The 144,179-nt window shown below is 40.6% G+C and overlaps 3 protein-coding genes across 3 annotated transcripts in view; 2 read left to right on the top strand and 1 right to left on the bottom strand.

Moving 5' to 3' along the window:
• Window positions 1–7,848: 7,848 nt before the first annotated feature.
• Window positions 7,849–11,447, bottom strand: LOC144250458 (vomeronasal type-1 receptor 4-like). Its single transcript, XM_077793300.1, has 3 exons — window positions 10,521–11,447; window positions 8,248–8,315; window positions 7,849–7,993 (listed from the first exon to the last, which is right to left on the bottom strand). The coding sequence occupies exons 1-3, from the start codon at window positions 11,445–11,447 to the stop codon at window positions 7,849–7,851; spliced, it is 1,140 nt and encodes a 379-aa protein (XP_077649426.1).
• A 20,932-nt stretch (window positions 11,448–32,379) lies between these two features.
• On the top strand, window positions 32,380–123,655 carry LOC144250457 (uncharacterized). Its single transcript, XM_077793299.1, is given in 5 exon segments — window positions 32,380–32,388; window positions 33,010–33,153; window positions 37,592–37,714; window positions 57,280–58,495; window positions 123,324–123,655. Coding segments are annotated over 5 exon segments (1,824 nt in total).
• A 20,166-nt stretch (window positions 123,656–143,821) lies between these two features.
• The window catches only part of Znf331 (zinc finger protein 331), a 10,708-nt gene continuing 10,350 nt past the window's right edge, over window positions 143,822–144,179 (top strand). The window contains exon 1 of the mRNA XM_026382265.2: window positions 143,822–143,848. The gene's annotated coding sequence lies outside the window, so the exon portion shown is untranslated. The remainder of the gene's footprint in view (window positions 143,849–144,179) is intronic.

The following is a 144,179-nucleotide window of genomic DNA, read 5'->3' as shown; positions in this document are numbered from 1 at the left end:
CTGGGGAAGGGGTGGAGTCGAAGAGAGAGTCCATTCTAAGGCAGGCTCTCTGCCTGGGCTGGGAGTGGGTGTTCATGGTTAAAAAACTTCAAACACCTGAGTGCTGGCCAGTTAAAATGTGCAGGCACCATCAGGATGGACACAGGTGCATGTGACTGCTGTGGGAATACCAGCCTTGTCTTTGTACTCTCAGGTGGTGCCCTTTGGTGCCATGTAAAGGTCATGAGCCACCTCGTGGTGGGTTGTGGACTAAAGAGACTTTAATTGATTACACATCATTAGAACTTAAGGAATTAGGAGGTCATTCATCTCTTTATCCCAAGACCTCTTCCTGCCTAGAGAACCTGAACTGTATCTTGATTCTCTTCATCAGATTGATGTCTTGAAAGAGAAATGGATGATTGTCGCCTCTGTGGAGGTTCTGCTGAGATTCCCTCTGAGGCCAGGAGAGGACCCAGCAGCCCGCTGTGTCACCAGTGGAAAATACCAGCCTTTGGTGGACAGGCCCCGCACGATCTCACATAGAGGAGGAGAGCATAAGAAAGGGTAGGTCCAGCGTCAGGAGCTCTGTGGGAACTGCCTGGGGGTGCCCAGGTGTGGACAGCAGATTTCTGCCTGAACTCTCTTGGGGGTGTCTGTCCTGCTTGTTGCTAACTCTAACACAGCTTACATTTGAGTTACATAGGTGTAAGTTTGCATCTCTTGTTGGCTTGCTAGGTACCCTGAGTTTGCTTGTCCTGGTGTGGCTTTGTGCCATCTTCCCTGTGGACCCTGCTGTGTGCTTATGGGGTCTCTGTGAAACATCCCAAAGTGTTCATGACCTTACATATCAGAGCTTTGAAATGCTTTGTCATTGCATCTGGCTGGTTTTCTGATTAAGAAATTATTGTGTAAAACTAGTGGGTTTTCTGGCCAGATGAAGTTTTGCATGCCTATAATCCCAGTGGCTTGGGAGGCTGAGGCAGGAGGATGTCAAATTCAAATCCAGCCCCAGCAAAAGCAAGGCACTAAGTAACTCAGTGAGACCCTGTCTCTAAATCAAATACAAAATAGGCTTGGGGGTGTGGCTCAGTGGTCGAGTGCCTCTGAGTTCAGTCCCCAGTACCAAAAAAAAAAAAAAAAATACACAAAGTAACAAGGAAATAAACAACAAAAGAAAAATAAAACAAAACAAATAAAGTAAAATAAATAAAACCAAAAATAACACTGTTGGGTTTTCTGATTTTCTGCGTATAATTGGGAAAACCCAGTAGTTATTGCCTTCCTGTCTACTGGCTGTGATAAATATTGTTTGAGGCTTTCATCCTGTAGTAGAGGCTGGGCAGAAACTCAGAGCCTAGAGCACGTTCCTGCCAAGGGTGCACATGGCATTTTGCCCTCTGTAAGTCAGTGGGTTTCTCTCAGGCAGTGTCTCCTTTAGGGAGCTGGTCGATGCTGGCAGAGGGTCACAGAATGGGACATTAATCCTGAGAATACCAAATTGTGGTGGGTGTGACGTGGTGTCCCTTAGTCCCTCCCATCTGGAGTTGGGTGTAGGCTGGACATTTTTCTTGGGTTTGTATAATTTTTAAAAACTCTTTTATCATCACCAGGAAATCTAACCATCAATTAATGAGCAAGACTGAGCAGAAGCCCAGCGCTGTGACACCAGTGTCAGGTGTTTACACCCATCGTCCACCTCAAGGAGCTGCTAAAGATAAGAACCTGAAGAAGCGACAGAGAGGATCAGAGGGGCAGTGGGCTCCCGCACCAGAGGAGGAGGACACTGTGGTGAGTGTAGGGTTGGAACTTAGGAGATGAGGGTTCTGCATGGACCCCATGGAGCGGGTCTCCAGAGGGCCCTCTGTGTCTGTGAGGACTGCTCAGGGACCTGGTTTGTGCTGTCTTCGCCAGGCAATTTGGCCATTCCCTGTTTGGTGTCCCCTCCAGCCTGGAGTCTGTGCAATACCAAACTCTGATTTCTTGGCCTCACCCTTAGACACAAAAGTCCTTCCTTCTGGGTGCCTGACAGGTTCTGGGTAGGACCATGATATCTTGAGTTTCCTGCAACTGTAGGCCATGCATCTAGGTTCCAAACACCATCCCTGTCCTGACCTCGGAAGGCTGCCTCTGGCTGCTTCCAACTCACTAGCAGGCGGTCTCTCCTCCACAGGCAACGTGCAAGGACTGCGGAGCCTCTGGGCACACCCCCCACAGCCTCAGGTGCCCAGGGAAGTGCTGTGCTCCAGCCCTTTCCTCTCAGCCCTTGGACTCAAAGAAGGACAAGGAAAACCTGAACCCAAGGAAGCCCCAGCCCCTGAGAGGCCAGGATGATGTAGTCAGGAGAGAGAAGGATCCAGGGCAAAGGTGAGGATGCTGCAGAATCAGAATGGCCTTTGCACCCTCAGTATCTCCCCCTCCCTCTTCTGTGCCTCCATCTGTGAGCACAGACAGGGACATGCCAGAGGGACAGGCCAGGGCTGCACATCTTGGGGCCACACCCAGAGCACACTGTGGGGCTGAGAAGCCCTGGTGTGTGGGACTTGGAATGCTGCTCAGAGCAGGCAGAGCCGCAGTGGGGTCCAGTGCAATTATGGAGTTCAGAAGTCCAGGGCAGAGGGGGATTCCTGGAAGGGGGGCTGCTTCTGGGACAAGGGAAAGTGCAACATCAGATAAGAAGTGCCCAGGGGCTGTCCTGCCTCCCTCGACCCCACACTGGGGCTGGGACCGAGCTCTGGAAGTGCCTTTGGCTCCCCATCCTTGGTGTGGACAGGAGGTCAGCCATGTCAGATAAGGTTCTCGGGATCTGTTCTGCAGGCAGGAGGAGCAGCAGAGGAAGGCTCTGCCCCAGAGACTTCCCAAGAGGTCCTCAGAGGAGATGGCGAGGATCCGGAGGGCAACTGCAGGATCTCCTGTCCCCATGAGGGTGAGTCTGGTCTCACAACCGGGTGCCCTGAGTGGCTCTCTTCTATGCCCCTAGTAGGGTTACGTTGCAACTGAGGCTGGCCTGCAGGACGTCCTGCATTTGCAGACTCCTTCCTTCCTTCCTTCCTTCCTTCCTTCCTTCCTTCCTTCCTTCCTTCTTCCTCCCTCCCTTCCTCCCCTCTCCTTCTTTTTCTTTTCCTTCCTCATCCTTGTTCTCCTTTCCTCCACCTTCCTCTCATTCCTCACCTCTTCATTCATTTTTTTCAGGACCAGGGACTGAACCCAGGTGTGTCTAACCACTGGGCCACATCCCCAGATCGTTTTATTTATTTATTTATTTATTTAAGGCAGAGTCTTGCTAAGTTGCTTGTGGCCTTGCTAAATTGCTGACTCTGTCGTTTAACTTGGGATCCTCCTGCCTCAGCCTCCCCATCCACTGGGGTACAGGTGTACACCACTGTCCCTAACTTTATATTTCTTTATTTGGATATTTTATGCTATTTTTTTCCAAGCTGACTCCCAATGAAAGGGGAAAAAGTTTTGTGCACCTGATGTTTTTGTCACACGACCCTGTTATGTATCTCTACAGGCATTTCCTACACTTTTGATAAAACTCCCAAATCTCCCTTCAGACGAGTGTTTTCCATTATACTCTCCATATTGTGGAGAAAAAGGCTCCTTTTCTTGATCTTAAAAACAGAATGTGTGATGAAACTTAATTGATAGTCAAAAGAGTAATATCGGATGGGGAAGAAATCAAATGGTTAGGCCATAAAACTCAACCAAATCCAAACAGGAAAAACAGCCCAGATTAGTGTTGGGCTTTTTAAATCCCTGATTCAGATGAAACCCTCATGTCCCTGTTGTCTTATTTATTCTACTGGTGGCCGTTTTCCTTCTTCCTAAACTGCTAGCTATTTTCACATAGTTTCTGTTAAATGCTGGGGAAAACGGTGGCACTTTCCATAGGGAGATAATTTTGAATGCCGAGGTGTCTGATTTGAGCTTTCCTGTCCCACAGAAACCTTGCCGGCCACTGCCTGTCCTAGCACCTAAGAGGAGACATACCCCGGACCCCATTCTCAGAGGCCCTCTGGCTGGGAAGACAGCTGACCTGAGGTCATTAGGCCCTGCGTGGGCTCACAACAAGAATCCCCAGCTGAGCTGCAGTGGAGCAGCCCAGGGACCTGAGGTGGGTGTCCCTGTCTGCCCCCGCCCTGCTGTCAGCTCCAGGCCCACAGCTACAGGGTCTGCTCTTTGCCCCATGGTGTTGCTCAGCCTGACCCTGGTCCTGTCTTTGACCTCTAGGCCCACAGCAAACATCCTGCCGGGGATTCACAGTCGAGTTCCAGGCCCGTGAACAGTGTGGTCAGAAGCAAACCCAAGAAACTGAAGTCCTTCCAGAGTCCCCAGGTGACTCCTCCAGCTACCCCAAGTACAAGAGGATTGGCACCCAAACCAGCACCCAAGGCGACCACCCAGGCTCCAAGCTGGAAGCCCACTGTGGGCCTGCAGCCTCGGCTCTTCTCACCTGGCCTGAGCCCAGTACAGGGCGGTACTGTCTTCCTGCCTCTAACGCCCAGCCCCACTCAGGGGAAACCCAAGGAAAGTGGCTCCATGAGAAGGCACAAGGGTCAGCCCAGCCCCAGGCTCAGCCTGGCTCCCACAGGCCCTCCTTCTGTGAAGTCCCCTCTGGCTGCCCCCCGCCCTCGTGTCTGGAAGGAGTCTGAGGACCTGGCTCCCTGCGTCCCAAGGAGTGTCCTCTATGAGGACCTTCTGCTGTCTTCCTCCTCTGAGGACAGTGACTAGGAGGGAGACCCCTACATGGTGGAGAAGACTCAGTCCCCAGCCTCCCAGGAACTGGAAGTGACTGAAAGGTGGAGGAGGGTTAAGAGGCTGGGAACAGCCCTGGGCCACAAATGGCACTTCCCAGGCTGGGGTGTGTGTACCCAGAGTGGACCTGAGACCACCCGGGGATCAGTGGATAACTGCCCATCATTTGGCCAGTTGGAGCCCATTTATATGGGGCTGATGAAAATTTCCTGAAATCCTCTGAAAATTAGGCATAATAGGATGAAACCCTAAGTGAACCCCAGGAATGGTGTCACAACATCACGTCAATAGACAGTTATGGAATCCATCTGTGCCTGCACCCACCTGGCTGAGCTCAGAGACACTGCGCCCCAGGCCTGTCATTGGGTGGGGGAGGGCTGTGTGTCTTGTCCACCTTCTGACTCTGACTGAGTGCCTCAGCTGGGAACTCTCCCTGCCTTCAGCACATGGGGAAGATGCTCTTCTTTCCTGGGGATTTTTGTTTTGGAGGTGAATTCATTGAAAGATTGGAACTGTTCAGCTCTGTGCCCAGGGAATGGATCCAGAGTCCTGAAGAGGGCCACGGCTCACTAGCACTTATGAAGCTTGTTTTGCACTGAATTCTATGAGATAGGCCTGGCGTCTGAGCTCATTTAGGAAGTGCAGATGGCGATCCCTCTCCCTGTTGAGAGACTGAAGTATGTAACCTGCTGAGATAATGAGTGGCACAGGGTAAATAATAGTGTGTCACTGTGATTATCATACTTGTCTGAATTTAAATTAGTATCTTACTTATGAGGGAATTTTCCCTTTGGCTTGGTCCCTGTTGTCATTAAATGTCACTCTAAAATTGTGTTGGGTTGTCTTCTCTCAATATTTGTCCATTTTCTGATCTAGGACATGTTGATATTTCCTCATCACTTCAAGCTCATTTCCTTTTTTTTTAGACTGACAAATAAACCAATTATATTTTTGACAACATGTAAAAGAATATGTCCTATTTTTTTTAATAATGCATCAAAATAGTTTCCTTTTCAGGTCTCATAACCATGAATACTTTAAACTTGTGCTGAGTATGAGCGTTTGTGATACCTACCCATATTGTGGTGTGTGAGGGAAAGTCTAGCATGTGGTGGGCAAGTCATGTAGTGAGGCAGGCAGGCTGGACTTGGCTGTCTGCATTCAGTTGAGGGAAGGAAGAGCTGTGGCCAGAGCATATTGAAAACTTTCTATAACTTTCCCCATAAGGTTCATGGACTCCCTCAATTTTATCCAGGATTTTTGAGGGTGCATAGACCCCATTTTAAAAACCCCTGGACCAGCTGGGTTTGTTTTCTTGTAAATGTTATCTTTTCTTTGTAATTAACATGTAATAGCTGGATATGAAGATGGGTCACTCCTATATGTTTTAATCACCAAATTTCTTTACTTGAGTAAAGAGGACCTTGGTATATATGCCACACACCTGATCCCTCCAGCATCAGCAGCTGGTGCTCTGAGTCAGTATCTGTATTTTAATACCCACCCAGGTGTTTCAGGTGGCGTAAGGGTGTGAGTAGAGGGAAAATAGCCTGGTTCCTCTTGTGGCTGTGTCCCAGTCCACCTCATGAGCTGTCATAACTGCTCAGGACTGGGTCCCGACCAAGATGCTGCTTTCCTCAGTCTGGCGGGAGGCTTGCTCTAAAACACCTGGTCCTGGTGCATCAGAACTGGACCCTGGAGCTGTGAGACTCAAGAGGGAAGCAGGCAGACCCGAACTGGCCCAGAGTACCGTTCCCTGGGACTTGCTGACACAAGAGAGGGAGGGAGAATAAGAGGACCTTGCATGAGGGTCACAAGGAAGGCACACATAATGGTCAGCACACATAATGGTCAGCACCAAGGTGACTTCATCCTCACCGACTGTACCTGGTTTATCCCCAGCTGGCATCAAAGTCCTTGGGCACATTCCTGGCCCCCAGGGCACCCAAGTCCAATCTTAGAACTGCACAAACCACTCTACTGCTTCTGTTCATGAAAAACTATGGGGGAAACAGACGGGGGTTTCTCTGGGCACATGGTGGTGTGACCCTAGATAGCTGCTGTCAGGTCATGCTAAATCCACCTGGACCAGGACTGTTCACCTCCTCCCCTAGATAATTCTATCCTGCAGTGAAGGTTAAGAAACCTGGCGGAGGAAAGCAGAGGTGGTACTCTGCTACCCTCCCTTCTCCTTTCTCGGTTTGAAGGAAACAGTCCTGAATCAATAAAAGGCAGAGGGGATTCTCTAGGGTTGGATTTCAGTGGCAGGACCAAAGCCCAAGTCCTCTTTCTGCCTTGGGGACTTTGTTGTCTTTCTAGGACTTTGACCTAAAAAGTGAGAAGATTTGAGAATCTAGGCTGCCTCCTGGTGGGTGGTCCAAAACCAATGAACAGAAAGTGGTCAATAAAGAAACAGGTAGAACTGCTCAAGTGGGCTTCCACCAGCGATGTCCAAAATATACCACACTTGAGAGCCATTTCTTAAACTCTGGGCTGCCTGCGTTGATGTCAAGGTTTTCCCTAACCCAGAATCAACAGTCCAGGGACAGGCACTGGGGAATGTAGAAGGACCACAGGGCAGAGCCTCAGCATTGCTGGGCCTCAGGGAGTCCTCTCAGCCCGTGTACCCAGCCTGGCATGGCCGGTTGGAGAATCCTTGGAGCATATGGAATCATGAGCTTCCAAACACCATGAGGCTTTGGTAATGGGAAGTTCAGAATCCCAGTCTTCCGCATTAGGCCAGATGCCAGAATCTGTGATGCTAATTATTTCCAGGGTGTTTGGAGGTAATCAAGAATCAAATCTTATGGAACCTCATAAAGGAATCTTGAATGGGAGTTCCATTGGGTGTGAGTTTTGTGAGTGTGTGTGTGTGTGTATCAGGGAGTTTCACCATCCTGCAGTCCTCTTCCTATCTGTGTGCAGCTGCTCGATGGGACAAATTCAGGAGTGAATAAGTTTGTAAGTGGATATTCGTCCCCTTCTCTACATTTTAAATATCTGTGAGTATGTGAATAGCATGGAAAACATACATGTATGTCTAATTTGTTTCTGAACCATGAGCAAACAGTCAATTTATTTAAACCAAAGGACTTTGAAGTGAGGCACAGCTCACAGCAGCGTGTCAGGGTGAAGCAGGTCCCAAGCATGATTCCAAAGTCCCCGGCTGCTCAGGGAGCTTCTGCCTTGCTTGATCAGGAAGCTCAGCAGCCCCATTGTCAGCTCCAGGATCTCACCTCTTCTGGTAGTTTCCCATCTGGAAGGCACAATCCACAGAGTTTCTTCCACAATCTTCTTGAAGGACAGCCTTTCTCTGCCAGGATTCCTGTCAGTGCAGTGAACACCATGCACTCTGCTCCTCCCTGTAGGGCCATGGAGAGGTTTCACTCACCATGAAGCTCAGGGTGGACCAGAGTTCTCTGCCAGGGGACCAGGGGGCCAGAAGCTAAATTTCAGCCAGAGCCTCTCCGCAAGGAGATCTGGGTCATGAGGATGTTCCTTTTCCCGTACCGGACCTTGTAGGCCGGCAGTTGCAATGGGGACTGCATGGCACAGTCACACCTCCTTACGTTCTTCCTCTGCAAATGGCAGTGTGGGGACAGAGTCACCGTTTTGCAAGTCGCACTGAAGAACATCAGCAGTTGCCAGGACGTGGGGTAGGGTCTAGGACCTCATCTCTGCCCCTAACTCAGCTCCAGCTTCAGAAGGCTTGCTTGTTCTGTGCAGCTGTGGGAATGCATGGAATCTATGGCCCAATTGGTGTGTGTTCTGTGAGTGTGTGTATCATGGTGTTGCATCTTCCCCTAATGTGATCCCTACCCAGACTCCTGGAACACCTCCTTTTTACAGACTTTGTCTCTGATGGAGATATAGAATATTCACAGGGGTCTGGTGGCTGTTGGACTGTGGGCTCTGCTTGATGTCCCAGTGGTCAGTACTGTATGTGAGAGAAGGAGCCAGACCCTGAACTGTGTTTCTGTCAGTTTCTGTTACCTTCCCCCCGGCTACAATATCTTTTTGAGTAGCATTAATGAAAATACAAGACTGAGGAATGGAACATGTTTGTGAAAGCTTTTTATCAGTTGCTAATGACCCAAAGAACAATTATGTGTTTGTATTTATTATCTTCAAAGCAAGGGGTTTGGTGACGGTCTTACTTAGAAACCTCTTATTTTTTTCTCCAGAATTCATTTCCCATCAATTTGGACATTTGGGTTGATCTGCAAGATTTTCAGCAAAATAACTTTATGAATGTGGATCTTTATCCCTTCCAGCAGGGTAGGAAATCCAAGTGGGACAATGCCCACAGAAAGAGAGAAACATGTTTTTTTTACAGAAAGCAATGCTGGGACCAGAGGGTTTAATAAGCCGTTTCTTTAATTCATTCAGTATCAGATAAGTTGATGTACTTTCTCAGTTGAAGAGTACTTCATGGTTACCACAGTCCTCTATGTTACCTTTGAGTAGCAAGTTTTGGTTGCATTTGTAAATAAAGAAAATATAAAATATGAGTTCTAATGAATCCTTTTGTTTTCCCCCACAAACTTATCCAATATTTGACCCAGATCTGAGATAGGAATTTGGGAATAAATGGAAAGATACTGAGTTAGCAAGGTAGTGCGCTTTAAACAACTGAAATGCAAGAAAAACACCCATGAACCATTGCAACTCCTGAATGATATGCCCTTGGCTGATCCCTTCCAAAATGGGGGGAAGCCCAGGAAAGACTTGCTCCCCAGCCCTTCCTCCAGGCAGCCCCTCACTGTGCCCTTCCATCCACATGGAAACCACAGCTGACATTGTGCTTCTCACTGTCGAGATAGCTCACCTTCTCTCTTGAAAGTGCATCCACTTCCTGAATAAACCTCCCTCCCTTTGTGTGGCAGGGCCTGAGAGTCTCCATCACATATGCCAAGAACACTGCTGGTCCTGGGTGGAACCCCCTCCCCTCCAGGACCTCCTTGAACCATTCCAAAGAGATCTCTCTTCTCCAGGGATAGGTCCAATCAGACACCACTCCCTCAAGTAAGAGGGACACTGTCTTAAAGTCATGGAAAGGTCAATGGTGCCTGATTTTGTGCCTCTTTTGATTGACTTTACTTTAATCTGGCCACTAGATGGCAATGTTTTAAATAAACCTTGAGAACTCTTTGTTGTGTGTGTATGTTTGCACACTTGTGAAGTTTATTTTTATGTATTCTATTGGTTCTTTTTAGGTATTCATGAAAGTCTCCTTTTAAGTGACCATCATCTCTCTAACTGCCATGTAGAGGACGCTTATTTCCTTGTGTTGTCTTTAATCTCTGGAACTGAGCTTGCCCTGATAGGAGCTCAATGGTATTTACTCACTATTCTGGGAAAGAAGTTATATTTTGGCCATTTTTAAGATGACCATCTTGAATTGTCTTCCTCTTTTATGGGTGTTCTTCCTATAAAACTAATGCTAGTAAATATCAAAAAAATTTCAATACAGTTTAAATGACACTTTGTCAGTGAGTACTTCATATCATTGATTGTCTTATCTTCTATTATTATAACTCCATATAAGATGGGCACCCCAATGCAGATATTAATAACACTCACTAGCATAAATATTAACATGACAATACATTATTCACAATTGCTATACTTTTCAAAGTTTACTTCGAGGCAGAAACTCTAATTTCTGTCTTTTGGACTCACGTCATACCACAGTTTCAAAAAAATGTGCTTCTATTCTGAGAGATATGAATGAATAAGCAAATAGCCATTGTGAACATTCATTCAATTTATGTTTCTCTTACACTCTTAGGGGTTGTCATTTTCCTAGTATTGACACACTGGGTCCTGCAAACTCTGGAGTCATAGCGCATGAGAATGTAGGGGCTGACTGTTGGGAAGCACCCAGCGATGAGTGTGGAGGTGTTCACCAGCCACAAAATGGATTTCTTTACAAAAGTTAAGGGAATGTGTAAGACAGAGGAGAGAGTGGACAGAGACACAAAGGCCCCCACCAGGGCAAGGATGCCTTGCGTGGCCCTGGACTCAGGGGAAGATCTGGGGGAGACATTGCTCCTGAGAACATGTTGCATCCTCTGTTTGTGTCTATAGAGGATGAAAACCACGGAGCCGCTGGCCCAGAGCATGAGCCCCACACAGAAAACATCCCGGACTAATGCCAACAATAGATAGACTGTGCCTGGGACTTTGTCCTGAAAGACAGCAGAACAGTGCCCATAGTCCCTTCTGTTGGTGTTATTTCTGCTGCTCTGTCTGCCAGTCATATGTACAGGTACCGGGATACTCAGCATCATGTTCAGAACCCAGCAGATGGCGAGGAAGGTGCCCTTGTACCTGGGAACTCTCACCTTCAGCTCTGCCCACCTGGAGTCCCTGGGGCTGATGGTGACAGCCTGGAAGACACTCAGGAGGCAGGTGGTGCAAATGGACACATCTCTGCCCAGTTTGTGTGGGTAGAAGAGAAGTTTGCAGCCAATGTCACTGTGCAGCTCTCGTAACCCCCAAGCTGCCAGTGTTTCAGGAATTCCTTTAGAGAGAAGGACCAAGGTGTTGGCTACATTCAGGTGCATGAGAATCACATCCCGGGACTTGTACCTGCTTGTTGTGCAGTAAAGGAAGAGGTAATGATAAAGAAGAGAGACATTGCCTAGAACGCCAACTACCATCTGTGACAAAAACACCGTTTCTATTGCCAGATCCCTGGTGGCCATCCTGTCAGCTCCCAGTGACCGATCTTCTGAGCCAGAGATTCCTGCATGGGAATATTAGGATTGGCTCCGTATCCATTGCAGTCCAATATCGTACACTAAATTCCCACCTAGAATATTTACTTAAAAATTTTAAACAAGGTGTATTCAGTGTTGAAATTACAATTTGTAAGAATTCTCTTAGAACAGGGGCCAGTACCACAAAGAATGCAGAAGTAGAAGGTCTTGTGTTCATCATACTCCATGAAGCTGGTGACCCTGTTATTTTCATTGTAAAGGTCAGCAACACTTAAGCAATTGAAGGGGGCTTGTATGTGCCAATTGAAACCTTTTGTATGTCAATGTGCTATTTTGAATCTGGCTGTGCAGGGAACATGGGAGTGCACTTCAACACTGTGTTCCTCTGACCAAGCTAGTTAGCTGGGTTCCTCAAATAAAAAGGGGCATATTGAACAATTTTTATTTCATTTGACACAAGTGGTTTTCTATTTAACTACCTTAAACCAAGTTTTGAATTCTGCATCAGTGTTTATTATATGGAAAAATGACCCTTTTGAATAAAAGTTTAGATATTTTAATCAAGTTTAAATGCATCCAAAATATAAACTTATGTAGATCCACAATTATGCCAAGTATATTGAAAGAGTACAAATGTCCGTTTGCAGTGAAAGGGTGATGAATGTCAAAAATGACACCTATTATGGGAATCTATATTATCTGCTGAATCTTGGCACATGCAATAATAATATCTTTCAATTTCTTATAGTACAGAAACCAAATATCACTGATTTCACATGATACACTAATGTTATTTTAAATACATATAGGTAAAACCATAAACTACTGTGCAAGATTTGTGGAAGATTTAAAAAATGTAAGACTCACATCTCCTGTACGTGGACACTCGAGTAAATAATAAGTTGACGTTGGACATTCAAATTGTGGGAATAGGCTTGACAATACTTTACTTTTCTTGTTTCTATTTTTCCTGTCCTTGTCTATGGGGTACTCCCAGGTAATTCTCTATGAGCATAAAATGTTTCCTCGTTATTTCATGGCCTGAACATTTCCGTCTCCTTAGTGTTAACATTGTTTCTGGAGACTTTGAGATTCTCTCTCCCAGTGATTCTAAAGTGTGTGATGTGATACTGGTGACCGTGCACAGGACAATGATTTGTAGAAAATCACTTCTGTCTATCTGTGTTTGCAGAACTGTTACTCAACCTTGTTTCTTACTGGTACTCCTCATTTCTCATATGTTACCCAAAAGCTCCTACACAGCAAGGGAAACAAGATTCCCAGCAAAGATTCAACCAACAAAATAGAATTTTATTCTTTTCTTTTTTTTTTTTTTTTGCAGGTACTTGTTTGGACAAAGGATTAATACCCACAATGTATAGGAGACTCAACATATTCAATAAGAACAAATCCAAATAATGCAAATTAGAAAGGGGCAGATCTTAGGGAGATACACTTCTCAATGGTAGAAATTCAAATGGCAAACAGATTAATATCTACCAAATACTTAATTAACATTGTTACCTGATCAGGAAATAAAGTCAAAAGCAGAATGTGAATCATATCACACAAGTTAGAATGGCTACGATTAAAAGTTAAAGATTAATAAGTGGAGAAAGGCAACTTATGTTTTGAAGTGAGGAAACATATCCGAAATACATTCCCCCCCAGTATGCCACGTGAAACCCATTCCTATCATCCTACCTTTTCCTTCAAGTCGGCTCCCCTGATGGGAGGTGGGACATAGTCTAACCCAAATCAACTGAAGGTAAACAATTTCAGTAGGAAAAGATCCCTTTGTCCCTGAAGCCCTTGAAGAGCCCAGATCCAGGGAAGCATTCTGCTTGCTTGGGAGGTAGATTCTGCATGAGATGAGAGGCTTCCTGGAGATTCCTTGTGTCATGTGAGCACGGAGGTGTTAAGGGGCCCCTGAGGTCACCCTGAATGTTCCAGCCCTGTCCCTGCAGAGCAGATGCCCATCAAATTTAGGTGGAACTAAGTCCTCAGGCACATTCATCTTGGCCTGTGATTCCTACTTGGCTGAACCCCAACAGCCCTGTCACTGCAGAACACAGTGAGCTACCCCAGGAGCCACCAGGTGCTGGTCCAGGGCCTCTGACCCCCGTCTCCTGACAGCTCAGGTCCTCCTCAGGGATTCCTCCTCATGCCTGTGTGGCTTTGGTGCTGGACCCCAGTGAAACCCACAAGACACCATGGTGCCCACATGGTCACTTACCTAGACTCCTGATCCACCTCCTGGCTCCAGTTCTTCCTCTCTGATGAAACAACAGTGCTCACCTGGGTGCTCTGGGCTCCTGCACTTGGGCTCAGTGGGATGATCACAGCAGCCAGGACTCCTGTGCCTGGAGAGAGGCAGCCAGAACCTGGCCTGTGGGTTTGGGTGTGAGTGCCCCCTCCCCTCAGAAGTGCAGAGACCTTTTTAACTATAGCTTCCATGACAGGACAGGCTCCTGGGCCTGAGGATGTTTGTGAAAACCTTTTTCCCAGTTGCCAATGCCCCAGAGTTCACAGTTGTCACTTCCAAAGAGCCGGCTGCAGAGTGTGGGAAGTTCTTTAATTTCCTCCATCCCTGAGGAGATAGGGCTCACGTGCTGAGAGCAGGAAACACCAGGGGCTGTCACTGGAGGGACTGGCACCTAGTTCCTGGGCCTCCCTGGATTTTCTCCTCCTGTGAGACGTCTTCTACTTGAGCAGGACTTCTTTTCTAATCTTCAGGACGACACTGAAATGTTACATCATTTAATAAGAGCAGAGAAACCAGCCCAGTCACCTGGGAAGGTTGTCAAGATGTCAGTAAGATGATGAGGATGAGGAGAATAATGTACTGCAGAGACCCACTGGGTTTTGCACAGCTCCTTGCTGACGTTTGGAAGTTAGTGAGCTGCTAGCTTTCTAATAAAGATTGTTTTCTACCTGTGTATCTCCCTCCTGCCTAGTAGGAATAAAAATCGGAGAAATCAATTTCCATAGAAGAGTGACCATTTATTAGTGTCTCTCAAAAGTGATCTCACTGGCATCAAGTGGTTGACAGGCAGGATCTACAATTGCTTTAGTATAAGATTTTATCCTTGTGACTCCCAGAAACTCAAGGGCACTGAGTGCTTATCAGGAGCCTGCACATTCACTCTCTCCTGAATATTTCAGCACAAGCCAGCTTGCTTTAGTAATCAATGAAGAAACCGAAAATGTGGGTGTAAATTAATCCTTCATTTTTCCCAGTATACAAATGCAACCGTTCACTACATGCCCCCATTTAGAAATTAACGATCTTCTCTTTACAGGTAGGTTACTACCCCTAAACTTCCTACATATTTACATTAACACATTGCAAACGTGTGTCCCCAACCTATATGTAACCTGAACACTCATAGGTTTTAACATGTTCACACAGCTCACAATTGTCCTTTACCACTTTGACCCGGTGAAGGCATTGAGAGTGTTGGGTATGGACATGAGCCTGTGGGGACCAGGCACAGAGAGCTGTTGTTGGGTCTAGAATGCCCGTAAAGATCCATGTGTTGGAGGTTGGTGGTACTGGGAGCTGGTGGAAGTCTTAGGAAGTGGGGAGCAGTGGGAGGTTCTTCAGTATCTGAGGGAGTGCCCTTGAAGGAGGTGGTGGGAACCCAGCTCCTCAGCCTCCCTTCTTCACTCCCACCCCTGAGCTGAGCAGTGAGTTCTGCCTCTGCTCTGTCACAGCACCTTCTGCCTCAGCCCCGAGAGCACTGGGCCAACCACTCCAGGGCCACAGGGAACCTCTCCTCTGTGCAGCTGGATGTGTCAGGTACTTGCAGTAGTGCTGGAAGCTGGCTGGCTCAGGCCCTTTCACATCTGTCTCCACATTGTCAGCAGGTGTGTGTGCACCTCCATCAGCTGGGATCCTGTGGAAAGAGCACTATCTGCAGACATCTGAGTTCATGGGATGTCGGTGTTTTTCTGTACCCTTCCTCCTTCCATCTCTGCTGCCACTTGCAAAGGACCCACTTCCTCACCATGTGCCACATGTAGGTACTTTAAGGAAGGCAATCTTGTCAGTCCTATGCAGTGAAGTAGTAGTGTGAGGGAGTGGCAGTGTGTGGGTGAGATACAGTGAGGCGAAGCAAGGGCCCTGGAAAAGGTAGAAGCAGTGGAGAGTTGTGGAGAGTGGTGATAGAGAACGGGGGAGCAGTGTCTGATATTGGGGTCTCTGATGACTTCATGTCTGTTGCATGCTTGGGCTGGGAAAGTTTCTGTGGAAAGGTACAGGATGCCTAGTTGCTGTGGTAATGCCCTCCATGAGGAGGGTCTTTGAGAGAAGGATCACAGCTCCTGGGCATAAGGGGACTCTCTTGCTAAAGATCCACAATGTTACACCAGCCCTGCTGCAAAGGAACCTGACAGCATAACAGTAACTTTCAACAATGGACTTTCTTGAGAGCTACACAAATCTCCTAACATTGCCTTTGCAACTGTAGAATGGAACTGAGGAATGAGCTGCATAATGTTGCTAACTCTGTAACTTTCATGAATACAAAGAATAATGCTTGCATAGTCTTTAATCTGATTAATGAGACACATATAAAGAAGGGTTGTTGGTACTATTCTTCAGACCTGCTTCTCTATGGGGAGCAGCATTCCACTTGTACCCCACTTTATCTTCACATCTGAGTCCATTAGTCTTTATCCTTCTTATGACCCTTCGCACTTCACTGGAACTTGCCAGATTGGTGCAACTGCTGGTGGCAGTTGGATGTAAAGAATGAGAAGCTTGAGCAGAATCATAAGAATTGAATTGTTTACAAACTGCAACAAGAAGATCAGATTTAGCCTTTCGTGTTTCCAAAGGACCTGGAACTTTGGAATAAGCTCTAATGTATCCAATAAAGTAAGGACATTGATGTGCATGAAGTTTGTCCTTTTTTTGTAGGGTCAGAAATAAATGAAACAATTTTTCAGATTGCATATGCTTCTATGTGCACTCCACTCCCTCTGTATAAGCACTGTCTCTGTAAATATTAACTGATTCATTAGCAAAATGGCTTAAAGCATTAATGAGAGCTTGAAGCCCAGCTTTTTGTGCAGATTTGTAAGAACTCAGCACCACTTCATATGAGCCAAGCTAAAGCAGCCAGTATTTCATGAACTGGAGCCATCAATAAACACAATTAGTGCCTCAGGTGTAAGGTGGAGTAGGTATAATTCTTGGAAAAATAAAAGAATTTGTTGCAGCAAACTGAATAAGTCTGCTATGAGGATAATTATTATCTTCTCATCCAGGAAAATCAGCAAAAGCTATTTGCCAAGCATGTGAAGTTTGCCAAAGCCACGGTTGCTGCTGAGCTGAAAAAGGCACTACAATAAGAAACGGCTCCACTCACACTAATTGCAGAACTCTGTTTCTTCCTTTAACAACAACCTGAGCAAAAAGACCATGGAATAATTTTAAAGTATTTTGAGGAGAGTGAGCAAGAAGAAGCCTTTTCTAGAACTTCTGAATATTGCCATATAACACTTGTAGGAGTATGAGTAGTAGCAAGCATTAAGATATCTATTTCTTTAAATTAACTCTAGTAAACTGTGTATTTTTGATAGCAGTTTCAACTTTTAATAAAGCAGCTTTTACTTTAGCAGTGAGCTGTTGAGGTGAGGCCAGAGAGGGATCTTCACACAATGTAGCAAACAAAGGTCTCAGATCAGAAGTAGATCATTGTAAGCTAGGTGTTAACCAAATAATCTCTCCTGTTAACTTCTGAAAATCAATTTGTAAGTTTTGTGGCGGAGTCACACACCTATAATTAGGCTGTCTAAATATAAAAAGGAGAGGCCTTTTGTACTTTTAACAGATGACAGTGATGAACCCAGCCTAATTCACTGTTAAGATTGGGAGCCATCTGGTCACAAAGTTATGAAAAGTTAATTTCTGTTTTACTATCAATTACTGAGATGTCTAAACTTGTTTGGAATGCCTGCCCTTGCCTTGAACTCATCCCTGCCTGGCTCTTCTTGACCAGATACCAACCCTCTCTAAAAACTTAGTAGTTCCTCATAAATCTTGGCTTCCCCTGACCAGATGACAACCCTCTCTGAAACCTTAGTGGGTTCTCATAAATCCTGATGTTGGGATCTGAATTTACTCTCTACCTTGAAATATCATGTCATATACATCATTAACCTGTCATATATATGCCTTTTTATTATGCTTGCCAAAATCCTGTCATCTGTAAGTTCTCAAGACACCCCCCTTTGCAACTTTTTGTGCTATAAAACCTTGTTCCTGGAGTGCTGGGGTGCTGTACTCTGGCCCAGGGTTTTGGGTGAGGCAGTCCTGGCCAGCTCTTATGTACACAATACAAGCTTGATTTATTTGATTTAAAATTGGAGTTTGTGGTATTTTCTGAGTTGTTGTTCAATAGACAGTTCTAAAGTTTACAGAGAAAATACAAAATGAAATTTAACAGAATAAAAACATATTTAGATTGTACAATACTATGAGACGTTAAACATTATATTTCTAAAATCCCAAAACTTTAGTTACATATTAAGGTTTTTAAAAATTTATTTTAAGATCATACTAAATTTATAACAAAAATATATTTTGTGAACTTAACTTAAATAAACTTTTGTGGTTTTATTAACATGGAAGAAGGTGAGAGGCAGAGCATTAACCCAAGTGAATTTGTCTCTTGACAAATTCTAGGTAAGGTGTTTCATTTCTGAAAATAATTTCAATCTTTTTAAAAAATATTATTTTATAAGTTTTATGTATCATTTTTTGGAGTCTCTGTGAATTAGTTAGCAAATTAACATTACATCTGAAATAAAAATCAAACAAATCAAGAGAGCCTCTAACACTTGTGGGAAAGATGTGAAATATGTTACCATCTCCTACTGTGAACATTTAAATAAAATAGGCTTTATTTGTTGTCTATGAAAATATATATTTAAGTTTAACTCTCAATGTGGAGAGTAACAGAGAGTTTAATTATTTGTGACAGATTATTTTATTTAATTAAAGAGTATTAAAATCACATATATAAATTTTTATCTGAATTTGTTTTTTATAATAGACCAATGTTATAGAAAAATTGGATTTGGAAAACACCAGGTTTGTAAAATGTTATCCTAAACCTTATTTTTTAAAGACTTATGTATGAATGCTTTTAGAATGCAAAGAAATCAGCTAACAGCAACATAATTACACTGGTGTTTTTATACTAACCAAGTTTAACTTTTGAAGAAAAAAAAATTAGAGTCTGAAAAGTAGCATAATACTCTAATAATTTATCAGAGTTGGACAAAAAATAATTTCTTTAAGACCTATTTTTGACTAAAACTTCACAGACATAAGAAATCATCTTGAAAAGTATGAGCATTTAATGTTTTAAAAAATCCATATTGCTTTAATAAGTAGAGGATTAAACTTTGGTTTAAATAATACATTAATACTTGTGTCTGGGGAAAGGATCAATATTTTATTTTTTCTCAACCCCTTTCGGAAACTCAATTAACTATGGCTCTCTATCTTTTGATTTGGAAACAGCACTCCTAAGAGTTTGACTGCTTGTTCTGGAAATGTAACAAATGCTTGTCAAAAAAAGCAGTTTTGTGGTCTGTTTTTAAGCAAGTTCCATGCCAGAGACCCTGTTCAAGGCCTCTAGCCTCACAGATTAGAAATTTGTTTCTGAAAACAGGAACAATCCTTAAATAACTTGATTGTACTAATTATAAATAACCAATGTAGTTACCAATAAGCCTTTTACAACTTAACAAATGTTTTTATCTCTTACTCAGACTTTATATCTCTTTCCCTTGAGAAACCTGGTATTTATTTCCCTTGACAAACTTTATCTTTTTCTCCACAAATCTTATATCCCTTCATAAACCTTCTTATATCTCTTTACTAGCTGTTGATTCTTTTTAAACTTTACATTCTGAAACAATCATGATAAAATGTATGAGGTATTTCCAATTCCTGCTTTCAGTAAGATAAATATTTTATGTTGTTCACAGTATTTTAATTGAAATACAGCTGAAACCTTTTCCATCCTTTGCATATAGAATTACACCTGTTCCAGTGTCAGAGGCAGAGTGTGTGAGGGAAAGAGCTGCATCAGGATCCAGGTAATGAGCACACCAGGAAATTAATTCTTCTGGATCTAAATTTGTCCAGGGCCAAAGACACATGGAGAGGAAGAATAATTCCTGGAGTGTGAGCCGAACTTGGAAACTGAGGCAGGGTCTCTTCCCCTACCCCCACCAATCCCTGGTGGTTCCTAATGCACAGTGACCTGATTGCTGGTGTTCAGTGCAAGTGACAATGAAAGCTGGACTTTGAGTGTTAAGGACACAGCTTTGTAGTCCATGTGCTACCCAGCCTACATTAGATAAATCATTACTAACATGAAGGATCAGTGGACCTCCTCAGCTCACCTCCATGCTTAGAGTAAGACTGGAATAATCTCCAGGAATCACCACATAAAGAGTTTGGATACGGTTCAGCTGTTCATCATCAAGACCAGAAAAGTCCTGCAGGCAGCATTGTTGTCTCTCCCTGATGGGTGGATGGGGGGCTCCTTCTGTGGGCCAGCAGCTCCGTGGGGCTCACCCTTGCAGGCACGAGCAGAAACATGTGGTATGTTCATAACACCAGCTCCCCCAAGTCCTCCCCTGAGTTCAGAGCCTCCAAACCATCCTCCTTCTGGTGAGCACCATTGTCTCTTTTTACATCCTCTCTTCTAGGTACATAACTCTTTTAATTTTTTTTAATTCCCTGACTTGACCCTGGTGAACACAGGGCCAATAGTTTCAGGGTGTTTCCCAGCTGCAGGCCCCTTTATGCATCCATGCTCTGATTTTCCTGGATAGAAATAGAAAAACCCTGAATCAGGTGCGAAACGTGTACCTTGCAGGTTTCTACACAAGTTTTAGGTGTTTATTGAGTCACTTCCATAGAACATCCTGAGCTCAGTTATGCACAGCCCCATTCCAAGCTTGGTGGACAGTGAGACTGCGTCTGCTGCCACAGTGAACTCTATCAACAGCCACGAGAAATGAACTTTATGTCCTGATTGTGAAAGGAGCCTCGCATTTAATGAGACATTCCTAATTTCAACACACTCTACTATCTTTTCCCTCTTTACATAAATGTTTTTTTTCCTGTTTGATAATTTTTTCCTATTGTAAAACTAGAAAGATATTCTAAGTTTCTTGAAAAACTTCATTTGTTAATCTTCAATATATTGAGCAGCAATTGTCAAGTTCATGGTCCAGTTGATCCAGGGCTTATCCAGAGTCTGGATGTCACATGATGTGATAGGAAAGCTAAAACAGCCCCCACCCCCAAACAAAACAAAACAAATCCAACAAATTCACCAAAAGTTGAGAGCTATTGAAGCTGAATGGTGGAGGAATGAGGTTCTTTATATTTATTTTCTGATTTTCAGGAATTCCAGATTTTTTATTAGAATAATAAAATAAATTAAATATTTAAATGTGAAAAAATCCCTAAAATCAAGTTGTTGCTGTGTTTCAGAAAAAAAAAAAAACTTTTGATTTGTTATGTGGTATGGTTCAGGATTGGTATATCTTTTCTAAAACACAGATAAAACATTTTACTCTGAAAATTTTTGTACATCTTTTCTTTTTATTTTCTTCCATCTCTCATTGTTGTGCCCTCTTCCTCTCTCCTAGTGTTTATCACAGTACACCCAGGGTCCTATCTTGTTTTCAAACTCTAATGGGCATTGCATTCCTTATTAGAGTGTTTCTCTGACATCGTCCAAGTCACTGTGGTTACTCCATGTCCTAGGATTACTTTCTGTCTTTGAATCATAAGGTAAGTTTTATTAATGCTCAGCAGTAAACTAGCAAGCAGCTGAACCTTCCTGTCAATCATGCTGCAGCATTCCGAAATTTTTTGGTCTGCCATCTCAGAAGTCTCCACGAGGTGGCACTCACGGGCTTTGTCAGTCAGCTACAACTTACAGCCCCAAGGCAATCAAGCTCTCCCCAAATCATGTCTTAATGTGGATTATAGGGGTTCAGAGGTATTAAGAAAAAGGCTGCCTTTTGCATTTCAGGCATGGCCTGCATTTGTCTGTTCCCTTGTTCCAATGTGATCTTCTTTGGGGGAAATTTTTTGGGGAGCAGCTAGCAATATTCCCAGGTGTGGAATATGCTCCCTGTTTACTTCTAGTGGTAGGTAAAGACAGCAGTTTATTTCCAGGTACCCATGGGATGCCCAGCAAGGTCCCAGTGCTTTGCCCATTGGTCCTCTTGAACATGGCAGGATTTACTCACCAGCCTCCTTGGGCGTGGCATCCCTATTATCTTTAGGCAGTCCTACCTGGATTGTGCTTTATTTTCTGATATGATGTCTTCAACATAGTATGTAGTTACACTGAGGACCTGAATCAAACTCAAAGGCCTTTCCCACCAAATTGTGGTGACAAAAGGCTGAATTCAAGCCTCTATGGCAATGTGGTCAATATGAACTGCGATCCTTCTCACCTGAAGCTGAATGATAGCTGGCTTCTGAGATCAAGGCTTAGAATTACAGTGTTTTCAAGGTCCGTCCCTGAGGACCAGAATCCTTTAGCCTTCTGGTGGCTTTGCCTGCCAAGCCTCTTGGGGCACAGAACCTGCTCTGGGGGGGTGTGTGGCTTTGTTGCAGCCCCAGCACATTGCTGTGTATTTGCATGGGCCATCCATGTTTTGTACGTATTCTATAGAGAATGTGTTGCTACAGGACTCTAGCTTCTAACAAGACATTAATTAAAACCCAAGTCATCCCCAACCCACCAGGTATCGTGTACTACACCAATGGCCATCTTGATTCATTAGCCAGACCATTTCCCATGGTAATTCAAGGTCATATTTCTCATTATCCTCTTTGTTTCTTAGGTAGTGGGATGATTGAAATTAACAGCTTCCAAGCTGACATTGAAGTTCACAATGACAACAACATGTCCCATAGCCTGTTAGCCTCTTCAGCGTTCCACAGCTCTCCACCATGTCTGAGTCCATGCAGGGTCTTATTAAATCACATAGCACAAATCCCACCCCACCCTTGACCTCCTTGCTCTACAGGGTGATGACCTGAGATGGCAGCTGCCTCTCAGCGCCCCAAGCTTTCTGTCTCCTTCTGTTTGCTTCCCATGGAACTGAGTTGTCCGAGTTTGTAGGAAGAAAATTCAGCATCTACACAAAAGCAACTTTGGCTGCTGCCTGTTGGATGAGATTTCTGCCAGCTGAGCAGTTATTTCCACCTGTTTTCAGAGAAATTCATGAAGGACATTACTGAAGTAACAAAGCCTTTCTCACCTCCAACCAAAACACTGTCTCTCTTGGGGACTTCAGGACAAGGTCTTCCATTATTTCATTTAGGACCCAGTTGTCATGGTGTCTTAGTCCTTTAGCCATTGCAAGAACAAAATACTTGAGTGTAGGTAATTCATAAAGCTATTTGACTTATGCGTCATCTGGCTGGAGGGTCCCAATAGCATGGTATTGTGGTCCCAGTGTGGACTCCTCCCTTCTCCTCCTCCTTCTCTTCTGGCCCCCTCTGCCCTTTCTGTTTCCTCTTCTCTCTTCCTCTGTCTCACCGTGCCTGCTCTGCTTTCTTTCCCCGGGTCCTTTACCCAGTTCTGCCCTTCCCTGCCATCTTACTTTTGTTCATGTACCTTCATTACAGCACCTTTGCATGCCTTGAGGAGGTACTATCATGGAAGGCCCTGTCTAGGGAGGGGCTGCTTCATTAAGTGAAATTCCTGGAAGTTCCTGACAGATCAGGAACATCAGTTTTTAAGTGATAATACGGTATAAATTTGAGAGCACCGTGAATGCCAGATTGTAGATGTAAAACTGTCATCTGAGTCATCATGATTAATGCAGTCAGGGCAGTTTTATCCAGATTTGTTGGTATCAGAGATGAGCACTGGATTATTCCAAAGGACTGCTGTACCCCCTTGACCGAGAGTCAGGACGAGCAGGTGTAACACAGGGAGACACATTTTCATGGGAGGAGACTGATAGGTCACCGAGGACCGCTTGTGAGGTACAAACAGCAGCAGAGATATCTGTCACCTCTCATCTTAAAAGAAACTGCCATTATATGCCAAAGATAAATGGGAAACTTTATTTTTGGAAACTGAGGACAACAACTATGAAATGAACTGATCAAGTATGAGCCAAGAGTGTGTATGTGTAGGATTTACATTTTACCAACTGAAGTGGCATCTTGTATTTAGAATGTATCAGATTTCACCTAAACTAAAAATGAGTTGTGTTTTCACCACCCTCAACGAACTGTGCTCCTCCTGTCTAGGCAACCCTCTCCGACTCCTCTGTTGAATGGTATCTGTATAGCTTCAGGTGGACAGGACTGCAGCCATCTGGGGTCAAAACCGCCATGGCTGCTCCCCAGTGGTCTTATTTGAGTTAATCAGTAACAAGGAACATATAAACTCAGTGTGAAGGCTTTGAAAGTCTTTATTCACTTTCTGGAACATCTGTAGTAAACTACACTTTTTGTATGTAGAAATAGGAGGGGACCCATCTGAAAATAGGCTCAGACGTTGGGTCTGATGGTGGCACACAGGTCCCCATGTGGGAATCCATGCCGCAGTGCCTTCCCTTTCCTCTTCCTCCCCTGGCTCCACTTATTTACGATTCTGTTTTTATCCTGTTTCTATTATTTTAATTGGTGCATTTGAATTTATGTGAATCATGGGGACTTTGTAAATGATTCATTGGGTTGGTGCATGGGCATGATAGATGTGATTTCCCAGGACTTGATAGATGTGCTTTCCCAGGACTTCCCCAGGCCCTTCCATCCCCCTCCCTTTCAGTCCTTCTCCTCAGCTTTACTGGCCTCCCTCTGGTCACTCTGTCACTGTCCTTCCTCTGTCCCTCGACTTTCCCTTTGGTTTCAACCTTCCCTTTGGTCTCCTTTCTCTACTCCACTGGTTTCCCTCTGTCTCCACGAAATCCCCCTTTTCCTTCCTTATTCCTCTTTTGCTCTCACCTGAGAGAAAACATTCAACTCCTCATTCACAACAAAAAATGAAATGGGCTGGGGATGTGGCTCATGGTAAGCACCCAGATTCAATCCTCAGTCCCCCCTCCAAAATAATAAAAAGAAAGAAAGAGGGAAAAGGTGAATTCATCTATTAATAAGGAGGACAATGATGAAGGGACAATAAGAGGGACAAAAACCAAGGAATGAGCAGACAAGCAGGTGTGAAGTCCCACAACTCCAACCCCTATTTAATCACATCCCACCTTTGTCAAACCAATAAGAAATAGTGAGTAGGTTCAGAAGAAAGCAGTGAGTATGAGAGTGAAATTGTACAAATGTATCTATCTTTCCAAACACATCCATGCAGTGAGAACAAGTACACAAAATATTGTAGAAGGCAAAAAAAAGTAAAATATAATGAAATGATACTTGAATTATTTTAAAAGTTAAAAAATAAAAAATGGGCATATGAAGAAAAAGTTCAAAAAGATAAGAAAAAAGACAGAAGAATTCTTAGTAAGATATAAAGGACTTGTTTCTGTTGAGGTGGCCAGAAATGTTGGCATCGATGGATTTTTCCTTGTTGATTTTTCAGCTCTGTAGTCCTTGTGTCAAAGCTGGGGTTGCTTTACTCACTGTGTTTGTGTTCTTCTCCTACACACCAATCTTTTTGCTTTGAGTGTCTAAATAAGCCAGTTGTAGGGGATTTAGCTTTGTTTCTCCCATCCTAGGCTGGGATGGACTGGAAGGGTGTATTCCTGTACTAGATAAGTGTGTATTCCTGTCCTAGAGGTGGTGCAGAATTCTACATGAGAATGACCCAGTAGGTGGGTTTCAGTGTTGGCTGACTTTTGAACTCTGTCAGTGGGTATTTGAGTTTTGATCCATGTCCCTTTGTACTGGGTCCATGCCAGTTATTGCTGGATGTCTGAATCACAGTGACCACTGGTAAAATCCACTTTAGGGACTTAGGGACTAGCTTCCACATGTTTTCATTCACTTCTACAAATAGGAGTTATGGGATATAAGCTCTTAAGTGCACGTGCTCCAGTGTGGTCATTGTAGGTGTCTCCACAATAGTTTTTAAGGGTTGCCTTATTTAAACAGAGTGTTCTCTCTCCCTCTCCTTGGTATTGGGAGCCTGTGTTGTCCAGGTACAGTTCTCTTTGCACCCATTACCTTCACTCTGGTTCAGGCACACCCTGGGGATCATCCTAGGTGACTCCTGGGTTCATTGGTGACGTTCTTTATGACTTCCTGTTCTTCTGTCTCTGCTGCCACATAGCACTGATAAGTGGATCAGGCACCAGCACCTGGCTCCTGTGCTGGTGATCCAGCACAGGATTCATAAATCAGTAGCCAAAGTAGCCAAAAGAAAGAGAAAGATCCATATCAACAGAACTGGAATTCAAAATAGAGATATCACCACAGATCTTTCTGAAATTCATAGGATCATTGGGAACAATTTTGAAGACCTACATTCCAATAAATTGGGCAATCTAGGACATTGCCAAATTTATAGGAACAACTGCTTAACTTTCCACTCTGCTGTACTCAAATTGAACAAAGAGAATATAGAAAACCTCAAGAGACCAATATGAAGCAAGGTGTTTGGAGCAGCGATAAAATCCCTCCCAATAATAGAAAAGAAAATGCTTAGAGCAGATGGATTCTCAACTGAATTCTTCCAAAATTAAAAGAAATATAATGAGACTTCTCATTAAATTTTTTCCTATTAAGTATAAAAGGAATCAGTTCTCAGTTTTTTTCCATAAACCCAGTATCACTGAGATTCCAAAACTGATGAAAACAAATCAAGGGAAAAAATTACAGAACATGTTTCTGATGAATAGATGAAAAGTCCTTAAGAATGTAATGGAAACCACGTTCAAAACCATTAAGAAGATTGTTCATTATGATCAAGTCAGCTGCGTCCCAGGTATGTGAGTTTTACTCAAATATGGAAACCAATAAATATAATTCATCACATAAGAAGAATTAAAAATGATAAAAGTGATGAAATCATCTCAATTGATGTAGAAAAACCTACTAGAATTCAGCATTCATTCATGCTAAAAATATTGAAAAAATACTAAAGGATAGAAGGAACTTTCTGATTATCATAGGTCAAACCCAAAGCTGACATCATATTCAATAAGGAAAATTGAATGCATTTTCTCTAAAATTGGGAATAAGAAAAAGATGTCCACTCAACCACTTCTGCTCAATATTTCATAAAATTTTAAGCAGAGCAATTAGGCAAAAGACTGAGTTTAAAACAATACTAATAAGAAAAAATAAGTTGAATTATCTCTATTTGCAAATGACATGGTATTATGTATAGAACATCCCAAAACTCCACTAAATGATTTCCAGAGCTGATAAAAAATCACTGAATGAGTGGAATATAAAATACATATACAAAAATTAGTATCACTTCTGGTTTGTTTTTCATTTCTTTTTTTGGTTGATGGCCATTTCTATCTAGGCAAGCCCTCTTATAAATTGTCTTATTTTCACCCTATGTCTATTAAAGTGTTTATATTCTCTTCTATGAGAGAAACTCTGTGATTTGCAGATATCATCTGAAATTTTTGTAATTCCATATCTCCTTTCAATATTTAAAATTTTACTTATGAATAAAAGCACATAACAGAATATTTGCTATCTTAATTTTATTTTTATTGTCATTTCACTATGTAATTGATTAATCTATATTTGTATGTCTGAGAAAATATGTGATTTGAGGGTGTCCTTAAAACCTTTCATAATAATATGTCTCATAAGCATTTTTGAATTTTAACTGTGGTCAAAACCATATTCATACAATTTGTCATTTTAATTATCACACATCTTTTTTCAATAATGTTAAATACATTCAAATTCTTACCCAGCATATCTCTAAGTTTCTTATTCTCAAAATCAAAACAGAATACCCATGAAAACACAACTGCTTAACTTTCCATTCTGCTGTTACCTGACAAACACCCTTACTATTCTGTTTCACTCGGTTTCATTGCTTAAGATAGCCCACATATGTGGACACATCAGTACTTATTTTTGTGACAGACTCATTTTTCTTGGCATAATGACCTCAATATATTTCCCTATTGCAGATTTTACAAGATTCCTTGAATTGTTACAATTGAGCAGTCTTTATAGTTTTTGTATTTCAAATTGCCTTCAATTAGTGTTCAAGGAACTTTTGGGTTGTTTTCACCTATTGGCTTTTAAGAATATTGTTTTAGTGAATGTGCAAACATCCAAACAGCATTTTTTCACTATGTGTTTTTCTGTGTTCTTCACTGTCTTTATATTTGTCTGCCTTTCTGACAGTATTAAACGAGTTTGGTTACTGTAGTGTTAATATTTTGAATCTGGAAATGTGATGCCTCAAACTTTGATCCTTTTTTGCAAACTGTTGACTTCTTTGTGCTCCCTTGTGATACCACATGATTTTTATGTCACTTTTTCTATTTCCTCAATAAGTGACATTTGGTAATTTTAAGTTGAAGGCAAGGATCATTTACTGTGTTACCCAAGTTACTTTCCCTGTTTATAACATGATTTTACTAATTATTTGTAAGCCCATAGTTGATGCATTCAGCTCAGAAAAAAATATATATACTTTTAAAGGTATTACTGTTCCTTGACATTAAACCTGTTGTCCCATAGGTTGTGAAGGAAGTGTGTCATGAGGTAGATGTTGTTTTCATATCTGCAGACACATTAATTTTGCATCATGTATCAAAAAGCAATGATGAGTTTTAAGCCTTCTTATTTAAAAACTGCATTTTATAAAACCCTGTGTATCCTAGATAGTGAATCCTCTGGTAGAAGTGGACAAAGAAAATTGGAATGCATTTACCACTCTAGATGCCAGGAAGATGTTCTGTAAATTATGGGAGGTCAAAACATCAGCATTCACAAGAGTGATAAAAGTTATAACCTTCAAGGAGGACTTTAGATACATTCACAAACACACACACGTATAAGGGCTTTTTATGAAATCATTAAAAAGAAAATCCTGTCATTTCTCCCACCATGGGTTAACTTGGAACACAAAATGTTTAGTAGAACAGGATAAGCACAAACAAATGTCACAAGATCTCATTTTTTATGTTGAAAGAAACAACACAGCCTTATAGAAGTAGACTGCAATGGTAGCTACCAGGAGCTGAAGGTTTTGGGAGAATTTTGGACAAAAGATTCAATGCCATCTTGAGGTAGTAATAAGTGGACTAGAAGTATTATACAGTAGTTAACAATATGTTTTCTTTTCTTAACCTGCACAGAGGTTGCATGTTAAGTATTGGCACTAAGAAAATGCTAACCTTATGATGTAGTATGGATGTTAATTACATAGACTAGTCACCCCTGGAATAGCTGTGCTTTAAAACATTAATTTTTACCCTCAGTCAAAATATAAGTCACAAAGAGTCACTATTTTTAGAGCCATAATCTAAGGCCCTGCTTCATCTAGACAAGACAGGCACCAAACACCAAGCTGGATAATTTTTTTTGCCTCTTAAACTTGTTTTCAGGATGTCATGCTAGAGTTTTGTTTGTTTGTCCACTTGAAAATTATTGCTATCATTTTTCTTAAAGTTGCATAAACTTCCCCACAGGGTCTGTCTCTGTTGCTGTAAGAATCAGTTTCCTTCAGTTTTAGGACCTGTCATTCAAATATACCACTCTTCCCTTAAGCACACCATGTTAGGGCAAGAATCTTCAGGGAACCTTCCAGAAAGCTCCAAGTGCACACATGTTCCAATGTTCTCTGTCTCCTGAAGAACAGGGAATGAGTGGAAATGTTCTCCTAATTGTGCCATGCAGATCTTAGGAGGAGGAAGCTCTACTGTGGAAATGTCACGCTCTCCTTCCCTGTTCTACATGGCTTTTATTGATGCTGTTATCCACTGCAAACCTGTAATATCCACTGTCCCTTTGAGTTTTTAAAAAAGGAAATGATGCATATGTCTCCACATCTTTTATAGCATTTGGTAAATTTTCACTTATGTAGTAGTCATTCTACCATGTTAAATAGGGATACCAATTTAGTTTTGAGTTGAGTTTGAAATCCATTCTCTTGGCAGTTTGCAAGAAGGAAATGTACACTTATAGTACAATATCTCTGTTCAACTTGTTCTTGGTTTCAAGGTGACATTTTGTATCCTTTCCCAAAGACGTTGAGCACTATTTTTCCATAAATTTATTTGTAGCTTACTTCCTTTCATTAAAAAAAATGTCTATTCAGACCATGGGATCATTTATTGAGTCAATTTAGATTAAATCTGAAGTTTTGTGTTCTTTATATATTTGGGAAATTAAATCTGTATCACAAGAATAGCTAGCAATGACTTTTTTCTCTGTGTTTTCATCACTCCATGGATTTTTTCCTTTGCTGTGAAGAAGCTCTCTGACTGCAATGTTTTATACCTTTGGACAAATTTTGCTTTTGTGCCAGGGATGTTCTTGTCCTATCTAGAAATCATCCCTGGGTGAATAGTTTTATCACTTTCCTCCATGATTTCCTCTATTCCATTCAAATATTCTTGTCTTCCCTCCAGATCTTGGACCTGCTTTGTCTCTATTTCTTTCTTTCATTTATTTATTGCAGCACTTGGGATTGGACCCAGGACTTGGAGCACACCAGACAAGCAGGCTCCTCAGAGCTCCCTCCCGGTTCTCTGATTCATTTGCAGTTGACTTTTGTACAGAATGAGGGACAAGGACCTTGTTTCATGTCTCTAGATGGAATTATCCAGTGAACCAGTTGATAGACAGTTTTTCTGTGCCTCAAAGTTTGTTTTTGGAATCCTAGTCAGAAATCAACTGCCTGAAGATGTGTGGGTTTATTTTTGGATTATCTGTCACACTGGGCTATGATTTGTTTTTTTGCCAATATTATGCTGAGTTTCAGGACTGTTTTTTGTAGTTTTGTGAGGTGTGATGTGAGTCTTTTTACTGGAAATTATATTCAATTTAGATTGCTTTGTTTAGCGTGGCCATTTCAACAGTGTTTTAAATCCATGAATACAGGTTGCCTTTTGACATTTTAGACACTTTTTCAGTTTCTTTCTTCAATGTTTTCTAATTTTCACTGTAGAGGTCTTTCAAAAAGGGAAGTATCATTTTTCCTTTTAGTTTTCATAATCAAAGATTTTAGTATTTCCCTGTTGTTGAGAGATTAATATAAAATACTTGCAAATTATACAGAAAATCTAAACCTCATTATCACTAAACTTCATGCAGTTGACACACAGAGAATTCTCCAAAAACACCTGCAGAATATTCCTTCCTTGGAAGTGTCAATGCACAAAGAATTAACCAAAAACATGAACAAATATTATAGTCTCTATTCTTACAGAATGTGATTTCTGACCAAAGTAAAATTGCTTTACAAAATAAGAATGAGATCTAAAAATAAAATGAAATTAAAAAATAATTTATACACTTCTAATTAACACAAAAAATTTTGAAAGTCAAAGTAAATAATGCAAAATGTATTAAAATTTGGGTGACACAGATAAAGTATTTCTTTTTCTTTTTTCTTAATGCATTGTCATTAGACATAATAGTTGGGTTCATTTTGATATAATCATACATGGCTCTAAAGATGCTTATGAATGTAATTTTTTTCTGATTTCATTTTTTTGTATATGAAAGCTATATCTTTTCATATGTTAATTTTTATGTATTACTTTATTGAATTTAAAGTTTCTAATAGACTTCTATCCAATTTCAGCATGAAATTATATATATATACTAGATAAATAGAGAGTATTTTCTCACGTGGAAGCTAAAAAGAAAAAAAAGAGAAATCTCAAAATAAAATGAGGAACAGTAGAGAATAGACAGGGAATCAAGGCATAGGAAATAAGGGTGGGAAGGGTAAGCACAGGGAAAAATTGAAAAACAATCATGCTGTGTGTGTGTCTGTGAGCATATCGTAATGAAGGTGTATATTGCTGGGCTGCAGATGTGGCTCAAGCAGTAGCGCGCTAGCCTGGCATGCATGCGGCCTGCATTTGATCCTCGGCACCACATAAAAATAAAGATGTTGTGTCCGCCGAAAACTAAAAAATAAATATTGAAAAATTCTCTCTCTCTCTCTCTCTCTCTCTCTCTCTCTCTCTCTCTCTCTCTCTCTCTCTCTTTTTAAAAAAAGTGTATATTGCACCACAACTGTGGAGGACAGGGACCATGGGAAGTGGGTTCAACAGGGTAAGGAAGTAGTGGGGAAGATATTGAGACCCATTATGCCAGGCAGATACATGAATGTGTCTGAAGAAGCCCCACTAGTACATATAATCATAATGCACCTAGCAAGACATAATAAATGAAGAAATGATAAGATTTAAGGAGACAGACATGCAAATTCCCTCGATATTGCTAACAAATGTGTATGCAAATCAAACATCAGACACTGCACCTCAGAAATTTGTGCAACTATTGTGCCAAACAAAACAAAATTTCAAGTTACCAATTTTCACCTTTATTACTGTATCTTTTCATATTCAAGTTTAATTTTTGTTCAATATATTTTACAAATATCAATGATAGCATAATAAGAATCATAAGAATTACAGGAGAATTAGTACCCATGTCTAAGTGTATTGTACTGATTAAATCAGAACATTTAGATTTCAGTAGAGTGCACTGAAACATCCTGTGTTCACACAGTTTCTGCTCAGAAAACATTGCATTCATGAATGTATAAGTGATGCTTTCCCAAAAACCACTTCCTCTGACAAAACTGCCATCTCCATCATTTTGTGAACTTTTAATCCAAACCAAAAAAAAAAAAAAAAAAAACGAGGTATTTAGGATGATGGCTAGAGGTCTTCAATGGGAAACAGCAATGCATGTCTTTTCCTTCAGAGGATATGTTTGGGGGAGATGGACAAGGTGAGCTGTGCCTGTTTCATCTAGCTTCCTGCTATTGACAATGAATCCAGTGGGAGCTAGAGCATCGCTAACGTGGAACTTGTTATTAAAACAATTCACAGGCCTCATTCCAAACCTGCAGAACCACAGTGTGGGAGAGAGGGCTGTGGGCATCACATGACTGACAACACATGGAAGCCCTAGAGGCATGGCTTTCCTAAAGAGTCTCAGCCAGGGCTCCCATCAAGATCCCTTGTCAGTGGCAGGAAATGCTTTCACCTGTTCCATGACCACAGATTTAGCCTATGATTCTGGGTAGAATCTTCATTATTGAGATAACTGTCAGGTGAAGGCAGAGAGAGGACAGGCAAAACCAGGAGGGAATCTGGCTACATTTGGGAGACGTGAGTCTAGCCTTCCTTTTGAAGAACAGTAAGAGGATGTGCTATACTTGGTTGTTTTGGGGACAGGTCTGAACAGTGCAGAGCTCCAGTGTTACAGCAGATATTTTTTCTTTTGCAGGTAATAGAGTTCAGCTGAAGGCAGTAAGAAGAAACTCACTTTAGTTCACTAGAGGGGAACTCACTGGTGTGAGAACGGAGATGAGAGCAAGGCCTTTTCTGCTCAGTAATACCCTTTTAGGGTGGTGTGGTGGGAGCAGGTGTAGGTGGTTTGCAGATGCCTTTAAAAGATTCTAAAGAGGAAGGTGTAGTTAGTCAAAGTAATCTTGCTAGAGAAGGAAACCCAGAGCAGGAGGAGGAAGAGGAAGAAATGTCAGCATCTCAGGTTAGTTTGTCCCAGGTTGGGGCCCTTTTTCAATTGGCCTGCTGTGCTGTTACATATTTTTACCTTTATTAGCTGCTTCTGATATTCCTGCCTAATATCTGCTTCCAATTACTTGTTTTTGACTTTCTTTTCATTATAGTCAAGGTTACCTCTTCATTTATGCATTCATTTATTGCACATCTTGCAGTGTTGGGGATTCAGCCCAGGGCCTCACATGTGTTAGCCTAGCTTTCTACCACTGAGGAGATCTCATGCCCCACGTTCACTGTTGAAACACTTCTCCCCTACACAGCAGAGCCTGCTCTCAGTCTCTCCTGACATTGCACAGCTTCTTTCTTTCAGGAGAAAGTCTCACCATGAATTTATCAAGTGTGATATGGCAATTGCTTCTGGTAGGACAGATGCAAATGGAAATATATTGACACTCAGATCCTAGCGCAAACACAGTTGAGTCCTCAGAGGTCAGTGATGAATGCACACCTAGGATGTAGGACAATGTGGATGTGCCACGGTGTTTTGGTCTGCAAGCCTTAGAAAAATTTATGCTGAAAAGGGATGGAATTTATTGCCTAGAAGAACTCATAAATTTATGTGAAATTGGGCAATTAAGGGACTTGCTCTCTCAGGTCTCAGAAGAGAACAAATATTGAAAGTTGGTGAACACTTGTTCTAAACTTTGCATAAAATGATGTTTTAATAGTTGATATGGATTATGGTTTACTCTTTTAATATCAATTTGCCCACTGATACCTTGGCAGGGGTGCTTGCCCTCTGTGTCCATCACCCTTGACTGCATGTTGTTTGAGTCTATGTGGACTTCACCCTGTTAAGGGGCTATCTGCCACATATATGGCCATCTTGAAAAGTGCAATATGTGTCATGAGTCCCAGGGCTGCTCTACCATTGAGCTCCATCTCCAGCCCTTTTTAATTTTCATTTTTGACCAGGGTGTGCTGAATTGCTGAGATTGGCCTTGAACTTGAAGTTTGCTGCATCAGCCTCCTGATTTGCTAGGATCACAGGCATGTGTAATCACATCCAGCTAAGGATCTTTTAAAATATAACACATTTAATTATGCAGGATTCATGGGTTAAATTTTCCTTTTTTAGAATTTTATGTCAGTGTATTTAATTGGGAGGGGGATGATTTCCTCACATGAGAGATTGCAAGTTTTCTCTTTATCCTTAGGAAGGATAAGGTGGAAATGGAAAACTGACCTGCTAGCCTCACCTGAAAGCTTGTTAGCAAAGTGAAGACTAGGCACAATCATCCATCTCCTTGAAGTGTGGTCAAATTTCAAAATATCTAACGTGGAATATATGTACATCAATATTGGAGAACAATGCTTTTTTAATATTTACTTTTACTTGTTCTTTTTAGTTAATCTTGACAGTAGAGTCAATTTGGACGTATTTATACAAACATGGAATTTATGTTAGTCTAGCTAGGATCCCAGTCTTCTGGATGTAGCATTCTGTGGATATTCCCTGTGGTGTATTCATGCATGTACATAGAAAGTTCATGTCAGATCCAATCCACTGTGTTTGCTACTTCTCTACCCCCTCCCTCCCACCATTTCCTTTTGTCTAATCCACAGAACATACATCCTTTCCTCCTCTCCCTTTTTGTTATAGCTTAGCATCCACACATCAGAAAGAGTATTTGGTTTTGGGGATTTGGGGAATTTGGTTATTTCCCTTAGGCCAATGGTCTCTACATCCATTGATTTATGAGCAAATGTACATGAAGTCATTATTTTTATGGATAAGTAATAATCCATTGAGCACATATACAAATGTTCTTTATCAATTTTTCTGTTGAAGTGCACCTACATTGGATCCATATGGGAGCTATTGCAAAATCAGCCACTTTAAACACTGATATGGCTGTGTCACACTGTAGTATTCAAATTTAAACTTATTTGGATATATTCCAAGGACTGGTAAAGCCAGTGTTTCCATTCCTCGATTTTTGAGGAATCTCCACACAGCATTCTAGAGTGTTTGCACTAATTCTTAGTCTCATCAACAGTCTTTGAGTGTTCCATTTCCTAATATCCTCACTAATATTTTTTAAAATTTGTATTCTTGATAAATCCAGTCTGACTTGAGTGAGGTGAAAGCTCAGTGTGGTTTTAACGTACATTTTCTAATTTCCAGAGATGTTGAACATGTTTTATGCACTTGTTGACTTCAATTTCTTCATTTGAGAAGTGTCTGTTTAGTTCCTTTGTCTATTTATTGATTATTTTTATTTATATTTTCGGTCTTAAGCTTTTTGGGTTCTTTATATTTTCTGGAAATTAATTCATTATCTGAGATGTGGGTCGCAAAGATTTTTTCCCATTCTGGAGATGCCCATTTCACATTCTTGGTTGTATCCTTTGCTATGAAGAAGCTTTTGATTTTGATGCCATCCCATTTATTGGGTATTTTTTCAAATTTGCTCCATGCACTTTACAAGGCTTGTTGAGGAATTTTGTTCCTAAGCTGACATGTTGAGTGATGGTCTGCATTTTCTTCTTGTAGGTGCAGGTTTTCTAGTCTAATGCATGTGTGTCTGATGCACTTTGAGTTGAGTTTTGTGGAGGGTGAGTGATAGGGGTTAAATTTCATGCTACTGCATATGGATTTCCAGTTGTCCCAACACCATTGTTTGAAGAGGGTTTTTAAATCTCCAACGTATGTGATTTGCACACTTGTCTAGTGTGAGATACTTGAGTTTATGTGGGTTTGTCTCTGTGTCTTCTATTCTGTTTCATTGGTCTTCATCTGTTCTGGTGGTTACATCATGGTGCCTTTGTCACGATAGGTCTGTAGTCTAAGGTCAGGTTTTATGATGCTTCCTGCTTAATTTTCTTTCTGAAGATTGGTTTGGCTAATCTGGGGCTGTTACACTTCCAAACTAAATGACTGCTGTTTCTAATTCTATAAAGAATGTCGTTAAGATTTGAAAAACAATTAAAATTTTGGGTAGCATTCAAAATTATAACTAAAGATTTTGGTAGTATTTAAAATTAAAAATTTTGGTAGTATTTAAAAATAAAAAATTTTTCTTCATATGGCCATTTATACATTATTAATTCTGCTTATTCAAATCAGGAAAGATGTTTTCATCTTCTTAGGTCTTCAATTCCTTTCTTTATCATTCTGTAATTTCTCTGCAGAGGTCTTTCACTTCTTTTGTTAGATTGAGGTTATTTGAATCGAAGAGTTTTCCTAATTTGTTTTTCAATTGATTCTTCATTGGAGCATAACAATGCAGTTGATATGAGTGTTGTTTTTATATGCTGCCACTTTGCTGTTTTGGTTTATGGGTTCTAGAAGTCTCCTGGTGAAGATTTGGGTCTTCTAAATCAAGAATCATGTCATCAACACACAGAGATATTTGAAGCTATTCTGTAATTACTGGTATCTCTATAATTTTTTCTTTGTTTTTCTAATTGCTCTGGCTAGAATTTCTAGGTCTATTTTGAGTGGAAGTGGTGAAAAGTGTATCTCTGCATTATTCCAGTTTTTAGAGGGAATGACTTCGGTTTTCCCCATTAGAATGATGGTGGCCTAGTGTTAATTTACATACCTTTTACAATGTTGAGGTAAGGTCCTACTATTCCTAGTTCTTCTAGTGTTTTGAACATGAAAGGTGGTTGGAGCACACTTCAAATTGACCATTACTTTTCTGCTTTCACAACTGATCCTGTATGACATAAAAATGTCTTTCTAGAAATATATTCCTGTGTTGATGTCTTGGTTTTATATTTGATATTTCATAAGAGCATAGGATTAAAGCTGATTTTGAAGAAATTATACCATCTGCATTTATGTCTTTATGTAGTGTGTTAGTGAATCTTATTACATTTAAGATGTATTTTCTAAGTTAGGTGGTGTGCTTTCCATTGCCATAACAAAATTCCTGTGACACATCAACTCAAAGGAAGGTAGATTTATTTGACAAGATTCATGGTCTCAGTGCATGTTCACCTCCATAGCGTGGATGCCTTTGTGGAGGCAGAACATCACGGAAGGGAGCCACAGTAAAACAGAGCAGCTCATCTCATGGACTCTGGACAAACAGCAGGGAGAGTAAGGAAGGGCAATGAATAAACACACCATTCAAAGAATCAATTCAGGTACATTTTTCTATCTAGACCCAAACTCTTAAGTTTCCATCACCTCCATATAGCCCATTAATTATGAATCCATCAATTTACCTGTTCCATGCTAGAGCCCCAATGATCCAGTCACCTCACCAATACCCACTTGTGAATACTGCTGCCTTGGGTACTACCCTTGATACACTGTAGCTGAGAAAGCTTGTCACATCAAAGTCACAACATGGATCCTACATAGGAACCAGTTCCTTCATCTTCTCATCTCACGTTGGGGTGGTAATAAACTCTGCTGCAGGACACATGACCAAAGTGTGATTTCTTCTCAGGGTATGCTGACATTCAGGGATGTGGTTATAACATTCTCCGCGGAGGAGTGGAAGTGCCTAAACCCCGCTCAGCGGGCTTTGTACAAGGATGTGATGCTGGAGAACTTCAGGAACCTTGTCTTTGTGGGTGAGAACACCTCTGTTTCACAATGCTTCACTGACACATCCTCAGGGCAAATGCCTGGCTTTGCCAAACATTTCAGAGGAGAGAATACTCTGAAGGATCTCAGATATCAGATATCCAACTAAAATTGGAAATTCCTTAATTTGAAAACACTTTGGACTTATTTTATCTTACTTTATCTTACTCACTTTTGGTCATGGTCTGCAGATTTTATTCTATGTTTCTGGAAACTGGAGTAACTTAGCATATAACACTATGTCACATGTCCTTAATTTGCATTTCTACATTTATTTTGAACATGTTTTGAATACTGCATAATAGCTGCACATGAATAGGATTCATTATTATTCGATCCTAACTGCATGAACTTTAATTTTCTCTCATTTAATCTCCAGTAGTTCCTCTTAACCTCCCCTCCTCTCTAGCCCCATTCCATTTTCTCTACCTTGCTCTCCTTCCCTTTGTCTTTCTATTCTTCACTAGTTGGGATTTATAGATGTACTGAAATGTGAGCTTTACTGGGCTCTATGCCTCCCTTTTCCATTTTATCATTCATTCCCTCAATCCACTTTTTCTACTCTGCTGACCTCCCTGGTATTTTATGAGGTCCCTCCATTTTTTCACTTATTTTACTCTTTATTTCATCTACAAGACTGAATATTTTACTTTTGAGTTTGCATATGTCACTTTGCTTGTTTCTCTTCAGTTTCATACATGAATGCAAAATGCAATGATTTTCTTTTTTAATGACTGTTAACTCCACTGTGTGTGTGTGTGTGTGTGTGAGAGAGAGAGAGAGAGAGAGAGAGAGAGAGTGTCTGTGTAAACCACATTTTTTGTCCATTCATGGACTCATACGCATGTGGTCTGGTTACATAAACTGCTGTCATGATATTTGTTGCTATACTGAAGTGTCGGTGTCATGATAATTGTAGGTTTGGGGTAAATAGGAAGGAGTAGTCACATGGTTAGTCCATTCCTTGTCTTTTCAGGATTCTACATGCTTCCTTCCAAAGTGGTCATACTTCCTTGCAATACCCTTACTCTTCCATTCTCAGTCACATCCATTATTTATCTGAATTCTTAATGATTGTCATTCTAACTGCAGTGAGTTGAAATCTCAATGTTGTTTTGGTTTCTACTTCTCCAGTAGGTAGGGATGATAATCATATTTCAGAGAATTTTTGGTTATTTGTATTTATTCTTTTGTGACACATCTCTTTGCACATTGACTCATTTATTGGTTGAGTAGTTTGATTTCTTGGTGAGGTTTTCTGTTCTTTTTACTCATTGTGTTTAATGATTTTGTCAGAATCATACTTGGCAAAACATTCTTGCATTCCCTGGTTCTCTCTTCCCACTCTTAATGATTTACTTTATGGTGCACAGGATTTTTCAATGTTTCAATTTGATTCTCTCCTACTTGGTTTTATTTTTGAACTTTTATGAGTCTTGCTAAGAAAGTTGGAGCCTGAAGAAATAAGATAGAATTTTAAATCTGTCTTTTCTTTTAACAGTTGCAGAATTTCTGTATAATTCCTAGATTGTTTATCAACATTGAGTTCAATTTTCTTTTGCAGTGGGAAATATAGTTATACTGTTTCACGTTTCACTTATGTACATCCATTTATCATAGCCCTTAGTTTTTAAGAAGGCTACCTTTTCTCCCTTTGTTTTTCAAATCTTTGTAAAGTATCAGATGATTAAATTCATGTGGATTTGTGTCCATGTCTTCTATATCATTCTACTGATCTAATAGAAATGTTAGATGACATTTTGGTTTTATTTCTCTGAAAATTTTTATTAGTGTTTTGATATGGATTATGTCAAGGTTGTATGAAATTTTTGGTAGTAATGCCCTCTTCAAACATCAATTCTGCCCATTCAAGAACATGGGAGGTGTTTCTCACTTCACATCTTCTGTTTCTTCCTTCAATTGCTTTCCACATTCCTTTTGGAGGTTTGCATCTTCCTTGTTAAATTCATTTCTATGAATTACATATTTTTTGAGTTTATTGTGAATGAGGCATTTTTCTTCCTTTTCCTGCAGATTCATTATTAGAGTATAGAAAAGTGTTTGGTTTATTTATGTAGTATTGATTTTGTTCCTGCATGTTTGCTGAATGATTTTCATGAGTTTTACCAGGAATGAGTGCTAGATTTATTGAAATGCTTTTCCTGCATTGATTCAGATGATTCTGCTCTTCTTTTCCTTAATTCTGTTGGTGTGGTCCATTTATAGTTACTGATTTGTGCATGTTCAATCAAACACGCATCTTGAAAATAAAATACATTTGATTTTGACCTCTTTCATGTGTACTTGGATGCTGTTTTCAAATATTTTATTTAATTTTTTTCTATCCATGTTGATCTGGGATGCAGGCACTGAAGTTGTTTTTCCTTGATTTATATTTTGTTTTGGTATCTGGGTGAAATAGTGTACATAGATTCAATTTGGTAGTGTGTCCTACATTTGTGTTTCATGGAAAACTTGAGGAGAACTTGTATTAATTCTTCTCTAAATTTTTAGATAAATTTGACTGAGAGTCCATTTGATCCTGATATTTTCTGTGTTGGAAAGCATTTAACAGCTGCTTCAATCTCATTTTTTATATTGGTCCATTTTATATTTTCTGTGTATCAAGGTCACATTTGGGTAGGTTTTGTATGTATAAAATTTGTCAATATCATCTAGATTTTCCACTTTTTTGGAATGTACATGTTTTCAAAAAAGTCTAAGAATCTTATAAATTGCAGAAGTGTTTTTCATAATTCCTTTTTTTTGCAATTTTGCTGATTAGGATCTTTTATCTCTTTTAGGTTGGTTTGTCTATGGGTTTTAAAATGATGTTCTTCTTTACAACAAATGAACCCTTTATTGCATTAATCTTTCCATTTATATGTTTATTCTCATTTTTATTAATTTTAGCCCTGAGTTTTATTATTATTTTTTCTTCTTATTTTGAAAGAGTATTTTCATATTCTTGGAAGGGCTATGTTGTAAGAGTTGATTATTTCTTTGGGGTCTTTCTAAAAATAGAGTTTGAGATGAAACTGGATTTTTTGCTTCTGTTGGCAGGCAGGGCCTGTGCAACCCTGAGTCTTCTGCAGCCAAGAAAGACTTACATTGTTAGCAGCTAGTCACAGTAGGAGAAGCCTGCAGGATCAACTCTTAGGGTTGTGGCTGACAAAACCTGATTCTTCTCCACTACCCCTAAGTGGCATGTGTCAGGTCTCGGTTTTGTATCACTAAATGGGGACAGTGCCCTCCATCATACAGTAGACTCCAGTAGCTTACATCAACTTCTCTCTAGCTTCTTGCTTTTAAAATTTTAAGAATAAGATGCATGAGAAAAAAAGAAAGCAAGAGTGAAAGCAATAGGTTGTATTTGAGTGTGAGGAACAGGAGTGGACTCTTGCAGGGGCCAGAGAGGATCCCAGTAGTGGCTGACCTGATTGTGCTAGCCTAGGGTTTTATTAGCTCTTGGGTCATAGTTGTTGGTACAAATTGATGTGGATCAGAGTTTGTAAAGATCCTATGGCTGTTGGTTCACATATACGCTAATGAGAGTTTGAAAGAATATTAATACCATGGGTTTTTCTTGCAATCTCATTCAGGTCTAACCGACTTTAGTTTTCCCACTGCTCATTGGGAAGCAGGATTTTAACGTCCTCAGTTCGTGGATACTTGGTGTTGTACCTGTGGTGTTGAGTGGAGCAGGCTTCCACAGCAGATCCAGGCCAGGCCTCCTCGGTGGGACACTCTGGTGTTGCCTGGATTGCCTCCCCCTGGTGTGTTGGTCCTCAGGCCCATGCTGGCATGACCCGCCATGGCTCCTGCTCCAACCATGGGGGCCACTGCTCTGCTGCTCTGGGATGACTTCATTCTTCACTTCTTATGAAGTGCCCCAAGCTACCTTTAGGGAGAGGGGTAATGACTGTGCTGGCTACTTCAGGCTTAAAAGGGAACTTGAAAGAGGTATGGCAGTCAGGCTCTTCCCATGGAGACCTGTTTATAGGTCATCAGTAATAGGAGAGCTTGGGTTTGGAATTTGTTAGGCCATTTCTTGCTTGGGTATCTTGCATATTATGGCAGGTTAGAGGTTAATGTAGACAGTTGGCAAAGAACTGGATGCAGCATAATTGAGGCAGAGATCATGTTAAGACAACAATAAACATGACAGTAATACCTTTTATGTACGACACTTACACAACGGGCATCTACTAGCTGGTCCCTGCAAACCATCAATATAGGTAACTAATTTAAGCTTAATCAGGGCATAGCATACCAGTGGTTTGTGAGTGGAGACTATTTAAGACTTTGGAAGCATTAACAGAGTTGTTAGAAACACACACACACACACACACACACACACACAATTTAGTTTTTCTATGGACATTGAAGTCTATGGAAACATTATCAGAGTTATTGTCGTGTGTATATGTATATATCTATATACAATTATTATATATAAATGAATATTATATATTATGTACAAATATGTTTTATATATTGTTATTTATGTTATAATTTATACAATATATACATATACATATATATATATTATACAGATAAAATATTCTTAAATATACATAACTTGGTTTTCATGATTTCTTACCCATACTCCTTAGCTATATTTACTATATCAAATAATGTCTGATTTTTTAAATAGCTTTCTAAATTTCTGTTACCTGTTTGATACAGTTATTCCATTTAGCTGTGTTATATCTGGCTCTCTTGGAAAAGTTGACCAGGAATTACACATATCCTATTATATCTTTTGTGAATTCTTTTTAGTTATATAAAATTTTACGATGTATTTTTGACCGTATCACAAAGTTTGCAATATAAACTGTAAATTCATTTCCCCAAACCTCTGCCAACTCTCTCCATTCCCCCCTCTCATCACTTTACCTTAATGATCTTTATGCAATTTATTTATAGTTTTCTTTTTGAAATTAGTGTCTTGTGAACATGCTTAATGTTAGGATTCACGGTGATTTATTTATGTATGATTATATGAAATTTCAGTCATTTTAATTCTACTTTTCTCACTTTTTCTTATTCTTTTTCCTCAATGCCTTTCATTTTTTCTAGATGATATTTGGACTAAATAATCAATAATCATATCAGTGAGAAATATTGGGTTTACTTATGTAGCCATTTAGGAAATTTGTAGATCTCAAATTGTCTTAGAACAAACTTGGGACTCTGACAGAGCCACTCATGACAGTTATCAGGCAATGTTGTATATTAACGTTCCCTTTATTACCTCCCTGTTTCCTCACTTTTGAGATCTGAAACAGTGTATGTTTCCAGTTACAGGTGACATTCAAGGGCAGGGACCAAAATATGACTGTTTTTTCCTTACCCCTTTGAGTCCTTTGATATAGGCCTCCAAGTTTCAGTTTTAAACATTGAGCAGAACAGTTTCACCAGCCTTGAAATAGGGATACTGGGTTTGAACTTCAATCTACATAATTTTACAGTTGCCCCTTGTTTAATTAGAGTCAGTAGCCATACTGGAAGTCGGAGTTATTTTCATCTGTCCCATAGGTGATGACTTATTTTAGTAATTCAGGTTGTTTTCCTAGAAGTAGTAGTACTGCTAAACATTAACAAGTTAGACGGTTATTCCAAGCCAGCAGATATAAGTCAGGTTTAAGAATGTTGAATGCATAAAAGACAGCACTGCTTACACAAGAGATTTTTTGATAAATAAGCACTAGGTATATCTGTTAACAGACATTCATGAAGAAATGTTTAGTTTAGAACTTTAGGTTACCCTTGAAAACCATGATATCAGACAAGGCTTGATCACAATTTAACTCAGTTATTTCTGCCAAAGAAACCCCTTTAAACAATGAACATTGCACTTTCTGTTTTTTGGTATCAGGAATTAAAGCCAGAGGCAATTAACCACTCATCCACATACTCAGCCCTTTTCATTTTTATTGTGAGACAGAGTTTGCTAAGTTGCTTAGGGCTTCACTAAGTTGCTGAGGCTGGCTTGGAACTTGCAATCCTCTTACTTCAGCCTCCTGAGATTCTGCAATAACAAGTGTGCCCAGCCACACCTGGCAAATTTAAACACTGAATATGGAAACTAACTTGGCATTACTAGCTGTCTACCTTGAAAAACAGGTAAGTTAGTAATGTCAAAGTCATCTTTGCTTTGACCAATTTAAATTGTCATTGTTATTGACATTTTCCTTAAGTCACCTGAACTGAAAGTCCTTTGTATTCATTTTTTAAATGTGTGAGCCAATTTTGTACCATATAAGTGATGTGTGGACTCAACCATACATGTAGACATGACATTCAATAGAAAAGTGTGCACAGATTTACACAAAACAGACAGGAAACAAAGATTTGCTAGCTTTTTACCAGGTATTTTATTTCCATTGATAATGGACAAATTATACACTGTCTATCAGAAGTCTTTAGAAATTCAAATATTCAGTCACAGATTTTTGTAGTAGGACCCAGGCAGAGAAAATGCCTTTGCAGTCTGAGATGGACACTTATCCTCCATGGTAATAGGTTCACTTCCCTCACCACCAGTGTTTAAGAAAAGAAAAGAAAACAACCAAAAGGCTATATTTGCTATCATAATCATAATTAGGGCCCATAAAGTTGTGTTCTATTTGTTGTATAAAGGAAGAGCCAGGGTTGAGGCTTAAGCTTGGGGACAGAGCTCTTGACTAGAATTCACAAGGCCCTGGGTTTGATCCCTAGAACCACATGAAAAAAAACAAAAATTTTCACAATAAGAGAGGTAAATAGGGAGCCTACATCATGGGAACAAATCTTTACTCCTCACACTTCAGATAGAGCCCTAATATCCAGAGTATATAAAGAACTCAGAAAATTAGCAATAAGATAACAAATAACCCAATCAACAAATGTGCCAAGGACTTGAACAGACACTTCTCAGAGGAGGACATACAATCAATCAACAAGTACATGAAAAAATGCTCACCATCTCTAGCAGTCAGAGAAATGCAAATCAAAACCACCCTAAGATACCATCTCACTCCAGTAAGATTGGCAGCCATTATGAAGTCAAACAACAATAAGTGCTGGCGAGGATGTGGGGAAAAGGGTACACTTGTACATTGTTGGTGGGACTGCAAATTGGTGCAGCCAATTTGGAAAGCAGTATGGAGATTTCTTGGAAAGCTGGGAATGGAACCACCATTTGACCCAGCTATTCCCCTTCTCGGTCTATTCCCTAAAGACCTAAAAAGAGCATACTACAGGGACACTGCTACATCGATGTTCATAGCAGCACAATTCACAATAGCAAGACTGTGGAACCAACCTAGATGCCCTTCAATAGACGAATGGATAAAAAAAAATGTGGCATTTATACACAATGGAGTATTACTCTGCATTAAAAAATGACAAAATCATAGAATTTAGTGGGAAATGGATGGCATTAGAGCAGATTATGCTAAGCGAAGCTAGCCAAGCCCTAAAAAACAAATGCCAAATGTCTTCTTTGATATAAGGAGAGTAACTAAGAAGAGTCTAGGGAAGAAGAGCACGAGAAGAAGACCAACATTAAACAGGGATGAGAGGTGGGAGGGAAAGGGAGAGAGAAGGGTAATTGCATGGAAATGGAAGGAGACCCTCAGGGTTATACAAAATTACATACAAGAGGAAGTGAGGGGAAAGGGAAAAATAATACAAGGGGGAGGAATGAATTACAGTAGTGGGGTAGAGAGTGAAGAGGGGAGGGGAGGGGAGGGGAGGGGGGATAGTAGAGGATAGGAAAAGCAGCAGAATACAACAGACATGAGTATGGCAATATGTAAATCAATGGAAGTGTAACTGATGTGATTCTGCAAGCTGTATACGGGGTAAAATGGGAGTTCATAACCCACTTGAATCAAAATGTGAAATATGATATATCAAGAACTATGTAATGTTTTGAACAACCAACAATAAAAAAAAGAAAGACAGAAAATCAAAAAAAAGAAAAAAAAAGAAAAGAAAACCACCAAAAAGCTATATTTGCTATCATAATCATAATTAGGGTCCCTAAAGTTGTGTTCTATTTGTTGTATAAAGGAAGAGCCAGGGTTGAGGCTTAGGCTTGGGGATAGAGCTCTTGACTAGAGTTCACAAGGCCCTGGGTTTGATCCCCAGAACCACATGAAAAAAACAAAAATTTTCACAAAAGATAGTATGTCTGTCTACAAATAAAATTTTAAAAAGGAAGATCCAGGGATGTAACCGGCTCCAAGTTTCAGTCCCAGAGGAGAGAAGTAGGTGATGGTCTCTCTATCCATATTTAACCTAGTGAGTATGGAGGCAGTGAACAAAATGTCTTGGAGCCATTACAGTCATGAGATGTATGTTGTTTTCTTTCCTAGTGAAATTGGCAGAAATGGAAATGCAGAAAATTGTATCCTCTTCGTGATTGGGAGCATTCCAGGAATAAGAACAGTGTTTGAGTACTAAAAAACACTCAGGGACTTGTAAATTCCCAATAATATTATTTTCGTGTCCTAGTAAAATAATTGGGGTGGTGGGGGGCATAAGAAACTTGGATCTACAATGGTTGAGTGGTGTACCTGAGAGGTAGAGTGGAGAGAGACAGAAACTGCTTCACTCAGACTCTGGGGATTAGTGGTTTCAGGTTTTTCCAAGGACCTCAGGCCAGACTAAGGCTTTGTCTCAGGATCCAAGGTACCAGCACATGAGGGGCACCCTCCACTCAGGCCAAGTGAGTCAGAAAGTGAAAGAAAGGAGCAGATGCTTGAAGTGAACTGTCAAACTCTTTCATGTTTCACAGAAAGAAGCTGAAGCAGAGCTTGGCAATCATTCCTCCATCAGGGAGAAAGGGGACTTTATATGACTCTCCTTATCAGCCTGTCACAGATGCCTCTAGACCAGGGATCCCAATAGGAACTTTTCATTGGTGGACACGTGTCTGGTATTTTAGGTAGAAACAGAGATTTTTCTAAAAGGATTAGAGAACTGTAGAAAAGAAGGAGACAGTTCTCTTGGTCCTCTTCACTAACCCTTTTGAAGAGGTCAGTGCTGGGTTCCATAAAATAAAACCAGAGTTGGAAGTGAAACTCAATTTTCTTCAGTTTGTGGGTGGGTCCTGTGCAAGTTGCAGATCTCTGCTGTTAAGAAAGTCCCTTTTAGTGTTTGCAGCTAATCACAGATGACATGCCTGCTGTCATCTGTTCTGAAAGTAACAGGCAGAGAAGCCCAATCCTTCTCCACTACCATGAGAGGCATGTTGTAGTTCTTAGTAGTGCAGCTCTAAATGGGGCGGAGTCTCCAGTGTTGCACTAGACTCCAGCAGCTCCTTGGCAACTTTATTCCAGGTTCTTGTCTTGTACATTCAAACAATGAGTTTCACTGCAGAAGGGAAGGCAATAGTGAATTGAGAAGGTTTATTGAAGTGTGAAGAATAGAAACAACAATGGCCAAGGCAAGAGGGGTCTCCAATAGGGCTTTCCCCATGAGTCTGATAGTCTGAGCTTTATGTAGCTCTTGGGTCATGGTATTGGTTCCAGTTAGTGCTCATCAGAGTTTGAAAAATTACCTATGCTATTGATCCAATTTTATGCCAAATTGTGTTTGGAAAAGTACTTACACTATTGCTCCAAATTGGTGCTAATCAGGGTTTGCAAATGTACTAAGACCATTGGTTGGTCCTGCTATCCAATTCAGGTTTGTCCCATTTTACTTTTCTACTGGTCACAGGGACATGGAAAGTTAATGTCCTTCCATCATGGATGTTCTGGGTTCCATCTGCTGCCCTGTGTGGAGGGGGCACCCCACTGGGAACATGCCTGGTTGCCTCAATTGGTCAGATCAGAGAGCTGTGGCTAGCCTAGCCCCTGGCTTGCCACATTTCAATCCTGAACTGGCACGACAGGCTCCTTGCAGTGCAGGCCCACTCCAGCCCACTGGGTTGCAGCTCTGTGGCTCTGGATGGCTTTACTTCTGTTTTGTCGATGTCGGTATTCAGTGCTATGAAGTATCCTCTTAGAACTCCCTTAATATTGTCCCAGAGATCTTGACACCTTGTGTCTCTCTTCTCATTTTTTTCTGAGACTTATTTTGTGATTTTACAATAATTTCTTCTCTGATCTATTCCTCATTCCTATCCAAGTGATGGAATGATTCCTCTTTTCTGTCTTGTTAATTTCTAATTTCTATTATAATGTGATCATGTGGCAGATATTTTCCTTATTTTTCTATATGTGCTAAACTTGATTCTGTCCTCCTACATATGACCTATTTTAGAGATGGTTTCATCTGTAAAAGGACAAAAGGACAGTGAATTTCGGTTCTTAAGGATATAGTATTATACAGATATCTGTTAGCTTCATTTCATTCCTCATATTTTTTAGTTCTGAAGGGACTATATTTAGCTTATGTCCTGCTGACCTATCTAGTAGTGAGAGAGGTCTGTTGAAATCACCCAGTAGCATTCCATGGGGTCCACTTGACTTATTATATTCAGTAGAAGTTTTATTTATTTTTTAGGTAGAATACCGGTATTGAACTCAGTGGCACTCGACCACTGAGCCTCGTACCCAGCACTATTTGTATTTTATTTAGTTACAGTGTCTCACTGAATTGCTTAGTGTCTTCCTTTTATTGGGGCTGGCTTTGAGCTCATGATGCTCCTGTCTTAGCCTCCAGAGCCTCTGGGATTAGAGGAGTGTGCCACAGCACGGGGCAGGGTTTTTATTTTTTATGTAGTTGGTACACCAATCTCTAGGAATAACTATTTATCCTCATTGTCTTGTTGAGGGTGATTCCCTGAACCAGTATGAAGTGCCTTCTTTGTCTCCTGTGATAATTTTCACCCACAGTCTACTTTCTCACATATGGGAAGAGCTACCCCTGCTTGCCTTCAGTCCCCATTTCCATGGTGTATGGTCTCCGTCTTTCACCTGAAGCCTGTGGGTGGCTTTGCCTGTAGAGTGAGTCTCTTGTCAACAACCTATAAGTGTGTCTTGTTTTTAATGCTGTCAACCTGTGTCTTTGGAGAGTTTACATCATTACTTGAAAGCTACTGAGATGATTTTTATTTCCTGCCATTTGATTTGAATCTAATTTTTATTCTAGACATGATTCTCCTCTTCTTAATTATTCTTCTTGTGAAATTCATCCCTATATTGGCTTTTTAATTTTTTATTTTTACCCATTTCTGTATGAAACACTTCTTCAAGTGTGTTTGGCTGTGTACACTTGTTGACTATGATTTCCTGTTTATTTCTTCTTATCATGGAAGGTTTTTCCTCTAAATTTCTGAAGGATAATTTTGATTGACATAGTGACATTGGTTAGCATCAACTTCCTTTAAGGGCTTGATATATATTATTCCAATCACTCCTGACTTATACGGTCTGGACTCAAAAAGATATTTAAATCTTAATTTGCTTACTTGTAAATGTGGCTTTAAAAATCCTATCATTTTTCCATAGATTAGGCATGTGTCTGGGAGAGAGTCTTTTTGATGTTGTGAATTTGAGGGTGTTAAGTATCTTATTCCGAAGGCTCTCAAAATTTTCTGACATTAGTTCATTGAAGACAATGCACACCTGCTCAGTTAGAATTTGGCACCATCTTCTGCACCACTAATCCTTAGATTTGGTCTCTTAATGATAGAACATATATTTTTTTAAATTTCTGTGTCACTTTCTCTTAACATGTTTATTATTGGCAATATTTTCAAGATTATTATTTTGTATTTATATTTTGAGACTCTGTCTTCTCTGTTACCTAATCTATTGATGATGCTGTCAATAGATTTTTTATTGGATTTATTGAGTTTTCATCTCCCATATTTGTATTTGATTCCATTTCAGAATATCTGTGTTTTCATTGAAATGACTTTTCATTTTTTTTGCATTTTCTTCACTTCTACATTTCTTATCTCCTGTTTTACCTCATTAAGCTATTCAATTGTGATCTTTCTAAGTTCCTTTTAAAATCTGTTTAGGTTTTAAGATAATGCTAAGGGAATAATGGAAGCACTAAATAAAATTGTTAAGTAGTAACAAAAATTATGCTTTCTGAGAATCTTTCTTTCTTATAAGCTATATAATCTTTGTTATTATTGTTAGGTACTCACGACAGTCGATTGTATTTTGATATGGAATACATAGTTGGGGTGCAGCCAATTACAATTTTCATCCCATTTTTATGGTAGAACATGATGTGGAGTTTTACTAGTTAAGTATTCACATGAGAATAGGAAAGTTGCCCACTTCATTCTACAATCTTTCCTAATTCCATCTCATCTCCCTTTCCTTTATTCCCCATTGTCTAAATCAATAAACTTCTACACATACCACCCATCCTCTGTTGTTTTGTGTTAGCAACCACATAGCATAAAGAACACTTGATCTTTCATTTTGTGGGACTGGCTTAATATCACTTAGCATGATATTCTTCAGTTCCATCCATTTACCAGCAGAAGTCATAATGTCATTCTTCTGTAAGGCTGAGTAATATTACATTGTGTGGAAGTGTATATTTATCTATATCTATATAGATACATAGAGATATATATCTCTAGATATATAGATATCTATCTATAATAGATAGTCAGATATATATAGTATATATATCGATATGTACATGTAGATATTTAGGTATATAGATATATCCACAACTTGTTTATCCATTTTTGTATTGAAGGGCACCTAGGTTTGTTCCAAACCTTGGCTATTGTGAATTGTGCTGACTTTACATTCATTCGGCTGCATCACTGAAGCATGCTGATATTAATCCCTTAGTCTATAAAATGAAGAGTGGATTAACTGGGTCAAAATGTGGTTCCATTCCACGTTTTCTAAGAAATTTTCATACTGCTGCCTACAGTAGGTGCACTAATTGAAAGTCCCTTCACCAATGTATGAGTGTGCCTTTTCCCCCTCATGTTCTTGCCAACAGTTATTGTTCCTTGCATTCTTGATAATTCCCATTGACTAGAGTGAGATGGAACCTCAGTGTGGATTTAATTTGCATTTTCTAAGTGCGAGAGAGATCAACCATTTTTTATATATTTACTGATTGTATTTTTTCCTCTGCAAAGTGTCTGTTCTGTTCCTTATCCCATTTATTGATTTTTTTTGTAGTTTGTATTTTTGTGTTCCTTATATCTCCTTGAGATTAATAGTCTAACTGAAGTGTATGTAATTAAGATTTTCACCCTGCTTTAGAATCTCTCTTCATACTATTGATTGTTTTCCTTCCTGAGAAAAAGCTTTTTAGTTGGATTCTATTCCATTTACTGATTCTTGATTTTACTTCTGGCTCTTTAGGAGTATTGTAAGGGAAGTCAGTTTCTAAGCTCACATGGTAGGGATTTGGGCACACTTTCACTTCTATTACGTGTAGGGTCTCTGTGCTAGTGCCAAGTTCTTGATCCACTTTCAGTTGATTTATGTTCAGCATGAGAGAGAGAGGTGTTAAATAACATTTTGCTACATATGGATTCCCAGTTTTCCAGCACCATGTGTTGAAGAAGCTATTTTTTTCCAATGTGTATTCTTGGCAAAAAATTATTTTGGCTATTTTGGGTCTCTTATTTTTCTAAATAAATTTCATTATTGCTTGTTCTAATTCTATAAAGAATATCATTAGGATTTAAATAGGAATTGCATTAAATCTGTATGAAAATTTTGGTACTGTAGGCATTTTGATAATGTTAATTCTGCCTATCCAAAAGGATGGGAGATCTTTCCATCTTATAAGGTCTGCTTTAATTTCTTTTTAAACTTCTGTAGTTTTCTTTATGCAGGGCTTTCATCTATTCTGTTAGATTGATTTCCAAACATTTCTTTTTTGAGGATACTGTGGATAGGGAGGTTTCTCAAGTTTCTTTTTCAGTGGATTCATCACTGATTTATCAGAATGCATTTGATTTATGTGTTAATTTTGTCTCCTGTAACTTTGCTCAGTTCATCTACTAGTCCCAGAAATTTTTTTGATTGAATCTTCTGGATCTTCTAAACAGTTAAGCATGTAATCTGCAAATAGTGATACTTTGAGTTCTTTTTTTCCTATTCATATTCCTTTAATTTTTTTCCTTCTGTCTAATTGCTCTGGCTCAAGTTTCAAGGATGACATTAAATAAACATGGTAAATGAGGGTTTTCTGTCTTGTTTCAGTTTCTAGAGGAAATGCTTTCAATATTTCTTCATTTACAATGAACCAGGCCTTGGGTTTAGCTTGTATGACTTTACAATATTGGATTATTTTACTATTCTCCCTAGTTTTTCTAGGGTTTTAACATGAAGATGTGCTATATTTTGTCAAATGCTTCCTCCACATCTATGGAGATGATCATATGATTCTTGTATTTAAGTCTATTTATTGGAATAATTGCATTGATTGATTTACACATGTTGATACAACTTGGCATCCCTTGGATGAACTATTCTTGAGCATGGTGCACTGTGTTTTGAATATGTTTTTATATGCCATTTGCTTATTGAGAATGTGTGAATCTATGTTGATCAGGTATATTTCTTTAGGGTAGTTTCTCTCTTTGCTGGATTCATCTTATTTTTCACTTCTTCATTATGAAATGCAGTATTGACTCTGATTTGTACTTCAGGCTTTCTAGTGGTGAATTCTTTTAACTTTTGTTTATTGTGGAATAATTTTAATTTATCTTTGATTCTGAATCTTAATTTTGCAGGTCATAGTGTTCTTTGCTGGCCTCCATTTTCTTTCAGATATTGGGTTCTATTGAGTGGTGGGTACTAGGTTTTGAACCCAGGGGTGCCTAATCAGTGAGCTGGACCCCCAGCCCTAATTTGTATTTTATTAAGAGACAGGGCCTCAGTGAGTTTCTTAGGGCCTTACTTTTGCTGAGTCTGCTTTGAACTCATGATCTTCCTGCTTCAGACTCTTGATCCACTAGGATTACAAGAATGTGTCCTGTGGTCTTCTAGATAATTGCAAGACCTCCTAGCATTGAGGGTCTATGTTGAGAAATCAGATGGGTTTCCCTCTCAATGGTATGTGTTGCTTTTGTCAGGGAGCCTTGAAAATATTATTCTTAGTCTGCACGTTAATCATTTTTATGACATTGTACTTATTTGTGGGTCTTTTGAAATTTTGTATATTTGGGGTCCTGGAAGCCTGCTGTATATGATTTTCCATTTCATTCTCTTGGTTTGGAACTTTACTTGGTTTATCTCTGTTTCTTTGGGTGTAGAGTTATTGATCATACCAGGTCAAGACTGATATAATTCTTGGAAGGTCAGTCTAATCTTTGGTGTGTTTAGATATCTACTATGTTTCTGATGGTTCAGGGAAAATGGTCCCTGATTATCTGTGAGTTAGCAGTCAGATTACTTCCTGTTATGGGGTGCTGTTTTGTGTGTCCTCCTGAAGTAAAGTTCTGATCTGTCAAAGCTACTGTGGGCTCCCTGGTGTGTATTTGGTAATGTGTGGGTTGTAGCACTCTAGATTGTATGCATAAGTATCCTTAAGCACGTTTTCCCTTTTCAGTTACAGATAATTTCCATCCCTTCCATCCTCCATTTCCTGATCCCTATCTGCTTCTTTTGTGGTCTTTCCTTAATTAAGGGACCTATTTGTTTATTTATTTATTTATTAACTTTATTTATTTATTTATGCATTATACTGGTATATAAAAATGAAATACAGTGCTATATTTTCAAGAATGTGTATAGCTTAATTTGTGAACCATGATTTCATTATTTTTATTCCAGTTTGAATGAATTGATTTCTTGGATTATAATATAGTTTCATTCTGTATTTACGAATTTCTCAACTTTATTTCTAGTTGCATTCTTCAGCATGAAAATTACTCTATTTTTGTATTTTTTTTAGTTGATAGTTGATTTCATGTTTTTTTCTTTGTTTGTTTGGCTCTATGTGGATCACTTAGATATTTATTTTGCATTGTTCACATATCTCACCAATCACCATTTCTTTGGAATTTAAGTCAGGAAATTTATTTAGTTGCCTCCATTTGGCAATTTTCACCATATTCTTTGAATGTTTTTTGTTATGTATTTAGAACTTTAGGCATTTGAAAAACACATCTGGAGACTTTTTTATACATTTAATAGTAGAACAGTTCTTCAAAAATGAACAACACATCTACTGTAGTGATGAGTAAAACCAGAACTGAGTTTACCCACTAGTTATGAATTCAGAATGTAGAAGAGATATCTGCACTTCCATGCTTGCTGAATGATTATTCACAATGTGAAACATTGAAATTTTATTTGTAAGTATGTATGATAAATAGGAAATGTATACACACAGAGAGAGATAGAAAGAGAGAGAAAGAGAGAGAGAGAGAGAGAGAGAGAGAGAGAGAGAGAGAGAGACTGAAGCACATAGAATGAAATGATATGCCATTATAAGAAAGTGAATTTTATCATTTATGGTAACAGGGACAGACTAAAAGGGTATAATGCTTAGAGAAGTGAAAAGGCAGAAATAAGAAAATATCTCAAGATCTCAAATTTATGTGGAATGTAATAATAGTGCTGTCATGTCATTTTTGAATACATTAGTGGCAAAGCCTATTGGGTTTGATGGTTTGGGAGATTTCACAGAAAGTATATAAAATGGTAGCATCAAAGTAGGAATAAGATGAAGACAGTTGTTTTCCCAGAGCTATCAATACGTTTTCAACTTGAAAAAATAATAACATAATGAATCTGAAACATTCTATCAAAAAATGCTATGCAAATATTACGATGGGATATATATAATAATTAAATAGATTTATCACTGCTCAAGTTCCTTTTGCTTTTGAAAAATCAATCTACACCTGGAAAGTAAATATAGTCTTATGTGCCTATTGGAAAAACAATTAGTTAACCAAAAATATACATGTTATAATCTAGAAAATTTCTTCATCCACAGGAAAATGACACCAATCAAAACTAGTAGGGACTTTTGAAACTTTATATCCTGATCTCAAGATGTCTCATTAAAATATTTGTGTCTGTAATTTTTCATTTACAAAGGAGTATCTCCCTATTGTAAAAGAGTTTGGATGTCAAATGGGTTCTTTTTCTTGTAAATTTGAAGAATAAAATCCATAGTCACAGGGGGTGAGAGCATAGTACTAGGACTTAATTAGTAAAAGGAAGGAAGAGGAAAAATAAATGTAAGAAGAAAAGAAAAGAGAGAGAGAATAAAAGCTCACAATGTGGGGGCATTCCCAGGAGATGATTTTCAATAGGTGTCTTTTATCTATAGGTTTTGTAAGCTTGATATTTCCTTATAGATGATTGATTAGGTATGGAATTCAGAAAGGGGAACATCACCTCTAATTTGCCTTCTTCCACAAGTCTGTAGAAAAGTGATTTCTAAATTACAATGACAAAAGGAAAAACAGAGGGTCTATTGGCCCAAGAGAATGTACATTGTAGGGTTGGTCATTTCTGGGACCTGGTAAGGGGGCTGTCATTGTGCTGAGAAACAGCTGCTTCAGGAGCTCCATTTCTCAATCCCCTTTCTTCATTTCTTCTCTGAGACCCTTTTCCTGGATGTCTATTGCTGATCTACCTTTCTTTCTCATTTTGTCTGAATCAACTTCTCCCAATGAAATTCTTTCTGTTCCTTTTACAATCGTTTCCTCATGCCTGATCTAACTCAAGAAATCTTCCAAAATAAACTCATTTTCTTTTGGCACATTGTTCACATATCTCACCAATCACCATTTCTTTAGAATTTAAGTCAGGAAATTTATTTAGTTGCCTCCTTTTGGCAATTTTCACCAATCATTCCACAATAAACCCATTTTCTTTTGGCACTTTATGTCAGGGACAGATTTTTCAGAAAGCACCCAAGGAGGAAAGAAATTATATCCATGTTTTTGGAATTCTCTCTTCATTGTATTCTGCTAATTTTAGGGTAAGTATCTGTGGTGGAGAAATAGACACAACTCTCCTTCCCCCTTTTGGGGGCTTGTTAGAACTGTTGTCACCCGCAGTCTTGAAAATACAATTTCTAGAGTATTCAGTAAGGCAACATGTTCAATGCATACATTTTAAGATTATATATTTATGGAGGAAGGATGCAGTCAAGGTTTTTATTTTTTCATCTTCCTGGTATTCTCAGGTTGATAGAATTTTACACGTTGCATTGGTATGTTCAAGTGAATCCAGTAAGAAGGATAAATTCTAACTTTCTTTTCTTTCATTTATGTCTCCCCTGCAAACTACTGGATGGTTACCAGAGGAGAATACACAAGGTTCATTGCAACAAGTGAGAAATAGAAGATATGAAATTAAGAATCTTGAGAATATACAATTCATTAAACAAGAAATTGGGAGAAAGTGTAAAGGGGAGCCAGAATGTCATGGACCTTATCCCTGTGCAGTGGCTCCATCTGAGACGACTGGGAGAGAAGATGCACATCAAGAATCTGCTCAAAGTAATGACTTTGTGTCAGGAATTTGTGTGGATTCAGATGCTTCTTGGAGTAAGTATGTAGATCCACTTATGAAACATTGCTTTACTGAGAAAAACAGCTTAGAAAATCAGCAAGGAAATGTAGCTCATGATGCAAAACATCATTTGAAACATTGTGAATTTGTCTTGAATTGTCATTCAAATATTGCTGGAGACAAGAGATTCCAAACTATGAAAAAAATATCTCAATGGGATTTTAGTGATAATTCGTTCATCAAAAGTTCACTATTTCTGCATCAAGACTTCTGTTCCAATATCTACAGTTTGGATAAAATTCAGATGGCCAAAGTCAACACACTGATGCTTAAGGATAGAGAACACATTGGTAATTATGAGAAAATTTTCATCCATTATGACACTGGCGTGGTATTTGCTGATCGATGTAACCTAAGTAAATTGGAGGGAGGTTCTGTGGGACAGGAGAGCCATGAGCACAAGGAATCATGGGAAGACCCTAACCAGGGATCAGATCCACCTAACACACAGAGATGTCCTTTTGCACAGAACCATGACAAGTGGGAGAAATGTGCAAAAGTCATCAATGAGTGGCCAAAAGCTCTTACCCATCCTAATGTCCAGAGGAAAGACAGATCTTATGAATGTAAGAAATATGGTGAACTATTCAATCAGTTCTCAGTGTGTACAGAGCATGAGAAAATCAATCCCATGGAAATGTCCAATACAAATACAGGTGAAAAATACAGGGAAAGTCCTGATGAGTCACCAAACCAAATTGGACCTAATACAATATGCACCCAAGAAGATCCATGGACAATCACAGAATGTGATGAATCACTTCCACCAAGTGATGAATCACTTCCACCAAGTTTAAATCTTGAACAACAGCAGAACATCCAGAATGAAGAGAAACTTCATGAAATAGAAGATTGTAAAACTTTCTTTTGTAGTTCCTCACATCAAGGGATGCATAAGAGTATCCATGCAGGAGAGAGAACCTACAATTGCAAAGAATGTGGCGAAACCTACATTTCTTCCTCAGAACTGCTTTGTCATCAGAGAATCCACACTGGAGGGAAACATTACAATTCTGAAGAAAGTAGGAAAGCATATATGTGTTCCACACAACTTGTTCATCCTCAGCTACTCCATACTGGAGAGAAACCATACAAATGTAAACATTGTGCAAAGACCTTTAAATGTACCTCAAGCCTTGTTATTCATCAGAGAATCCATACTGGAGAAAAACCGTACAAATGTAAAGATTGTGGCAAAGCTTCCATTTGTTCCTCACACTTAAATACTCTTAAGAAAATGCATACAGGAGAGAAATCCTACAAATGTGAAAGTTGTGGAAAGGCTTTTACTCATTCCTCATCTCTTGCTGTGCATCAGAGAATCCACAATGGAGAAAAACCTCACAAATGTAATGAGTGTGGCAAACCTTTCATTCGTTCCTCACATTTAAATGTGCATAAGAGAATACATACAGGAGAGAAATCCTACAAATGTGAATGTTGTGGAAAGGCTTTTGCTCATTCCTCATCTCTTGCTGTGCATCAGAGAATCCACACTGGAGAGAAACCTTACAAATGTAATGAGTGTGGCAAAGCTTTCATTTGTTCCTCATATTTAAATGTGCATACGAGAACACATACAGGAGACAAATCCTACAAATGTGAAAGTTGTGGAAAGGCTTTTTCTAGCTCATCATATCTTGCTGTGCATCAGAGAATCCATACTGGTGAGAAACCCTATAATTGTAAAGATTGTGGGAAAACCTTCATTTCTTCCTCAGGTATTAAAAAGCATCAGAGGATCCACACTGGAGATAAACATTTCAAATGCCAAGAGTGTGGAAAAACTTTTATTTATTCTTCACAGCTTACTATTCATAAGAGAATCCATACTGGAGAGAAACCTCACAAATGTAATGAGTGTGGCAAAGCTTTCATTCGTTCCTCACATTTAAATGTGCATAAGAGAACACATACAGGAGAGAAATCCTACAAATGTGAAGGTTGTGGAAAGGCTTTTGCTCATTCCTCATCTCTTGCTGTGCATCAGAGAATCCACACTGGAGAGAAACCTTACAAATGTAATGAGTGTGGCAAAGCTTTCATTTGTTCCTCAACCTTAAATGTGCATAGGAGAACACATACAGGAGAGAAATCCTACAAATGTGAAAGTTGTGGAAAGGCTTTTGCTCGTTCCTCACATCTTGCTGTGCATCAGAGAATCCATACTGGTGAGAAACCTTACAAATGCCAAGAGTGTGGAAAATTTTTTATTCAATCTTCACAGCTTGGTATTCATCAAAGAATCCATACTGGAGAGAAACCCTAGAATTGTAAAGATTGTCACAAAACCTTCATTTCTGACTCAGGGTCTCATAGGAATCAGAATATACACACTGTGTAGAAACTCTACAAATGTGAACATTCTGCAAAGGCATTTACTCGTTCCTTACTTTCTGTTGTACATCAGAGGATCCATACTGAAAAATTTTTTTAAAAAGAAAAAAACCCTAGTTGAAGAATGTGGCAAAACATTTCAACACAGTTGTCACTTGAGTGATCATCAAAGAATATAAACTGGAAACACATTCTTTATATCAAAAAATGTGAAAAATTCTTTAATAAATGATAACATTTTATATTATATCAGACAATTCCTACTGATAAGAAAAATTGTAAACATAAAATATTTGAAAAAATTTTAAATACATTTTCCAACTTATACAAATTACAGAAATTATACTACCTATTTTCATAGAGGAAATGCAGGAGGAAAGGCTTTAGCAAAATATCCACAGTAGAGATCACAAGAAGTTACACAGGGAAAATAACGTTGTTACATAGAATAAATCAGTGGATCTATTTCAACAAGCAGAAAACTACAATAGCAATGCAAATTTTCATGCTAGAGATGACTAAGGCACTGTCAACTTCATGCCATATTCTAATCTAGAGTATTATACAGATGAATGCAAAGTCAACAGTTGCATGATTTTTGTGGATTTCAAAGGAACAAAGACATAATCTTTTTCTCTATATGTTTATATCAAATAGATCCATTTTCTCTGGACAATACTTCTACTTAAAAGTATAAGTAATAGACATTAATTTCACCTTCTAATAGTTCTGACTACAACTTATTTCCTCATAATAACATAAAATCTCAAGGTCAATTTGCTGCATTTTAAAGAGAACTTTGCATAGTACAGAGGCACCATTAATATTCATTTTCACTTCTGATTAAAGGAAAGTGTAACGTACATCTAGAACATCCCTAGGTAAGCATGCTTTGTGTTTGAATTGCAGCTGAATGTATGCCAAAATGCAGTTGGAATTCAGAGCATCATTCTTCAGCATAAAACTGAGAAAAGAATATCAGAATTAGTGAAATGAAACATATCATCAATCAAGCCTTAAGGAGAAGACAACTCACCAGTGCATGAAAATATTGGTAAATATTCATAGTGAGGTATGATTCAAGTCTGCCATATTATTGGGTGTAAGGAGAGCTTTCAATATCTTTACCAGTAACCATGGAAATTTGAAAGTAATGGAGGGAAATGTTTTTAAGTATATTTCATCTTGATATTTCATACCATGGTGGCCTTTTTTAAGGGACAATGAAGAAGTGCAACATCACTATGGCAGAAGAAAATTGATGCTTCCTCATTGCTGGTGAGGTGATATTTCATGAGGCATCATGTGATGGACTTTACAAACCTTCATTTAAAATCAAACTATAACTTTTTTGATTAATAAAGTGTAATCTGTTTTTAATTTTAATGAATTTCAATTAATGAACTCTTATTTTCCACCAACATTAAACATTGCCAAATTGTTTTTGGAAACAAAAGTGATTCTAGAGGCTGTACCCGATTATAGGACAATACAGTGGAATCTTTTCTCTCATATTAAAATGGTTTCTGTCATGTAAAACTCAAATAAGAGGAAAAGATTTCTTCAAATCACTTATACAAAGATGAAGCTGTTTATTTCATCATCAAATCTGAAGCTTAGTTTTTCTGGATATACAATTTTTGGTTGGGCTGGGGATGTGGCTCAAGTGGTAGCACGCTCGCCTGGCATGCGTGGTCAGTGGAGTTTGTGAGTGTTACACAATTTGAGATAAATTTTAAAAACTTATCTCTTTACCATATTCAGGAATTCAAAATGAAAAATATTTGTCTTTGCAGGATCTACAAGTGGTCATGGTAGTGGTACTCTCTTCAGTAAAGAAAGTTTCTCATAGCCCTGCAACCTAATGGCCATCACATAGGTGGCATCTCCCTGATGCTGTTGCAGGATCCTCCTCATGTGACCAGCGCTACACTAGCCCAGGGTGCTCCACATTGCAACTCAGGTTGTAACCTTGAGAGTCCAACAGCACAAGGTGACTGGTGAATGCTAGCCCTGGTTCTCTACTCCCTAAGAGACATGATGTCCAGGTAGGCTACCATCAGGGCTATAGACTTACTTCTGAACTGCTCCAACACTCAGATTTATAGGCAAAGACAACAGAGGTCCTCACTAGGACCTCTCCCTGACACCAGCTTCTGCAGAAGTAAAAAAAATGCTGTGGGTTTTCTTTTTGAAGCCCATTTCAGGGATCTCTCTGCATCAATAGAATGGATCTCTGAACATGGGAAGATGAAGAAGCAAGACTATGGTGGGAGGGCTGGGGGTGTGGCTCAAGCGGTAGCGTGATTGCCTGGCATGCGTGCAGCCCGGGTTCGATCCTCAGCACCACATACACACAAAGATGTTGTGTACGCCAAAAATTAAAAAATAAATATTAAAAAAATCTTTAAAAAAGACTATGGTGGGAAATGGGCTATGTCCCTTTTGTGACTTGTGTCTCTGACTTAACAATATAGGCATGAATAGATTCAAATCTATGTTTTAAGAAAGAGGAGCACCTCAGATTCATTCAAGAAGCAGAACATGTAATCAGTGCTGCAGAGTCTATCCAGCTCAAGTCCAGCCATGGGTGCTGTTTCCTCAGAAGAAAGGAATGATTTCCATCAGGTGAAGCAACTGCCAAGCTTCATTCAGCTTGGCAGAGCCTATGCACTCATCACTAGAGTCCTACAATCACATGACACAGAAACAAATTGTTCCGTAGGATTGTGAAGGGTTATGTGACAACCAAAAGGATATGAACCCAGAGTTCTAATTTAGCATCAGATTTAATTGATACCATCATGACGCACACCAATAAGAATCTTTCACACTTCCTTGGGTCTCACAAGGGTTGATTCAGAAAGTTAAAGGTTATTAATGCTCTTCCTTTCCCCAAATCTCTTCGATTTAAATTGTTCACTTTTAGCTTTTGGATTGTTTCTTGCCCTCTACTTTCATAGCATTTCTGTTTCTCATTCAAAACTATGATTTTACCTACATTTTTGTGTTACCATAAAGTTAGTTAGATTTTTTTTTTCCAGAAGAGCCAGGTAAAAGATGGGAAAGAACACTTAATAAAAGAGCTAATTTTGAGTCCCACCAACTGCCTGTTACCTGGGCTGCCACTCAGGTCAGCGAGGTGTTCTTAGGGAAAAGAAAGACATGTGGCAGAGAAATGGGCAGATTGAGTTCTCCAATTTGGTATATAGTTTATATAAATTCCCACCAGTTCTCCTTTTCCTAGAGTGGGTCAAAATGAGATAATCTTTTATGAGTCAGGGTTCAAATTGTCAAGAGCCTAGTAACAAAATAGAAAATGACATTTATTTCAGTATAACTACAGTTGTGCCATTAAGGTAGGTGTCGAAACCGCATCACAAGGGACATTTGAGTTGGAGATTGCTGCATTTGCTAGAGGGTACCATTGAAGAACTCAAGTTTTCCATGGGCACTAAGAGAATTTAGCCTAAGTATCATTCAAATCAGAGTGTTCCATTAACCTTCACTTAAAAATGGGATTCTCTATCATGTTCCATTTCATCAGCTTTCTTCTCTCAGGAGACTGTTGATTACATCTAACACACGAAGAGTGAGCCTGGCTTCTGGCTTTAAAACAAGAAGAGCACAAAATACCTACCAGATGTTGGAGAGGAGAGGTAGGAGGAATGCTGGATCAGAGTGACCCCCCCTTGGGAGAGCATGCCAGTGGAATTCCTCACTAAAGATTCTCTACCTGCTCCTCTCCCAGACCAATACTCTCTCCATGCTTGCTCCTACTGTCATCTGAATGCAGGGAACTATTTCAGATGGGGATGTGGGCCCTGGTGTGCAACAACCCTATAAAGAATGGAGTTTCACCCACACCTCCCAACATCTCAAGCAGATTCTACATTTTCTATGGAGCTGTAGATATGTTTGTATGTGGACAGAGGGATTAGGGTACAGAGGGAGTGAACAACTTCCTGCTACCAAGAACAGCACCAACAAGCCATATCACCTTTTACTTTTCAGCAGCCTGTTTACTACTCTGATTGCATGCACATAATGATGAAGGTCTTCTGACTAACTCAAGGTGTCATATCAGCTCTGGGTTATTCTTTTGCTTTGCTTTCCGTGAGAGAAAGATTCATATTGTAATGCAGATTCATATTGCTCATTTTAGTCCTCCCTTTCACACAATGAATTCATTAACACATCCAAGATGTGAGAGGTCTTGCTCTTACTTTAATCGTGGGTGAGATAGTTGGGTACTTATCTCATGGATCCTGCTTATAACCACAACAATGTATGTAAGTAATATGTCTTCTTACAGAAAGCTTCAATTCTCTTAACATCTATCATAAGCAACAAAGAAATAAAACATCATAAGTCTTAATATTTGCCCTTTCCAAAAGTCAACAAGGTAGCCTGTTAGTTGAATGTGTACTGGAGGAAGGCATGAGATGAATGAATCTGTGAGGAAATAGCTCACTGTACATTGCACAGATGAAAGTAAGGGCTTTGGACTTGGATGTTTGCTCATGTTCACCTGAAGTGACAAAGAGAAGATGTGAAGAGGAGCAAATCAAAGTTTTATCCACAAACAATTGCATTATCATTGAGGAATCAAAAGTTTAAGAACTATCAGTTGGGCACTGCTGCAACCTACACAGCTGAACCCACTAAATGGGAGAGAGTTGATGGGGGATTAAGAAACACACACAAACATTTAGAGAATGCTGGGAACACATGGGACATGACCACTGATGGAGGAATGGTTACCTCAACGTAGCACTGCACATTTGATATATAGGATTTCATATCCAGGAAGTTAACACTATAAGTGCATTTTTATTTGTGCACTAAAAAGGTACAGAGATAGAAATATTTTTATAGCTATTCTACAGTTGCAGTGATAGAATTATTATTGCACTGCAGTGCTGTTATTATTCTGCTGTACCCTGGAAGCCAATTATTCAGAGTTTTTGAAAACCAGGCAAGTTTGGAGGTTGCAGTGCTTGATAGATATTGTGGTTATATTGCTAAGCTCAAAATTCTCTATTCATGGCAGCTGGCATCTGAGCTCATGGTCAATACTGATATTGTTTGGTACCTTAGCACAGAACTTCCTCATACAGGGCATTACCTACCACAACTCCTGGGCAATTTTGTCCTGAACCTTTGCACAAAAAGAACCCATAGCAAAGCACAGCCACAGTTCTGAGACAAAAAAAGACCACTATCCAAGTCATGGCTCTCCACATGTCCCCCTTTTATATTTTTTATATGTGAATGGTCTGATATTATTTGGAACTTTTGGATTTCTCCTCAGAAAATGCAGCATCCTGATAGCTCAATAAAGCAAGATTAGCCTTACACTTGGTGGCTGGAGATCAATGCCTCCTGGTGGTGTACCATGTGCTCAACCTCATGCATCAGGTTCTTCAGTTGTTTCCATGTTGGTAGTTTGACACTGTGGGTCTGCTGAGTTGTCCTCTATTTCATCCTCAGCATCTTGCTTCCAGTGGAGATTGGATCAGTATCTCAGTTGTGAGCTTCAGTCTTTTGAACTGCAGCTTGAGATCCTCCATGGTGATTATGAAGAGCAAACTCAGGTACCCAGATTGTAGGTTCATCTCCTTATGGAATGATACAAGGATGGCCTCTACCACATTATCATGGGATCTGGTCCATTCTGTTGTCCTGTGTGTAAGTTTCTCTACCAAACCAAACCTGGCCTTTGGCACTGAGAGTCATGTGTCATTCTCCTGCAGATAAACCATAGGCGCCACAATTAAACAAAAATAAAAACTTATTAGCCCAGTGTCTACCAGATGGCAAATGGACACAGCCCTCATCTTGAAAGTGGTGCCCATGAAGATTGGTCCTTGGAATTCTTTTGGCTAGGTTGATGCTCACAGTCCCTGGCCAAATTTCCAGGCTTACTACAGTTGAAGGATCCCTCTGTGAAATTTCAATTTATCTACACAGGCTGAAAAACTTCCTTCAAGGCCGAGACCATGGCTATTCCCTGGAAAGAGGTACTACCGAAGTGAGTACCATCATTCCCAGGAGGGTTTAGAGGTCAGGGCCCACCTTTCTGTTTCTTCTTCTTGTTTCCCTCTCAGAGATTTTAAAAGAAAGGCACAGAAGACAAGGAAAATAACATGGACGTGAGGGGAAAGAGAAAAAATGAAGCAGAAGTAGTGCACAGTGATTTTCAAAATCATCATTTTTATGCGAGCAGGTGGCTACCCATAGAGTGCACTTTGGTTCATTTTGACAATGTCTTCCAGGGTGGAGTCGGATTCCAAACCCCACCCCCCTTCCCCTCTTTTTCTCCCTCCAGCCCCCAATTCCCTTATCCCCTTTTCTTCTCCTTCCCCAGCCCCCCCTTTACTGTGCTTGCCTCATTCTCACTCACTTGTGGTCTCTGATTCCTGTGGTGAATCCACACACACAGAGAACATGGTTCTGTGCAGCTGGCTGGGCACTGCCTTCCCTCTCTGTCTCTCTGCGGCTGCCCTTGCGTCTCCGTCTTCTGCTCCACTGATCTCCTCGGTAGCTTGGTGATATCCACTCCACCCACCTTCTTTCCCTTTTTTGGCTCTAGATTCCACATGAGAGAAAATATTTGACTCATTGATTTTGTTTTATTATTTTTATTTTACTGGGGATTGAACCCGGGGTCGCTTAACCATTGAGACACATCCTCAGCCGTTTTTATTTTTCATTTTGAGACAGACTCCCTCTCAGTTGCTGAGGGCCTCACTAATGCGATGAGGCTGGCCTTAAACTTGTTGATCCTCTTGCCTCAGCCTCCCAAGTTGCTAGCACTGCAGACATGTGCCTCCATACCACACCTGCTGAACAATTGGTTTTCTGAGTCTTGCTCATTTAATTCAGCAGGATGTTCTCCGTTTCCACCCATTTACTGGTCTGTGCCATGATTTCATTCTTCTTAGTGTGTGTAAGCTATTCTTTATTCTCATAGTTATTAACAGTGTTGCTTGTATAAGTGGGTAGGCTTCACTGTGGTCCTTCCATGAATTCATGTACCAAGCTTTGTTCTTGCCCACCCCCCTCTCCTACATGCCCCTCCTCATCTCCCTAATCTCCTCCCTACTCACTGATAGTCACTATTCTACTTTCAGGTCTTTTTTTAAAGTCCCACTTCTGTGAGTTTTTCTCTGTGTGGCTTATTTCGCTTCAATGGCGTCTTCTATTCACATCCCATTGCCTTTTAGCCACAAGCTTAACAATATCCCGTAGTGTGTGTAGACCATACTTTCTGTATCTACTCATCTCCTGAGCATTCACCATGGCCATTGTGAAGAATGTCACCATAAGCATGGGCACCCATGTATCTCCTCTTTGTCCTTCAGAGTGGTAGCTCTGGGTCATATGGCAGCTCTATTTGTAGTGTTTTGAGAAACCTCCATGCTATTTGCTATTGGGTTTTCACTAATTTATATTGCCACCAATAATGTATAAAGGTTTCTTCTTCCCCACAACCTCATCAACATTTGGTATATTTTTTATTGGTGTTATCCTTTACTTATCTTCATTTTTATATGTTCTTTTTACATATAATGAAAAGTGAATATTTTGGCATTTAGTACAACTGGTACTAATTAGGATTCCATTCTTGGGGTTGTACATGATATGGAGTCACACTGGCCATGTATGCACATGTGAACATAGGAAGTGACGTCTGTTTCATCCCACTGTCTTTCCTATTCCCACTCCCCATCCCTTCCCCTCATTTCCTTTGTCTAATCCAATGAACTTCCATTCCCCACGCACACAGTGTGTGTTAGCATTGAAATATCAGAACATTCAGCCTTTGGTTTTGGGGGAGTAGCTTATTTCATTCACCATGATAGTCCCAGTTTCATTCATGTATCTGTAACTGCTATAATTTTATTCTTCTTTATGGCTGAATATTCCATTGTGTATATGTACCACATTTTTCTTTACCCATGTATCTGTTTAAGGGTTAGTGTCATAGCTTAGCTATTGTGAATTGAGCTGTTATCAACATTGATGTGGTGTGTCATCCTAGTATGATAATTTTAAGTCCTTTGGGTATATACCAAGGATTTGGATAACTGAGTCAAATGGTGGTTCCATTCCAGGTTTCCTGAGGAATATCCATACTGTTTTTCAGAGTGGTTGCACCAATTTGCAGTCCCACTGGCAATGCATGAGTGTCCCTTTTCCCTCACATCCTTGTCAATATTTACTTGTATACTTGATAGTTGTCATTCAGACTGGAATGAGATGGAATCTTAGTGTAGTTCTAGTTTTTATTTCTCTTATTGATAGAGGTATTGAACCGTTTTTCACATATTTGTTGACCTGTTATATTTCTTCCTCTGTGAAGTGTCTGTTCAATTCCATTCCCCATTTTCCCCCCCCATAGTGATAAGTTTTTTGAGATCTTTGTATATCCTGTAGATTGATGATCTATCTGAGGTGCAGTGGAAAAATTTTTTACCTTTCCGTAGGCTTCCTCCTCATGATTTCATTTCCTTTGCTGGGAAGCAGCTTTTTAGTTAGATACTATCTCATTTATGATGCTTTTACTCCTTGCATGATACATTTTGTTGGTAACAGCTATTCTAAGTGGCGTGAATTGGTATCTGTACTTTAATATGCATTTCCTCCATGATTAATGGTATTGAGCATTTTTTTCATATATTTGTTGGTCATTTGTTTCCTTCTTTTGAGAAGTGTTGGTTAAGAGCACTGTCTCTAGCCTGGTACAGTGGGAACATCTGTAATCCCAGCTTCTTTGATTCTGATAAAGGAGGGATCACAAATTCTAGACCAGTCTGAGCAAGTTAGCAAGACTCTCGAAATAAAAAATAAACAGCGCTGGTGGTGTAACTCGATTGTAGAGTGACCCTGGGTTACATTCACATACAGAAAAAAATAACTTCCACAAGTTTTTAGTCATTTTCTGTTTTTTCTCTGGAACTCATAAGCCATGAGGGAAAACTTCAAAACATTGGTATAGGCAATGATTTTCTGGATAGGATCCTGCAAGTGCATGGAACTAAAGCAAAAATCAGCACATGGGACTTCAGCAAACTGCCAGTATTCTCCACAGCCAGTGCTTTGTTTCACAAGGTTAATATCCAGAATTACAAGAAATTCAATATTCTACCTCATAGTTCTTCACCGAGGACCAGAAAGAGAGAGATTTTCAGGAGAAGATCAACCAAGGAGATTCCTTCTGTGAGGGGAGAAAGCAATCCCAGTTGACTCTATCCTCTCCCTCTGTGTTGGAAGCAGGATAAGATAACATGCTCAGTCTGTTTCCCATCTGCATGGGAAATCCCCCAATGTCTCGAAGTCCCCTGGGTGCTGGGAGAGGGTCTTTAGGGAGCTTGTACAGATGCCTGCAGAGTGACCAAAGCAGGAGAGACTTGGGCTGATTCTGTGAGGTCACAATAGAGAAGGGACCTGCCCTGGTGAAGCAGCTGACCTTGGGTCCAGGATTGGTATTCTCTGTCTCTGATCAGCTAACACTGGGGTAAGAGAAAGGACGAGAATACTGTGTTGCAGGAGCACAGTTTCACGGTTGGTATACATGTCAACTGGCTGTGAATATCTGTGGGATCTGAACCCCTGGAGAGACCCCTCTTCTCCCCATCTGACATTACCAAACAAATGTGAGTTTCTCTGTCAGCACTGAGTTTGCCAATGCTCATTTTGCTGTTTTCACTTACAGATCCTTCCTGGCCAAACAGCCCTCTCAGAGCTAGAGCAGGTCACTGGACAAGAGAACTCTGAGAGGGCCTCTGACCACAGAGTCCATGTTGATCTCACACAGAAAAAAAAATACTTCCCCTTGGATGGCTGTACATACTTAGCCTGAAGTCTGACCTGTCATATGAATGCCAGCCTAAGGCCAGGCTCATTGTACAGAGTCTAGGGGATCACGATGGCCTGGATCCCCATTTACAGACAAGGGAGGGAAGCTAGAGGAGAGATCCCTTCAAGCAGGGTCCTGATAAAACCCCAGAGCTTGGGGTGAGCTCAGTGATACAACACTTTTGCAGTCTGTTTAAGGCCTAGAGTTCAATACCCGGTACAAAAAATAATTAAGATAGTAACCACAGGCCCTGTACTCAGAATTGGTAGCTCTATATTAATGTCCCTGGAGAGGAAAGGAGGCTGCAGGCCACGGATGCATATTCCTGTGCATTTGCCAACACAGAAGGAGGCAGAAGATGGTCAAGATTCTCAGGCCAACTCAGTGCACTCTTGCATGTCCAGCTGGGCATCTGGACTCCACAGTCTCCGTAAACAATTTCACATCTCCAAGTGCATCAAAATCCAAGGCTGGAATTGCCAGTTGCTTCCTTGTGAGGCTCCTTTGCCAGGAACCCGGACTAACTGTCCTTAGGAAGGTACTGTAGATCCCAGACAGGAAGGAAACATCCTGTGTACGGATTCTGAAGCCAGTGAGCTCTATTCTGCAGAATCCAGAAGCTTGGGTAGGAGTCTGGCCAGCCTCTGCCAATTGTTCCACCAGAGCAAAGCCTAGTGAGGGCTGCCCGTGTTTATATCAGACATGATTCTGGACAGTGGTCAGGAAATAGACTTTAAAACAAATCACCACCAATCCTGAAAAACTTTCCCCACAATGAGAAGAGGACAAATATTTTATTATTTAATTAAATCAGGATGTGATATGAATTATAACCCATCTACTAAGGGATTAGAACACAGAAAGAAATGTCAGCCTTCAATAAAATCAACCAGATACCACCCATGTTCCCAAGTTGAATAAGCAAGGAAGAAGAATTTAAAGTAGGGAGTCTGAGGTTGGCACAGCCACCCTGGGCCTTGAGGGAATAAGGTGGGCAGGAGACCTGCATGCAGACATAGGGAGGGGACATGGCAGCCAACGCGGACTCCCCACAGTCACTGGACTCTTCCACCCCTCCTGGGCTTCTAGTTGCTCAGTGTGTACATAAGACAGAAGACACGTCTTCCCTGTACTGATGATCTACCACTGCTTGTTTGATCTGAACACAAACTGACAGAGCTACTTTATTACAACTTATATCAGTATTTAATGTGTGAACATAACCCACTGAACAAGCCCCCCATATTAACTTCCACAGCTGATAGAATAGACCCTTTCCACTGTAGTCAGGCACAGTGAGAGGCATCACAGTCTCTGAAAGAACTTGGGGCCTTCGACCTACAACTGTATGGAGTCCCTGAGCCAAAATGCTCAGTTTCTGCCAGGCCAGCTGCCTTCTGAGGCCATTTCAGGCTTTTGCCTTCCAGGTGAGTGCAGTCTCCCCAACCCTACACCCAGTTCATTGAAGATCATCCCACTTGCTATTCATGTTAATGGAACTAAACTTCCAACCTCTTGGCACTTACCTGTGGGGAAGTCTTCAACTGAAAATTACACATACTATCTCTGCTTTATTTAAGAGAACTTATTTTATAATTATTGATGGGGCAATGAACTTTTGCACTCATTCGTAATATTAAATTATATGTGAACTTACATAATACTTACAACCTATTTGATTTACTGCTGCTCATGTTTAGCATTTATTATGGGAGCAAGGTCACATACACAATCCTCTCTGCAATAAGAATTTATCAAAGTATAATTGAGATTGCATCCATCAAACTTCAAAAGCACACACAGAAAACCCAAAAATGAATCAGTGGAATTATATCAAACTAAAATTTTCTGTACAACAAAGAAGTGAAAAAGTCACCCACAGTGCCACAGTTTGGCTGGTCACAATTCAGGAGCCACTTGTCAAAAGAAATGAACTTTATTTTTAGAACCACACACGCCAAACAAAACAGCTCCTCAGGAAAACCTTCAGAGCCCAACTGCCACCACCGGCTTCCACAAGCCTCTCAACCTCCCCCACTCCTCCTGCTCTTGAGGCCGATTGGCTGGATCGCGTGTGTGGAGCCAAAAAAGTCCCCCAATGAGCAGCTCCGTGGTCTGAAAGGGCAGGGAAACAGCCCAATGAGCATCACCACAGAGGAGCCAATCAGTTGGCAGCTAGAAGTTGCTGGGGCCGCTGTGAGCCAATCATCAGCTGGCAGCTGGAAGTTTGCTGGCAGCTGGAAGTTTGCTGGGACCCCTTTGGCTGTGGCTCTCAAACATCTCCCCCTCTCTGTTTAAACAACAAGCATGTGGCTTAGGGACTGTGCCTGCCTTAGGTTGTCCAATAGTACATATGGTCCTTACCCGACTTCGGATGAGCTGACCTCAGGGCGTCAGCCTCCTGTCTTAGGTTGGTACCATTGCAATTGGATCTTACCCGTCACTGACTACCATCCAGTATACAGCCACACCTGTGGATAGGTCTTTGTATCAGAGGGGGGGGGGTGAGGTTCTTTGCCTCACCTCTGTTGGCCCCCAAATTTTAGCTGAACGAACATGACAAGCAGAAGAAAGGAAGATACACCAAGCCAACTGACGGCTCCTTTTGGAAAAATTGTACCACCGATGACATCATCAGTAAAAATACCCCAACACTACCACAAGTCGCTGCACCAACAGATAGTTCACAATGCATACAAGTGAGTTCACAATGCATACAAGTGATACATAGTCCAGGCAAGTTTTGTAAACAGTTCAGTGATGACTATTGCAGAAGCTGTAGATTGGTTTTATTTTTGTCTTCACCGGAACTGGGATAAAGATAGGAATTCTGGCAATAATGGCTAAAGAAAAAAATATATAATATAACATTCCAGAAGGCAGGAAAAGAAAACAATTTTCTTTTTATTTTTTAGGAAATAATTTTCTTAACAATGTACCTTATCTTCAACAGAATTATTAAATATAATGAAAAGGAAAGGTGAAAGTAAACAAACAGATCTGTTAACCTCCTTTTTTGTTCATATATTAAAACAATCCTCAACAGCTGTTTACCCAATTTAAATTAAACCATTTAAATCACGTGAAAAAATATTTGGATCCATTTTTTCATGAGCACTCATCATATATATATGGACATTATGGACATATGTACATTCAAACATATAACACAAAACACAAGTGTGCACACATAATATAATACATACAACACATAACATAACAGTAAAGGCTTTATAACTTTTTACAGGTGAAATCTCCATTCCAATGTTTAAAAACTCTATAGTCAAAAAAATAGAACTGATCAGCAAAATATTAACCTAGGTCTGTATGAGCTCAAAAAACAAAATAGAACTTCATGATATGGGAAAGGACAATAATAAAATAGATATTGAAAAAAGCATCCTGGTTCTGTCACAGATGTAAGAATAGCCAAACTGGAGTTTTGGATATCAGTTATTATGGATTTGAGCCAAATCATCTTCTTTTTGGTCTGTAGAAATCGCTTTAGTTAGTCTCTCTGGAATCCAAATCGGCTGCTGTTCTCCCTGTGGAAACACATAAACAGACCCCCGACTGCAGACAATCACTAGGTCAGGACCTTAGTTAATCTCTCTGGAATCCAAATATACTGCTGTTCTCCCTGTGGAAACACACAAACAGACCCCTGACTCCAGACAATTACTGGGTCAGGACCTTTCCATTGTCCTGTTAGAATATCCTTCCAAAGTAACTTGGGCTTATGTACATTTTTTTGGACACATATGCCTTTCTGCAGCACTAAGCCCTGATGAATCCAAATTTAAAAAGTTTAGAGTAAAAAGGGTTATTTTAAGTTTATCTTTGGGGAATATATACCCCTTCCCAATTCCTTCTTTTTGCTTTAATAAGTACATTTTAATAGTTTGATGAGCTCTTTCAATGATGCCTTGTCCCTGTGGATTGTATGGGATTCCTGTTATATGAGTAATGCCAAATGTTGAGCAAAATTATTTAAAAGAGGTAGAAGTATAACCAGGGGCATTATCTGTTTTTAACTGTTTTGGACCTCCCACAGTGGCAAAATTTTGTAAGCAATGAGCTATAACATCTTTAGTTTTTTCTCTGGCATGAAGGGAGCCCATCAAAAATCCAGAAGAAGTATCAACTGTAACATGCAAATATTTTAATTTTCCAAATTCTGGCAAGTGTGTGACGTTCATCTGCCAAATATGGTTAGGTATCAATCCTCTAGGATTGACTCCAAGATTAACTTGTGGTAAAAAGGTCACACAACTTTGACATTGTTTTATTATTTGTCTAGCTTGTTCCTTAGTTATTTTAAAACACTTTTGTAAAGTATTAGCATTGACATGGAACTTTTTATGAAAATTTGTAGCTTCTTCTAGTGTAGAGAAAATATGTATGTCATGTGTAGTTTTATCTGCTAAATCATTGCCTAAACTAAGAGTTCCAGGCAATCCTGTATGTGCTCTGATATGTCCTATAAAGAATGGATCTTTTCTGTCCCAGATTAGACTTTGTATAGTGGAAAGCAAAGAGAAAACAGTAGAGAAAGGGTAGATTCTACCAGCATCTTCAAGGGATACTATAGCATTAACTATATACTGACTATTGGAAAATAAATTAAATACGGAATCTTTAAACATCACAAAAGCTTGTAATACTGCATTAAGCTCTACCTTTTGAGCTGATTGTTTGGGTACTAAAAATGTAAAAGTTTGATCAGGTGTAACTATTGCTGCTGTACCATTATTTGACCCATCAGTGAATATATTTGGAGCATTCATGATAGGTGTTTTTCTTGTCATTTTTGGAAAAATTACAGGATGCGATGACCAAAAAGACAATAAAGGATTAGATGGTAAGTGGTTATCAAATGAAACATTAGATTTGCACCTGATTATTGCCCAAGTATTTAACTCATTAGCTAACTCATCAATTTGATCCATAGTATATGGAGTAATAATTTTATTGGGAGAAATTCCAAACACTCCCTTTGCTGCTTTTATTCCTTTGAGTATTAAATGTCCTACAGCCTCAGGATACCTAGTAAGAATAGTGTTAGGAGAGTAAGATAAATGTATCCATAAAAATGGACCTTCTTGCCAAAATACTCCTGTAGGAATATTTTTGTTGGTAGTACAATAAATAATAAAGGCAAACTTATATCAATTCTATCCAAATGCATATTTTCCATATATGTTTCAATGATTTTTAATGTCTTTCTTGCTTCAGGTGTTAACATTCGAGGTGAATTTGGATCTGATGGACCTTTTAGGATATCAAATAAAGGTCCCAACTCTCCTGTTGGTATACCTAGATAAGGCCTTATCCAATTTATGTCTCCTAATAACTTTTGAAAGTCATTAAGTGATTTGAGTTGATCTACTCATATTTGAATTTTTGGTGGACAGACCATGGTTGAGGATAATAGAACTCCTAAATAATTAATTGGAAAATTTAATTGTACTTTATCTATTGCTATCTCTAGATAATAATTTTTAATAAGTTTGTAAATGTGGCATAGCATTATAGCAATGTGTTTTTATCTTTGTGTGCTAATAATACATCATCCATATAGTGAAATATTTGTAGTTCAGGATCTTGATTTGTAATCTTTTTCCTTTCCTAAAACCATGTTCAGTCATAATAGTGGATGCATTTTGGTTGATGTTATTTGTTAATGTCAAACCTAATTGATCTAGGACATCTCGTCCCCATAAATTTACGGGAAGATGATCCAATACATATGGCTGTATAGTTCCTTAACATCCTTCAGGATCCTTCCAATCTAATATCATTGCACTTCTATGGGGATTAGTCACCACTCCTAGGCCTCGAAGTGTTTGAGTGGCTTGTTGTAATGGCCAATGTTTGGCCATTCTTGACGAGAGATGATGCTAAGGTCTGCACCTGTATCCAGTAGCCCATTAAATTCATGTCCTTGAATATTTAGTTTTAGCATGGGGCGAGAATCTAAATTTAAAGAAAGCATAGTCCAATCTACACCTGTGGAGCCTAATCCCTTGGAACCTCTTTCTACAGTACGACTGGAAAATTTATCGTGTAGGCTGGGTATTATTAGTAACTGTGCTATTCTATCTCCTGGTGAAATTACTGATATACCCTTTGGAGAACTGGCTATAATTTTTATTTCACCTTAGTAATCTGGATCAATTACCCCAGGACTTATCATAAGTCCTTTTAGAGTAGAAGAGCTGCGTCCCAAGGACACATTGTCCATCAGGGATCTGATGGACAATGTGTCCTGGGCACTACCCTGATGGGGTTGCTGGGCTCCTCCAGTGCTCTGTATATTTGTGGGTTTGGGCCCTGGAGCATTGGGCCCCCCTGTCCTTTTTTTGGCAATGGAGCCTGATGCCTTTCTCCATGATACTGTGGATAAACACCTGGTCCTTGTCGTTTTTTGAAAATGGAGTACCCTCTATGGTGGTTTGAGAACGGCATTCATTAGCCCAATGTCTCCCTCTACGGTATCGTGGGCAAATACCCGGTATTCTACTCCTTTGATACCTAGTTTTATTTATTTATTTATTTATTTATTTATTTTTAATTTTTTTTTTTTATTGTTGGTCGTTCAAAACATTACATAGTTCCTCATACATCATATTTCACAGTTTGATTCAAATGAGTTATGAACTCCCAATTTTATCCCGTATACAGATTGCTGCATCACATCAGTTACCCTTCCATTGATTGACATATTGCCTTTCTAGTGTCTGATGTATTCTGCTGTCTATATTATTCTCTACTATCCCCCCTCCCCTCCCCTCCCCTCCCCTTTTCTCTCTCTACCCCTTCTACTGTAAATCACTTCTTCCATTTGAATTATCTTGTCTTACCCCTCCTTTCCTCTTATATGTCATTTTGTATAACCCTGAGGATCGCCTTCCATTTCCATGCGATTCCCCTTCTCGTTTCCTTTCCCTCCCACCTCTCAACCCTGTTAATGAAAATCTTCGTCTCAAGCTCTTCGTCCCTACCCTGTCCTTGTTTCCTCCCCTTATATCAGAGGAGTCATTTGGTATTTGTTTTTTAAAGATTGACTAGCTTCACTTAGCATAATCTGCTCTAATGCCATCCATTTCCCTCCAAATTCTATGATTTTGTCATTTTTAAATGCAGAGTAATACTCCATTGTGTATAAATGCCACATTTTTTTAATCCATTCATCTATTGAAGGGCATCTAGGCTGATTCCACAATCTTGCTATCGTGAATTGTGCTGCTATGAACATCGATGTAGCAGTGTCCCTGTAGCATGCTCTTATTAGGTCTTTAGGGAATAGACCGAGAAGGGGAATAGCTGGGTCAAATGGTGGTTCCATTCCCAGCTTTCCAAGAAATCTCCATACTGCTTTCCAAATTGGCTGCACCAATTTGCAGTCCCACCAGCAATGAACAAGAGTGCCCTTTTCCCCACATCCTCTCCAGCACTTATTGTTGTTTGACTTCCTAATGGCTGCCAATCTTACTGGAGTGAGATGGTATCTTAGGGTAGTTTTGATTTGCATTTCTCTGACTGCTAGCGATGGTGAGCATTTTTTCATGTACTTATTGATTGATTGTATGTCCTCTTCTGAGAAGTGTCTGTTCAGGTCCTTTGCCCATTTATTGATTGGGTTACTTGTTGTCTTATTGTCTAATTTTTTGAGTTCTTTATATATTCTGGTTATTAGGGCTCTATCTGAAGTGTGTGGAGTAAAGATTTGTTCCCAGGATGTAGGCTCCCTGTTTATCTCTCTTATTGTTTCTTTTGCTGAGAAAAAACTTTTTAGTTTGAGTAAGTCCCATTTGTTGATTCTAGTTGTTAACTCTTGCGCTATGGGTGTCCTATTGAGGAATTTGGAGCCTGCTCCCACAGTATGTAGATCATAACCAACTTTTTCTTCTATCAGATGCCGTGTCTCTGATTTAATATCAAGCTCCTTGATCCATTTTGAGTTAACTTTTGTGCAAGGTGAGAGATAGGGATTCAGATTCATTTTGATGCAAATGGATTTCCAGTTTTCCCAGCACCATTTGTTGAAGATGCTATCCTTCCTCCATTGCATGCTTTTAGCCCCTTTATCAAATATAAGATAGTTGTAGTTTTGTGGATTGGTTACTGTGTCCTCTATTCTATACCATTGGTCCACCCGCCTGTTTTGGTACCAGTACCATGCTGTTTTCGTTACTATTGCTCTGTAGTATAGTTTGAAGTCTGGTATCGCTATACCGCCTGATTCACACTTCCTGCTTAGTATTGTTTTTGCTATTCTGGGTCTTTTATTATTCCATATGAATTTCATGATTCTTTTATCTATTTCTACAAGAAATGCAGCTGGGATTTTGATTGGCATTGCATTGAACTTATAGAGAACTTTTGGTAATATCGCCATTTTGATGATGTTGGATCTGCCTATCCATGAGCAGGGTATATTTTTCCATCTTCTAAGGTCTTCTTCTATGTCTTTCTTTAGGGTTTTGTAATTTTCATTGTATAAATCTTTCACCTCTTTTGTTAGGTTGATTCCCAAGTATTTTATTTTTTGGGGGGATATTGTGAATGGAGTAGTTGTCCTCATTTCCGTTTCAGAGGATTTGTCGCTGATATACAGGAATGCCTTTGATTTATGCGTGTTGATTTTATATCCTGCCACTTTGCTGAATTCATTTATTAGCTCTAATAGCTTCTCTGTAGACCCTTTTGGGTCTGCTAGGTATAGAATCATATCATCTGCAAATAGTGATAATTTAAGTTCTTATTTTCCAATTTTTATCCCTTTAATTTCTTTCATCTGTCTAATTGCTCTTGCCAGTGTTTCGAGGACTATGTTGAACAGAAGTGGTGAGAGAGGGCATCCCTGTCTTGTACCAGATCTTAGAGGGAATGCCTTCAATTTTTCTCCATTCAGAATGATGCTGGCCTGTGGCTTATCATATATTGCTTTTACAATGTTGAGGTATGATCCTGTTATCCCTAATTTTTCTAGAGTTTTGAACATAAAGGGATGCTGTACTTTGTCGAATGCTTTTTCTGCGTCTATCGAGACTATCATATGGTTCTTATTTTTTAGTCTATTGATGTGGTGGATAACATTTATTGATTTCCGTATATTGAACCAGCCTTGCATCCCATGGATGAATCCTACTTGATCATGGTGTATAATTTTTTTGATATGTATTTGAATCCGGTTCGCCAGAATTTTATTGAGAATTTTTGCGTCAAGGTTCATTAGAGATATTGGTCTGTAGTTTTCTTTCTTTGAAGTGTCTTTGTCTGGTTTCGGAATCAGGGTGATGTTGGCCTCGTAGAACGAATTTGGAAGTTCTCCCTCTTTTTCTATTTCCTGAAATAGCTTGAAAAGTATTGGTGTTAGTTCCTCTTTAAAGGTTTTGTAAAACTCTGCTGTATACCCATCCGGTCCTGGGCTTTTCTTAGTTGGTAGTCTTTTGATGGTTTCTTCTATTTCTTCTATTGTTATTGGTCTGTTTAGGTTGTCTATATCCTCCTGGTTCAATCTGGGCAGATCGTAAGACTTAAGGAATTTATCTATGCCTTCACTATCTTCTATTTTATTGGAGTATAAGGCTTCAAAATAGTCTCTGATTATCTTCTGTATTTCTGAAGTGTCTGTTGTGATATTGCCTTTTTCATCCCGTATGCTAGTAATCTGGGTTCTCTCTCTTCTTCTCTTCGTTAGCATGGCTAAGGGTCTGTCAATTTTATTTATTTTTTCAAAGAACCAGCTTTTAGTTTTGTCAATTTTTTCAATTGTTTCTTTTGTTTCAATTTCATTAATTTCAGCTCTGATTTTGATTATTTCTTGCCTTCTACTTCTTTTGCTGTTGTTTTGCTCCTCTTTTTCTAGGATTTTGAGATGAAGTATGAGATCATTTATTTGTTGGTTTTTTCTTTTTTTGAGGAATGAACTCCAAGCAATGAATTTTCCTCTTAGGACTGCTTTCAATGTGTCCCATAGATTCTGATATGTTGTGTCCGTGTTTTCATTTAACTCTAGGAATTTTTTAATTTCCTCCTTGATGTCTTCAATAACCCATATGTCACTCAGCAACCTGTTGTTCATTCTCCAAGTGATGCTTGATTTTTCCTTTCTTCTTTTATCATTGATTTTCAGTTTCATTCCATTATGATCAGATAAGATGCATGGTATTATCTCTACCCCTTTATATTGTCTAAGAGTTGCCCTGTGACATAATATATGGTCTATTTTTGAGAAGGTTCCATGTGCTGCTGAAAAAAAAGTGTAACTACTTGATGTTGGGTGGTAAAGTCTATATATGTCAATTAAGTCTAGGTTATTAATTGTGTTGTTGAGTTCTATAGTTTCCTTGTTTAACTTTTGTTTGGAAGATCTGTCCAGTGGTGAGAGAGGTGTGTTGAAGTCTCCCATGATGATTGTATGGTGGTCTATCAGACTCTTGAACTTGAGAAGAGTTTGCTTGATGAACACCGCTGCACCATTATTTGGGGCATATATATTTATGATTGTTATGTCTTGTTGGTTTATGGTTCCCTTGAGCAGTATGAAGTGTCCTTCTTTATCCCTTTTGATTAGCTTTGGCTTGAAATCTATTTTATTAGATATGAGTATGGACACGCCTGCTTGTTTCCGCTGTCCATATGAGTGGTATGATTTTTCCCAACCTTTCACCTTCAGTCTATGGATATCTTTTTCTATCAGATGCGTCTCCTGTAGACAGCATATTGTTGGGTCTTGTTTTGTGATCCATTCTACTAGCCTGTGTCTCTTAATTGGTGAGTTTAAGCCATTGACATTTAGGGTTATTATTGAGATATGGTTTGTACTTCTATCCATATTTGTTTGTTGATGTTACTAAACCTGATTTGTTATCCTCTTTGACTACTTTCCCCCCTTTACTGTCCTACCTCCCATTGTTGGTTTTCAATGTTATTTTCCATTTCCTCTTCCTGCAATGTTTTGCCAAGGATTTTTTGAAGAGATGGTTTTCTAGCTGCGAATTCTTTTAACTTTTGTTTATCATGGAAGGTTTTAATTTCATCTTCTAACCTGAAGCTTAATTTTGCCGGATACACGATTCTTGGTTGGAACCCATTTTCTTTCAGTGTTTGAAATATGTTATTCCAGGATCTTCTAGCTTTCAGAGTCTGTGTTGAGAGATCAGCTGTTATCCTGATTGGTTTACCCCTAAATGTAATCTGCTTCCTTTCCCTTGTAGCTTTTAAAATTCTTTCCTTATTCTGTATGTTGGACATCTTCACTATAATGTGTCTAGGTGTGGATCTCTTATGGTTTTGTACATTCGGCGTCCTGTAGGCTTCTAGGATTTGGGATTCTGTTTCATTCTTCAAGTCTGGGAAGTTTTCTCGTATTATTTCATTGAATAGGCTGTGTATTCCTCTGGTTTGGAGCTCTGTGCCTTCCTGTATCCCAATGACTCTTAAATTTGGTCTTTTGATATTGTCCCATATTTCTTGGATGTTCTGTTCATGGTTTCTTAGCAGACTTGCTGAGCTGTCTATGTTCTTTTCCAGTTGAAATACTTTGTCTTCATTGTCTGATGTTCTCTCTTCTAAGTGATCTACTCTGCTGGTAGTATTCTCAATTGAGTTTTTAAGTTGGTTTATTTTTTCCTGCAATTCTAGTATTTCTATTTGTTTGTTTTTTATTTCCTCTATCTCCCTGTGAAATTGATCTTTTACTTCCTGGATTTGTTTGTCAATGTGATCTTTCATTATCTGATTTTGCTGTCTCATGTCTTCCTTGAGACTCCAGATCATCTGAAGCATGTATATCCTGATCTCTCTATCTGACATTCCATCTCTTGCACCTATTACCTCTTCTAAAGTTGAGTTGACCTGCATTGCCTGTGGTCCTTTCTTTCCTTGTCTTTTCATACTGCTGGCGTTTCTTTCTGCTTGGTGAAACTGTTGTGTTTTGAAATTTTCCCTCTATTTATTTATATTGCTCTTGTATAGTTGAATAATCACCCTTGCAGGGCATGTAGTGGCTGTGATCCTCCTCCAATTGGTGTGATCCGTCTACCACGCTGGGAGGCCCTAGGTCTGCTCTGCTGGTCGGTCAAAGGTCCGCCTACCCAGCAGGCACGAGGGGCACCTCTATCACTCCGCAGGTTGCTGGGCCTAACCTCCCGATGGGTCAAAGGTTCGCCTAGCTTGCAGGGGGCTGCTCCCGGAGCGAGAGCTAGGCCTCCTGGGGGAGCCCGGATGGTGGAGGCCGACTGCCGGTTCAGGCGGGGTGGGCCAAGCCGCACTGGGTGCCGGCGGCTTGCAAACGTGGCTGGTATCAGCAGGACTTAACTCCTGCACCCGCTGCGGGGGCACCTTTATCGCCGAGTAGCTGTGGTCGCGTGGTTGGGACCCGTGCGGGTGGGGCCGCTTCTCCCAGGGCGAGAGCTGGGCCTCCCAGGGGAGCCCGGATGGCGGAGGACTGCCGGTTCAGGCGGGGCGGGCCAAGCCGCTCCGGGATCCCGCGGGTTGCAAAGGCGGTTGGCGTCTGCAGGACTTAACTTCTGCACCCGCCGCCGGTTCGGGCGGGGCGGGCCAAGCCGCTCAGGGTTCCCGCGGGTTGCAAAGGCGGCTGGCGTCTGCAGGATTTAACTTCTGCACCCGCCACGTGGGCACCTTTATTGATACCTAGTTTTATGAACTCCCATTTTTACCTCAAATACAAATTGCAGAATCACATCAGTTACACATTCACAATTTTTACATAATGTCATATTAGTGACTGTTGTATTCTGCTGCCTATCCTATCCCCTACCTAGTTTTGTTAAACCCTCCTTCTATGGGGCAATTCCTTTTAAAATGTCCTGTTTGTTCACAATTGTAGCATGTTCTTGGCCTGGCATCTAAACCCTGTTGTACTGCAGCTGCCACGACTTGCCCTTGCTCTAAAGCCTGTTTTACTACAGCTGCCATGACTTGCTCTTGTTCATTAATGTCTCTACATAATTTAATATATGTGTTTAAATCTTCATGTTTCCATGGTCTAATGACTTCTCTGCATCAACGATTAACTTGCTCATAAGCCAGTTGTTTTAGTAATGGCCTTGGCTCTCAACACCACAGAAAAGGAGAAAAATATTTCCAAATCTTATCTCTTACTAAGGGTTAATGTCCAAAATATATAAGAAAGTCCTACAATAGAAGAGCAAAAATTAATGAAATAAACATACAATCTAATAGCCAAATAAGCAAAAGGAAAATGAGCCAAAGGACAGTTCTCTCGAGAAGACATAGAAATTAGCCATGTATGTGAAAAGAAGCATGACATCACTAATGTTGGGGGAAAGGTGAGACCCTCACTATCAGGGAAGGGAGGAGGAAACAGATGTTCACAGGGAGGGGTGTGGGAATGACAATGTTGGAAGCAACATTCTGGGAAACCCACTTCATATACTTGTAATTTATAAGATATTTATTTTAAATAAAACATAAGGCAAATTAAACATATACCCTACAGGAAATATTGCTTTCCTGAAATAATAAGACTTCTCCTGGACATGGTAGAACATGCCTGTAATTCCAGTGACTAAAAAGGCTGAGGCAGGAGGATCACAAGTTGGAGGCCAGCCTCAGCAACTTAGCAAAACCCTGTCTCAAAAAAGGGCTGGGGATGTGACTCAGTGAGAAAACATCCCTAGGAAGACAGACCACCATTCCATGCTTTTGCTTCTCAGGTACATGGCTAAATTTTGCTCTCAAACACAAATTAGGTGAAGATTACAGGCAGTTTCAGGACTGAAGATGTAATTCAGAGCAAAAGTGCTTGCCTAGCAAAGGGGAGACCTGAGTTCAAACCCCAGTAGAACACACACAGACACACACACACACACACACACACACACACACACACACAGCCTCAGGTTGAATGGCATTGATTTTTGAAACTTAGTTTACTTTGCTTTAGTTATACCTAATGTTAGTACACATTTTGACATAATAACAACAGTGTGGAATATGATTTGTTCTAATTCAGTCCCCAGGACTCCCCACCTTTCCCTTTCCTCTGGCCCCCTCCCTCTACTGATTTTTTTCTTTTGTATTTTGATAAAGGCTTCATGAATGAACACGTAATTTCAAACATATTAAGACATGGATTGAAAATCAGCAAATTGTTGTACATGAATCATACCACAGTAATGCAAGTATAAAATTAGCAGTTGAAAAATGAATAAAAGAATTTTAATAATTGCATACAGTGTAATCAATATTTAAAGAATTATTTAAAATATACATGATGCAGAAATAAAAATGTAAAATATCTGGATCTGACATGCTGGATGAAGCAAGGATACCTAGAAGAGACAAAAGTAGAGAGAAACAAAAAAATATTAAATGAGAGAAAACTGGGGCTGGGATTGTAGCTCAGTGTAGGGCACTTCCCTAGCACATGTGAGGCATGGGTTCAATCCCCAGCACCACAAAAAAGGAAATAAATAAAAGAATTAAGAAAAATTTAAAAATGAGAGAGTTGACTTAAAGATAGTGTCATTAATGAGATTTATTAGATTGAATAAACAGAATAAAGGCAAAACAAACTTGTTAAATCATGGAGCATATCAATGGAATATACCACATTTAGCAAAAAAATGAAGGCAGGAGAGCATAAAAAATCCAAATATATACAAAATTATTTTTTAAAATAAAGAGTAAACTGATTTCATGTGGTACAGTTATTTATTACTCTTGGTTAGAGAAACAAATGCTTTAGCTGTCTACCTCTCTCTGCAACTAGGCTGGCTTCATAATTGCAATTAAGATTCCGTGACAGAGAGTGCAACCATGATACACAGAAAACTAAGGTACCCGTGTGAGTTGAGCTGTTTGTTTATTTCCTCCAGGTGAGGTGGGATACGCAGCGTTCGCGACCCATGAGGATGAAGGGGCTGGCTGTGGGGAAGCACCCATTGACGAAGGCAGAGGTGCTCACCATCCACCACGCAGTTGTACCAAACTCAGGAAAGCAAACATGAATAATGGAGGACAGGGCGTAGGAGAAAATGAAGGCACTCGCCAGGACAAGGATGCTTCGTGTAGCGCGGGACTCAGCAGTAGATCTTGATGACACTTGGTGTCTATGAATATGGTGGACACGTTGCATGTGCCTGTTCAGAATGAGAACCATGGAGCCACTGGCCCAGATCATGAGTTCCAAACACAAAACATCATGTGAGAAAGTCAGTGCTGCAAATACTGAGTTTGTGTCTCTGTCGTGGAGCACAGCTGAACAGTATAGAAAATCTACACCTGTGCTGAGGTTGCTGTTGCTCCATCTGTCAGTCATGAGCATAGGAGTTCTGATATTTAGCAGCATGTGTAGGACCCAGCAGAGGAAACTAAACAAGCCAATAGACTTCTGGGCTTTCACTCTATGCTCTGCCCACCTGGAGTTCCTGGGGCTGAAGGTGAGGTACTGAAAGACACTCAACAGGCAGGTGGTGGTAACAGACACACCTCTGGCCACTCTGTGAGCAGAGAAAACAAGCTTGCATCCAATATCACCCAGGAAACGTCGCAACCCAAAAGCTGCCATGATCTCTGGGATTCCTCTTGAGAGAAGGACCAAGGAGTTGGCCACAGTCAGGTGCCTGAGAATCAAGTCTGTGGGCCTTGATCGGAATCCGCTGAAGTGAAGGAAGGCATGATAAAACAAGAGTGAGAAATTCCCCAGAGTTCCAATGAAGATCTGCAAAACGAAGACTATTCCAAATCTCAAAACCTTGGAGGTCATCCTACTATTATCCAGGACTTCATTTAAACATTGAAAACAGGACTCTGTACCAAAAGAAAAGTTGTAGGGTTAATATGTCACAGAAAATAAAATTCAAAATTTTTCACCTACCATCAGTTCTCCTTAAGAATTTACTTATAACATAGATTTTCATTGTTAAGAGTTTTCCAAAGTCTCTGTGTTTGTGTCGCATTTACATTGTATGGTCCTCTGTGACTAATGGTTTACCTATTATAACATTTAACATGATAATTTAATGATCAGAAACTTCTGCCTCAATACCTAATATTATTTTTCTTTTACACATAAAGAAAATTTGGCTCCAGACATGGTCACACATGCCTTTGATCCCAATGACTCAGGAGGCTGAGACTGGAGGGTCACAAGTTCAAGGTCAACCTCAACCACTAAAGGAGACCCTGTCTCTAAATTAAAAATGCAAAGGGCTGAGGGCATAACTCAGTGGTACTACTCTCCAGGATCATCCCCAGTACCACAACATAAAAAAAGATAATTCAGTAAAAATAATGCTCTGTAACTCATCCAAATATTAATGAAAAGGTTTTGTACTTAGCGGCCAGGTTACATTGATGGTGCTCATTTCGATGCTGTATCATCATAGCTAAATGATGTTCATTCAGTAATCCAAACAGACATATACTTTGTGATACTTGAAATCTGCTGATTGAATGTGATAATTTCCTATTTTCTATGAATAATTTATTTCATACCCAGTATCACTTGTAAGTGAAGATGTAAAAGACTTGATAAAATATATGTGAACCCCATAATTTTCCGTGGTCAAATTTGATTTACTGAATACAAATACATATTAGGATATCAACAGAAATAATCACATAACTTTTTGCCAACAGTATCTACCACAGACACTGTCTTGGTGTAAAATAAGGTCTATGAAATTTAGAGAAGCAGCAAACAATTTTATGGTAGAATTAAATTTGTCATCATTAGGTAGCATATAATGGTGAACTTCTCATTGTACAAAAACAAGTAAAAGGTAAGATAATTTTGGAATGATGCTAAAACACAAGACAAGTATGTAGAATGAAATGTGGAGGTGTCAGATCTTGTGAAAACAAAAAGAAGAGACTGAAAATAACATTAGAATCTTTACATCCCGATAAGTATCATGAGACATATTTAAATCTGAAAGATGTGAAATCCTTAATGCTGTGTGAATCTCATGCATATAATATTAGCTTTTCTTAGAAATCTCCTTCCCTCATTTCAGGAAGAAATACTGTCCCGCATTGAGCAATAAAGTACAAATATTTTCAGAGAGAACAAATTATCACCTCCATTAAATACATCAAGCCCAAGTGGAAGAAATCTCATTACACTCCAGAAATTGCCATTTGATCCCATTGTTGAGATAGAAAAATGGGTGGCTCCATTGACACCCTCGAACTCATCCTTGCAGACATGGAACATCTACTGAAGCAACACTGGGCACCCTCGTGTCCTGGCCATGTCTGCAGAGTAGGCTGAAGAGTCCACTGGCTCCTGAGTCACAGTCTCAGTGCTCATACAGAGCAGCCCTCAGTACTTCTTGGAACAAATCCCCACGACCATCATTAGCACTGCTGTGTTAAAGGATATTACAAGCAGAGAGAGGCTGGGGTAGGGTCTCAGACTGCAGTCACTCTGCAAGCTCAGCCCTTGTCCCTTTTCCTCCTTGTAGGTGGCTGTGTCACCCCACATGGACCACGTTTCCAGACGTGTTGCCTAAGCAGACACAGACTCATTTATAGCTGATCCCCTTACACACTGTTTCACAGGCTAAATTAAGAATACTCACCGACTCTTTCCTGCTTCCAGAAAACCAGGCTCAACTGACAGTCATGGCACCCTGTGTCATATGGGAGGGAGGCAGCCAGACCTTGAGGCTGGGTCCCCCACCCTGGGACCTCAACTCCCCAAAGAAACACAATTATCACTTCACTTATAGTTTCAGCAACAGCACATGATTGTGATGTTGACATTAATAAGTCTTTCTTCCAGGTCCCAATTACCACAGGCACTTAGAAGTTTCAATGATTATCAAAGTTTCTATAATCAGGTCTAAAGAGAGAGGACGTGAGTGTTTTGGAAAAACACTTCCTTTGCCTTAATGCCTAGGGACAGACACAGCCTCACATGCTGATGCAGAAAATGTTGAAACCTGACAGATGAAGGATTCAGAGTGAAGAAGGTGTACTATTTTTCCATTCTAAGTGATACATAAGAATTATACATGTGCCAGATGCAGAGGTGCACACCTACCTGTAATTCCAACAACTCAAGCAATTGAGGCAAGTGGAAAAAAGTTTGAGGCAGCCTCTGCAACTTAATGAAACCCTTTTTCAAAATATAAACATAAAGGACTGGAATTTAGCTCAGTGATAAAGTGCCCCTGGATTCAATTCCTGATACAGAAATGCATTACTATACATACAGAATGATTATTCTGAGCTAATTAATATATACACTACATCACAACTTTTTGTGATAACACAAAATCTATTCTTGTAGCAACTTCCAAGAATACAATACACTGCAATTGACTTGAAACCACCATCTTGTACAATAGAACTCCTAAATGTAATCCTCCTATATTTTTTATCCCTTGACATGGGGTGACAACTCACCCCATGTTCCCACCACTGATGATCATCTTTCTATTCTTCTGAGTTCAACAGTTCCCATTCCACATGTTTGTGGGATCAGGCAGTGTTTGTGTTTATGTGCCTGGCTTATTTCACTTAACAGTGTCTTCCAAGTTCATCCATGTGAAAATGACAGGTCTGTATTTTTCAGACCACATTGTATCCTGTTGTGCATATAATCCACATTTCCTTTACCATTCATCCATTGATTTAGTCTTAGGTTGACCCCTTGTGTTGGCTATTGTGTAGAATCCTGTAATGAGCATGAGAGTGTAGACATCTCTTCAACATACCGACTACATTTCCCTGAAATTTGTACCCCGAGTGCTGAGATGGATAGACTTCATGTAGTTCTGTTTTGGATTTCTTGAGGAAGCTCTGTACTTTTCTCCACAATGGCTGTACTGACTTACTTTCCCCACAAGGATAGGTAAGGGTCCCATTTTTACCACATCCTCTTCAACATTTTTAGCTTTTTATCTCTTTCCTTAGTAGCCATTCTAACAGCATGTGGTGATACCCCACAGTGGTTTCAACCTGCGCTTTCCTGATGACAGGGGAATTGTAAATTTTTCATACACCCATTTACCATTTCTTTTCTCTGAGAAATGACTATTCAGGTTCTTTGCCAACTGTTTGTGATATTCGTTGGTTACAGTGGTCAAATGGATCACACTGACCAGTGAAAATAGAAGCACAGGCCCACAAAGAGCTGTCCTGCAGAGAGTGCAGTGAGAAACGGAGCACAGCCTGCTCTCCCGGGCCCTCGGGGGACCCTGGCCCCAGGCCAGCGGTGAGCTGGGGGACCCGGGACAGGGCTCCCCTGCAGCTCGCTGGAGCTCCTGCTGCGACTGCCCCCTGGCTGGCCTGGCTGTGAAGGACTGGTGAGCCTAGCACCCAGGCTGGATGACCTGCTGGCGGCTGGCGACCTGTCGGACCCCCGACCCTACTGTGGGGTCTCCTGACCCAATCCCGTCCTTCCCAGCTGAAGCCACTGCCAAGGTCATCGCGCCTTTGGGTGAGGGCGGGGGTGGGGAGAAGAACGGCGGCCACCCCAGCACAGCGGAGGCCGTGGACGTTCCCAGACATCAGTTTTCTGTGTTTTGTGCATTTAGTTTTGCTGTGTATATAGTGTAAATAATGGGCAAATGAGTCCCAATTTTGCAACATCTAGTCTCTAGATGTTAAACAGGTTGCCAGTGTATGACCAAGTAGTTAGTAAAATTAGAACATTTTGTACATTTTTTGTTGAAATTCATGGGGAAAACTTGTCCTCCGTAATGACTTTTGGATATGGATTTTTTCAGCCATCTCAAGTGTTACATATGCCTGGACTGGTCCACTGGACTGAAAATAGAAGGAATTGAGGAGGGAAATGTTCATGACAAAATGGTCATGTTAGAAGCTACCTCATACTTAACCACTGCTACACGTGCAATTTTATTTACCAGTGCTGTTTGAATAGTGGACAGGGTCTTTTGTGAAATGTCTAGTCCTTCTATATATTCAGAAGTGCTTGATATACTTAAAAGTAGAAGTAGTAGAATTAAAACTTTTTGTAAATAACTTTTAAAAACTGATAAGAAATATTTTGTTTGGAACTGTTAAACCACCTCTTAACATAAAAAACAAAATAGGACCACAACAGTCAGATGTCCAGGAGGAAAACACTGAAGGCCAGAATGAATAATATATTCAAGGTTCTGAATGAGGGCTAGGTTTGGAACTCAGTGGTGGGACACTTGCCTGGAGCCCTGGTTTCCATCCCTAGAATCACATTTAAAAGAAAACTTTGATCAAATGAAAAATACCAACCATTAACAGAGTGTCTGGAAACTGTCCTTCAAAAATAAAGGAGATATAAAAATGAACCTCAGGGAATTTATAAGCACTATACCTGTCCTAGTGAAAATGCTAAAGGAAATCAACACTTTACAATGAAAAATAAATTTATGACACACAGAAACAAAAATCACATGAAGTTCTGACTTGAATGAGATGAGCTCTTTATGCACTTCTGGTTTGCATCTCCCTGATTGCTAGAGAAGTTGAATATCTTTTCATATATTTGTTGGCCATTTATGTTTCTTCTTTTGAGAAATAATTACTCAGTTCCTTTGCCAATTTTCCATTGGCTTATTTTTTGTTGTTTTTGGTTTTGTTAAGCTTTTTTAATTCTTTATACAAATGAATGTATATCTAGGAGATGGATATTAATCCCCTTTTAGAGGATTAATACAATTGCTAAAGATATTCTTCCACTTTCTAGGAATTTGTACTTGTTTGATGCCATCCTACTTATAGATCCTTGATTTTATACCTTGGGCTTTAGAGTACTCTTTCTAAACCATTGTTTAAAAATGATCTGTAGTTCTCTTTCTAAACCATTGTTTAAAAATTATCTGTATATATAGTAATATACACAAATAAAACAAAGAATGTCTTTGTTTTATTTGTGTATATTAAGTTGTGTGATGGACTGAACCCAGTGCTCTGCCCCTGAGCTACAGACCCAGCCCTTTAGAGTTCTTGCTAGGGAAGTCAGGGCTGCATCAACATGTTGGAGCATTGACCCAATGTTTTCTTGTACTAGTTGCAAATTTTTCACTTTAATTCCAAAGCGGTTGATCCATTTTGCGTTGACGTTTGTGCAGGGGTGAGAGAGAGGGACCTAGTTTCGTTCTTCTACATACAGATAGCCAGTTTTCCAGCACCATTTGTTGAAAAGGCTATGTTTTCTCCAACCTATATTTTTGGCAACTTTTCAAATTATAAGATTCTTTTCCAAATTATCAGGTGACTGTAAGAATGTGAGTTTGCTCTGTGCTTTCTCTATTCCATCTGTCTTGAGTCGTACTTTTGTACCTACCCATTTCATGCTGGCTTTGTTACTATTGTCCTGTAGTAAAATTTAAGATCAGATACTGTGATGGCTCTTACATTAATATTCTTGCTCAGGATTTCTCTGGCTATTCTGGGTCTCGTATTCTTCCCAACTAATTTTTTTTAATTTCTTTCCTAATTATCTGAAGAAAATCATTGGCATTTTGAAGGGGATTTTATTACGTACATATAGTACTTTCAGTAATATGGCCATTTTGACAATACTGATTCTGCCTATCAGAGAACACGGGAGGTTGCCGCGTCCCCTCGCCAGCAAAGGAAACACGACACAGGATTCTTCCTTCAGCAGTTTATTCAGGCCTTTATTTTGACATGTCTACTAGCTTCTACTGCTACTCCTACTGCTACTTCTACTGCTACTCCTACTACTACTCCTACTACTACTCCTACTACTACTCCTACTACTACTACTGCTACTACTACTGCTACGTGCCCCAGCCCTAATAAAGCAGATAAAGCCCCAATGCACAACTGCCACGTGGATCTTTCTCATAGGGTGTTTTACAGCTACGTGCCAACTCTCCCAAAATAAGGAGTTGTTTATCACAGGCCACGGCGCTTATCAGCGCCATCTTGTAATGGCGGCCACAGTACACAGAAACGGCTCACTACAGGAGGTGTTCAATCTTCTAAGGTCTTCTTCAACTTCTTTCTTCAGTGCTCTTTCACCTCCTTACTTTGATAAATTTCCAAGTTTCATTAGGCTATTGTGAAAGGTGTAGATTTTCTCATTTCTTTCTCAGCATAATCACTATTGTACTACAGAAAAGCTGTTGATTTTTTGAATATTAATTTTGTTCCATTCTAATTTGCTGAATTCATTTACCACATGTAGAAGTCTTCTGATGGAGTTTTTCAAGTATTCTAGGTGTAGGATCATCTCATTGCCAAACATAAAATTTGACTTCTTCCTTTCCAAATGATAACCCTTTATTTTCCTTCTCTTCCTGACTGATCTGGCCAGAGGGTCAAGAACTATATCGAATAGGAGTGGTGAACAGTGTACATCTTTGTCTTGTTCCTCATTTTAGAGGAAATGCATTCAGTTTTTCTATATTCAATATGATGTTAGCTTTACGTTGGTGACACATATAGCCTTGATAATGTTGAAGTAAGTTCCTTGCATTTCTATTTTCTCTAGCATTTTTAAAAAGAATTCCTGCTGGATTTTACCAAAGACCCTTGTGTGCATCTATTGAAATAATCATCTGGTCCTTGTACTTATCTCTATTTAAAGGGAGAATTACTTTTACTGATTTTCATGTTGAAACAATCTTGCATCCCTTAGATGAAAGCCACTTGATCTTGATGTGCTATCTATGTGTGTTTTTAATGTGGTTTGCTAATATTTTATAAAGGATTTTGCCTTTATGTACTTTAGCGATTTGGGTCTATGACCTTGTTTCCTTGATGTGTCTTTCTCTGGTTTGGGGATCAGGGTTATACTGGTTTCCTGGAATATACTTGAGTATTCCCTTCTTTTTAATTTCATGGAAATAATTTGAGGAAGACGGTGTTACTCCTTTTAAAGGTCTAGCAGAACTCAGCTGAGAATCCATCTGGCCCTAGGTTTCTCCTTGTTGGAAATCTTTTAGTTGCTTTTTCAATTTCATTACTTGATAATGGTTTTGTCAGGTTTCTATATCTTTCTGATACAATGTGGGCAGATCTTATGTGTCTAGAATTGTCACTGTCTTCTAGATTTTTCAGTCTATTGGAGTATAAATTTTCAAAATAGTTTCTAATTATCATCTGAATTTCATTAAGTGTCTGTGGTAATATCTGTTTTTTTCATCTCTCCTTTTGTTCATTTGGATTTTCTTTCTTGGTATGTTTGACTAAGTACTTATCAATCTTATCTATCTTTTTGAAGAACCAACTCTGTTATGTGTTGATACTTTCTATATTTTTATCCTCAGTTTCATTAATTTTAGCTGTGATCTTAATTATTACTTTGTTCTACTGATTCCAGAATAAGTTTGTTCTTTTCTAAAGCCTTGAGATGGAACATTATATTTTTATTTGGAATCTATTTTTTTTTTAGAGAGAGAGAGACAGAGTGAATTTTTTAATGTTTATTTTTTAGTTTTAGGTGGACACAACATCTTTGTCTGTATGTGGTGCTGAGGATCAAACCCGGGCCGCACGCATGCCAGGCGAGTGCACTACCGCTTGAGCCACATCCCCAGCCCCTGGAATCTATTTTTTGATGTAGGCACTCAGTGCTATAAATTTTGTCTTGCAAATGCCATCCCACTGCTGAGGGATTTCTTTATTTCTTCTCATTTATTCTATGATATTGTGTCCCCCAAAAAATCATGTGTGAAATGATGCAGGAAGGTTTGGGGGGGAGGAATGATTAAGTTATGACAGATGTAATGCAATCCGTGAATCTCAGACAGTATCAACCACACGGTAACTGAAGGAAGGTAAAGTGTGATGGAGGAAGTGGGTTCTTTCTTCAGAATAAGATAGTTTTGTTTTCATGAAAACCCTTTAGAGTAACCTCTGTCATCAAATCCACTTGACTGTCTCCTGGATAACCTGCTGCCCCTTCTACGTCCACGGTTGCTGCTTTCCATTCCCCTTCCACATCCTGGAGAAATCTTTTCTAACTTCCAGCTTTTCCTCTGCAGTTTCCACAACTCTCATGAGCTTCACTCAAAGCCCCAATATCAGAATATTTCTAAAGGAAGGCAAATATAATAATGTGAAATTACCCAAGTCCACAGATATTAAATCTCTAACCTGTGCTTAGTATATCTTAAAATAAGCAATAGTCTAGGTTGATCACAAAGGTAAAATAAACATAAAACTAGTGATGAAACATAAAATGTATCTCAAAGTTATTATAAAAGAAAGATGGAAAAATAAAATATCATGAAGAGCACACATAAGGTGATAAATCATGTCACAATTTTTGTTATAGTCAACAAAAATAGAGTAAGTGTTCCTGTTGAAGACATATCTTTCACTATATTCTGTTATATTTTTGAAAAGATTAACCATTCATAAATACGCTTCTGGCATAGATATCAAAACCAGATAATAAATGGTATATTTTTCATGTAGTTAATATTTTATACATTTTATTATATTTTATTAGTGAATTATAGTTATACATAATAGTAGGTTCATTTTTTGCTTTTTATCTATTTATTATGTAATTGATTGTATTTATTTAAATACATGACAGCAGAATATATTACAATTTTTATGACATGAATAGAGCACAATTTTTCATATCTTTGTATATAATAGTGGATTCATTTTGACCTAATCATACATGCATGGAACATAATCTGTTCCATTTAGCCCCCTACTGGTCTTTCTGGTATTTAATTATTTTTCATTGGTGCTATATAGATATACATAAAGGAGGAATTCACTGTGGCATATGCAGATACGTACAAAGCAAAATTTGGTCAGTTTCATTCCCCAGTCCCTCCCTGCTCCCAACCCTCCTTTTTCCATATCAATCCCTTTCTTTTAATTCAGTTTTCATCAGTTTTCCTAGGATCTGCCTGTCCCCCTTTTTCTTTTCTTTTACCCTTGTTTCTGCATATGAGAGAAGTCATTCCACTCTTGACTTTCTGAGTCTGTCTTATTTCACTTAGCCTGATGTTCTCCAGTTTCATCCATTTATCCACAAATGACTCACTTCATTTTTCTTCGTGGCTGAGTAAAACTCCATTGTGCATATATACTACATTTTCTGGATCCGTTCATCTGTGGACGGGAACAGTGTTTCATAAATTAGCTGTTGTGAATTGTGCTACAATCATTATTAATGTTCCTGAATCACTGTAGTAGAATGATTTTTGTTCTTTGGATTAACACCAAGCATGGGATGCTGGGACGTACAGTGGTTCCATGACCAGTTCTTTGAGGTATCTCCATACTGCTTTTCAAGAGTCACGCCATCCCACCACAATGTCTGGGTGTACCTCTCCTCTGCCGCCTCTTCACCAGCATTTAGTAGTATTTCTGTTTGTTCTTGATGATTGTCATTCCCAGTAGAGTGGATGAAATCTCAATGTAGTTTTGATTTTTTTCCTAAGTGAGAGGAATGATAAACAATTTTTCATATATTTTTAGCTATTTGAGTTTTTCCCTTTAAGAAATGTCTGTTTAGTTCTTTTTCCCATTTATCACTTAAATTATTTCTTGGGGTTTTTTTGGTATTCATTTTTTCAGGTTTTGTTGTTGTTGTTGTTGTTGTTGTTGTTGGTTCTTAACATTAATCCCCCATGAGATTAGCTGGCAAAGATATTCTTCCATTCTTTATTAATTCTTAATCTACAATTTTATAATATTATTTCTTACCACACAAGCAGCATGATATAACAAATCATCACACACACTCAACACATATAATGGCTCGTTTACACTCATGCAGATGTCTGTGTTCTGACGCTTGCTCGTGTTTACACTCTGTCATATTTTGTTCATGAATCCAGGTAGGTGAGTAATAGCAGAACATTTATATGTGCATATAGTCCACATAGTCATGCAGATAAAAGAGAAGGCTCTACTCCAGGTGAAGCAGAGTCTGGATACTTTGGAGTCCCCTCTCATGAGAACAAAGGGACTGAGAGCTGAGAAAGCTATATTGGTTAAGGCAGAGAGATGTTCCAACAACTGACTGGGATTTCCAGAAACACCCAAGCAAACCTGAAAGCTGCAGGAGAGCATGTACAGAGACACAAAGGTGCTCGCCAAAACAAGAATGGTTACAGTCGCTCTGGACTCTGGGGAGGATCTGGGGGCAGGACTCTTGCTATGGAGGTGTTGGAACCTCTGTTTGTGCCTGTATAGAATAAAGACCATGTAGCCACTGGCCCAGGGCATGATCCCCAAACACAGCACATCAGGGAAGGACAGCAAGATTACATTTACTATGTGTACACTTTTTTCATAACCACTAGCAGAACAGTATTCAAATTCTTTTCTCTGTGTCATATTAATGTCAGCCCTATTCGCAGTCATATGTACAGGAAAAATGATATTGACCAGCAGGTGGAGGATCCAGCACAGGAACACTGAGGTGCCAGTGTACCTGGGGGCTTTCACTTGGAGCTCTGCCCACCTGGAGTCCCTGGGGCTGATGGTGATGGCCTGGAAGACACTCAAGAGGCAGGTGCTGCTGAAGGACATACCCCTGCCCACCCTGTGAACATAGAAAACAAGTTTGCATCCAAGATCCCTGAAGAAATGTCTAAATCCAAGAGCTGCCATGGTCTGTGGGACTCCCCTGAAGAGCAGGAAAAGGGAGTTGGCTACAGTCAGGTGCCTAATAATCCAATCTGTGCATCTTAACCTACACCCAGAACAGTAAAGGCAGAGGGAGGAGGAGAGGAGACAGAAATTCCCCAGGATTCCCACCACAGTCTGGGTCAAGAATACCACACCCAGGGTCAGGTCCCCAGAGGCCATTCTGCCAGTTCCCACAGACGATGTTTATCTTCAGATCCCAGGATCCTGCATGAGGACAAGAGGTATGAGGTACAATTAAAAGGTCAACCAATGGCCAATATATCCACTTATTATTAGTTCTCACTTAAAATATTTATGATTTTTCAATTATCAGACTTCAACTGCATTTTAACTTTCTATATACAAATTTTAAGTGTATGAAAAAAAAAGATACGTTTTTAAAAGTTTCCAACTTTAGAATGTCATCCATTTCAAGTGTTTTGTGATATATTCATAATTGATGTAAAGTGAAGCATAAACTTTCATTCCTTATAATTCCCTTCATGCTATGAAGCCAGCACTGTATTACAAAATGAGAAAGATTTAAGCTGAGAGATATCTGATTTGTTTATATTCACCCTAGATCAGTAGTATAGGGGTTGATACAGTCTATCCTGATTTTAAGAAGTGCATTTAGCCTAGTTGTTGTATTTATACCAGTTGGTTGTAACTAAGTTCATTATGACATGATTATATTGCCACAGGAAGGTACTGATATTTGAGGACTTGATCACTAAAACTAGCAAAACTTTAAGTTTTATCTACAGTGCTAAAAGAGTGAAGTTAACCACCATGTTCCACCATCGAAGCTAGTTAGCTGAGTTTTCTCAGTAACCCAGACATATATTTAATTTTATGTTTTATACTTTGTCATTCTATTTTTTAGACCTTTATTTTATTTATTTATTTTTATGTGGTGCTGAGGATCAAACACAGGGCCTCACACATGCTAGGTGAGCACTGTACTACAATGCCACAACCACTGCTCCTTTGCCATTCTATTTTATATCAGTAATATATAATTAAAGTTTCAGCATATTTTGGCTGATATGCAAAGCATTATTCTGTAAGCCAATATCAATTAGAAACAAACCTTCAAAGATCTTGATAAAAGATATATGCACAGATTGATGTATAGAATTATAAGAAACTACCCCATGACCAAATTGGATTTCATGAATACAAGATTAGCCCCACATCAAGAGAGCCACAGAAAAACTTGTTTTCTTTTATACCAGGAAGAAAGCTAAGTATCCCTACCACCATCTGATGATACCCCTAGATTATAAATATTGAAACCCTACTGCATGATAGTGTAGAGCAGAAACTACAGTTACCTAGTGTTAGTTCATATGCTAATCATGTAACATATGTTAAATAAAATAATGTAAGAGATAAGATGTGTAATGATAGTTAAAAAATTTAAATAGTGTGGCATGAAATCCTGTGCATTTTATACACTGAAATGGTCAGCATGGGAGTTGGTATATATTTTCAAGTATATTTGTTGTAATTGACTAATGATTTTGTACACTAATAGTATACAATGTTATGTATTCATATATACATATATATAAATGCACATTTTTAGAGTCTCAATAGCATACCTATCAGCCTGTGAACTTAACAAGATTAAGTAATATTAGGATTTTCTTGTGCAGGAAAAAAATCATCCTAAGAAGTCAATGAAATCTGACAACTGCCATCTGACACTGATTCTCATGAATGCGACTGTTCCTTCCACACTGCCCCCTGAACCACAGGAATGGAAACAGTCTCATCAACACCAACATCCACTCATGTCCCCAGTACAGATGCAGCCACTGTACTATTCAGCACCTCTGACAACAGGGTTTGAGGAAACCTTTCTTATCCCGTCACTAATATTCAGATACACTGAATCTCCACACCATTACAGAGTTCTTGCAGGCTTATCATTTCATTATAAGAATGGAGGTATATAGGTAGACCTCCAGTTATCTTAAAAGTGTGTCCATGATTGGTCTGAAGCAAGTTCCACAGAAGAATAATTTCAGAATTACAGTCTTCAGTTACATTTGCATACTCCGTTTTCCATGTCACATGGACTACCAGGAACCTTTATTTTAATAACTGCACTAAGTTCCATGGAGGTCATCAGGTACTAGGGAGGGGTCTGTTATCCTCAACTCTCTTCACTAATTCACTTTCTGCCTCAGGAATCACTCCTCCTCCTGAGTAACTTAGGCACTGGACCACAATCAAGCCCATAAAATCCCCTTTGTTATATGTAACCACTTACCTAGATCCCTGCTAGGTCTCCTTCCCCTACAGATTCTCCGTGTCAGACACAAGTATAACATCCCCCCCTTCCTCCATTCTGCTCACTGGTGAGCACACCCAGGGGTCCTGACGGGCAGTGCTGTGTGGGTGGAGGCAGCCAGACCCTGAGATATGGCTTTGTGATTCTGTGACCTCACCTCCCTGCAGAGCTGCAATTTCTCCTATCACTAAAATGATGGAGAAGTCTGGGGAATATGAGAATAACTCTGGAAACTTTTTCCCTGTTGCAATTAGCAAGGTAAGTTCCTAACTCCCAGCTAGCATCTCCAAAGAGAGTCGAGATTATCTTGAGACTGTGTTTCCCTCCATCATGATCCCAGGCTGTGGGGCACATGGAGAAAAGCAGGGAATATTATGGTGTCCATAGATGGTTGAACAGTTGAAAAAAATGTGGCTCATATACCTGTTGCGATATGATTCATCTATAAAAATATAAAGTGTTGTAATTTAATCAACATGAATGAACCTGGATGATATAATAAGTGAAAAAGGTACACATAAAGATAAATAATGCATGTTCTCAGTTATGTTTTAATCTGCACATTTTAAAATTTAGGGCAGATTGGTGGTTACCAGAGGCAAGGTAGAGTAGAAAGGGGGATGGGAAAAGGATGGGTAACAGAGAACAGCTGTGCCATTTTAGAGCAGGAATAATTTTTAGTTTTCTGCACAGTAGGGTGACTAGTTGACAACAATTAATTGTGTATTTGAGAACAGCTAGTAGAGAGATACTGAGTGTTTAAAACACAAAAATGGTTAATGTTTGATTTGATATGTCGGTTCCCTCCCCCCTTTTAACACATATTGTTCACATGTACTAAAATATTCCATAGCCCTTAAATAGGCACACTGCTTACATCAACTTCACATGATTAAAAAATGTTTCTAGAAAAAAAATACCTAGAATTGTAGTGTTTATATTCCTGTCTGGTTCACACTGCCTGTTTTTGCCCCGATACAGATTGAGCATGATTTCAGATTGAGCATGAAGAAGGTAACTTTAGTTAAATGTTGGCATACTTTGGGGGCTTTTGTGATAGGGTTAGGGCTCTTAAAAGAACAATTCCTAAAGGTGTTGCTGTCCTTCTTATACATAAGGACACAAGAAGGCTACCATGTGCCAGTTTGTAAGCGCTCTCAAGAAGTTAGGGGCCACTTAGCACCTTGCTAAGTAAAATTAGCCAAACTCAGAAACTCATATGAAGAAGATTGAGTAAAATAAAGGAAAATAGATGGAAGGATAAGATGACATAAAGAACTAATCAGTGGGCTGGGGATGTGGCTCAAGCGGTAGCGCTCTCGCCTGGCATGCGTGCGACCCGGGTTCGATCCTCAGCACCACATACCAACAAAGATGTTGTGTCCCCCGAGAACTAAAAAATAAATATTAAAAATTCTCTTTAAAAAAAGAACTAATCAAATACAAATTAATACAAGAGAGAAAAGAAGTCCAGTAGAATAAATGAAGAGTGGAAGGGGGAGGGAGAATGGGAAGGAAAAGGTGGGATCAAAAACAAATCAGGATGAACCCAAATACTATATATAACTATAAGGCCCAATAATAATAAAAGAAAGAAGTGGGCCCAGAACTTTGGTGTTGGCCTCCCAGACTTCAGAAATGATAAGTGAACACAAGCTACTGAAGCACCTGGCGTTGTATTATGGCTACATGTGCATGGACTTATTCTCGTCCAGCAAGGAGGTCCACAGGACAGGATAGAGAAGAGTGTGGCTGCAGACTCACTAACAAAGACCTCCTGAGACCAAGCAGGAAGCAGGTCTGATTTTATTATGCATATATATATATATATATATATATATATATTCATATACATTTTTTTCCAAGCAGTAGCTAGGCCAATTACAGGCAGCCACCAGTGCAATTTCTGCTAATGTCCTTGCAGCAACCAATCAAGGAGCGGGCAGTAGAGCAAGCACAGGGAATACAACACATGGCCTCATGCCCAGGGCTGTGCCTACCAAGTAAGCGGCCTGCCACTCATGCAGTGAGTGCCTGAGGCCTACACTCTCCATACTAGCCTAAGAGGAGACGCCCTTAACCTTAATGAATGCCATGTATGCAGTACTCCATGCACCTGTCCCTACATCTTCCCCCTCTGACTGTGCTGCAGGGACTTCAGCCAGCATTGCTGTTTTTCATTCAGTGGCCTTTACATGGTTACATAGGTACCTCACAACACAAGAAAAAAATTATCAGTATTATAAACAGTAGGGCCAGGATAATAGCATTATAAGGATTAGTTAATTTGGCTACAGGTTTTTCCAATGTTTAGTTAATCCCTGGAAGAAAGAAGGGGTTATCAAGATAGACACCCTAGTCTCATTGATTTTGACAATTGTCTAAGTAAGGTTATGCATGGTTATAACATAGTTAGCATCCCAAGCACCCTTAATATACTAAGAAAAATGGGAGAAGTGTAAGGTTACATCTTAGATACAGCATATTGGGTGACACGAATACTATGAAATTCAGGGTCACAAGTGAGCCTTTGCAACATAAACAGAATATCGAGTTGTTCCTGGTGGAGGTCTAGTTCTTGCTGAATGACTAAAATAGTGGTTTGGAACAGTTTATTTAAGTCATTTTGAACACCAAAGGCTTCTGCAATGGCAGTAGACACATTTACAGTCTGAACCATCTGGATACTCTGAGCAAAGATATATGGTGACAATAGTGGCTACCAGGGCAGTAATTCCAGCGATGATGAGGCTAATTACACACCTTGTCCAGTGTAGGATCTCATTCAGAATATTATTCATCTCCATGTCCCCTGGACTCCTCCAGTCTCTGGACAGGTTCATTGGAAGCCAGATTACTGGGCTCACTCTGGGGTAAATATATGTTTAACTTTAGAGGTTGAATTTGTGAGCCAGCAGGATGTATTGACTGCACAAGGGATCTCTGGATGAGTGATATTTATGCCATCAGTATCATTGATTATTAGCATGGCAAAGGGTGGCATAACAAAAGCTTATGCATAGGGGTGTGGGTATAATATGGCACAAAGGCAAATCCATGGTCAGGGTCTGGACTCAATATCAACCCATTCATCCAGCCAGCTGCTGCCCATTTGATGAGTCTAGCAGCCAGCAATATTGGTGTGATATCCATCATACCATATTGATTTCCTGCATAATGGTTGGAATCAGATTGTCCCACATAGCAGGTACTATAGTAGCCTATATGGGTTTGGGGCATATCAGTTACATTCCAGGGAGCTTCACCCATCCAGACACATAGATGTTTTTCTTCCCCAGAGAAATTCCTCTTATCAAGGAGATAAGCTACAGCAGTGACACTGATACCATGGGATGCTATCATTATCTGAGAGGGGGGCTTTTCAAAAAGTGTTGTTGGGCATGTTGGCAGCAAGGGCTTCTTGCATTTGCCATGGTGGACTCTATGGCTATAGGTAGCATTAACTATACCTCTAAGGTCAGTGAGAGACAGCCCAACATATGGCTTATTATAGTTATCTACAATAGTTTCATTGGCAAGAGCAAAACAGAGGGGACTGTCTGGATCATGGGTTTCACTATACACTACAGAGAAACAAATAGGCAGAGTGGTTATGGAAATGTTGGCATTCCAGGTTATGGTCACCTCCTGGATAGATAACTCAGGATCAATAAGTTTGGAATTATTAGAGAAGAACTTAGGTAAAGCTCCTTCCCAATTAGCAACTGCTAAAGAAGGTGGCCTAGTGACCAAAGCTCAATTTACCTGATGGGAGGCTTCACTGTTATCAGTGAGCACTGCACACAATAGGACCATCAACCTAAGCCCATGGATGGTATTGCCACCAGGCAAAGGAGCCAATCTGGTGGCTTGTTCAACAAGACCTTTAATATCACCCAGGTTACTTTAAGTGAGGTCCGTATGCATTGTTGAGTCCTTTGTTTGTGAGGTTTCTCCTCCAGAGTTAGTTTCTTCATCTTCTTGGTTGGTGGTTTTGGGGGTTCAGGGCTTGACTTTCTGGCAGGCTCCCAGATAGGGTGAGATTCCTGTTAACATATGTACGCCCTCCACTCATGGTTAGGAGGGGCCCCGGACCATCCTATGCATTTGTTATGGCATCCATGAGACCATAGGTAGAGGGAGGGCCCCATGAGGAGGGTCCCAATGCTTCTGGGCTGCTGTTCCTGTAGAAAATTTTAAAACTGAAAGAAAATTTAAAGTAAACAAGATTCTTTTTCAAGGCATCACAAGGGGACTTGGTATAGTTTCCCCCTCTGTTTTGTAACATGGTCTTTAATTCCTTGTGTGTTCTTTCTGTGATGCCTTGAGTCCAAGGGTTGTAGGGGATCCCAGTTAGGTGCTGTTTTTGTCAATCATTGCAAACTGCTTGAAATGTCTTGCTAGTACAGGCTGGAACATTGTCTGTTTTAATAGACATGGGAACATCCATAATTCCTAAACATTTAAGCAGGTGGGAGATGACCTCTTTTGTGGTTTCTCCTGCGGAGACTGTGGCCATTACACAACCTGAATAGATATCAACAATTACATGAATTAGATGTTAAATTTCCAAGAGGAGCAACATGAGTGACAGCCATTTATTTGCCATAAAACATTATATCTCAATTCTTGGGGATTCACTCCAGCAGGTTGTAAAGGGCCAGAGGGGAGAAAAGGTGCACATGTTTTGCAGTCTCTGACTAACTGTCTGCAAGCCTCCTTAGTCCTGCTTAGTCTGAGGCCAGCAGAGAGGCTTGAACTGCTTGTGTCCCTATATCCTGAGTGGCCAGAATGCAGTCATCCAGTGTGCCATTTTGTACTGGTGCCACTGCTGCTCTATGTTTCTTATTTAGTCCGTCCCAGATCAACTCCTTGGCTCAGGCCACCCAGGCTCCTTCTTGAGACACCTTCCCTTCTACCGCCTTGTTTGCACTGTCAATAAACTGTGGCAAGTCCTCAGTGGCTCTCTGCCTTAAGCCCTGTGTAGAAACTGTCCCTTCCCCAGATGGTAACTTCCTCCAGGCCTTAGAGCAACAGAGTCGCACCTGATCTAAATAATTTCATGGGCCTATGGCTTGCAAGCACTCAGCCAGGAGGTTAACATTTGTGGTTACAGACGTCAGTGTGCTATGATCCCCCTGCTGTTCACATTTATCATAGAAGAATGCTTTCCACATCAAAAATGTTGCAGGCTCAAGAGCTGCTCTGGCGAGGTCCTTCCAGTTTTGAGGACAATTAAATTCAAGACTGAGTGATTCAAGCATTTGCTCTGCAAACAGCCCCCAAGGTCCATCCTCTCTTACTTTAACTCCTTCGGGGTACCCCAATGTGGATACCAAGTGGACACCAAGTGGCAGGGCACTGTGGTGTGGGGGCCATGCTGACTGGGAAGGCTTGTACTCCCTTATCCCACTTCTCATCTCTTATTCTACACAGATGTTCAAAAGGATCTCTGGCCTCCTGGAATGAGTTTCTGGAAGACCATGGCTTGGGCTTGTTCAGCGGCCTGGTCATTTCTAAGCTGTCATAGTCCTTGCTGGTTTTGTCATTGCCTCATAAGGAGGCAGTTGCCATTGACTCAGGGAAGATATAATCTTTGCCTGTCAGTAGAAGGTGCACCTGCACCATTTGTGGTCACCTCTTCCTGCACCATGAAGGACAGAGGTACCATTTCCTGTCTGTCTCCATCCTGCAGCCATTGTGGTTGATTGCTTTGAAGTAGATTCTCGCTCCCCCCTTCTCCCCCTGCCTGTCTTTCACACCCTCTTCTTCCCTCAGGGCCATCATTATATGACAAGGGTTTGTTTCAGGATCCCCTAAACTTTGCTGAATGGCTGTTACAATAAGAAAAAAAAAGGTAGTGGTAAAGTACACCCCATCTCACTTCAGCTTGCCGTGCACTTGCCATTATCTTGTCCCATATCCTAGGATCAAAAACATCAGCAGCACTTATCCGTGGACTGGTATCAATTACAAGCATCCCAGAACTTCTGAGCTTCTCTCTTATTCAGAGTTAAACCTCTGGTATCTAAGAGAGTGCACAGCACTTGCAGTTGCGAGTCTGTGGTGGAACTCAGTAGGTTCCCCATTTCCCCTTCCTCACTGCTTTGTGAGGGACCACACCCTGTCTTATAGGCTTACCTCAGGTCCCTGTTCAGGCACCAGCTGCATGGGCCCTCTCTCTTGTTCAGTGAGGAGGTCCACAGAACAGGGGAGAGGAAAGTGTGGCTGTGGAGTTGCTAATCAAGACCCCTGGAGACCAAGCAGGAAGCAGGTCTGATTTTTTGTGCAGTTACCATGTATATATACTCAGGCAGTAGCTCAGCAGATTACAGGCAGCCACCAGTACAATGTCTGCTAACTTTCCTTGCGGTGACCAGTCGAGGAGTGGGCTGTGGAACAAGTGCAGGAACTGCAATACCTGGTCTCATGCCCAGGGCTCTGCCTATGGGGTAAGTGGCCTGCTGCTCACGTGCCTATCATGAGGGGAGTGACCTGCCACTCGGACACCCTTAACATACGCCATGTATGCAGTACTCCATGCACTTGTCCCCACATGCATGAGCAGATGAATACTGTAAACCAGGTCATGACTGGATTTTTCCTTTTTTAAAATGTGTATTGTCTATATAAGAAAGGATTCATCATTTTCCTTGGATGGTTTTCATATAATTTAAATAATGTGTGATTTTTTTTTTTGCTATTTAAGTGCAGCCTCTTTTCATGATATCTTATAACTCATTAAAATTTGTTAATGAGTTATTTTTATTTCTAAAAATTGGTGATGACTATTCAGAGATAAAATGATTACACCATGAGAGCTGTGACATAATCTGTCCTTCCTTTTCTGAATGAGCCAACTGCATGGTAACTGTATGCAGGGGGTGTTGTAGAAGGAAGTGTGTCACTGGGGGCATGCCCTGGTAGGTTTCATCTTCCCTGGGGACCTTTGCCTCCTGTTCCACCATGAGCTGATCATGTGTCCTCCTGCTTGGCCCTTTGGCCATAATGTGCTGCCTCATCTTGGGCTCAGAGCAATGGTTTTGGCCTACTATGTGCTGACCCCTGAAACCACGAGCTCCAAATAAACTTTCCCACCTCTAAGATGTTCTTGTCAGTTATTTGGTCACAGCAAGGATAAGCATAAGATGACTAAAACACCCAGGTCTGATTTTTGTATTTGGGTTTCTCTGATACTCATACTGAGTAGGGTTTCGTTTACAGACATGAGTGTGCTAGTGTTTGGAACAGAAGCATTGATACTTATTATAAGGGACCCAGAATAGCCAAAGCAATCCAGAATAAGAAGAGCTCTATGGGAAGCATCACAATTCTTGACTTCAAATTTTGCTACAGAGCTATATTAACAAAAACAGCATGGTATTGGGGAAAAAAAAACACATATGAAGACCAATGGGAGAAGATAGAAGACACAGAGGTAAACCAACATAGGTCCTGGAATGTCATACTCTACAAGGTACCAAAAATATACATTTGAAACATGGTGTCCTACTTCATAAATGGTGCTGTGAAAACTGGGTATCCATATTCAGAAGATGAAAATGACATCCCGATGTCTTACCTTTCACAAAAATCAACCAAAAGAAATTCAATGATCTTGAAATTAGGCCAGAAAATTTGCAACTGCTAGAAGAAAACATATCCCTTCACACACCAATGACCATTAAAGCTCAAAAAATAAAACCAAGAATCAGTAAGTAAGATGGCATCAAATTAAAGCTGTCTGCCCAGCAAAGGAAACAACTCAGAACAGGAAGAGAGGGCCCACATAATGGGAGAAGAGCTTGTTCAGATACCCTAACCACATGGAATTTATACCCAGAATACATAGAGACCTCAAAACATGTACACAAGAAAATAACCTCATTAATCAACAGCCAAAAGCACGACAATGTTTATCAAAAGAATACAAATGGCCCATGTGTATATGTAAAACGTTCGAGACCTCTAGCAATGAGGGAAAGGCAAATCCAATCCACATTGAGATTCTATCTGCTTCCAGTTAGAGTGGTGATCATGCAGAGAACAAACAACGCTGGGAAAGATGTGGGGCACAGGTCCAATTACATACTTATGATGGGACTGAAAATCAGGACAGCTCTTTGGGAAGCATGGAGATTCCTGAAAAAAAACGAGGACTGGAACTGCCGTGTGACTCAGCCATCCATCCCACTGCTTGGCAGATCCCTAAAATCTGCACACCAGAGTGATACAGGAACATCAACGTCCACAGCACCACAGTCCACAGCGGCCAAGTGAGGGCACCAGCCCAGGTGGCAGTCAACAGATGAGTAGATAATGATAGTGCAGTGTTTTGTTTGGCCATGAATAAGCAAGAGATCATGGCATTTACTGGTAAATGGACAGAGCTGGATAATATGAGGCTAAGTGAAATAAGCCAGGCAGAAAGTCTGGCACTGAGAAATCTCTCTCAAATGAAGCAACCAGAGCAAAATAAGAGGGGAAAGAGGGAGCCATGGAAAGAAGATGATCCGTAGAGAAAGGGAGGAGAGGTGGCAGGAGAGAGGGGCAAAGGGAGAATGTAGGATGAAACTGACTGAGTTATGTTTGTGTATGAATAGACCACGCAGAATCTGACCTTCCTATATTTCTTTAAAGCTACCAATTATAAAAACAATGAATAAAGAGAAGTAAGACCACCAGAGCAGAGGAAGGGGAACCGGGGAGGAAGACGAGGAGACAGAGACATCACCAAGTGGAATAAACCTATTCCATGCATGTGTGATTGTGTCAGCATGAACCCCATGGATATGTAACTGATAAAAGCACAACAGGGAAAAGTGAATGCCCCCATGATGAAAAGGCTAAAGGATCTGGTAGACATTTCAATATGGTTAGTCCACAGTGAGATACCTCCTGGCCCCGTTGAGGGATGGTTGTGATCTGCCTCAGAACATCACAAGTGCGATGAGGGGTGTGCAGAAGGAGAAACACTGCCGCTCTCATGGTGGGAAGGAAATCAACACGGCCATTGTGGGGAGCAGACGGGAGGTCTCTCAAAGCTGACACTAGAGTGGCCATGGGGTCCAGCCATCCCGATGCTGGAAGTAAGCTGAAAGGGATGAACTCAGGATGTCACGGGCGTCTGCCTCCCATGTCTACTTGCAGCACTATTCAGTACAGCCAGGAGATGTTAAACCAACCTAAATGTCCCGGGTTAGATAAATGGAAATGAAACACCGTCCTGCCATAAAAAGAACGGTGAAGTCCTTTCATTGGGATCAATCCCCAGGAAGGAACTGGAGAACATTTTATTACGGGAAATGACACAGAATGACAAGCAACACGATCTCAAGAGGAATCTAAACAGACAGATCTATTGAAAGCTGAAAGCATGATCGTGGATATTTGATACTAGGGAGAAAGTGGTGTACTCTGTGGGTACAAGGTTATTGTCTGATACCAGGAATATGTTCTGTTGTTCTACAGAAAAGAGAGTACATAGAGTTAACTACCTGCATCGTGCTTCTCCAAATAATCAGAAAAGGGGAAGTTCATTATAGTTATAAAGAGATAATAAAATTGGAAGTGCATAGGGCTGGGTTGTACCTTAGTGGTAGAGCACTTGCCTAGCGCATGTGAGGCACTGGGTTTGATCCTCGGCATCACATAAAAATAAATAAATAAAAATAAAGGTATTGTGTCCATCTGCAATTAAAAATATTTTTAGATAAATAAAAAAAGGAAGTGCATGGATATGCTAATTACCCTGAACTGATTACTATCCAATATATGCACACATCATATTATCACACAATTCCTCATAAGTATATACAAATATTGTGTCAATAGAAACAATCAAAAATGAATTTTAAATGATTCCTTCGACCTACTTCTCCAACCTTCCTTTCTGTTTCTTCAGATCTATGTAATTCAACTCTTTATCTATGCAACTTACATAATACAATGATAGGGAAGAGAAGAGATATAAAATTCTGGAGTGAATTATGGGACACTTAGTACCCACCTCTCTGTGTATTATAAAGATTAACTCAGAATATAACTGAAGTTCCAGCAGATGGCACCATAACCTACTTTGGATCATGCAGTACAAGTTTAGTAAATATAAACATGTTGATTTCCAAAGAGCAGATTTTTGTTAGACAACTGTCTTTACCACTTTTCACACACTAGAAAGCAACAAAAAAAAAATGTGGTTGTTCAGAATGATGATTAGCATTTTCACTGGGAACAAATAGAAGCAGCATTTGGGTCTATATAATGGATCTGGGTGGAAGGACGCTGCACAGTACCTGCTTTCTCTAGCTTAGTGTTGCTGACAATGAAGGCAGGAGGAAGAACATTGCCACCAACAGGGAAGTTCTTAAAGAAGCCAACTCATGGTGTCACTTAGAGAAGGCTGAGGACACCAAGTGATTGACAAGCACAAGGAAGTTACAGAGGCAAGACTTGCCCAAGTGGTCTCAGCCCAGAGTTCCAACTAGGATCCCATGGCCGGTTGTAGGGAATGTATTTAGCACTGTCACCACTGTGAATACAATCTATTTATCTGGGTTGAAGCATCAGTGTTGTTTGAATTAACTGTCGGTTTTGAATGTAAGATGAGTCCACGGTCAACCATGAGGGTTCTGACGGTGCTTATAGAGCTGAGTTTCCTCGTATCCATTCCATAGGGAGGTAACAGGCTCCGCCTAGTTGCATTAGGGCAGGGCAGTGCCACCCACAGTCCCATTACTGTAGCAAAAGTTCTCATTTTGGAGGCAGGGGAGGACACCTGGAGGCAGGAAGGAGCTCCCATTTTGGTCTCCACACAGGTGCTCATTGTTCTTGAACCTCTGCTGTGACAAAGGACAGGGGAGTTAGGCCTTATCTGTCTGGGAGGCCCTTGTGCCCGAGGGGATGGTGGGATAGGTGAAGGGGGATTGCAGATTCTCAAGAGGAAGGTAACAATTGTCAAGGTAATCCTGCCTGAGAACCGGAGGAGGAAGAGATGGCAGCCTCTCAGGTAGGAAGTCCCAGGACAAGGGCCCTGTCCATTTACCTCCTGAAACGCTATATATTCAAAACTCTCAAATTTTTGCTTTTGATGCCCTTACCCAATGCGTCTATATCCAATGACTTGTTTTTATTTTTCTTTGTATTACAGTCAAGGTTACTCTTGGCATGCTAGGCAAGGCTGTACCAACGGCCCACCTGCCAACCCCAAGGTTAACCCATTTTTCCCATAGCCATCAAAGCCAGCTCTCCATTCTATCTTCATTGGGATCTTTTGTTGGGGACAAATCCTGACCATGACTTCATGAGCCGTGATATTGCCAATGTTCCTGTTGTGACAGATGAAGACGGACACAGGCTGACACCCAACGTCCTAATGGCAATGGAGTCTAGTCCTCAGGATCCGTGAGGAAGGAGCAAGCAGCTCCCATGGGTGCTCCATCAGCTCTTTGCCGTCCAGGGTGTGGGAAATGCACCTGGAAACAGAATGACCTTCATACAAAACTTTTACAAATCTACTGAGCAGTACCACCTAACGCTGAAGAGATTTACACACCTCCTCACCACTTCCTCCACACCACTCCCTCCACACCACTCCCTCCACACCACTCCCTCCACACCTCTCCCTCCACACCACTTCCTCCACACCTCTCCCTCCACACCACTCCCTCCACACCACTCCCTCCACACCTCTCCCTCCACACCTCTCCCTCCACACCACTCCCTCCACACCACTCCCTCCACACCTCTCCCTCCACACCACTCCCTCCACACCACTCCCTCCACACCACTTCCTCCACACCACTTCCTCAGTATATATGTGTACCAGGTTCATCCATGTGTCACCAAAAAGCTTCCTAGAACTCACACGCCCAGCATTCTTCCTGACAGCCCACTGGAAACACTCACCTGTGCATCTGTCGTGGACAGTTAGGTCAATGACGCTGACACAAACACTGGCACTCAGTGTTGTAAAAGGACCCACAATTCCATTTAAAAACACACATGAATTTAAAACAACCTGTAAAACGTAAATCCACCAGAAATATTTCCTGGTTTATGAGAGTTGCATAAATTACAAAAGAGTTTGCAGTGCTCTCGGCTGATAGATGTCAGAATACTGCTCATCCCTGAGGAGAGTCAACAGAGAATCCTGAGGTGAAGTCTGTGGGCAGAACATGTCCTGATTTCTTCTAGAAAGACTCTATGGAGTTGTGTCCAGTTTTTAAAATTCCATTGTGTTGTCCAACAATGACCTGTTCATGGGCCTTTAAATAACTTTACCAAATTAGGATTTATTTAATATGGAAGGAAGGAAAGTAATTTATTGTTATATTTTCCATAAGTATCAAACTACTTGAAACTGGGATCAGTGTCTTAAAATAAGCTGTCATTTCTAGGTTAAACATGAAAATGTAATAAATGCACAACTTCCACAGAAAAAGACAGAAAAGAAGGATTCTGTTTGGATTATTATGAAGTATGTTATGATAGAAAAGGACAATAGAGCAGGAATCATGAAGCAAAACAGTGAGTTGATGAATCTAGTTCCAAATGTTTCCATCGTTTACTCAACAAAACAGACAAAGGCCATGCTATTGAGAACAAATATTTCTCTACATATAGAAGCAGCATTTGTGTCTATATAATGGATCTCGGTGGAAGGACCCTGCACAGTACCTGCTTTCTCTAGCTTAGTGTTGCTGACAATGAATTCAGGGGAAAGAACATCGCCATCAACAGGGAAGTTCTTAACGAAGCCAACTCACATTTCTGTGCATAGAGAAGCAGCATCATAATTAAAATAAATATAAACCATTCACCATAACCATACCGATATATACATGACATAAAGTGTAGGAATTCATTCCTGTCATTAATATCATTTTTTTGTTTTGACATGCAATTTTCCCAAATTACAGCCTCAAGGTAATACACATAGCCAGACAGATGGTCACAGAGACACACATACACACACATAGAGGAACACACTCATAACCATCTATGTGTGAACAGTGACAATTTTTATGTTCTGATTTATCATAAACCATTCAGCTCTAGGGAGATGAGTCAATGACCAGCAGGACATTGTACAGGTGCACACATGTCACATGTTCCTGAGGACACTAGGGGACATTCTACTCCAGCAGAGCCTAGACACATTGGTGTCTCTGCTCATGAGAATAAAGGGGCTGAGAGCAGGGAAAGATGCATTGGTGAAGGCAGAGAGGTGCACCAGCAGCTCACTCACATTACCAGAAATACCCCACCAAATGTGCATGGTGAAGGAGAGAGTGTAGAGGGACATAAAGGTGCTCACAAGAAGAAGGACGGTTTCAGTAGCTCTGGACTCAGCCGAGGATCTGCGGGAGGGACTGTTGCTGCGGAGGTGCTGGAACCTCTGCTTGTGCCTGTACAGGATGAGAACCATGGAGCCACTGGCCCAGGGCATGATCCCCATACAGAGCACATCAGGGAAGGACAGCAAGGCTGAATTTATGGCATAAACATTTCTCTCATAATTACCATCAGAACAGTATCCAAATTCTTTTCTCTGTGTCATATTAATGTCAGCCCTATTCGCAGTCACATGCACAGGAACAGTGATATTGACCAGCAGGTGGAGGATCCAGCACAGGAGCACCGAGGTGCCAGTGTACCTGGGGGCTTTCACTTGGAGCTCTGCCCACGTGGAGTCCCTGGGGCTGATGGTGATGGCCTGGAAGACACTCAACAGGCAGGTGCTGCTGAAGGACATACCCCTGCCCACCCTGTGAACATAGAAAACAAGTTTGCATCCAATATCACTGAAGAAATGTCTAAACCCAAGAGCTGCCATGGTCTGTGGGACTCCCCTGAAGATCAGGAAAAGGAAGTTGGCTACAGTCAGGTGCCTAATAATCAAATCTGTGCATCTTAACCTACACCCAGAGCAGTAAAGGCAGAGGGAGGAGGAGAGGAGACAGAAATTCCCCAGGATTCCCACCACAGTCTGGGTCAAGAAGACCACACCCAGGGTCAGGTCCCCAGAGGCCATTCTGCCAGTTCCCACAGATGATGTTTATCTTCAGATCCCAGGATCCTGCATGAGGACAAGAGGTAAGGGCTACATTGAAAGGGTCAACTAAAGTCCAGTGCCTCTGCTTACTATTAGTTCACAATTAGGAACCTTACTTTAAGGTGTTTCTGTTATTAAGAGAATTCCAACATTAGAATGTCAGTCATAAAGTGTATAGAAATGTATTAAAGCTATTCTAGGAGCAGACATATGTAACCTATGTATTCTTCAGAATTCTTTACATGCTGTGAGGCCACCACAACTGTTGTCAAAATAAGGACAATTTAAGGACATCTTTTTTTCAATTCCATTTAGTTAGTATTACGGGGAATCCATCCTTCCTGTGTCAGTTCCAAACAGTGCATTTAACCCACATTGCCCTACTGTCCAGCTAGTTAATCGAGTTCCTCCACTTTTCCAGGTATGTGTTGAATCAGTCCTTAACAACCTGTCCTTATGTTTTACACCACATGTAAGTAACTTTATAATTTTCAGCTGGTTACCACTCACATAGAAGTAATTTTACCCAGCCATTATAATAAATTAAAAGATGATGATGAAAGTCAGATGCACTGATTATAATATGAATTTGGAAGAAGCTGTGCCAGGATCAGGGTGGCTTAAATCAAGATTATTTATTTAATATATTATCCTCCCATCAAGACTGTCGTGATAGACTCATTTCCTTTTATTACATTAAAAAAATGGAAAGAGCCCCTAGCACAGGATTTATTAAACTTCTGACACCACACACTTAACTACAACAAGTGAAACAATAGTACTTGAATGGGTAGGGCAGAAATTCAGTTTGCCAGATTTTCTTCTTACAGACATTAATCAATATATGTTTTACAGAAAACAACTGCTCATATAATGAGATACAGGGGAAATACTAATGCAAGACAATTATGGAAAATTATAAAGCATGAAATCATGTGCATTTTACCTATTAAAATGGTAGACTTGGGGTCTACACTTATTTCCAAATGACAGATAATTATATGTATTTGCTAAAATGAAATGTTCTGATCTATTTATATATTGGAGAAAGTGTTGATAAGTGAATTAACATATCTACAAGCTCATGAACTAATCTTCTTGGAAGTTGTTAAGGTGAAATTAAAATTTCATAAAGCAAGGAAACTCATAACAAGAACTATCAAGGCCTGACAACTGCCATGTGACACTATCATAAGTCACCTGTTCATTCCACACTGTCTCCTGAACCTCAGGAATAAGGACTGTCTCACCATGACCCACAGCCCCTCATGTCCCCAGTGCAGATGCAGTTACTGTTCCACTCAGCACCTCCTACAGCAGAGTTGAGGAAGCATTTCTATTCCAGCCAGCAAAATTCAATGCACAGAAACTGCACGGGACTACACAATTCTTGCAGGCTTATCCTACTATACATTGTAAGAATAGATATTATATAAGTACATACATAGTTACTCTAAAAGTCATATGGACAATTGACATAAAGCTGGCTGAAGGAGCTGGGGTTGTGGCTCAGTGGTAGATTGCTCACCTGGCATGCATGAGGCACTGGGTTCGATCCTCAATACCACATAAAAATAAGATAAAGATATTGTGTCCACCTAAAACTAAAAATAAATTTTAAAAAAGCAGGCTGAAGAGCAGATTGATTTTATAATTTCATTCTTTAAGCAATTGACACTCAAGTTTCAATATCACGTGGATTAACAACAAAAGTATTTTTCACTGATGGGGACACTAACTTCAATTGAGGGCACCAGACATTGGTGGGGGTCTGCTGCTCTCACCTGCCTGCACTAGCTCAGATCAGGCCTCAGGAATTTCGACTCCTGAACGGCTTTGGCACTGGAGCACGTCTGAACTCTAAGATCCCCTTTATCCGACACCCCACTTACCTAGACTCCGACGTGCCTCCTTCCCTCACACATTCTGTCAGGCTCCAGTAGCACATTCCCCCCTTCCTCCATTCTGCTGACTGTGAGCACACCCAGTGGTCCTGACAGCAGGGCTGTGTGGGTGGAGGCAGCCAGACCCTGAGATATGGCTTTGTGATTGTGTGACCTCACCTCCCTGCAGAGCTGCAATGATCATGTCACCTGTCATGGCAAGGACCGTGTAGCTGGGGAAGCTGAGATCAACAGAAAACTTTTTGCCCAATTGCAATTACCAAAACAAGCTCCTAGCTCCTACCTGGCATCTCCAAAGAGACTTGGCAGTGTCTGGGGAGGTTCCTTTCCTTGATGCCTGGACACAGACAGTGGAGCACATACAGCAAGCAGGAGATCTGCAGCGTCCATGAATGGATGACTGGAAAAAGAAAATGAGCATATATACCTCCCCAGGAATACTACTCAGCCATAAAAAGGAATGAAACATTGTCATTTGTGACAACATGGAAGAGTCCCGGAGTCACTGTATTAAGTAAAAATTGAGAAACTTAAACACAGTTACTGCATGTTCTCACTTACATCTTAAGCCTTATGGTTTAGCATGCACACAGTCCAAAAGTGGTAACCAGAGGTCAGGAAGGGTAGGGAGGGGCAGAAAGAGAGCAGATGCTCCACAGGTACAGGGACGTTGAGAGCCACAGCCAGGTCGGGATGGTGCCTAGCATTTTGCCAGAAGGAGAGGTTGGGAGGTGACGCCAACGAGCCATTGGGATGATGGTGATTAAGTTAAGCTGTGTATAATTATTGGGATGGTGACTGATTGCTGTAACTGGATGATGCTGGACTGGAGCAAGCTGTGTATTCATTTGTGTATGTGGACCTCTGCTGTCCAGCAGTGGGGCGGCTCCTGCTGCCTCGGGTGCCCGCTACTTTTGAGTTCTCACGGAGTTCCCGTTGAGTTCCCATTGAGTTCCCGTTGGTTCTCGCAGAGTTTCCGTGGAGTTCTGGAGAGTTCCCAGGGGGTTCGGGCATGAAGTAGTTCCTGTTTGAACCTACAAGTGACTCATGACTTCCCGGTTATTTTGTGCCCAGCCAGACTGTGGCACAGGGACACAATCATATTGGAGGAATCACTTCTAAACTTCTGGAGCAATATAGGGTGATGTAGTCCACAACTAATTGTATATATTTCAGAACAGCTATTGGACAGGATTCTGAATGTTTCAACACAAATGATCAATGTGAAGCAAAAAATATTTAACAATTACCTAAAGTGAACCCACACATTGCATATGCATGTGAAAATATCGCATCATACCCACAAATATGTAGCTATCACAAAATATTTAATATCAAAAAGTGAGTCTGTAGAAAAATTGCATATATTGTTATATGTAGATATACATTAGATAGTTTGGCATTGAGAGATATATGGCTGCCATCTCACAGAAACTTAGTGGCCAGAACTCTAAGAAATAAATATATAAGCATTAGTTATGTTCTTACCTGTTAGGCATTGCACCCATTTGTTCCCCAACAGGCATGTGATGGTATGTCAGATGGGTGTACAGAGGGAAACTTCAATCAGAGATGCTGAAGATCTGCTCCCTTTCTTGACCCTCAAGGACACAGCAAGAAGACCACCAAGCACCACAGAGGTACACCATATGTTATCTCACAAAGCAACTCAGCAAATACAAAAAATAAAAAATAAAGATACTACCCTGAATTCTATTGGATTATAATGGAATGAAATTAGAAATGAATCATAAAATCTTTAAAAATAGAAACTACTCCAACACCTGGAGACCAAACGATATGATATTAAATGAACAATGGATGGCAGAAGACATGAGAGCAGAGATTTTAAAATTCCTAGAGGAAAATGAGAATTCTGATAAGACATATCAAAATCTCTGGGACACCATGAAGGCAGTGCTAAGACAATAGTTCATTGCATTTAGTTCATTCCTCAAAAGAATAAAAAGGCAATAAATAAACCACCTGACATTTTATCACAAAGCCCTAGAAAAAGAAAAAATCAACACCAAAAGTAGTAGAAGACAGGAAATAATTAAAGTCAGAGCTGAAATCAATGGAATTGAAACAAAAGAAATAACTAAAAGAATTGGCAAAACAAAAAATTGGTTCTTTGAAAAAAATTAATAAAATTGATAAGCCCTTATCCATGCTAACAAAGAGAAGGAGAAAGAAAACTCAAATTACTAAAATTTGTAATGAAAAAGAAATATCATGACAGACACCATTGAAGTACAAAAGATGATTAGAAACTATTTTTGAAATTCTTACTCCAGTAAAATAGAAGATCTTGAAGACATCAACAAATTTCTAAAGTCATATGATCTACCCAAACTTAATCAGGAGGAAATACATAATTTGAACAGATAAATTTCAAGCAAGAAAATAGAAGAGGCCATCAAAAGCCACCAACCAAGAAGAACCAGGACCATATGGATTCACAACCAAGTTCTACAAGACCTTCAGAGAAGAATTAATACCAATACTTCTCAAATTATGCCATGGAATAGAAAAAGAGCGAACCCTTCCAAATTTATTTGATAAAACCAGTATGACCCTGATACCAAAACCAAACAAAGACACATCAAGGAAAGAAAACTTCAGACCAATATCTCTAATGGGCATAGATGCAAAAATTCTCAATAAAATTCTGGCAGATCTCATACAAAAACATATTTAAAAGATAATGCACCACAATCAAGTGGGGTTCATCTCAGGGATGCAAAGTTGGATCAACATACACAAACTAATAAATGTAATTCACATCAATAGACTTAAAGATAAGAATCACATGATCATCTCAATAGATGCAGAAAAAGCATTTGACAAAATACAGCACCCCTTTCATATTCAAAAAAAGTAGAAAATCTAGAGATAGTAGGAACATACCTCAACATTGCAAAAACCTATCTGTGCTAAGCCCAAGGCCAACATCATTATAAATGGAGAAAAATTGAAAACATTCCCCCTAAAACCTGGAACAAGACAGGGATACCTTCTTTCACCCCTTCTATTCAACATAGTTCTTGAAAGTCTAGCCAGAGAAATTAGACACATGAAATAAATCAAAGGGATATGCATAGAAAAAGAAGAATTCAAACCATCACTATTTGCTGACAACAGGACTCTCTACTTAGGGGATCCAAAAAATTCCACCTGAAAACTTCTAGAACTAATAAATGAATTCATCAAAGTATCAGGATATTAAATCAACACCCATAAATCAGTAGCATTTCTGTACATCAATGATGGATTCTCTGAAAGAGAAATTAGGAAAACCACTTCACTTATAATAACCTCAAAAAAATAAAATAAAATATTTGGGAATCAACCCAACAAAAGAAGTGAAAGACCTCTACAGTGAAAATTACAGAACACCAAAGAAAGAAATTAAAGAAGAGCATAGAAGATTGAACGATCTCCCTTGTTCTTGGATAGGAAGAATTAATATAGTTAAAAGGACCACACTACCAAAAGCATTATACAGATTTAATGCAATTCCAATCAAAATCCCAATGACATTATAGAAATAGAAAAAGCAAACATGAAATTCATTTGGAAAAATAAAAGACCCAGAATAGTCAAAGTAATCCTTAGCAAGAAGAGTAAAGCAAGAGGCATCACAATACCAGACCTTAAATTATACTAGAGAGCAATAGTAACAAAAACAACATGGTATTGGTACCAAAACAGAGATGTAGACCAATAATACAGAATAGAGAACACAGAGAAAAACCCACAAAAATAGTTATCTCATACTAGACAAAGATGCCAGAAACATATATTGGAGAAAGGTTAGTCTCTTCAACAAATGGTGCTGGGAAAACTGGAAATCCATATGTAGCAAAATGAAAGTAAACCTCTATCTCTCACCCTGCACAAAAATCAACTCAAAGTGGATCAAGGACCTAAGAATTAGACCAGAGACTCTGCAACTGATAGTAGAAAAATCAGGCCCAAATCTTCATCATGTTGGCTTAGGACCTGACTTCCTTAATAAGACTCCTATAGCACAAGAAATAAAATCGAGAATGAATAAATGGGATAGATTCAAACTAAAAAGCCTCCTAGCAGCAAAGGAAACAAATCAATAACATAAAGAGAGAGCCAATGGAATGGGAGAAAATCTTTACCACACACATCAGGTAGAGCACTAATCTCCAGAATAGACAAAAAACTCAACACCAAAACAAATATTAATAATGACCCAATCAATAAATGGGCTAAGGAAATGAGCAGGCACTTCACAGAAGAAGCTATACAATCGATCAACAAACATATAAAAAAGTGTTTTTTATCTCTCACCCTTGGAGAAATGCAAATCAAAACTACTCTAATATTTTATCCCACTCCAGTCAGAATGGCAATTATCAATAATACAAGAAATAATAAGTGTTGGCAAGGATGTGGGGGGAAAGGTACACTCATACATTGCTGGTGGGACTGCAAATTGGTGCGACCACTATGGAAAACAGTATGGAGATACCTCAGAAAACTTAGAATGGAACAATAATTTAACCCAGCTATCCCACTCCTTGGTCTATACCCAAAGGTCTATACCCAAATCAGCATACCACAGTGTTGCAGCCACCTCAAAGTTTATAGCAGCTCAATTCACAATAGCTAAACTGTGGGATCTACCTAGATGCCCTTCAGTGGATGTATGGATAAAGAAACTGTGATTTATATATATATATATATACACACACACACACACACACACACACACATACATACATACATACACACACACACACACAATTGAATTTTACTGAGCCTTAAAGAAGAATAAAATTATGGTATTGACAGGTAAATAGAGTTGGAGAATATCATGCTACACAAAGTAAGCCAGTCCCCAAAACCAAAGGCCAAATGTTTTCTCTGAAAACTGGATGCTGATCCATATTGCAGGGTGGGCATCAAGGGAAGAATGGAGGAACTTTGGACTGAGCAAAAGGGAAGAAGTGAAGGAAAGTGGGTCTCAAGGGAAAAGATGGTCAAATGAGATAAATATTATTACTCCATGTACAGGTATGATTGCACAAATTTTACATGACTCAACATCATGTACAACAAGAGAAATGAAAAGTTTTGTTCCACTTGTGTAAAATATAAAATAAAATTTTAAATAAATAAATAAGGGCTAGGGATGGGACTCAGTGGTAAAGTTCTCCTGGGTTCAAAATCTGTAAAAAAAAATTATATATATATATGTAAAATATGTAGTATATATATATGTATGTATTTTATTACCATATTTTATTCTCTTAGAATATTCTATTATTTTATTTTTGTAACAATTTTCCTATTTTTTCTTTAGGGGGTGTTTTTGTGTCCATATGCTCAACCAACACATATGATTTTCACATTAATATTCTGTGATCCATTTCCATTAGAAATGCTTCCAACAAAGGGCTAAATAGTTTAGAAGAGTCTCATAGTGCTTTACATGATTTCAGTGAAAAATAATCTGTTTCTCTCTAGATGTAATATAGAGATGCATTTTATGTATATTCCCACAGTCTAGAACAAGGCCAAATCATTACACATATTTTCTGCGGTGGCAAAAAGACACATGACCATTTCTGCTGCTTTCCTAAAGCTGATCCAGGTCCAATTAATTCTCTTTGCTCTTAGAATATTATTGAGTGCATCTGTATTTTATTAAGACCTTTGAATCTTTATGTACATATGACATTGGTATATAGAAATATTTACACAATAATGGGAAAACAGTACAATCAAACTTACTAATGAACCAGTTCGAAATAGCACAAGTTACCTGCAGGTTTGCATTACTTAGTAGACATACAAGTAATTATGATTGTGTGACACAGTGTGACCCAAGGCAGGAAAACACATCTTCCAGACTCAACACAGGACTTCACTGAAACTCAGAGTCTCATAACCTCCTCTTAGCTCAATTATCATTGTATTTGGGGGAGGGGGAGCATGGGGTACTGGGGATTGAACCCAGGGCCTTATGTTTGCAAGGCAAGTACTATACCAACTGAGCTCTATCCCCAGTCCTATCATTGTCTTTAAAGGAAAATATTACTAGGTGCCAACCACAGCCCCCTTAATATTTAATTAAATTTAGAACAGGTAAGCCATCAATAAGTATACCTACATTATGGGTATTAGATTAAAAAAAAACACATCTGCCTTTGTAAACATATAAACAATAAAAATATATCTAGGAAATAGAAATGAATTCTTTTTTAATTAGAGCTTTGTAGTTATGCATAGTAGTGGGGTTCATCCCAACAAACTCATATATGCATGGAATTCCATTTCAGTTTATGATTCTCCTTTTCCCTCCACTCTCCCATTCTCCTTTCTCTGCTCTACTTGAGTTCCTTTTACTGTTTCTGTTACCACAGCTCTGTAATATAATTGGAGATCAGGTATAGTGATGCCTCCAGCATCATTCTTCTACCTTTATTGATTTGCATATGATGAGCCAACCTTGCATTCCTAGGATGAAACCCAGTAGATCATGGTATATTATCTTCTTGATGTGTTTTTAAATGTGTTTTGATAATATTTTGTTAAGGAGTTTTGCATCTACATTCATCAGGGATATTGGTCTTTAATTTCCTTTCCTTGATCTGTCCTTGTGTAGTTTTTAGGGTTATACTGGCTTCATAGAATGTGTTTGGGAGTGGTCCCTCCCTTTCAATTTCATGGAATAATTTGAGAGTGACTAGTTTTAGTTCTTCTTTAAAAGTCTGTTAGAATGCAGCTGAGAGGGGCTGGGGATGTGGCTCAAGTGGTAGCGCACTCCCCTGGCATGGGTGCGCCCCGGGTTCGATCCTCAGCACCACATACAAAGATGTTGTGTCTGCTGAAAACTGAAAAACAAATATTAAAATTTCTCTCTCTCTCTCTCTCTCTCTCTCTCTCTCTCAAAAAAATTAAAATAAATAAATAAATAAATAAAACAGATGAAAAAGTACAAAGATTAAAAAAAAAAAAAAGAATGCAGCTGAGAATCCATTTGGTCCTAGGCTTTTCTTCATTAAAAGGCTTTTAGTTACCGTTTCAACTTCATTACATGATATTGTTCTTTTTAGGTTTTTCTATATCATCCTGATTCAATTTGGACAGGTCATGTATGTGTAGAAATTTGTCTGTGTCCTCTAGATTTTACAGTTTATTGGAATATAAATTTTCAAAAATAGTTCTATAACAATCCTCTGGATTTTAAAAAGGCCTGTGGTTAAATCTCCTTTTTCATCTCTAATTTTATTCATTTGTGTCTTGTCTTTCTTTTGGTTAGTTTGGCTAAGGGTTTTTCAATTTTATTTATATTTTTGAGGAAACAACTCTTTGTTGCATTGATCCTGTGTAGTTTTAGAATCTACTCTTTAATGTAGGCACTCAGTGCTATAAATTTTGCTGTAAGAACAGCCTTCAAAATATCCCACAGATTTTGGTATGTTGTGTCTGTTCTCATTTGGTTCTAAGAATGTCTTGATTTCTTCTCTCATTTCTTGATCCATTCCTTATTTAAAAGGTAATTGTTCCTCTGTTTGTTGTTTCTATTAGTTTGTGGGTTGTTGTTTTTTTCTGTTAATTTCTAATTTCATTCCATTATGATCTGTTGTTTTAAAAGACAAAAGCATAAAATAATCATAAATCTGTGTTAGTGGATACACAATATAACAAGATAGTTTGTGACATCAATAACATACAATGAGGAATGTAAAAAAAAAATGGGCATTTGTATGGATTGAGATGTTTTATATAATACCCAAGGTAATCACAAAGACATAGCTATAGAAGATAAAATGAGAAAGAGATCAGAAAGTGACACTAGAAAAATTAACACAAAAGAAGGCAATAAGAGAGGAAGCAGAGACAAATAGATACCCTGCATGGCACTTCACTCTGTCCCACAGATAACCAGCTACAATGGTCAAGGAGCAGATTGGCTCCACTTGTCTCACCAGCTGTTGACGTTTGAGATTTTAGTCTCAGGGCTACAGGTTTTTTGGTTTTTTTTTTTTCCTCCCAAGCAACAGTGGGAGCAACTTTTTTGAGGGTTCTGCTCACCTCCCAATGGACCCATTGCAAAAATTTAACCCAACCTCGACCCAGGAGTCTTTTCCGATGTCTGAAAATGAAGAAGATTCAGTCTCTCCCTCTTCATGAATCTGCCTCAGTGCCTTGACATACACAAGTGGACTCTCATCCAAAGGGCCACCCCAATCACTGGACAGGAGTGAGAGGGCCTTACGGGGGAGGTCAGAAGGGGCTTTCCCAACAGGCGATGAGGAGTCTGGACATTGTTATCTGCAGGAAAGACCGTGTGGCAAGATGGAGATATCTCCTAAGTCTTCAAGAAGAACAAGAAAGAGACAACAATCTTAAGGAAGTTCAGAGTGAATCACGAAGTGTACATTCAAATGTACCTGCAGTTTCTGCATATATCGTGGATGGGATCCTTCTGAGAATGCTAGAATAGGGTATGATTATGACACAGAGTCAATACAGGTGTTATCATGATGGTAATTTTAGGCACACTTTTCTATACTTAGACTGCATACCAATGATTTTGAATAGCTTATGTATGACTTCTGTGATGTCTTCATTCTTTTACATCCTTGTTTTTTTTTTTTTGTTTTTTTTTTTTGGGTGTTAGGGATCTTCATGCCTTAATGCCAGTAATTTATAAGGAATCTGAGCAGTTAAAATGTGCATAAGTGATTTCAATATACTTTAGCTCTACTTTCCTGTTTGATTCAAAGAAGTGCCAATAGATCTCAAAATCTTCCTGTGGATTTTAAAAGCCTGAAATCTGAAGTAAAACTCAGGAACTGGAAAAGATGTAAAGAGAATATCGGATAGTTTGATTAGAGTGAAATAATTAGAGTAGATCATTAGATTTCCTGGTTTTTGAAAATTTGAGTTGCAATAAAAGGAAATTTTGATGTGCTGTTTTAATTTTCAGTAGCAAGTAAATGTGTATGTAGAGGAACTTAAAAATAAAAAGGTCAAGGAGCTAAATTATCGCCTGGGATATCTCAGAACTCAAAGCAAGGACTGTGACAATTCCTTGGGTTGCAAAGCACCTTGAGCAGCCAGTAAGAAAGCAACAAAATAGGACTGGGGATGTGGCTCAGTGGTTGAGAGAAGAGAAAGAAACAAGGACGCCACTAGCGTGCCTATCCCGGACAAAGTTGTCACCAGGAAAAAGTGAGGTTGAGGCAGACGGCAGCCCCTCCACCAGCAAGGGTTCCCTGGCGGGAAAAGGGTCCTGCCTTGGCACTAAGGCAGCATCCCCACCCGGGAGGGCTCCACTCGCATCCGCGGGTGCGCCAAGCATGCTGGAGCAGAGCTCCGCTGGCCTTGGATGGCAGTCCCAGGCTGGCTTCCACAACTAGGCTGGTCGCTTCCTTGGCTCTCCTGGGTCCAGCCAAGCCACACATCTTGGTGAATTCAAAAGTGGTTGAGCTCAGGCAAACCTGGGCTTAGGTCACCATCTAGTGCTCAGTTGGAAACAGTGACCCTGGGTTAAGGGATAATCTGCAAAGGACCAGGACGCAGACCTGACATTCAGAACACAGACCAAACAAAGTAAACAAGAAGACCTAAGAAATACTGAATTATTCAACATGAAGCCGTAGACCTGCCAGGCCTGCGGAGCCTGTAATCCCTGTGGCAGGAGAGGCTGAGGCAGAAGGGTCCCAAGTTCAAGGCCAGCTTTAGCCATTTAGCAAGACCCGTCTCAAAATGAAAAACAAAAAGAGCTGGGGATGTGGTCCAGTGTTAAGCACCCCCTGGGTTCAATCCCTCATATATTAAAAAAAAAAAAAAAAAAAGAGAGCAAGAAAAGAAAAGAAAAAGGAAAAAAAATGGGCAAGAGGGCTGGGGATTGGGTTCTGTGTTAGAGCGCTTTCCTTGCCTGCCAGAAGCCCTGGGTCCTATTTTCCAATTATACAACAAAAAAGAAAAAGTGGGCCGTAAGCCCAGGAGGGCCACTGACACGCTGCCCGGGGCCTCCATTGCCATGCTGGACACACCTCCCCAGGTCTCTGTGCCCGGCTGCACGCAGGGGAGAAAGGCGGCCGCTGCCGTTCCCTGGACTCCCGGCTCGGGACTACGTTTCCCAGAGGCCTCCGGGGCACGGCCTTGGAGGCCCGGCCGAGTGGCATGTCGGGAGGCCAGTTCGGCTGGCGGGAGTTTGAAACGGGCTGCCTCTGGACGGCCTCCGGAGTGCTCAAACCCCGCGTCCCCTCCTCAGGCGGCGTGGAAGGCGAGTCGGAGGGAGTGAGGAGTTGCCGGGGTCGCAGGGAGAACACGCACGGCGGGCGGCGAGGATGGCGCGAGGAAGAGGACCCGAGAGAGGAGACCCGAAAATAACCTGGCCGCGGCTTGGGAGGCGCCGAGAAGCCCACGTGCGGCCGTGTGAGTGGCAGGCTCGGGGCGGGCTCGGTCCCGGTCACCCAGACGCGGGTGCGCGGGCAGTGCAGGCGGCTGCGGGGTGAGGCCGCAGGGGCTGGGGCCGTGCGGGGAACGCGCTCGGCGTGTGGCTGGTTAGGAGCCGGGCGGGCCGCGTGTGCCCCGCCGCCAGCCCAGCCGCCTTCTCGGACTTGGCCTCCCACCGTGGGCGCAGCTGGAGCCGGAATTGCCCCTGGTGCAGAGAGCCCGACTGAATAGGCTTCCTTTGAGGAAGGAGTACTAACTTGGGAAACCTCGGGAGGCCAACTTGGCGCCCCAGGGGGCTCTGGAGACGCTCCCATCCCAGTGCTCTCCTATTTGCGCATGGATTGTAATATGTGCGGAGGGGGGGGCGCAGGGGTGCCTTCCGAGGATATTTTTTGATGTAGCTTGCATCCAGAAAGGTCCTTGTGCCTCATTCCGACTCCCTCATTCCCCCTGACCACCTGTCCTTCAGAAAAAGCATCCTCAAATACCTCCTAGGGAGATAATGTTGGCACTTTATTTTACGTGTTTTGATAAGAAGGGGATTCGTTTCTAGGTAGAATCAAACAGCAGAAATTTTTATAGTCTTTTCCATAGTTTCAGTTTCAGAGCACAGCAAAAGTAAAGGTGATTTGGTTCTTTTTATTTTGGTAAGTGGCAAAGGTGGCAGCTGTGTGGAAGTTTTGAGAAGTGGGGTCTGTGCAAAGGCAGGAATTTTTCCCAGTAACCAATAAGACAGATTTTGCTCTAGCCATGCACAGTTGTGCACACCTAACATCCCAGCTACTCAGGAAACTAAGGCATGAAGTTCCTGAACATATCACAAGTTTAGAGCTAGCCTCAACAATTTATCAAGACTGCGTCTCAAAATAAAAAGAGCTGGAAATATGGCTCAGTTATAGACTCCCTGGATTCATTCTCCAGAACCACACACAAAAAAAATTTTTTTTCACCCTGTTAACTCTGCCTTTAAAATCTGTTAGTCTCAGATATTTTCAGTTGCTTCTCTGTGTGAATTGCAAGAAGCAATATGATTTAAATTAGTTCAGGATCTAAAACCAGAGTTAGAGGTTTTTTCTGTAAAGTGTAGGTGGTGAATATTTTATGCTTTGTGTACTACTGATGGTTGAACATTTTTCTTCTTTTTATAGTTGTTTTTTCTTTCCAAAACAGTTTTAAATTTGTAGAAAAACTACAAAGATGGTACAGAGTTTCCAGACATCTACACCCAATCCTCAATTAATTTCTGAGGTTATAGTAGGCGTGGTGGCCCTCACCTGTAATTCCAACAACTCAGGAGGCAGAGGCAGTAGGATCACAAGTTTGAAGTCAGCCTCCACAACTTAGCAAGCCCCTGTCTCAAAATAAAGGTTGGGGATGTGGCTCAGTGGTTAAGGGCCCCTGGGTTCAGTCCCTAATACCAAAAAAAATATAATAATAATAATAACAGGTTAGTAGGAGATATTTTTACAATTAATAGGCCAATTTTCATGTACTATTACTAATTAAATTTTGTGACTTATCCCACTTTCTGTAGTGTTTACCTAACTTTCTTTGTGCATTCCAGGGTCCCCTCCAAGATACCACATTGCAGCTGTTGTCACATCTTAGATTCATCATGCTTGCAGTGGCTTCACAGACTTCAGTTTCAATGACTTCAACAATTCCCAAGGTGAAGTATTTTGTCAGATGCTCCTCTCTGGAATTTAACTTATATTTTTCTCATGATTAGACTGGGTCTTATGTCTACAGTGAAGATGAACACAGAGGTAATTGCCATGTTTATCTCATCTTAGCAGGGATACTCTTAACCTGGTTTATGACTACTGAGCTTGACCTTGACCTCCTAGATGAGATAGTATTTGTCAGTTTTCAGAACTATAAAATGACTCCTTTTTCTGCCTCCCCATACTGTACTCTTTGAATGGAAGTTACTGTGCTCAGCTCACATTTCAGGAAAGAATTATGCTCCCTCTCCCTTCTTCTTGTATATTTCCATTTATAAACACTTTTAAAATGCTCATCAACTCTGGCTATCCATAGCAGACTGAGACTGGATTTGGCCTGTGGCCAGTAGTTGCTATCCTGATCTGTTACATTGATTTCAATCCTGTCCCATCCTTTTCCTGGCTTTTTGAGTTTTGTAAAGATTGTGATGAAGACAAAATGTGTTAATATACCACAAGCCCAGAGATGAGCCACTGGAGCATAAGTGCTCAGTAAATGCCTCCTGCAGAGGCTATGTGGAAAGCCTGGTGTTCATAGATGATGAGCCACATCCATGCCTACCACAGGCTTCTACATGCATTCTCCTTAATGATGAAAAGACACCAGATTCCCCATAAATCTGGTCTTCCTTCTTTTTTAATCTTTTTTATTAGGTCTTCCTTAAATTACATATTTTATAATGGGACTAATGAATTTCTGCTGCAAAAAAAAAAAAAAAAGATTTGAGGCCCCTAAAGAGTTCATGAAGAATGTTAGAATTGGGCTGGGCATATAGCTCAGTTGGTAAAGTGCTTGCATTGCATGCACCAAGCCCTGAGTTTGATCTGCAACACCACAGAAACAAAACAAAAATAAAAAGAATGTCAAAATTACCCATAGTAGTACTATACACTGCTAATCATTGCTATTTTCATATGTGTTTCCGATCCTTGCTCCCCCTCTAAGCATGGCTGTGTTTATTTCCAGAGTATAAAATCCTTCTAACTGATGGCATAAATGAGTCAAAGACTCTCCAGATCTTAGTTTGTAAAAGGAATCCATGCTGCAGATGGGTCACATTATACCTGTGAGCTTGTGAGGGAAGGGGTGCACCAGGGATATTTCTCTTGCTTTGATAAACCTCATATTCACACCTTATAGGATAAGAAATACATTATTTGAAGCTAATCCCACAGCAACAAATGATCAAGACATCCTTTCAGAATTAGGTTATCCAGGATTTTAGGGAGTTTTTTTATTTTTTTTCCCACAGAACATAATAATTATTGATCTGATGCCTTACAAATAGAAATTTTAAGAAATGACATTGCTGGGATTACATGTATAATAAAAATATATACAAGGAAAAAGTCCAAGATTTATGAAGAATGTTTAAGATGACAATAGTTTAAAATGTTTACATAAGTCTTTCTTATCAGATTACATGATTCAGTCTCTTGCCAGTGTTCTCAATTTAGAATCTTGTCATTCCTTGAGCTAGATTGATGAAGAATCATGTCCCTGTCTCCCTGGGTGCAGATGGAGAGGAAACAATTCCTCCTTCTGTGTCTTAGAATCTGTTTTACTTATTTTGCTAATTAAAAAGAATCTTATGCTTAACAATCATGCTCTGAAAGTTGTTTTTATTTAGCATTGATTAATTAGACAGCAGAATTGGGAAGCATGTCTTTTTTAGCATAAGGGAAATTGAGTTTAATTTCTTTTATAAAAATGGATTAAGGCCAGGCACAATGGATCATGCCTATAATCCCAGTGGCTCTGGAGGATCGCAAGTTCAAAGCCAGTCTCAGCAAAAATGAGGCACTAAGCAACTCATCGAGATCCTATCTCTAAATAAAATAACAAAAAAAGGCTAGGGGTGTGGCTCAGTGGTCAAGTGCCCCTGAGTTCAATCCTTGGTATCTCCATCCCCCCAAAAAATTAATTAAGGAATGTGTGATGTTATTGATCTCAAAATAGTAGCTAACCTACATTAAATTACATATTAATGACCTGGGGATATTACGCATTAGTAGAGCATTTGTGCCTAGCATGCCCAAGACCCTAGGTTCCATCCCCAATAGTACGAAAAGAAAAAGAAATGAAAAAAAGCTAGTTTTTTAGTATCCTTTATCCAAAATACTTGGGAACAGAAGTGCTTACGATTTGGGAGTTTTTCAGATTTGGGGATATTTGTATAGATTTTTCCTGGGTAACATCTGTAATCCCACCAACTCTGGAGGCTGAGACAGGAGGATTGCAAGTTCAAGTCCAGCCTGGATAATTTAGTGAGACATTGTCTCAAAATAAAAAATAAAAAGGATTGGAGATATGTGGAGCTGACTGGTAGACGCCCCTGGGTTCGATCCCCAGTATTAAAAAATCAAATCCTAAATCCAGAAAATCCTGAGCATTTTGGAATTTTGATTTTTGGACTAGAGATGGCCAACATGAACTGCGTATTTTTTGTAGATTCTTTCACATAATAGTTAGGAAATCCATACTTTGTGGTATTTTTAGCCCACCTTTGCCATTAAGGAAACAATTGGGTTAGTACCTGTCACTACAAACATTCACATCTGGTCATACCACAAAGCCTGTGTTCAAGCACTCCACAGAGCTACTCCCCAGCTCTGCAGACACCTTTTGCCACACCTTCTTCCGCTGGGGATTCGTGACAAGTCCTTCCCCGGTTAGCGAGCACGTAGGGGGGGGGCAGGCGACAGTGCGCCTGCACTCGGTGGACCCTGACCCATCTGCGGTGTGCATTTCTAATTCACGCGTCACGGCCGTGGGTGGCGTCCACCTCCCGGGCATGCTGTGCGGCTGAGGTGTCTCCGCGGGTCCCCGACCCACAACCCAGGCCACCTTCGCCGCCCCGCCTTCTAGGACCGCCAAAACGCCGGCCGGGCGCGTGCCGCACAGGGTGCCGCGCTCGCCCCGCGCCTCCCGGGGGCCCCTGTGCAGAGCACCAGGTCGCTGGTACTCAGCCCCGTTCCCATGGATACGGCCCGGTTTCTAAGGACACCGTCCCGTGTTATGAGGCCTTTGGGGTGCGCGGGCGCATGTGTACGGGGAGGCACCTTGCGCATGCGCAGGTTGCCGCGGTGGGCCAACGTGTCGGTGGCCGGTCCCCGGTCGCGGCCAGTGCGCATGCGCACTAGCCTAGCTGGTGGCAGGCGTGGGCGGGCGTGACGCGGGCTGTCCGCTGTCCCCGTCACCATGGCACAGGTGCGTGAGTGGGCGTCATTGGTGTCCATGGGAACGCGCTAGGTGAGCGGCTGTGCCTGTGACGCAGCCTCCAGCCTGCCTGGTGCCTTCAAGCCTGGGCTGACCGCCGGGCTTTGTGGCTTCAGCTGCGACACAGGTGTGTGCGGGGCCTCGGGACGACGGGTCCGAGGGCGCAGAGGTGTGCGGGCGAGGGAGCGCCCCCCTCGGAGGCAGGCCGGCCGGGCGGCAGTGGGTGTGACCGGTAGCGGCGCCAGGTCCCGGGACCTGCCCGGCGTGCGCTGGGTGGCCTGTGCTCCCCTGCGGTCTCTGCCCTCACCTGTGTCCCATACCTGCCCCAACGATGACCGACAGGGACCCGGAAGGGCTGGAGTGGAGCCCAGGGGTGGAGCTGGTGCTGAGCACGCAGGCCTTGGGTTCGATCCCCCTTCCCAAAAAACACATGGTCGGGAGGTGACAAGTTTTGGAGAAGCAAGTGCTCTCCTGCCTCTGTGCAGGATCCTGAGTGACAGGAGAAAGCCCCAGGTCTATACTTCCTGCTCTTTGGGCACAGGTACCTGATGTGGGAGACAGGCTCAGCCCCGTGCTTCAGGACAGGAACTTTGTCCTGGACCCCAGAGATCTCTGGCCCTCTTATTTCTAGTTGATTTTACTATGGCCTGGGACAACTCTTCCTTCACGTGTATTTTCTAAGGTGGCCTGTGCTCCAAAAAGTCGCTGGTGTTGCTTCATTCTCCTCTTTCTCCTAGGCCAGCTTAAAAAAAAAAAAAAAAAAAGTCATCATAAGGCAGAACAATTTGTACAACTGAAAGTCAAGGTTCAGGTGAGTTTCCTTTTTGTTCCTTAAATGACTTGTGTTAAGATTACTTTTAGGACTTTTACTTTCCTTGGTCTTAAATGTCTTTCCTAAAAGCATCTTATCCCAGTAATTCCTCCCCAGGATGTGTCAGGGCCATGCAGTGGCCTCAATGTATTCTCCTCTGACCGACTCTCTTCAGGGAATATTCACAGACTCATTTGGAAAATTGTTCACACTTCCTGGTGAGCTCTGCCTTTCTAAGAATCTGAAGGTATTTTCTATACCTCCTAGAAGCTAATTCTAGTGCTTTATATTAGTGTGTAGTTTGAAGGGGAGGGGACTGGATTTTAAATGGAACCAGCACTAGATTTCTTTGACATGAGAGTAATGGGTTATTGTAATTGTTTATTTTTTTAGCAACATTGGTGTTTCAAAATTTTTATGTAACTGACAAATGACAAGTCATAAATATGGTGTGCAACTTGATGTTTTGATTAGTGTATATATTGGGGGAATGATTGAATCATACCAGGATGTTCCTGTTATGTGTGAGTACAAAACCTGTACCTTTGTAGTGGATTTCAAGTTCAGGTAGTGTGAAGGCTTCACTTTGTTCTTTTTGCTCAATGTTGCTTTGACTATTTGGAATCTTTTGTGATTCCTTGCAAAATTTAGGAAAGAGAGAGAGAGAGAGAGAGAGAGAGTGTGTGTGTGTGTGTGTGTGTGAGAGAGAGAGAGAGAGAGAGAGAGAGAGAGAGAGAGAGAGAGAGAGAGAGAGAGAGAGAGAGAAGTGGCAGGGTTGTAGAAACTGTGGATCACTTTGGTTAATGTGGTCATTTCAACTATATTGATTTTTCCAAACCATAAATGAGGGCTACCTTTCTGTTTATTTGTGTTTTCTTCCATTTCTTTCAACCATGTTTTATACTTTTTTACATACAGGTCAACTCCTAGATGAGATTTATCCCTAAGTGGATTTGTTTGTTTGTTTTGGTTTGGTGTTTTTGTATTTTGATACTATAATGATACTGCTGTCTTGATTCCTTTTCAAATAGTTCATTGTTAGTGTACAGAAATGCTACTGACTTCTCTGTTATTTTGTATGCTGTGCCTTTACTGAATTCATTTATTATTTTTAATACCTTCTGTTGTGTTTTTTAAATTTAGGGTCATGTCATTTGCAAACAATGTCTTCCTTTCCAGTTTGGATGCCTTTTATTTCTTTTTCTTGCCTAATTTCTCTGGGCTGATACAACTAGTCCTGTTTTGATTAGAAATGGTAAGAGTGGGCACCTTTGTCTTGTTCCTGATCCTGAATGGAGGGTTTCAGCTTTGCTCTTCATTATGATGTTAGCTGTGTGCTTGAGATATATAACCTTACTGTGTTGAGGGTTTTTTTTTTTTTTTTTTTTTTTGCATCTTTTGAGATAATCATGTGGCTTTTGTCCTTCCTTCTATTAATTTGGTGTATCACTTTCATAGATTGATGTATGTCGAACCATACTTGTATCCCTGGGATAAATCCCACTTGATCATGTTAAATGTTCCTTTTAATGTGCTTGTGAGTCCAATTTGCTAGTCTTTGGTACTAGGGACTAAACCCGGAGTCATTTTACCACTGAGCAACATATCAGCTGTTTTTTAGGGCCTCACTGAACTGAGGGGTTGGCCCAAACTTGTGTTCCTGCTGCCTAAGCCTCCTGAGTCTCTGGGATTACGAGCATGCACCACCACACCCAGATTCTCAGAATATATTTTAATTTCACTTTTATTGTCTTCCTTGAGCCATTAGTGTTTATGATCATGTTTTTTTTAATTTCCACATAATTTAAACTTTTCTAGCATTCTTCCTGTTATTGATTTCCAGGATCATAATGCTATAGATAGAAAGGATACATTATTTAATATCAGTCTTCTAACATTAGCTAAAACTTGCTGTGTGACTAAACATATCTTGGGCAAGGTTTTGTGTGCACTTGAGAATGTGTATGCTGCTGCTGTTGGATGGGGTGTTGTGTATGTGTCTATTAGGTCTGTTTGTTGTAAAGTTAATTCCAGCCTAAGGTTTCCTGACTCTTCTGTCAGGATGATCTGTCTACTGTTGGAAATAGGGTATGGAAGACCCTGCTATTGCTGTATTGCTGTCTATTTTTCTCCATATTCATTAATATTTGCTGAATTTATTTAGGTGCTCTGATGTCAGGAGTGGCAAATATATTTACAAATAATAAATTATCTTGAGGAATTGATACCTTTACAATTATAGAATGACCTTTGCTTTTTCCACAGGTTTCAAATTCTATTTTGTCTCATAGATGTAGCTGCTCCTGTCTGGAATATTTTTCCCCTCCCTTTACTTTTCTATATCTGTCCTTAAGGCTGAAGTGTGTTAGTGTGTTTCTTGCAAGGAACATATTACTGGATTTTTTTTTTTTTTTTTTTTTTTTTTGGTACCAGGGATTAAACTCAGGGGCATTTAACCACTCGGCCACATCCCCAGCCCCTTCTTTCTTTCTTTCTTTCTTTCTTTCTTTTTTTTTTTTTTTTTTTTTTTGTGTGTGTGTGTGTGTGTGAGCGTGCGTATGTGTGTGCTGGAGATTGAACCCAGGGACTTGTGCATGCTAGGAAAGCACTCTACCAACTGACCTATGTCCCCAGCCCCTCACCAAGTTTTTAGGGCCTTGCTAAATTGCTGAGGCTGGCTTTGAATTTAGGATCTTCCTGATCTTTGTTTACTATTGTATTTCTTTTTTCCAATCTTGGCTGTTGTTCTCTATATGTTCAGTTTTTCTGGTAGTATGTTGCACTCCACCACTGAGCCACATCCCCAGCCCTATTTTGTGTCTATTAGGTCTATTTGGTGTAAAGTTTATTTTATTTAGAGGCAGGATCTCACTGAGTTGCTTAGCACCTCAGTCCTCCTGCCTCAGCCTCCGAGCCACAGGGATTTCGTGCGGCTGGTAGTATGTTTTGGTCCTTTACCTTTTATGTATCTTCCAGACACTCTGCTATTTGTCATTACCATAGGACTACATAAAGCATCTTTAATAGTTGTTAGTTTAAGCTGATAACAACTTAGCATTAGGGGGGGAATTATAACATTATGCCCATATTGTGTTAAGTCAGATTTTACACCTTCTAAATTGTGTACCCTTCAACAAATCATTGCAGCCATCTTGCAGCTATCTTTTGTTGGTCAGGGTATTTGTTTGTTGCCTCCAACTCGGCCCCTCCTACCCCACTCTCCTGAATATATCACCATTCAGAATTAGAGTTTTGTGCACTTACCTTTATTAGTGAGTTGTATACTTTTCTGTGTTATCATGTTGTTGCTTAATATCCTTTTGTTTCCATTTAAACTCTCTAGCATTTCTTATAAAGCAGATTGCAGGGTGATGGACTCTCAGCTATTCTGTGTCCTGAAATGTCATCGTCTTCATTTATGAAGGACAGCTTTGCTGAGAATACTCTTCCTGAGTGCATGTTTTTTCTCTCTGTTTTGAACATATCATTTCACTCCCTCCTGGCCCACAAAGTCTCTGTCACAGTGTCTACTTTAGCCTCACAGAGTTTCCCTTGAATGTGATGAGCCTCCTATCTGTCACCACTCTCCAGTATCTTTGTATTTGACTTTTGATAGTTCGATTATTATAATGTATTTCAAAATATTCTTCTTTGGATCAGTCTTGCTTAGAGTTGTTTTAATTTCCTGAACTGGGTACCCAAATCCCAACCAAGATTTGGGAGGTTGAAATGTAGAATTTAAATTGCTTTCTGCTTCTTTCTCTCTTTCTTCTCCTTATCGAATGTGAATAATCTGTAAATTTTTTACTTTGATAGTATCTCAAAGGTACTTCATCTTTTCTTTTTTTTTAAGTTGGGCAGCAGTCATTTCACAGGGTTCCATGGATCTAGGGGCAAGAGTGACAAGTCAGGAGGGCCACTTGAACCCTCCCCCTAAACAACCCTCCTGCCATGGAGAGGCCAGACCTCTGGTCCTCCATTCTGCCCCTTCTGGACCCAGCTTTCACCCTGACTTTTTTCCTGTTCACCTCAGGACTTTCTTTCATATCCTTCTTCCTAGGAAACCCTTCTCCTCTTTCCTTTCTCTTGCTCACCTGCACAGTTTGCTGGGACAGATCCCAATTTCAGGCATACGCATGCCCTCCCAGGTGCCCTTAGTGATACCTACACCTCCTTTTTACAAACACCTCATTCCATCCAACAGTTTTTCCTGACATCCTTGTTTTGACAATTGTGATCCTCTCCTCTTAATATTTATCTACTCCCTAAAAATATTTTATGTCCCCCTCAATTCTTTTATTTTTTTTCCCAGTACCAGAGTTTGAACCCAAGGATGCTTAACCACCGAGCTATATCCCCAACTCTTTTTTTAATTTTGAGATAGGGTCTCACTAAGTTGCTGAGACTGGCTTTGAAACCTGTGATCCTCCTGCCTCAGCCTCGAGAGCCACTAGTATTATAGGCATGTGCCACTGCGCCCAATCCCTCTCAATTTTTTTTCTTTATGCATTTTTTTGCCTGATGGTATTTTGGGGGGAGGAAGAGGTACTGGGGCTTGAGCCTAGAGGCACTTTACCACTGAGCTATAGCCCAGGTTGCCCAGGCTGGCCTGGAACTTTGTGGTCCTCGTGCCTCAGCCTCCCGAGTCTCTGGGATCACAGGTATGGCCACTGTTCCCAGCCAGCTCTCCATTTCTTCTGGGTGGTAACTACAGCTTTATTCCTTTCATTTGTTGGTGTCATATTTTCCCGATTCTCCCTTCTCCTTGCAGCCTTTGACTGGGGTCTGTGCACTTGAGAGAGCATACACCACCTCCAGTCTTTACGTGGTGTTTCTATACATTACACTAATCCTTAGGACTCCAGGCTGAGTGACTTCCTCGGGAGGAAGTGGAGGATGAGCCAAGTCACTCGGCCACCACGGAGTTCCCACTGGGGTCTGTGCTTGGCAGGCCTTTCTCCAGGCACTCTACAGCCCAAGGTCCTCTCTGCCCCTAGGTATATCATCTGTCTCTACGACCCTTGCCCTTTGAAGTGGCACCTGGAACTCTCCAGGGTCCACAGGCTCAGTCCTATTACTGAGTAACAGATGGGTGTGGCATTGTCTAGCCCCTGGGTGGACGAGCAGTATTGGCATGGTGTACAACTGAGTGTCTGGAACCAAATGTTAGGGCTGCTTCAGGGTCAACAACCAAGATCCAGGCCTTCAGACCTCTCTCTGGGGCAACAGTGGGTGTGTGTCCCAGAATTTCCTGCACAGGTGAGCCTCCTGTGTTACTATAGTTGAAATGATCTGGAGCTGATTTCTGTGGCTGCTTTCAGGTACAACAGTGCGAGTAAGCTCAGCAGGTCAGCCTACAGGAGCACTGACCAGGTATACCTCCCTCAAGGTCCCAAACTGGCAGAACCACTCCACAGCCAAAGCAGAGAGGGTCCAGGTAAGAGACTCAGGGCCAACACCTCATCTGCTGTGTTACCAACATCTGCAGACTTGCAAGATACACAGCCAGGACATGAGGCGCTACTGTGCCCTACTCTGCCTGAGCCCATCTTCAGCAAGTTTTAGCAACAGAATCAAGGCCAGAGGGGAATGTGGCAGTCCCCACATAGTGACAGGGATGTTTCCAGTTCTTGAGCTGAGACACTCTTTCTGTCTTGGGCTCCATCAGGGTATCATATTCCTACTTGAACTTCTAAGCACCCACAGAGCCTGCTGCCCATGGTGGCTGTGGCATAACGCGGAGTAAACACAAAGCAGGGACCCCCTATCCAGCCACATTGCTGTCATCACTCTCCACTTTTCATGAATTTTACTTGACCACTTTTAGATCAACCAGTATTACAAAGAGTTTCCTACACCAGAGTTAAGAATATGGGGCATAGTGACAATTAATAGCCCACTTTCTACTTGTCATATAAGTTAAGCTCCATGCTCTACTCAAGTTTCCCTTCTTACCTAAAGTTCATCTGTTCCAGCTCCCTCTCCAGGACAAAATGTGACATTTCATTGTCAGAGCTCCTTAGATTCCCCACTGTGTCTGTCATTGAGACATTTCTTGTTTTTTATGTTGACATTACTTAGAGGTGAAGAGTTAAACAGGATAAAATTATGGAATGTTAATAATCATAAATCATAGTGTGCATGAAAATTTTTAACCATTTGAAATTCTTCTTTCATGAGACACTTTGTAGGTATCAGACCCAACGTAACATTTACTTGGTCTTCAGTACAATTAGGAAAGGAGGGTGGCCAGGTGTGGAGAGACTATTCACATCACTGAACACCCTCTGTCTGCTCCGCACAGCTCCCTGGCTCAGTCTGCTCAGGCAGAGAGTTGCTCTATTATGTTCAGGGTCTTATTCAGTAGCTGAGATGTGGTTAAAGATGTTCAAGTTCAGGGAGAAAACTTGTTTGAATCAGTTTTACAGTGTTAGAGCTTGTGTTCATTTTCTTTGCTGCTGAAACAAACACACACAGTTGGTGGCTTAAAACATCAGTGATTTACTGGGCATGGTGGCACACACCTGTAATCCCAGCAACTCAGGACACTGAGGGAAGAGGAGCACAAGTTCAAGACCATCCTGGGCAACTTAGCAAGACTCTGTCTCAAATTTTAAAATAAATAAATAAAAACAACTGGATATGTCAATCAGTGATAAAGAACCCCTGGGTCAATCCCCATTACTGCAAAATTTAATTAATTAATTAATTGAAAAGGGCTAGGGATATAACTTAGTGATACAGTGCCATGGATTCAATCTCTAGTACCACAAAAAAATAATTAATGGATTAGAACAACAACAACAACAAAAAAAAAAAAAGATACCAAACCCAGGCAACTCAGCAAGCTTCTGTCTTAAAAGGTTTCCCTGCCTTCCCAGCCTCAAAAGGCTGTAGCACTGCTTGACCTCTGCCCTTCAGTACTAGTACTTTTTCTTCTCATCCAAACCACTTACATGGGCTGGGGCTGAAACTCAGTGGTAGAGCGCTTGCCTAGCATGTGTGAGGCACTGGGTTCAATCCTCAGCACCACATACAAATAAATAAAAAAGGTCCATCAACAACTAAAGACAAATTTTTTAAAAAATCACTCACATGTTATACCTTATAGGATTAATGTCATGGTTTGAAACTAATCCCATGATAAAACATTAAAAAATACAGCCTCTCAGAATTAGATTTTCTATGATTTTCTACTTTGTTTCACAAAACATGACAATCATTACTGGGGCCTGGTGCTTTAAATATATACACTATACAAGTAGTAAATTTAGAATATGTAAAAAAGAAGAGGGAGTAATTAAAAATATTCACACAAACCTCCCTCATCAAAGGGAGTGCACAATTCAAGTCTCTTACCAATGTTCTCAATTTGATAGCTTCTCAAATTAGAATCTCTCAGCTTCATTTCTGATGCAGAGCCATGCCTCTGCCCCCTGCCTGCTTGTGGAGAGGGAACATTTCCTCTTTGTGTGTCATAGAATCATTTGTGCCAATATTGCTAAATAAAATGAATTTCATTCTTAACAGGCTCTGAAAGTTGTTTTTAGTTTGCATTCATTATATTGGCAGCTGGTTTAAGAAGCTCATACATATTCCGACGTAAGAAAAAAAGGAAAATGGCCAGGCAGACGTGGGACACACCTGTAATCCCAGCAGCTCTAGAGACTTAGGCAAGAGAATCACAAGTTCAAGGCCAGCCTCTGCAACTGAGCAAGCTTTTGTCCCAAAATAAGTAAAAATGACTGGGGGTATAGCTCAGTGGTAAAGCACCCTGGGTCCAATCCCCAGCATAGAAAGGAAGGAAATGGCAGATTGGGTTTTATTCATAAACATATATTAAGGGATGTTTAATGTTACTGATTTTTTGAATCAGCAGCCAATTTGTACTGAATAATCATAACGTGTTCTGTGTAGATTTTCTCAATCTTCATAGCGTCTTATCATAATTATACTAGTGAGGAAGCAGACACAACTTAGTACCTGTCAGAGCTTAGAATCACATCCTGAATTCTTTTTGTTTTGTATTGTTTTTGTTTTTGTTTTTTGTGGTGCTGGGGATTGAACCCAAGACTTTGGGCATACAGGGCAAGAACTCTACCAACTGAGCTATATCCCCAGCCCCAGAGCCTGCATTCTTAATTTCACCAAGATATCCCTTACCAAGTTATCCAGACCTTTCACAGTCCACCTCCTTCACTTGGGGATTCATCTTGAATTTCACATCATTCTTAGTAAACACATTTATAACGTTACATAAATCGGTAGTTTATATATTCTATCTCTTACTGTGAGATATTTCTCTTTTGTTTGGTGTTTTGTTTGTTGTTTTGGTTTGGTTTGGTTTTTGTACTGGGAATTGAAGCCAGGGGCGTTAACCTCTGAGCCACATCCCCAGCCCTTTTTAGGGTCTTGCTAAGCTACTTAGGGCCTTGCTAAGCTGCTGAGGCTGGCTTTGAACTCATGATCCCCCTACCTTAGCCTCCCGAGCTACTGGAATAACAGGAATGCACCACTACGCCTGGCTTTGATTTTATTTAAAATTTTATTTCCTGGAGGACTGGAGGTATGGCTGAGAGGGAGGTAGAGCACTTGCCTAACACGTTTGAGGCCCTGGATTTGATATCAAGCACCACAAAAATTTTAAAAAATGTATATGTACATGTGTATATATGTAATTTATTTATTCATTCTCTGGAAAATCTAGGTTACATCAATGAATTATATCACTGGTAGCATCCTGGTCGTGATATTAAACAATAATATAATTACTCGTTGGTATAAATGGGTGAAAGATACACAGGCTATCTCAGTATTCTCACAACTGTATATGAATCTATAATTCTCTTAATTTAATAAGAAGCCCCCTAGCCAATCACATATGCAATCCCAGGTACTTGGGAGGACAAGGCAGGAGAATCTCAAATTCAAGGCCAGCCTCCACACCTTAACAAGTCTGTCTCAAAATAAAAAGAAGCAGGCCTGGTGGCACACACCTGTGGACTCAGGGACTCAGAAAGCTGAGGCAGGAGAATCACAAGTTCCCGGCCAAGCTAGGCAAATTAGACTCCATCTCAAAATAAAAAGGGTCGGGATACAGCTCAGTGGTAGAGTGCCCGTAGGTTCAATCCTCATGTCATAAAAGTAAGTAAATAAGTAGGGGGAAAGGGCTGGCATTGTAGGTAAAACAGCCCTGGCTTCAGGTGCCAATACTGCAAAAAATAAGTAAAATAAAAAAGAAGCCCAAGAGCTGTGGCCTACTCCTACATTCCAGTCACTCCCGGAGGCTGAGGCCGGGATCACAGGTTTGAGGCTAGCCTGGGCAACAAAGCATGATTCTATCTCAAAACCTAAAAATTTCAAAAAATAATATTTTTCAAAAAAACAGATTAATCCTCTAAGTACGCGTAAGCATACATTTGTGAACTTCAGTTATTTCCTTGATGATTTTCAAACTGTAATAGAGTCTTTAGTCAGACTCCGGCAGCTAAGTGCCTGAGGTCTCCAGAGCCCGTGACATTCCAACTTGGAGGTGAAGGCACGATGCCAGGGCATGGCTGCTCCCTCACATGGTCTTAACCCACCAAAGGGGGATGCTGAGGAGGAAGCTCAGGCAGCCCCTGGTCGAGGCCTGCGGAGAATGACAGGCCTGGTGCTCCCGGAGCTGCTGGGAAGGGACACTGTTGTGAGGATTGTGCAGTAACAGGTCTGACACCCCGGCCCTGTGCAGGTGGAGAGCTGGTCTTCAGGTCTGCCTCCTTACCTCCTCTCTCTAACTTGTCCGACCACAGGTGCAGACTAATCAGGTGGTGACAGGGCAGAAGTACAATCCACACTCCCTTCACCACCTGAAAGGAGGCAGCACAGAGGGAGCCGTCAGTGTCCACCTGTGTCCCTGGGTCGACATCAGAGAGCTGGTTTGGGTATTGCTAAGTGCCAGGAAACAAAGGGAAGGTTTTCAGCAAGTTAGTCCAAATTAATATCTTCTGAACTCTTCCTGCACACTCAAGGCTAAACTTAAAAAAAATAGTTGGGGGTTGGGGAGGTAATCAATAATGGAGTGCTTGCCTAGACTCCAAATCTTTTCATCATTTACAAGTACATGCACACATGTTAAAGGAACACGTCACTTGTTTGACTCATGAGGTATACAGTTGTCCAGCAGTATCTCAGTGGAATTGGTCCCAGTACACACACACACACACACACACACACACACACACACCCTCACCCTCCCTCCTCTGCAAGAGCAGATATCAAAGTCCACACGTTCTCGCGTCCCTTGTCTCGCCCTTTGCCCAGGTGTGCCAGGGCAGTGGAGTAGGTTGTAGACATGCCAGAGAAAGTGCCTGGAGACAGCATGGGAGCTGGGATCACTCCGGACGCAAAGCTGTCATCGTGAAGATATTGATGATGGCACATCAGATCACCCCTACAGCCATGCTCTGGTGGCTGGAATCGACTGCTGTCCCCACAAAGTGACAGCTACCAGGGGCAAGAAGAAAAATCACCAAAAGGTCAAAGATCAAGTCTTTTGTGAAAATTTATAATGACAATCACCTCATGCCCAAAAGGTACTCTGTGGGTATCCCCTTGGACAAAACTGTCGTCAACAAGGATGTCTTCAGAGATCTGCTTTTAAGTGTAGGCCCGTCGGGAGGCCAAGATCAAGCTTGAGGAGAGGTACAAGACAGGCAAGAACAAATGGTTCTTCCAGAAGCTTCAGTTTTAGATATTTTTATGTGTTCCCATCATTTAAAACAAGATTAAGAAAAAAAAAAAAAGAGGCCAGAGACGGCGCCACAGAGAGTTCTGTGGTGGCGACAGGCTGAGCATACCTCTGACCCTTGTGCTGCTTTGGCAAACAGCCCCCCCTCCCCCCGGCCACTTCACAGCACTCTGCCCAGGGCAGCTAGCTGGACAAGTGACACAGTGCCCTCAGTTCTGCAACCGTCCCCACTCAGGGGGGTTTACCTGTTAGGCTTCGGAAGCAGCAACATTGTTGGCATCAGTTTGCTGAGTTTGCTTGTTTGACCTGCATCCCAAGGAGCACCTGTTGTGCACATGCAAGAAAGTAGCTTTTGCCAGGCATGGTGGCATGTTACCTGTAATTTCAGCAGCTCAGGAGGCTGAGGCAGGAGAATTACAGGTTCAAAGCCAGCCTCAGCAACATAGTGAGGCCTTAAGCAACTTAGTGAAACCTTGTCTCAAAAAAAAGAAAAAAGAAAAAAAAGTAGTTTCCACAGGTAACACAGACTCGCCCTAGTTCCCAGTGTGCATAAGAGAAATCTAGTATCCTCTAGATGGTGTATCTGGACGTTCCTGCCCAGACTTGCTCTCATTCACTGGGCTAGGATTTTGGGAACAGAAAGGGGGCAATCACATAAACATAAATTGGAGAAAAGATAGTCTCTTCAACAAATGGTGCTGAGGAAAGTGGACATCCACATGTAGCAAAATGAGATTAAACCTCAATCTCTCACCCTCCACAAAATCAAAGTAAATCAAGGACATAGGAATTAGACAAATGATGCTGCACCTGCTAGAAGAAACTGTGGGCCCGACTCTCCATCCTGTCCGCAAGACTCCTAAGGTGCAAGAAGTAAAATCAAGAATCAGAGAGCCTGCAGAATGGGAGAAAATCTTTGCCACCTGCACCTCAGATAGAGCATTAATCTCCTGGATATATAAAGAACTCAAAAAACTTACCAAAAACCATATAACCCAGTCAAAAAATGGGCAAAGGACCTGAACATGCACTTCACAGAAGAAGAAATATGAATGACCTACAAATATATGAAAAAATTCAACATCTTTAGCAATTAGAGAAATGCAAATTAAAACTACACTGAGATTCCCTCTCACTCCAGTCATATGGCAGTTATCAAGACTACAGGTAACAATAAGTTGGCAAGGATGAGGGGGGAAAGATACACTCATAACACTGCTGTTGGGACCGCAGATTTGTGCAAGCACTCTGGAAAACAACATGGAGAGCCCTCAGAAAACTTGGAATGGAACCACCATTTGACTCAGTTATATACTCCTCAGTATATACCCAAAGGACTTAAAATCAGCATATTTCAGTGACACAGCCACATTAATGTTTACAGCAGCTCAGTTCACAAAAACCAAGCTATGGGACCAACCTAGGTGCCCTTCAACAGATGAATGGAGAAAGAAATGTGAGATAGACACACACACACACCTACAATGAAATATTACTCAGCCATAAAGAAGAATAAAATTATGGTGTTTGCTGGTAAATGGATGGAACGGGAGACTATCGAGCTATGTGAAATAAGCAAGTCCCAAAAAAACAAAGGCTGGTTGTTCCCTCTGATATGAAGATACGCAGATGCTAACACAATAAGAGGGGGTGGGGATAGAAGTTCATTGGATTAGACAAATGGAGTGATGAGAAGGGAAGGGGGATGAGAATAGTAGAGACAGTAGAATGAATCGGACATCACTTTCCTATGTTCATACGTGAACACACGACCAGTGTAACTCCACATCATGTACAACCTCAAGAATGGGAAGTTATGCAAGTACACGAAAAAATGCTCACCATCTCTAGCAGTCAGAGAAATGCAAATCAAAACCACCCTAAGATACCATCTCACTCCAGTAAGATTGGCAGCCACTATGAAGTCAAATAACAACAAGTGCTGGCGAGGATGTGGGGAAAAGGGTACTCTTGTACATTGCTGGTGGGACTGCAAATTGGTGCGGCCAATATGGAAAGCAGTATGGAGATTCCTGGGAAAGTTGGGAATGCAACCACCATTTGATCCAGCTATTGCCCTTCTCGGACTATTCCCTGAAGACCTTAAAAGAGCGTACTACAGGGATACTGCCACATCCATGTTCATAGCAGCACAATTCACAATGGCTAGACTGTGGAACTAACCCTGATGCCCCTCAATAGATGAATGGATTTTAAAAAATGTGGCATTTATACACAATGGAGTACTACGCAGCACTAAGAAATGACAAAATCATGGAATTTGCAGGGAAATGGATGGCATTAGAGCAGATTATGCTAAGTGAAGCTAGCCAATCCCTAAAAAACAAATGCCAAATGTCTTCTTTGATATAATGAGAGCAACTAAGAACAGAGCAGGGAGGAAGAGCAGGAGGAAAAGATTAACATTAAACAGTCATGAGGTGGGAGGGAAAGGGAGAGAAAAGGGAAATTTTCATGGAAATGGAAGGAGACCCTCATTGTTATACAAAATTACATATAAGAGGTTGTGAGGGGAATGGGAAAACATAAGGAGAGAAATGAATTACAGTAGATGGGGTAGAGAGAGAGGAGGGGAGGGGAGGGGAGGGGGGATAGTAGAGGATAGGAAAGGTAGCAGAATACAACAGTTACTATTATGGCATGATGTAAAAATGTGGATGTGTAACCGATGTGATTTCTGCAATCTTTGTAATGTTTTGAATAACCAATAAAAAAAAGGATGGGAAGTTATGGTCTACGAATGTATGTCAAAATGCACTCTACTGTCATCTAAAAAGGACAAATCAAAATACATAGGTTTAGGAAGGGGGGGCATTCAGGGACACGGTGTTTTACTGCCCCGCCCCCTTTTCGAGGATGAGAGTCCTTAATAGAAAATGTGGCTTTGTATAAACCTGTACACGTCCCTGGTGCACTTGATATGGCCTCCCACCTACTGAGTCACACCTACTGCGACGTGGACTGCACTGGGCACCACCGCAGGCTGCACTGCCTGGTTTGTTGCCCAGCGTCCCCCTCGCTGGCCAGCCCCACCTGCGGACAGCCGCCTGCACTGGCCAGGGCCTCGCCGCGTCACAGTGGCCCTGTGTCTGCAGCCCTCTTGCTTCTCGGTGGGCCCCGCCGCCTGGCCGGGGGTGGGATGTCCAGCGCAGCTCTGCCGCGGCCCCTCCCGCGCGGCCCCGCTGCATGCTGGGAAGCGGTGCGAGGCCTGGGTGCCATGGAAACGCACACTCTGCAGCGAGGGCAGTTCCGATGTCACGGGGCAGCGTCCCCCAGAGGCCCAAGACAGGAGTGGAACGAGCGTGTTCTCGTGTGTTGCTGGGTGTGTGCGCGCGCACCAGGAGGCCTGGGGGGGCTCCGAGCTCTGCGCATGCGCCTGTCCTGGCCCGGGGTCGCAGGGACCGCCAGCAACATGTTGTGTGGGGGCGTGCAGCCCTGACGCGGAGCTGTGTCCCGGTAACGGTGACGCAGGTGGGCTGTGTGCGTCAGCGGGCTGCGGGGCGCCCAGCAGAGGTTAAGGCACTTGCTCCACCGTGTGGACTGCTGTCCACTGCTGCGCAGGCAGCGGGAGGCGGGAAGCGTCCGTCCGTCCGGAGCCACCACTCCACTCCGGGAGCCACAGGTGTGTGGGCTGCTGCCGAGCGTCTCCGTGTCCCGAGGTGTGACAGGCCGAGCCGGTGGGTGTGACGCGCCGAGGTACAGTCCGTGGTGGGGTGTAGGTTTGTGAGACCATGTCTGGCACGGCTTTGTGCTTTTGGGGTGGCTTTTCAGCAGATGGCATTTTTGGTGATGACAGATGTGTGATCTTGCCACCTATAGTTTGTTTCCTTCCTGCTTCTACTGAGTAGTACCTACCTGAGAGCAATGGGCCCCAGGGGACAGAGATCAGAGCCTGAATCTCCTTATGAAAATGACCAACCAGGACAAAGCCATGGTCGTGAGATGACAGTTTC

The sequence above is a fragment of the Urocitellus parryii genome, chromosome 15 (genome assembly GCF_045843805.1).
Source record: "Urocitellus parryii isolate mUroPar1 chromosome 15, mUroPar1.hap1, whole genome shotgun sequence".
Lineage (NCBI taxonomy): Eukaryota > Metazoa > Chordata > Mammalia > Rodentia > Sciuridae > Urocitellus > Urocitellus parryii.
This window is presented reverse-complemented; position numbering and strand designations above follow the sequence as displayed.

Bases quoted from the DNA above. Each gene is read 5' to 3' on its own strand.
- LOC144250458 (XM_077793300.1), bottom strand. From the start codon at position 11,447: ATGGCCACCAGGGATCTGGCAATAGAAACGGTGTTTTTGTCACAGATG. The intron at 8,316-10,520 runs GTAAGAGAAACA...TGCCATTTGCAG, and splicing joins AAATGACAACCCCTAAGAGT to AGGAAGAACGTAAGGAGGTG. The intron at 7,994-8,247 runs GTACGGGAAAAG...TGTGCCTTCCAG, and splicing joins CTGCCGGCCTACAAGGTCCG to ATGGGAAACTACCAGAAGAG.